Source organism: Natator depressus, chromosome 11, assembly GCF_965152275.1.
Source record: "Natator depressus isolate rNatDep1 chromosome 11, rNatDep2.hap1, whole genome shotgun sequence".
Classification (NCBI taxonomy): domain Eukaryota; kingdom Metazoa; phylum Chordata; order Testudines; family Cheloniidae; genus Natator; species Natator depressus.
Window position 1 is genome coordinate 64,427,000 of NC_134244.1, and position 120,301 is coordinate 64,547,300.

Here is a 120,301-nt window from a genome sequence, read left to right on the forward strand (position 1 = left end):
ACTAAAACTAGTGCAAAGGATTGTACGGTGTGTGCAAATGCAATTGCTAATGTTTCCAACTTCACCTAGGTATGTCTTGATACAGCCCTATCAACTTTCAATAGACCTGCATTGCAAGGACATACACACTGTGACAAGATGGAAATAATAAGGTATACGTGTATCCGTTTGCTCAAGTTTTTGGTCCATCACCTTTAATTCTGAATTAATTTAGCACTTGTAGAATTTAATTGATTTAATGGTTGTGACGGACAGCCCTAAAAGCCAGAAATCTGTTCATCCAAACAGTAATTTTAGCACCAACAGAAGCAGCCATAAGCTTTTCTTACTGCCCCAACATTTTTCAATCCTAATATGACAAGTTCACCTCTAAAGTAAGTGGGTTGATCAGTCTCCATTCAGTTCCTGGCTTCTGTTGCTGAAACTGCCAGTAAGCTTACCACTTGTGACAATGTCCCTTTAAACCATAAACTTATATGCCATACTATAGAAACCATAATGTCAGCACAGCTTATTTCTAAAAGATAACAGATTTGTAAATGCACAGTAGTCAAATCACTAATTACACATGTGGCTTAGCAAAAAAACCACAATTCTGTAGTTGTGTAATTAGGCTGATTCAGAGCACATATTTAAAAGCTATAAAAGCTCGTATTAGTAGCACGCTGTACTCAAATACTAAACCTCCAACTGATGACTGAAGACTTACTGAGAATTGGCCAAAAGGCCTTTTATAGAGGTATTCACACAGATTATTAACAATCAGAGGATGTGCTACTCAAGTGTGTCCTTTCTTACAAACTATATCAACATATGGATTTTACTAGGGCACTTCCAAATAGTTATTTTATAGTATTTAACTTCTGATTTTTCAAAGAATTCAGAACATTGATATTTTGCATTTTAAATTTTTTATTAAGCTTATTTATACAAAATAAGTACGTATTGAAATAAGGCACATTGAGTTTCATTGTAAAGCTTATTACATTTTTGTAATTCATTATAAAGCTCAAAAGTGAAAGTCACTCACTCATTTGTTATCATCATAGATGAATGCAATGCAAAAAGCCAGATAATTATAGGAGAAAAATCAAGTACATTCTCAAACAGATAAATTATTAAACAGGGGTGGCACTGAGTCAGTGATAGGTCCAAGTTCTACAGTTACATTTAACACTGTAAGTCCAAAGTTGTGGTTTGGTGTTGTTTACTTTCTTAGAAAAAAGTGGTTTCTTTGACGATCTCATTGTGTTTAATTCTGAACAGTTAGGACTGGATTTAATATAATGACATTATGTTTCAAAGATTTCAAGTTAATTGTATCATTCCAAAGTGACCATATTTTTCACTACCAATACATACGATCTTCTTGCCTCAAAATTTTTTTGAATCATTCAGAGGATTGATTAGTCCTAGTGTTTTCCACCAGGAAAGACAGCATTACAAATTAATATTCATTAAATATTAGAGATCACATTTTGTTATTGTAGTTTAACTACAGTACAACACTACTACTTTTACTTGCATTCTGGTGCCTGATTTAATACCGTATTAATTGTGATAGGATTCAGGAAGCAGTCTCCAGTATAGCCATGTGCCTACTTGTCAATCACAATGTCTCTAGCAATGAGCTCTTTCATTATTTCATTGGTTCCACCGTAGATTGGCTGGACACGGGAATCCACAAAAGCTCTGAAAAAGTGAGAAGTAGTGACAGAGTGAGTGGTTAAAGAGACACTTCTTGAAAATAACCATATAACAAATTCTTAGTAAATGGGAAAATCTCTCTTTAAAGATCCAGCATACTTCAAGTGTGATCTGTCTGCAGTGAGAACTCAGATCCCTCTTTCAGGATATTTTATTAAGGAGAAAACAATAAGCATAATTCAGTTATTATCCTGGGTTGCTCAGGTTGTGATCATTTGATTAATCAAATTCCAAATAAGGGAACTTGAGCTTTAATGCTCATGTTGCAGTTTGTCAGCATTATTCTGGTAGAGAAGTGAAAACATGTGAAGCGATTATAGTCTAAGCTTAAGAGAAGAAAAAACAAATTGACTCAGAAGCATGTATGAGTTTGGCAGAGTTTCTTAAGGTGAAATAGGGAAATTAGAATTTTACTCAATAGAAGTGTTCAAAATGCAACAAGTAAAATTCTAGAAACTTTCACCAATAAATAAAAAATTACAATTAAATATACTTGCTGATACCCTATACGTAGGGCCCTACCAAATTCACAGTCCATTTTGGTCAATTTCACTGTCATGGGATTTTTTTAAAAAAAAATAGTAAATTTCATGATTTCAGCTATTTAAATCTGAAATATCACACGGTGTTGTAATTGTAGGAGTCCTGACTCAAAAAGGCGTTTTTGTGTGTGTGTGTGTTTTCACAAGGTTATTGTAGGGGGGTTGCTGTACTGCTACCCTTACTTCTGTGCAGCTGCTGGTGGAAGCGCTGCCTTCAGAGCTGAGCAGCTGGAGAGCGGTGGCTGCTGGCCAGAAGCACTGCTGCCTTCAGAGCTGGGCCCTCAATCAGCAGCCACCACTCTGCAGCCCCCCAGCTCTGAAGGCAGCAGTGCAGAAGTAAGGGTGGCGTGGTACGGTATTACCATCCTTGCTTCTGCACTGCAGCTGGTGGGGCGCTGCCTTCAGAGCCGGGCACCCGGCCAACAGCCACTGCTCTCCGGCCACCAGCTCTGAAGTCAGCGCAGAAGTAAGAGTGGCAATACCGTGATCCCCCTACAACTCCCTTTTGAGTTAGGACCCCCAATTAAAGAAATTCTAGTCTCCCCCTGAAATCTGTATAGTATAGGGTAAAACAGGGTGGGCAAACTTTTTGACCCAAGGGCTACATCGGGGTTCTGAAACTGTATGGCCGGGTAGGGAAGGGTGTGCCTCCTGAAACAGCCTGGCCCCTGCCCCCTGACTGCCCCCCTCAGAACCTCCCACCCATACAACCCCCTCTGCTCCTTGTCCCCTGACTGCCCCCTCCTGGGACCCCCCCCCACCCCCAATCGCCCCCCCTGCTCCCTGTCCCGACTGTCCCACCCCCTATCCACACCCCTGCTCCCTGACAGGCTCCCCAGAACTCCCACGCCTATCCAACCCCGCCCCCTGACCGCCCCCCCGCCCAACCTCCAACCCATCCAACTGCCCCCTGCTCCCTATCCCCTGACTGCCCCCTGGGATCTCCTGCCCCTTAACCAACCCTCCCTTCCCCCCGCTCCCCGCCCTCTTGCCTATGCCAAGTCTCATAGGGTAAGAACATGCTTACATTTGAAACCCTGTACATCTCTGGGGAACTGTCCCAAACTGGGCACTTGGGGTTAAACATTTTTTTCCCTTTCGTTTTTTGTGTTTCTCTTCCATAGGCTGCCTTGCAAAGTTCTGTTTTATTATTTTCTATGTCCCCCTCCTTTTTTTAATTCAAAATAATGTCTTTTATAGTCTAGAAGCAATACATGCTGGTGTTTGCTCACCCTTTCCCAATTCTTTTATCATTTTCTCCCTTCCCCATTTTTAGTTAATTTAGTGCTTGATTAACAGCTCTGGAGACTGAAACCCTTCATTTATATACAGCACATGTACAACATACGAATTGTAAGCTCACCCACACTTACTAGTGTGCCTCTGTGCCCTGAGAAAGAGACCATCTGTAGGGCCAAGGTAGTAATTTAGGTGCCATACTCATTGAATCCATTCCTTGCTGACAGGGTTTCTAATTGTGCAGTGGGTTCTTTCTGAGAGGTGAATATTTGCCCATTAGGAAATGAACTGAAACTATCAATTCATTTCACACAAACCACTGAACATCCACCTGATGGCTATAGCTTTTAATCACTTCTAACTTCAGCTTCATTGGAACTGGTGACTGAACTCAACAATGAAAGGCTCTTGATCCCCAAGCCATCCAGTTCCCCTTTCCCTACCCTCCCAGTGGTTTGGGGACTGAGCTGTGCTCCTGAGCATACTATAGCCTGGGCAGCAGCATAGGGAAATGGATAAGAATCCTTGATGATTTCACTCCATGAAGCACTAAACACAGCATCACAACCACAGCTCTCCCCAGAAAGTAATTTTAAAATTTAGTATCCAGGAAGATGTAAGACTCCCACAGCCCTGCAACATTTAAAAAGCCGCACTTAGAGACAGTTACTACACCAGTACATTAACAACAGGGGCCCTACAAACCTGCATAGGGGTTGCTAGATATGCCGATACGATAATGGAGCTCAGTGTACTTTAGAGTTGCTATTTACTCACAAAGGATGGAACAATCATTTCAAAACGTGAACAGGCTCATGCACAATAATAAAGAGAAAAAAGTTACCTTAAAGCAGCATTAACAGGATAAAATATTATTAAAGGGACAACAACTTGAAATCAGGTCAGTTTAAAAAAACTGAGTTAGAAGTAATTTCTGACAATTCATCTGCCCTAAAGTCCTGCCATTTTTGAGGGTTTTGCTATGAGACTTTTTTTTAAATTACTCTCTCCACTTTTTGGTGTGAGAAAGACACAAACAAGAGGAAAAGCTACCTAACTAATTGATTGTACAGGGGAAATAGTAAAACCAACTACACAAAGGCATTTCCTTTACATGTATTGGTAAACTGCTTTGTATTAGTATTGTTTAGTTTCTCCCAGTTTACAAATACATATGAAGAAAATGCCTCATTTTACAATGCTGTTAATCTTTCATAATTCAGCACTGAAATGTTACACCTACCTTGCAACTGGATACTCCCACATGTACCCCCATCCTCCATGAAGTTGTACACACTGAGTAGCCACGCTGTTTTGGAGATCAGAAGCCCTAAAACAGCAAGAACAGAAGTTTGGTTTTGAAGCATTATGCTACTAAATCTATAAAGAAGTAAAAACAAACATTTAACTATCAAATTTTCTTACATATAATAGCCATATCCAGAATGTTAGGAATTACCGTGATGAAGTTTGGTCTTTTAAAAAGAGGACCAGAAAGAAGAAGTAACTGGCAAATGTTTTAACTTTAACATTCAAGAATTTGGCCTTTTTTATAGAACTTTCACAAAGGAGGGCTTTCAAATACAGACAAGTTTGTTTACCTTTAGCTTATTCATGTTGTATATGCCAATCTTCAAACAGATTTATTTTTTTAAAACCAGTGGGGGTTCTTCCTCTGTCAGATCCTTCCTAATGTTTCTTGTTCACAGCCTTTTTCTTTTGGCAACATACTAGGATACTCTCTGTACACCAATAATATCTGATGATGCCTTTTTTTTAAAAATGCTAAGAATCACTATATTGCACTTTTTAATATAAATGCTGGCTAATAAATGCTCCAAGTATTTTCCCCCCTTCCCTACGTTTAGCTGTGTCTATAATGTTAATTTTTGTGGACTTTCCAACCAGAATGTGATACACATTTTTATCCTAGACAGTATGGGCTTTATAACTTGTTTCCTGTATTTTCTTTTTTGAAAGACTGCATGCTTGCAGAATGCAAAAAAGTAACTTCAACAATAGCAAAAAGAAATGAAAAATGATTAGTCAAGTCAATTTCCTTTTCATAGGAAAGAGTACATAAAATTCTCTCTTCTCAAGCATGCTCCACTGCAATGTTTTCTCGTGAATTATATTACACCACATTTAACCATAAAATGATGTCTTGATGAAACTATCCATCCTAAATAGATTTCAGATTAATTTAAATACTGTAATGGTTAACACCACAATAAAGCCTATAGATCTTTCAACAGAAATCAGCAGTAAAGATGTATGATGCTTTCAAAAAATTTATCTTATTTAACTAAGCATCTACCTCCAACCAAAATAGTCAATTTTGGTTAAATCTTAAGAAAGAAAGGATATCAACTACTGTATAGTCAAATGAAGTGCAGGATACTGGTGCCAGAGAAAGAAGCAGTTTCTCTGTTCAAGCAATTTTTAAACCTATTCAAGTTCTGTGGAAAAATTACAGAAATTCCATTACCTATATGGACAAGGCCACCAAACATTGTGGGTGTAGGAATTTTGGTGATTTTGCAAGTTTCTTGCTTTGGAAAATCCATTGATGAAAGAATTTAGGCTGGCATTAGTTATATCCTCCTCCACAAAGCTAAATGCCTCTGCTTCTGTACCAGGTATTTTGGTATAATCCGTGCCAAGAAACACTCAATCAAAATTGTTCCTTTTAATGTAAATGTTCTATCTGGATTCCTGTGGCATTTTTTGCATACTTTTTTAAAAAGGATTAAAACTTATACATTTTCTGCAAATGTTCTGCCACTTTCTAGTCTTCATTTCCCCCCCCCCACTTTTGCAGCTAACAATCTGGCACCGGGACAAACGTATTACCTTAGATGTTTCTACTTGTCTAACTTTGTCTGGTTAAACACAAGTTAATAAATAACTGCAGAAAAAGTTCCTGGGGCTTTTTCTGTCCAGTTAAAAAATGGATCTATGAAAAGGAAGAATAGCTCAATCTCAGCAACAGCAATAAAGAGGTAGCTAATTATTTCTTCCTGAAATCAGATAGTTCTCAGAAAATGGCTAGGTCAAGTACCTAACTCTTATGTCAGGGTTTATCAAACATATCCAAAACTTTTATTTCATATTTTATAAATATTATGCAAGGGAATCCCAGTAAGGTCCACCTTTGGTTTTTAAAGTATTTCAGCTGTATAATTAAATGGTTTTTAAAAACAAACTAATTCTCAGGTGAAAAACTATTTAATTAAGTTGAATTTGGATCACATTGCTCAAGAGACCTTTCTCCTAAAAGCCAACACTAAGTAACTAATTTTGAAATTATTTGATTAACCAATACCAATATTCAGTGTATGTATCTCTCTGTATACCACATGCATCACTGTAGTTTGGGCTAATAAATTCTGATGTTAGACGCAGACAATGATTTAATCACATACAATGTTACCTTTAGGGCTAAAAATTTGGGTTGGTTACTCCAATGTTCTAATGTTAGAAACCAGAAAAGTTCATATAAGTAACATTTTCAAACTGTTTTAACATGCATACCAGTATTTTGCCATGGAAGCTGTGGAGGAGTCCAGACGTTTCTCCTCATGCAGCTGGAGACAGCTGTCCACGAACGCCCGGCCCACGCAAATCTGAGTTTTCAGTTCTGCTAACTTGTGCTGCACTGTCTGATTTTTGTTGGGAGGGGAAAATGTTTTGTATTTAAAAATCAGGAAATATTTTAAAACAAACCAGTGAAAGCAAAAGATGCCCATAAGGTCATTGCAAGGAAATGCCTTTTAAAAAAAAAAATGCAATGTTCTGCATGAAGGAAACACCACCACAGGAAAGATGGCATACCAATACAGCAGCTAGAGTTCTGTTAAACTAAAAGCAGCTTCATTTCCATTTCTTTTAACGGACTCATTTCTGCCAATCTAATCAAATAGGATTTGCTCAGAGTCAAGGAACCTGTGAATCAAAGAAAAGCTATAAAATCTGGTCTTTCACTCACAAAGTCATGTGTTTTTCTTATTTAAAAATAGATAACAAAAGTTTGAGTCTATAAATTCCTAGATCGTAAAACCCAGTGCCCTTTACCGAATGTTTTAGCAACTTGAGCTCCCCCTTCTGGTAAAAATGTGTTTCTATTCTAACAGCTGGTAATTTCCCTAGAGAGACAAGATGGCTGAGGTAATATCTTTTATTGGACCAACTTCCTCACCCACCTTGTCTCTCTAATATCCTGGAATTGACACAAGTACAACCATACCGCATACAGGAATTTCCCTAGTTTATTAGCAGTTCCATAAAGTACTATTTTCTTCAATGCAAAATTTATTTTAAAGGTATAATATCACAATCCAAAAAGCTTTTATTTATCAAATATCTTTTATTAAAGAATAATTAAAATTCAAGTCCACAGAGGGAAACGAGAGGTTCAAAGAGATACAAATAGGAATAAATGGATACAACTGAACAAAAGAAAGTTTAGACTGGCTGTCAGGGAAAGTTTCCTAACATTGAGATCTGCTATACTGTGGAAAAAGAAGAAGTCCACTTGTAACATTACATAAAACTAGGCTGGGCAAAAACTCAACTATGTGGTAGTAGTCCTTACACTAGCCAGGGGAATGAAAAAGACAAGTCAACAAGTCTTTTCTCAAGTTCTTAAACTCCTATATCAGTGGGCTTCATCATTTCCTTTATCCAAGCTACAGAAACAAATAGACTGATTTCAAACCCTGTAATAAATGAATTAGGCAAGACAGCAGACTAATTAGAAAGCAGTCAGCTTTTGATTACAGACACATTTTAGCAATCAGCAATGAAAGGAAAGGAAACACAGAAAAGCACAGGCTGCATAATGTTTTGATAAAAATACTTTATTTTAAAAAGTTTATTGGAGAGTGGTTGTCTTGCTTTAAAGCTAACTCTCCGCACTAAAACTAGTTTTTAAAAGAGGTATTTCCATAGTGCTAAGTATAGACATTGGAAATGCTAAATCACACCTGGAAATTATGAATTGATACTTAAGATGTCTTACTTCTAAGGGCCCGATTCTGCTCTTGCTGAAATCAATGACAGATCTGCCTTTGACATAACAGGAAAAGGATCAGGACTCAAAACTGGGAATTCTTGACGTTTTTAGTTAGATCTCAAGGGCACATTTCAATTAACAAGGCGGCTACCGTTCTCCAACCTGTATAATTCATTCAGTTTCTATGCATCACAAACACTGGAACTTGGCCAATGTTCTCATTAAAATGTTTAACATTTTTTTCAGAATAACCCCCCTACCTAGGGTTTTACACTGAAACTGTTAAGATCACTCCTGTATTAAGAAAAAAAATAAGCAGTACCTTCTGAAAATTGCTACATTCACAGGTAGAATCCCTGAGTCTGTATTTACTAGACTATGGTTAACAAAAGTTACTCTGATTAGAAAAAAGATACTGTGAGAAGCGGAGCCTGTTTTCATGATTCTGAACAAGAAGTAGAGCCATAGTCTCAAAACTCACACCTGACTCTCATTAATGGCTGCAAGAATAATATGCACTGTGGACAATATATAACTTCTTATGTGGAGTCACTTGTGCATTTAGTTGCCTCGCAGCTGAGGAATCATTTACACTAGCCATAAAACTGAAGACTTTATAAAATAATTATTTGCTTAACACTTCACAGGCATTACAAAAACAAGTTCCCTGCTGTGAGAAACTTGCCTAGTATCAATCTCAGGTAGGCCCTGATCCTGCAATGCACTGTGCCCAGGTGGACCCCCATGCCCGGAAGTCCACCCAAGTCAATAGGATTCAGCTCATATGCAGAGGTCCATCCATGACAATGCATTGTAGGATCAGAGCCTTAGACAGTAAAATGCCATTTTATAAACAAAACTATTGTCACTATATATTCATAAACCAGGTCAGCAATGCAATGTCTACTTCAAATCTGAAAGCAGCAGCAGCAGCAATGTTATCTCAAGAGCACTTAGTCATGTTTAATTTAAAACCAAACATGAGAAAGAAAGCAGAGTCATTCCAGGTACACCTCTACCCCGATATAATGCTGTCCTCGGGAGCCAAAAAAAAAAAAAAAATCTTACTGCGTTATAGGTGAAACCGTGTTATATCGAACTTGCGGATGATCCGCAGGAGTGCGCAGCCCTGCCCCCCACACCAGCCCCCTTTACCACATTATATCCGAATTCATGTTAGATTGGGTCGCGTTATATCGGGTTAGAGTTGTACTTGCTTCTAATCCAACTTTAGAACCTTTGAAAACAGGCAAGCAAAACCCCTGGACTAACACCTCTATTGAAATGAAAGTTACATATATTACATGTATCTATACTGATAAAGAAACAGACAAAAAGAAGGATTTGTGTCTCTTTTTCTTGGTTTAAGCTCACCTGTAAATGTGCAATTGTTTTCCCAAAAGCTTTTCTTTGTTTAACATAGTTCCTTGTTTCTTCGAACATGAATTCACAGCTGGCAAGTGCCATATCAGCAATCAACAGTCTTTCCTTGGAGACAGAAGTGATAAAGAATCTGAGAGTTCTTATCCAATGCAACTAATCTCAAATTTCTCTACACAAACAGATACACACATAGGTTGGGAAACAAAAGTTTAGTTATGACTGTTAGTGTTAGTTTTGTTCTGTGCCATTAAGTTTTAACTAGACATATTGCATAATTGAAAATATTGTCACTCTATTAGACACAATTGTCTTGGTGGGACCCAAATTTTAAAAGTTCTTAGTGACATTCCAAAGTTTCATAAACAGGACTACAGGAAAAAAAGAAATCTAAAAGTGATATGTAATACTCCCATTGACTTAATGGAAACAATTTGGCTCAGATCTTTCAGTAATTTGATTTTAATCTTTCAGTTCAAATAAAACAGTAATGTAAACAATTTTAGAAGGACACTGTCTAAATCAGAGGTTCTCAAACTGTGGTCCATGAGCTCTATTCAGGTGGTCCAAGGATAGTTCCCTCCAAGGTGCATGCCTGGGCGGCCGCACACAAGAGAATGAAGAACCACCCACCTAATTAGTGGAGCCGTGCAGGCGTGGCTCCATTAATTAGGTGCCTGGACCCTGAAGAAGATGCACATGTAAGTTGAGGTGATGACCTTTGGGCGGGGGCAGTGGGGTGAGAAGAGGGGGTGGAGGAATTTGGGATGTGCAGGGCTGCGGCAGCCAGAGAAAGAGGCGATTTTCCCCAGGTCCACGGCTGCGGCTGCCAGGGAGAGATGGCCCTCCTTCCCCCAGCCTCAGCTCTGTGGCTGCTGTGGCGGAGGAGACCCCCTCCTTCCCAGCCCCACCTCGGGGGCTGCCGTGGCAGGGGAGAAAGGGCACATCCATCGCATTTGAAAGGTAAGACTACTGATATTAAAATATGAGGTGTGCGCTTTTATTTGTAGAACAAAAAAAACGTAAATTATGAAGGGTTTTTTCATATAGCACTTTTATCCGAAGCGCTTTACAATAGTTAGCTAATGGTACAAACAACAGATCATTAAGATCAAAAGATCAATTAAGTGGTCCGCTGAGACCCTCAGCAATTTTCAAGTGGTCTGCGGAAAAAAAAAGTTTGAGAACCACTAGTCTAAATACATTTAAAAGTTTATAATTTTCTCCCCATTCTCATAAACTATGAAAAGATTTAAACTAAGATCCATTTCCTGCAGAATTGTTTTTAGCTTAACCATGTAAATAATCTGGTTCACTACTGTAGGGGTGCTCATGAGCACTGCTGCTGTGTTTTTTTTCAAACCACTGAAATATTTTCTTTGAAAGAACTAAATAATGTACGGAATTTGCACAGTGAAACAGTAGGTCTCATATTTAACATATAGGGTAAAATTAAGTAAACATGATTTTTATTAGATGATGCAACTACAAAGTCATAGTTTATGCTTTATGACAAAAGCAGAGTCATGGTTTTGGCATCTGAGTTTCTTCTCTGCTCTTCCAAACCTGCATTAACTGATCAACTGTGTTCAGTTCTACTAATAAGACAAGCCACTTTGAGCTCTACAAAATGCTTCCACTTTTCAGTTTTTTTATTAAATAGATTGAGAAAGTAGTTTATCTAGCATATATTCCCACTGGTAAAAGAGTTGCAGGTGTGCATTTTGCTTTCGCCTTTAACACAAAGAAAAGTCAACTCTGCACTAAGAGGCTTATAGAGGGCAAAAAGAGCATATTTAAAACTATTGAGCTGAGTGCACAAGTGTTAAGATGATACCACAGTTGTTCGTAGCATTCAGTTTTTAAAGTCTGTTCTAATCTTGTGTTCTTCACACCCGTGCTATTGACTGAGAGATCTGGTCTTGAAATCAAGTATGAAAACTTGATACAGTAACTCCTCACTTAACGTTGTAGTTCTGTTCCTGAAAAATGTGACTTTAAGCAAAACAATGTTCAGCGAATCCGATTTCCCCATAAGAATTAAATGTAAATGGGGGGGGGGAGGGGTCAGGTTCCAGGGAAATTTTTTTTTCCAGACAAAAGATTATATATGTATCCACACACACACAAACACACACACACACACACTATAAGCTTTAAACAAACAATTTAATACTGGTACACAGCGATGACGACTGTGAAGCTTGGTTGAGGTGGTGAAGTCAGAGGGTGGGAAATTTCCCAGGGAACACCTTACTGCTAAATGATGAACTAGCACTGGGCTGAGCCCTCAAGGGTTAACTCATTGTTGTTAATGTAGCCTCACACTCTACAAGGTAAAAAGAACGAGGAGTACTTGTAGCACCTTAGAGACTAACAAATTTATTTGAGCATAAGCTTTCATGGGCTAAAACCCACGGCCTATTGTATTTTCCACTGCATGTATCCGATGAAGATATATATACATACACACAGAGAACATGAAAAAATGGGCGTTGCCATACCCACTATAACAAGAGTGATCAATTAAGATGAGCTATTATCGGGGGGGGGGGGGGGAAATACCTTTTGTAGTGATAATCAGGATGGCGCATTTCCAACAGTTGACAAGAAGGTGTGAGTAACCGTAGGGGGAAAAAAATAAGCATGGGGAAATAGTTTCACTTTGTGTAATGACCCATCCACTCCCAATCTTTATTCAAGCCTAATTTAATGGTGACAGAGACAGAGACACACACCATGTGTGTGTGAGTGTGAGAGGCACATTTCCCCTTTAAGTACGCTGACACCACTCTTAAGTGCACTACCTTGTTAAGTTAATCAGCAAGCTAGGACCACAGCAGCTGCTACCAGGAAGCTCCCTCCATTCCTAGCCCCGTCGTGTGTCCCCCCTGCTCTATGGAGATGGAGTAAGTGGGGTGCAGGAGCAGGGGGAGGCTAATGTCCGGGTGTCCTTCCCCCACCCCCAAAGCAAGCAGGAGGCTCGGAGAGCAGCTCCAAGGCAGAGGGCAGGAGCAGCACATGACCGTGGGGGGAGGGACAGCTGAAATGCCCATCAATTGGTAGCCTGCTGGGCGGCTGATGCACAGGGAACTTAGGGGAGCGGGGAGCTGATGGGGGGCTGCCGGTCCGCCCTGGTTCCAAGCCCCCACCAGCTAGCTGCAACAGGCTGCTCTTCCTGCAAGCAGTGGACAAAGCAGGCGGCTGCCAAACGAGTGATAAGGGAGCACTGCACAACTTTAAACGAGCACATTCCCTAATTGATCAGCAACGTAACAACGAAACAAGGTTAACCGGGACGACTTTAAGTGAGGAGTTACTGTACATGTAATAATCCTTTCTGTAGCAATTATTATACCTTCCCTGACTAAAATAGTACCCTAACATGGTATCATAATAAAATTATTTGAATAGAAACTACTAGATTGCAAGCTATTTCACTGATATACCAAGATGCTTCACTTTGATTTGCAGCGCAGAATTCCTACCACTAAAAAATAAAAGTATCAGCAAACTGTGGTTGTAGGCATCTTCTGAAACTGAGGTGTCTCGCCATAATCCATAAACTGCAGGTGGCGGTTCCAAGCAAAGTCCAAAATAAAGTCTTTGTGCTTTTCCTGAACAGTGTAGGTTTGTGTCAGTCTTACCTGAGGGAGCTCTGCCATCAAATAGTAGAACCCTTTGTTTTCTTGTCCAAGCAAGGCACTGGCTGGCAAACGTACATCTTCAAAAAACAACTCTGCTGTGTCCTAAAAATTGTTTTAAATAAAATATCTAATATCAAACTCACTCTTCCTCAGATTTTCCTCTTATCCAGTTCCTAACTTCTACAGCCCAAATTACATATATTCCCTGGAGGCTGTTTGCTTTCAATATAAATTTCACTCAACTGCAACCCACCCTTACAGTCTAATTTAGAATATCCTGCTCTTGCAGTTAAAACTATGAACTGAAGTATTACTACAGCTACATTTGATCTGTACTTAAAGTACCCCAAGGAGTAACAAGTCCTTTTAGACTGCCTCAAAGTCTAGCACACGGTAAGGCTCAGATGACTTACCTGTGCTTTCAGGCCTATTTTTTCCAGCTTGCGTCCTTTGATGAATCCTTTCATTCCATTCTCCACCAGAAAAAGGCTGATCCCATGAGCAGGGGAGCGGGCCTCACGGTTTGTAACAGCAACCACAATCACTAAATCACTCATCCAGCCATTAGTGATGAATACCTGTTAAAAAAAAAAAAAAAAAATCCAAGATGGAATAATGCTGCATGTTAGCTGGCAGGTAGCTAGGAAGAAGATTATAAAGTAGCAGTACACGAACTGTCACACACTTCTACAAATGAACAGTATACAAAAAAATGAAAGCTGTAAGTAAGTGTCCAAAAGGTTTATAAAGTCCAGATGCATAAAAAACCCAAAGTGCTCCAGAACAGTCTATAAAAGGAGAGATGGGTTCAAGTGGCATAATTCGGATCTGGATTGCAAACAAACACCCCAAAGTTAAAGGGTGCTGGGGTCTGAGGTTCTGGTTGACTCTACCCCATTATAAAGACAGGGGACAGACTAAAAATAAAAGAACCACATTTGTATTTATTTTTAATATTCCTAAAGTTCAGAGGCATTTAAATTCATATTTTTAATTCAGTGTTATCTCTATTATAAAGATTCCTTTTATGAACAAGAATGCCAACTAACATGCAGATGACCTCTTCCAAAAGTTAAAATGTTAAGGTATGAAGTGGAAAATCACTGGGAGGTTCTCCATTACTATAGCAAATCTCTAATTCTGTACAATATGCTGTCTACTCATATTTAATATTGTATGAAACACTGACGCATGCTACAGTGGGTGGAAACTTACAGTTGCCTTCGCTGTATTGTATGTTTTAAGTCAAATTCTGATATCACACACGACAGGCAGAATACAGACACAGACATGCCAAGTATAAAAATTAGATTCATATTCCTAACTATGCCAACCAAAAAATGATTGCACTGCCTTGTCTTGCCTAGGTTCAGGCATGCAACCTATTAAGTTTATCTATTTAAACAGTATCTTTTACATACTTATGGACAAATACATATAAACACTTACGGTTTTATTATTTTATTACTGCAGTGACCAAAAGCCACAATCTAGACAAGGCCCCACTGTGCTAGGCTCTGCCAACACACACAGATTTAGCCCATAAATATGCCTAAAAGTAATAGGCAATTCACAGCAGGAAGAATCTTTGAAATATATTGAAATCAAAATACTATTACTACTTTGTGTTTTCATCCAAAGATTTCAAAGCATTTTTACCCATACAGGCAAGAATCACCACCACCACATTACAAATAGGGAAACTGAGGCCCAAGTTGGTATAGAAATGTTCTCAAAGCCCTGGTCTACACTAGGAGTTGAGGTTGAATTTAGCAGCGTTAAATCGATTTAACCCTGCACCCGTCCACACGACGAAGCCCTTTTTTTCGACTCAAAGGGCTCTTAAAATCGATTTCCTTACTCCATCTCAGACAAGGGGATTAGCGCTGAAATTGGCCTTGCTGGGTCGAATTTGAGATACTGTGGACGCAATTGGACGGTACTGGCCTCCGGGAGCTATCCCAGAGTGCTCCATTGTGACCGCTCTGGACAGCACTCTCAACTCAGATGCACTGGCCAGGCAGACAGGAAAAGGCCCGTGAACTTTTGAATTTCAATTTCCTGTTTGGCTAGCGTGGCAAGCTGCACATGAGTGCAGAGCTCATCAGCAGAGGTGACTATGATGGAGTTCCAGAATCGCAAAAGAGCTCCAGCATGGACCGAACAGGAGGTTCCGGATCTGATCGCTGTATGGGGAGAAGAATCCGTGCTATCAGAACTACGTTCCAGTTTTTGAAATGCCAAAACATTTGTCAAAATCTCCCAGGGTATGAAGGACAGAGGCCATAACAGGGACCTGAAGCAGTACCGCATGAAACTTAAGGGCTGAGGCAAGGCTACCAGAAAACCAGCGAGGCAAACGGCCGCTCCGGGTCAGAGCCCCAAACATGCCGCTTCTATGATGAGCTGCATGCCATTTTAGGGGGTTCAGCCACCATTACCCCAGCCATGTTGTTTGACTCCTTCAATGGAGATGGAGGCAATACTGAAGCAGGTTTGGGGGACAAGGAAGATGATGATGATGAAGTTGTAGATAGCTCACAGCAAGCAAGCGGAGAAACCGGTTTTCCCGACAGCCAGGAACCGTTTCTCACCCTGGACCTGGAGCCAGTACCCTCCGAACCCACCCAAGGCTGTCTCCCAGACCTGCCAGGCGGAGAAGGGACCTCTGGTGAGTGTACCTTTTAAAATACTATACATGGTTTAAAAGCAAGCATGTTTAATGATTAGTTTGCCCCGGCATTTGCGGCTCTCCTGGATGTACTCCCAAAGCCTTTGCAAAAGGTTTCTGGGGAGGGCAGCCTTATTTCATCCACTGTGGTAGGACACTTTACCACACCAGGCCAGTAGCACTTACTCGGGAATCATTGTAGAACTAAGCATTGCACTGTATGTTTGCTGGCATTCAAACAACATCCATTCTTTATCTCTCTGTGTTATCCTCAGGAGAGTGATATCATTCATGGTCACCTGGTTGAAATAGGGTGCTTTTTTTAAGGGGACATTCAGAGGTGCCCGTTCCTGCTGGGCTGTTTGCCTGTGGCTGAACAGAAATGTTCCCCGCTGTTAGCCACGGGGAGGGATGAGGGGGTAGCCACGCGCTGGGGGGAGGCAAAAGGCGACCTTGTAACGAAAGCACATGTGCTATGTATGTAATGTTAACAGCAAGGTTTACCGTGAAAGAGTGTACCCATTGTTCTATAAAATGTGTCTTTTTAAATACCACTGACCCTTTATTTTCCTCCACCAGCTGCATGTGTTTCAAGGATCACAGGATCTTCTCCTTCCCAGAGGCTAGTGAAGAGTAGAAGGCAAAAAAAAAAAAAAAAAAAAAACGCACTCATGATGAAATGTTCTGAGCTCATGCTGTCCTCCCACACTGACAGAGCACAGACGAATGTGTGGAGGCAGACAATGTCAGAGTGCAGGAAAGCACAAAATAAACGGGAGGAGAGGTGGCGGGCTGAAGAGAGGGCTGAAGCTGAAAGGTGGTGGCAGCGTGATGAGAGGAGGCAGGATTCAATGCTGAGGCTGCTGGAGGATCAAACTAATATGCTCCAGCGTATGGCTGAGCTGCAGGAAAGGCAGCAGGAGCACAGACCGCCGCTACAGCCCCTTTGTAACCAACCGCCCTCCTCCCCAAGTTCCATAGCCTCCTCACCCAGACACTTATCCCCCTATTTGTGTGATGAATTAATAAAGAATGCATGAATGACTTTATTGCCTCTGCAAGCGGTGATTGAAGGGAGGAGCGGAGGGTGGTTATCTTATAGGGAAGTAGAGTGAACCAAGGGGCGGGGGGGTTTCATCAAGGAGAAAAACAGAACTTTCACACCGTAGCCTGGCCAGTCATGAAACTGGTTTTCAAAGATTCTCTGATGCGCCCCGCACCCTCCTGTGCTCTTCTAACCGCCCTGGTGCCTGGCTGCGCGTAACCAGCAGCCAGGCAATTTGCTTCAACGTCTCCCCTTTACTCTCACAGATATTGTGGAGCGCACAGCAAGCAGTAATAACAGTGGGAATATTGGTTTCGCTGAAGTCTAACCGAGTCAGTAAACTGCGCCAGCGTGCTTTTAAACGTCCAAATGCACATTCTACCACCATTCTGCACTTGCTCAGCCTGTAGTTGAACAACTCCTGACTACTGTCCAGGCTGCCTGTGTACGGCTTCATGAGCCATAGCGTTAAGGGGTAGGCTGGGTCCCCAAGGATAACTATTGGCATTTCAACATCCCCAATGGTTATTTTCTGGTCTGGGAATAAAGTCCCTTCCTGCAGCTTTTGAAACAGACCAGAGTTCCTGAACATGTGAGCGTCATGTACCTTTCCCGGCCATCCCACGTTGATGTTGGTGAAATGTCCCTTGAGATCCACCAGTGCTTGCAGCACTATTGAAAAGTACCCCTTGCGGTTTATGTCCTCGCCGGCTTGGTGCTCCGGTGCCAAGATAGGGATATGGGTTCTGTCTATGGCCCCACCACAGTTAGGGAATCCCATTGCAGCAAAGCCATCCACTGTGACCTGCACATTTCCCAGGGTCACTACCCTTGATATCAGCAGATCTTTGATTGCGTTGGCTAGTTGCATCACAGCAGCCCCCATAGTAGATTTGCCCACTCCAAACTGATTCCCAACTGACCGGTAGCTGTTGGGCATTGCAAGCTTCCACAGGGCTATTGCCACTCACTTCTCAACTGTGAGGGCTGCTCTCATCTTGGTATTCATGCGCTTCAGGGCAGGGGAAAGCAAGTCAAAGTTCCATGAAAGTGCCCTTACGCATGCAAAAGTTTTGCAGCCACTGGGAATCGTCCCAGACCCGCAACACTATGCGGTTCCACCTGTCTGTGCTTGTTTCCCGGGCCCAGAATCGGCGTTCCACGGCATGAACCTGCACCATTAGCACCATGATGCCTGCATTGCCAGGGCTCGTGCTTTGAGAGAAGTCTGTGTCCATGTCCTCATCCCTCTTGTCACCGCGCTGATGTCACCTACTCGCCCGGTTTTGCTTTGCCAGGTTCTGGTGCTGCATATACTGCTGGATAATGCGCGTGGTGTTTAATGCACTCCTAATTGCCAAAGTGATCTGAGCGGGCTCCATGCTTGCCGTGGTATGGCGTCTGCACAGAAAAAAGGCACGGAACGATTGTCTGCCGTTGCCCACACGTACCCGGGAGCCAATGACAGACAACATGGAGAAATTCTCTATTGAGACAATAGCAGCAGAGCAGAGTTGCAGCGGAAGTGGCGGATGACAACGGTGAGCAGTCCTACTGCACCGTCTGCTGAAAGCAGTATGGCATCCTCACGGAAAAAAGGCACAAAACGTTGGTCTGCCGTTGCTTTCACGGAGGGAGGGGCGACTGACGACATGTACCCAAAACCACCCGTGACAATGTTTTTGCCTCATCAGGCATTGGGAGCTTAGCCCAGAATTCCAATGGGCAGAGACTGCGGGAACTGTGGGATAGCTACCCACAGTGCACCGCTCCCTAAGTCGATGCTAGCCACGGTAGTGAGGACGCACTCCACTGACTTAATGTGCTTAGTGTGGACATATGCAATCAACTGCATAAAATCGATTTCTAAAAATAGACTTATATAATATCGACCTAATTTCGTAGCGTAGACATACCCTTAGTCTACCTGTTAACCACTACACCCTGTGGTCACCTATGATTCATCATTTTTAAAACAAAATTTTACTAAACCAACTATCCCAATACTCAAAAAAAATCAAGTACCAGGACAGAACTATAACACTAAGAGGTTTTTAGTTTTAAAAGTTTTCAACTAACAGCAGCGTCATTTAAAAGTTTTTAGAATGACAATCCCCTACTTCAATCTTCTTAATTCTTTATATTAGGGGTTAAATGAGATGGGTACACACTGCCAGCCTTATAGCAGCTCAATATGTGGTTGGCATCTAATATGGAATTTATCCCATACACTGAACAATACATTCACTGAATAAAGATTCCATTTTTATGTTGACGCAGTAAAGAAATAAAGGTTTTAGTTTGTTTCCCTCAACTGACGGGGGACCGCATAGCAGGGTGGCTATTCTGCTTTCAACTCCACTGAACTGAGAAACAGTCTGGCCCTTGGCTATATTGTGCCGACTGACTATACCAGTCAAGGAAAAGAACAAAAATCTTATGATCGGGCTGCCTTTTTGTTCTCCAATAAAAGCTGCAAAGAAGAGTTTGCTCTGCTGATTGACCCATAAATTGTCAGCATCATAAGCTGGATGGCTGGGTAACATGAATTCTTCTATAAGATGTAACTCATAGAAAAGGAAAAACACAGGGGATAGAAACACTAAATTCTGGGAAAGCAGCTGTAGAATGAAATAAATTCTGTCACTAACTGGATGAATTCAGTACCCAAGAACCATAAGTCAGAGCACATCCGTTCACATACCTTACTTCCATTCAGAATCCAATCACTTCCATCCTTTTTTGCATATGTTCGTACACCCTGCAAATCACTAAAATTGATAGGCAAGAAAAGAAAGTTATTTAAGAGAACAATCCAGCAGTGGCATGTAGTTCACATTTAAAAAATAATCCTAGTATAAAATAATGAAGATCCTAGAACTCCTTGTGGATAGTGCTACATACAATAGGATTCAGGGATGTATTAAAAAGGGACGAGAGAATATTATGGAAACCACAAGTGTGTTATGGCTATGAATGATGAACCTCTGCATCTTCAGTAGAGCACATGGTTCTACTTCACTTTCAAAGTGAGATACCGTCTCACAGCCGAAGTACCATGTGCACAAATAATATCTATTAGCTCAGCAGCATCTTATGTTGACATGGCCCACCAATTTAGGGCTGCCCCAGAAAGCAGATATCAGCCACTCAGCTTGGCACCCTCCACATATAGTTAGAGGTCAGCTTATGGTTCTCATGCAGAGAGACTTTTGCTGTCTAAGACCAGCGGGGACACAGCATAGAAGGCACAGCTCCCCACTGGGCTCCCCTCTGCTTAGCAGATTGAAGAGAATAATCCTGAATCAGTAATCTACCCAATAATCCTACTGTCTGCCCTTATAGGAATAAGAGTACAGGAAAGAGAACTATTCTATACAGGATTCAGGGACAAGGAAATAGGCCCTCTTGCCAAATTCTGACAGCATTATATGGAATAAGTCAAGCCTCCTTTACTAAGTTATTACATTTCACATTAAAGAATGTCCATGCAACAAGTAGGCTAGTGACTGTTTATGGAGAATCTAAAAACAAACACAAAACCCTATTTGTCCTAGGGCTGATGACAAGTTCATGGGTTTGGAACAGGCATCCTGAAATGACAAAGCGTAAAACAGCAATCCATAATTAAAGGTTATTTTTGTGGTTCTAGCTATTCCGGGCTACTGCCTAATCAGTAAGATGGTCATATAACTATGAAACTCAAAGTTTTTACACAGTGAGATTAGGTAAGCAACATGTATGTAAAGCCCATCTGTTATCCTTTTCGCCTTACCTGCCAGCCCCAGGTTCTGTCATGGCTATAGCACCAATACATTTGCCTGCAGACATTTCAGGGATAAACCGTTCAATCTGTTCTTCTGAGCCATAGTTTGCAATATAGGGCATGACAATATCTGAATGAAGGCTGAATCCTGGGCCAGTACAATTAACATACATCCTTGAAGAGTAAAAGTAAACTTTAGAAGAAAATGTGACAGTGATTGATCTGTTGAATTTTACACTGTTAAAACCAGAGAACCAAAACTCAAAAAAAATGTACACTAAAAGCCGTCAAAATGACTAACAATTTTAACTTGTGACATCCATGTTCTTATTTATAGAATGTACTTTCACTGCCAAACCATTGGATCACCCACCAGTCTAAGGAGAACATTTCCCCTCCTCTCCCAGCAGTCCTAAAAATATACTACTGTGATATTTATTATTTAAGAAAATCATCTGAAATATCTAAAGTAGGGGGTACTTATGCCTGTCTAAATTATCAGTTCTGTGAAAGGAAAAGACTATTACGGTCTGTGAACACACTCTCCTTACAATAGGAATCAGGAAATCATATGAACAAATACAATCTTTTAACAGTACCAACTGGATTCTTGCTGCAGTGTCTTGTACTTACTGCTCCTCCCAGACCACTGCTGAAGAGAGCAGATCCCCTCCAATGCCACCATGTTTTTCTGATATATTGACACCCAGCAGTCCCTGTTGTCCAGCTTTTTCCCAGAGCTCCCTGCTCACTTGGCCAGCCTTCTCCCATCTGCAAATGATACAGGAATGAGAAGTTAGTGGAATTCCCCTCCTATTTCCCACAGCTGCTGCTTTACACCATAAAATCTGCTACCAAGTTTCAGCGCTTAAGAATAAGACTTTCAGTCTCAGAAACCAACCTACAACACATGAGGTAACATAAAACAGGCACGTGTATTTTGCTAGCTGGGGAGAGGTAGGCTCCTTGGACTCATGCAATGTACTTAGGATATGTAGTCTCCCAGTCTATGCATTAATGATTAAGTTGCCACCACAGAATTACATGCAGTATGGTAGGTGGTAAAAAGCTAACTTCTGCTTCCAATTTATAACCTGCAATTTCCTTAACTTTTATACCTGATAAATTTGCGGAACACTACCTCAGATGAGTTGATTTTTGTGGTACTTTGATAAATTGACAGCAGAGGAGCTTCTGGTGATAGTCCTTAGATTTTAATTCAGAAGGAGAATTAAAGACTCATGGCAGAAGTTCCCTATCTGTGAAACTTTCTCCCTCAGGCTGTCTGCGAGAGCCAGAGTTGGATGGACTTCAAGATGCAGTGCAAGGCTCATCTTTTCAGCCACACAGACTAGTTTGGAGGCCTTTTATCAGCTGCAACTGAAATGGATGTAAAGTGTAAGCAACAGACACTTCACTGAGCAAGCAATTTGAGAAAGTAGTAGAAGAAATATGAAAGAAACAGCGTTTTACAAAAGCAAGATACATTACACTATAAAACACTTCATGTGCTAGAAGACTTAATGAGATCCACACCTTCCTACTTCTTTGGATGATACTTTTCCTTGGGTTATTAGCTTAAATTTGAAGGATGAACCCATCTTCATTGAGAACGCATACATGATTCCTTAGAGCAGAGATCTCCAAACTATGAGGCACGGACGAACGTGGGGGGGGGGGCAGGGGGTGGCCAGGCCCCACAGGGGCCTGGCAGGGAGTGCCACCCAGCCCCACTGTGCCCCAGCCCCACTCCTGGCTCTGGCCCCTGGCTCCTGCTCAGCCCCCAGCCATGGCTCCCAACCGTGACTCCACTCCCAGCCCCAGCCCCTGGCCCGCAGCCCAGCTGCAGCCCCACTCCAAGGTGCGGCTCGCAACCACAGCATAGGTAAGGGAAGGTGGGGTGCAAGGTAAAAAGTTTGGGGATCACAGCCTTAGAAAGACACGCACGGGTGGGCTGTCCCACTGGCTCTTTATCCAGGCAGTTCAAACTACTCCTCAATCCCTCCCCCACCTCAGATAGCCCACTAAGTTTCTCTCCCAAACACTCCCTGTGTTTTTCATTCACTCCAAACTCCATTCCTTCCAAGCAACATTTGTGATGAGCTCTCATACCTCCAAATCACGCCCCCCCAAACAAACAAACAAAAACAAAAAACCACATTTTCCACAACGCCTGTGTTTGCTAACATACACAGTAGCCCCTCCATGTCTGCCCAGCCACTTACTATGAGTTACCATTAAACCCATTTGTTCCTTTACAGTCGGATTTTTCAAAAGCATCTAAATGCTGCAGGTGCAAAAATCCAACTGGCCTTATCTTCCAGGGGGAAGAAAGGATGTTACTAACTTGAGGTAAAATCCTATGGAAGACAAGGCAGTAGATCAATTTTACACAAGCTAAAGACTTGTCTTCCCTAGGATTTTACCGTGCATTAGCTAGCTTGAGTTAAGAATGCACTTTTTCTCCTAGTGAAGACACAGCCTTTGAAAATCAATAGTCCTAAGTCACTTAGTGTGTGACTCCATGTTGACAGATGTTTGGCTGCATGTGTGTGTTTTCTTTGTGTGCTGCCCCAGCCCTATGCAGAGAGCTGGCACAGCAGACCTCGACCAAACCACCCAATGAGCACAAGATCCGTTGAGGGACAAAGGCACCCAGCCAGGCTTATTGTCGATGAAGCCCGGTACTAGTATCCCGCAGACTCCACCAGACCACTAATACACTTATGCCCGTAACAATGGACCAGCTTAGTGAACGGCGGGACTTTCCATTCCTCCCCAGGTCAGGCAAAGATAGTCCCTCTGAGATACATCTTTATACCCCAATACAAACAAGTTAGTACTGCTCCTCTGACACAGTTACAGCGCTGTGATGTGGCTAGTTATTACCCATTACCTTGTACATGTTGGTTCGATCAAAACATTTTTATTTCGAACTGTTATCCTGACCTTATCTCTTAGGAGGGGTCAGTGTGTTCCTGTTATCCTTGGGGAATGTTTTTGTACCATACTTGATATTGGGATGTTCTGGTACCACTTGATATCGGGATGCGTTTGCGTGAGTACTTTGACTAGCACTTCTTAGGAATGTGTATTTTTGCAATATTAGCCCTGTTGCCAAATTCTGTAAGCAGGTCCTGCCTCAGACCAGGCCTCTGATACAAGGGCTTATGTCTCACGCTCTATTCCTACTACAAGGTGCTTTTGAAAATCTGACACCAAGCTCTTCAGGGCAGAGACTCTGCGTATTAAGAACATAAAAGCTGCCATACTGGGTCAGACCATGGTCCATCTCACCCAGTATCTGTCTCCGACTGAAGCCTGTACCAGAGCTTCAGTGGGAATGTACTGAATAGGGCAATTATGGAGTGACCACACCTGATTTCCTGGCTTCTGACAGTCAGAGGTTTAGGGTTGCCCCTAGCATTGGGCTGTCCCTGCCCATCTTGGCTAATGGTCGTTGATGCATCTATCCTCCGGAAACTTATCCAGTTCTTTCTGAACCATGTTACACTTTTGCCCATCACAACATCCCACATCAGTGAGTTCCACAGGTTAGTTGTGCATAGTGTAAAAAAAAGTACTTTCTTGTTTGCACTAAATCAGCTGCCTATTAATTTCATCAGGTGATGAGTGGTTTTTGTATTGTATGAAAGGGTAAATAAAACTCCTCTATTCACTTTTTCCACATTCTTCATTTTATAGACCTCTATCATCATTCCCCCCCGCCCCGTCGTCCCTTTTCTAAGCTGACTAGTCCTTATCTCTCCCCATATGGAAGCCATTCCATACCCTTAATCATCTTTGTTGCCCTTCTCTGAACCTTTTCCAGTTCCACTATACCTTTTTTGAGATGGGGTGATCAGAACAGGATATTCAAAGTGTGGGTACATCATGAATTTATATAGTGGTACTATATTTTGTCTTATTTTCTATCCCTTTCCTAATAGTTACTATCATACTGTTAGCCTTTTTGACCACTGCTGCGTGTTGACTGGAAATTTTCAGAGAACTATCCAAGGTGACTCCAAGATCTTTCTTGGGTGGCAACAGTTAATTTAGAACCCATTATTAATATGTATAGTTGGGATTACTTTGCACTTAACTTTGAATTTCATATGCCATTTTGTTGCTCAGCCACGCAGTTTGTGAGATCCCTCTGTAAATCCTCACAGTCTGCTTTGGACTTGAATAATTTTGTATTGTCTGCAAACTTTGCCACTAACTGTTCACCCCCTTTTCCACATCACTAAATTATTACTCTACTGGAAAGTGCCGTGTCCATCTATAGTTTTACATAAGTAATGAATAATAGCTGGAGGTTACAGGGACTGGCATATAAGTTTTAAAGGGACCTTGAAATCTAGTCAGTTGCAAAAAAAATAATTAAAGTAGTGTCAGGTTCTACACCTGCCATAATTCCAGTACAATTTTTTTTTCTTTGGCTTTACAGACATTTTCCCATTTTATAAGTGTTTCTTTCCCCTGTTGCTGTGTGAAAAGACCCACGCTAGCAACAGAAGGAAAGTGACTGACTTTACAGAGAAGGGGAACGTGACTACCCATAAAGCACTCTCAAACGTACAAAGTAAATTTAAAAAAAAAAATTCTAATCTCTTTCAGTTATATTAGCAATTGGTCTTACTTGTAACAGTAAGAAGTGAAAATTTCAGACACGAGAATGATTTTAAGTTGATGGAGTTTTATAGTCTCTATTTGGTTTGGTTGAATGGCATTGCTCAGTAACTATAAATGGAAGAAGAGAAGCTATATTAAGCCCCAAGGGAAGGGATCATCTTTTTGTTTGTGTCTGTTCAGGGCTTATCTCAGTGGGATACTGGTCTATGAGTAAGGCCCCTTGGTGCTATGGTAATACAAATAAATAATATTGGTTTGTGAAACTTTGTAGCATTCTCTCTCACGTTTATCTTCTGGAGATTGTACAGAAACAGAACAGTAATTACAGACATCAGAGACAAATTCCAGGTGGAGGAGTTGGAGAGAGGAGGGGGAAGGAATGAAATAAATGTGAAAATATGAAATTAAATCCACTTTTTTATTGTTTGCTTTCCCAGTCCAGAACTAATACAGTTGCTTAAATCTTTGGTTGGAAGATGGTCCCTATTGGAAAAAATGGGACAATATACTGTTTATGGTTTTGCAGACATGCACTGTAGCCCTTGAAAGAACAGTCACCATATCTGAAGTACAGCTAGCCTTCTGGGCTAACTGGCTAAATTTAAGTGGGAGAACACCATCCCATATTTCACCCCATTACCCTCACTACCAGAATTAAAGACAACTGTTTGATATTAACCCACTAAGTCTTGATTATCTTGAAATTAATTCTGAAATGAAGCTGCTCTCCAAAACCATACCCTTTTTTTTTTTTCCCGCAAACAGTTTTCAAAACTGGAATTTGGACTAGGAGATTACAAAACAAAAATACACTAAGGATCATGCCTGAAACAAGCTAGCTACACCAAATATAGCAATGGAACTGTGAGGGGGATGAATAGATCAGGGGACAGGTAACTGAAATCTTTCACTTCTAGACTGCTGTTCCAGCCCTGGCTGGGAGCAATGCAAAATCATTACCATCTGGTGTCTCGGTTGTGACCTCTAGAAGAGCTAATTTTAGGACTGGTCTACACACAAAATTGCACTAAAATAACTAAATCTCTTTTAATACACATTTTGTTATTTTTGTGCAAATGTGCGTGTGTAGACACTTATTTCAACTAAAAGTGTCCTATTTTTACTGAGCTAAAACAGGGTTGTTGTTTTAACCAACTTCATCTTATTTTAATTTAGCTATTAAAACAACAAAAACAACCCCACTTTAACTCAGTCAGAATAGAACACTTTTACTCTGAAGTAAGAGTGCCCACACAGAGACTTGCACATAAATAAAAGAAGTGAATTAAAACTGAGTTAGCTGTTTTGGGGCAAGTTTTTGTATACACCAGCCATTAAGTCCACTTTTCAGGGGACAGATATCCACAATATAAAAACCAACACAACTAACACCTTTAGATTGTAAGCTCTTTGGAGCAAGAGCTGGTCTTCTTGTTCTGGGTTTGTAGAGTGCCTAGGATCCTGGTCCATGACTGGGACTCCTAGGCACTATTACAATGCAAATAATAAACAGTGATAATACTGAAAGCCTCAGCAACGCTAACAAAGAGATTAAACTACCTTTTCATCCCTAGAGGCAAGGCAAACTTCTACAGAAGTTTGCATTTTACTGTCTTCTGCATTTGTTCCTGTAAATAATGAGCACCTAGCTAGGGGTGGCCAACCTGAGCCTGAGAAGGAGCCAGAATTTACCAATGTACATTGCCAAAGAGCCACAGTAATAAGTCAGCAGCCCCCCCATCAGCTCTCCCCTCACCCCGCTCCCAGTGCCTCCGACCCACCAGCAGCCCCACCAATCAGCACCTCCCCCTCCCTCCCTGCACCTGTTTTGTGGTGTGCAGGAGGCTCTGGGGGAGAGAGGGGAGGAGCGAGGGCATAGCAGGTTCAGGGGAGGGGGCGGGAACGGGTGGAGAGGGGGCAGGGCCTGTGGCAGAGCCAGGGGTTGAGCAGTGAGCACCCCCCGGCAAGTTGGAAAGTTGGCACCTATAGCACCAGCCCTGGAGTCGGTGCCTATACAAGGAGCCGCATATTAACTTCTGAAGAGCCGCACGTGGCTCCGGAGCCACAGGTTGGCCACCCCTGTGTTAGCTAATCAACCTGGCATCCTTTCCTGAGAAATACAGAAAGTGCTTTTTTTGTTTTGCTTTACAAATATAACCATGTACCTTTTTTCTTCCTTCAAACATGTGATGTAGGAGATACGCAAACCAAGATATATATTATATACAAGCCAATAATACAATTTTTTAAAAATTAAAATAAACTCTACCGTTTGCTTGTTAGACTCAGAACATTATTCCCAGAGAGTTCTGTGAAACAGCCTGGAATTAGTAGGCAACATAGAATATCCGAACTATATCTTACTCTGCATGATAAGGGACCACTGCTTCCTGGAAGAATTTCCTCACACTTTCCCTGAAGATATCATGATCCGAAGAGAAGATCCTTCGAGTTCCAATATCCATTAATGTTTTAGCAGAAGACGTTTCTTGACGTACCAACTCATGATTTTCAGTCTGCAGACACCTAAAAAGAGACAGTCAGAGCAGTTGTAAGGAATGCTACCTAACTTTTTTAAACAGTGAATGCCTATCTTGGTCAAATACTTGTGGGCACAATGAATGGCACTGGCCTTCCAAAAGAACATGGTGACCCAGGAGTTCCCTTCTGCTCCTAAGTCCAGACTCCTGGTATTGCAGGCAAACCCAGCATAGAATTCTGTTCATAAATTTTCAACGCGGAAGCTTAATAGACATGGACATTTGGCCATTATGCTACTTGACGTGATTGACAACCAGAAAAAAAAACAAGATCAGTAGAGCAAGAGGTTGTTTCAGGTCAACTTTGACATGCATTCGGTACAGCTGCACAGACAGGCTTGAATGAACCATTCCAAAAAACTCACTGATGCAGGGCTAAGGTCCCTCAGCAGCAGTCCCTCACTTTCAAATTCAATCAATACCATCATCGTTCAATATTAAATTACAAATAAAACTCAACAATTAAACTCTGCTGCTTCTTCTGCCACCCATGCTCAGGGTCTAACTGATCATCCTATCTGGGGTCAGGAAGGAATTTTTCTTGGGGTCAGATTGGCAGAGACCTTGGGGTTTGGGGTTCTTTTGCCTTCCTCTGCAGCATGGGGCACGGGTCACTCGCAGGTTTAAACTAGTGTAAATGGTAGAGTCTCTGTAACTTGAAGTCTTTAAATCATGATTTGAACACTTCAGTAACTCAGCCAGAGGTTAGAGGTCTATTACAGCAGCGGGCGAGGTTGTGGCCTGAAATGTGCAGGAGGTCAGACTAGATGATCATGATGGTCCCTTCTGACCTTAAAGTCTATGAGTCTAACCGGGGTGTGCAGCAGGAGCCATCCCCTCCTCCCTCTCTGATAAACAGAGCTCTAAAAATAAGAGGCATCATCTTTTTAAAAAGTTCAAAAGTGAAACAGCACTAAACCTCAGCTGATAAACCCACAACCACAAATACATTTTAAAAAGTAGAGAGATAAGGTGGATGAGTTTCAGAGTAGAAGCCATGTTAGTCTGTATTCCCAAAAAGAAAAAGGAGTACTTGTGGCACCTTAGAGACTAACAAATTTATCTGAGCATAAGCTTTTGTGAGCTACAGCTCACTTCATCGGATGCATTCAGTCCACTGAATGCATCCGATGAAGTGAGCTGTAGCTCACAAAAGCTTATGCTCAAATAAATTTGTTAGTCTCTAAGGTGCCACAAGTACTCCTTTCCTTTTTAAGGTGGATGAGCTAATGTCTTTTATTGGACCAATCTTCTGCTGGAAAGAGAAACAAGTTTTTGAGCGACACAGAGCTCTTCTTCAGGTCTGGGAAAGGTACTCAGAGCTAAATACAAGGTGTTTTTGTCTCTTATTCTCTTTTGTGAGCTCATTCAAGAGCATAGTGATTGTCTGGTTTCACCCACATAGTTGTTATGAGGTGTTATTAGAGAGGAAACACCCACCCCCCGCCCAACCTCCCCAAGGTCTCACCATCAGAAGCAAGCTCCCCACAGACCAGGACCCACCAACTCAAAGCGGCAGCAGACCCTGGCAGAACAACAGATGCAAAACCTGCAGACATATCTCCACTGCTACAATGATCAACACCCCCTCCTCCCCCGACACGCCTTTCAAGATTCATGGATCCTACACATGTCTATTGCAACACATGGTATACCTCATCCATTGCAATAGATGTCCGAACAACTACGTGGGTGAATCAGATAATCACTACGTTCTCAAGTGAACTCACAAAGGAAAATTATAAAAGACAAACACACCCTATCACCTGTGGATTAACACTTTCACAAAATGATCACTCTATATCTGACCTGTCAGTCCTCGTCTCAAAGGAAACCTGCACAACACTTTCAAAAAATGAGCCTGAGAGCTTAAATTCATAACTATGCTAGATACTAAAATTTCATGGACTGAACAGACACACTGGATTTATGGCTTATTACAACAATCTGTAACTTACTACTCCCCTCCCCCTTTTTGTCCTATGACTGCAGAGGTGTTAAAGGGCCAGTCCACCTCAACCAATGGTACAGGGCCCTCTGGGGGGCCGTGAGCAGGTTTCAGGGGTCCGCCAAGCAGGGCCAGCATGAGACTCGCTGGGGCCCAGGTGAGAAAGCTGAAGCCCCAACGCATGGGTCTGAAGTCCGAGGCCTTGAGCCCCAGCACCCAGGTCTGAAGCCAAAGCCTGAGCAGTTTAGCTTCACGGGGGCCCCAAACAATTGCACCGCTTCCTATCCCATAACACAGGTCCTGGCTTTTATATGCAGAAAACCAGTTGTGCCACAGGTGGGCCGTGGAGTTTTTAATAGAAAGAAAAAGGTTGAGAACCCCTGCCTTAGACTACGTACTAACTACCTATGCTAAACAATGTTTACGCAGATTGTACCTTGCATGTAGCTGTGACATTCTGAGTACCTTTCCCAGACCCGAAGAAGAGCTCCCTGTTGCTCAAAAGCTTGTCTCTGTCACCAACAGAAGTCAGTCCAATAAAAGATATTACCTCACCCACCTTGTCTCTCTAATATTCTGGGACCAACACACTAGAACAACACCGCATATTTTAGAAAATAGCCAAGGAGAGACTAACAGCAATATCCGGGGTTTAAATGACCAAAATAATAAAAGGTCCCTCCAAAGATTATGGGTAAGATTTTTATCTTGACAGACATCACTTTATAGTAGTTATCCCATGAATTAGTCTTTCTTTGAGGTTTTTCCTTTTTGGTCAGTATCTTGTTTTACAGTACAGTCTTGCTAACTTACACATTTTTAAAAAAGAAATCTTGCTGCTTTCACAGCAAAGATTTGTCAAATGGCTGAAGTAAAGTTCTGTAGTTTAATGCTGTGATTCTTTTTAAGTACAAATGCCACAGTACACTAGGAACTGCATAAATAAAAGCAAGCTACAGTTAGCAGAATGGAGTCTCCAAAACAGACTAGTTTGTTCACCTTGGGCCCAACCCTCCGAACATTTATTACCAAGCATGGTGCTCGAGACTGTGCAGAGGTGCACAAGTCTCAAGCACAACATTCAGTGGTGTTTGTAGGATCATGCCCTTACTGGCCAACCTGTAATGCAGTGATTGATCCTGACATTGGTTTCAAGCCTTACACGGGATTTGAAATGTAGGAGGTAGTATATACGTTATTGTAATGACATTTGTATGCAATACATTACTGCAATCTATTTATTCTATATTTTGTATTTTTTTCCAAACACAAAATAAATACACCCCAACCCTCTACACACACATACAAACCCCAACTAAAAAAAAAAAAAAAAAAAAAAAAAAAAAAATAAAACCATAGGGTTACATTTTTTAAACTAAACTAAACCAAACCCCCCTTGGGTAGTCATGCTGGGGACAGAGGCTGTATTCTGCACTGTCATGGGATGGTCTCCAAGATCTAATAGGTCTTTTCCTCCACTCTCTTCTATGATCCTAAATCACAAAACTTTAAAATAAAAGGAGATGTTGGTGTGTTACCCACAACTACATTTTCAACTTTAAAGATCTACTGAATGTATTTTTTTTAATTCTTAGCTTTTAGACATGTGTACTGTGTACCAAGCGCAAGGTGGGCACACTCAAGAGACTAATTATATAAATAAAAATCTCAAATAATTTGGGGACATGAGCTTCTTGAAAGACTTTTGGGTGAATTCTGACTGTGAAAACAACAAAGTTTGCTTGGGTGTAGCTTTGTCATTATCTGAAATCGCCATGCTGGCAATATCTGGACCAAAGGTCACAGCTACTTTCCTTCTAAAGAACTGCCTTCACGTGGGAGTTATTCCAGAGAACGTGTTAAAATTCACACCCCTACCTTAATCAAAATTAACCTTCAAGAGTAGACAAGCCCTAAGAGATGCAATGTGACAGAGAATCCAACAGAGAGGCACAAAATAAGCAGGCACCATTAGGAGGAGAGCGGAGACCTGAGCACTCCCAAACTTAGGACAAGTTTGGATCTGGATGGAGACTTCACAGCTGGGCCACAGCCAATGCCAAAGCCTGATCCAAACCCATCCCAAACCAGGGGGAGCCCAGATCACCCCAAGACAAACCTTGATCCAACCTATCCAAAATCTGGGGGAGCCCAGATCCCTAGCATTATTCTGACCATTAATATACCTTTATTTACGTTATGGTTCAAAGACCCTGGTCTGGGCCCTGTTGCACAGCAGCTGTACACACTACACACATACTGTACACAGCACACACACAGAAATAGTGCGCGCGCACACTGTACACAGTACCCAGAGCACACTGTACACAAACAGTACACAAAGAACACACTGTACACACACAAATAGCGCACGCACACTGTACACACAGTCACTACACACCGAGCACACTGTACACCAGCAATACACACTACACACAAATAGCAGGCCCACACTGCACACCCAGAGCACACTGTACACACCACACACACACACAGTTTACACACTAAAAGAAAAGGAGGACTTGTGGCACCTTAGAGACTAACCAATCTATGTGACCATAAGCTTCCGTGAGCCACCGCTCACTAAACAGCGCGCACACACAAAACACAAACAGTACACACACAGAACACACAAATAGCACACACACTACACACTGACAGTACACACGGAGCACACTACACACACAGAAAGAGACAAACCGTGCAACACACTGTACAGTACACACGGAGCACACTACACACACACACACACAGAGCCCGGAGTGGCCGGCACCCTCCATTCATTCGCGGCCGGAGCCGCCCGGCTCGGGCGCCCGCCGCTCTCCCGCCCAGCGGAGGCTGATGCTCCGCCGAGCCTCGGGGTCTCCCCAGCCCGCGCGGCCCTGCCCCGCGGAGACCGGGCGGCCCGGCTGCGACGCTGGCTGAGCCCCGCCGCCGCCGCCGCCCGGCCCCGGAGCGCTCACCTGGCCGGCGGCCGGGCCCCCGGCGGGCAGAGCGGGCGCAGGGCTCGGCTCAGCAGCAGCCGCCGCGCCGCCATCTCTCTGGGCCTGGCTGACGGACTGGGCCGCCCGCTGGGGCGCCCTCTCGCGGGCAGCGCGCACCCGGCCCGCCCGCCGCCGCCCGGCTGGTGTGTAACAGGCCCGCTGCCCCCCCCGCAGTGAGCAGCACACGAACCTACACCCTCTGCCAGTCAGCAATACACACAGGCACACACCCCTACACCCCCTGCCACTGTGCAACACCCATACACCTAGCCACACACAGCTGCCCGGCCTGCCAAGGTATACTACACACAGCCACACAACACCTCCCTGCCAGTGTGGGGACACCTACACCTCCTGTCATTGTGCAACACACACATACCCTGTCAGTCAGGGTGTAACACACACCCCCTACACCCTATTAGTGTGCAACCCCCACAGCTACCCACACTTACATCTCCTACCAGAGTGCAACACCCTTGCCTAGCCCCCTGCCAGTGTGAGACACAGCACCTGTCAGTATGCAACACACACAGCCAGCCACACCCCATGCCAGCCTGTGACACGCACACCTACACCCCCGGCCAGTGTGCAACACACACAGCCACATATTAGGGTTGGCACCTAGCTGCTTATTGCACTGCCTTGCTGGTTAAAAGATTTAATGTGCCAGGATTTATTTTCATTTGTGACACATTAGAGCACTCTTCAATTCACACTCCCATAGTCCGGGCTGCAGTGCCATGTTACGATCAGGTAAGAAAAAATGATAACATAAAAATACACATATTGTGTTATTGTGTGTTAAATGGGCAAAAGTAATATTATATAATCATATATAATATTATATAATAATCAGTAATAGCTACAGTCAACACTAAGATCCTTTTGTTAGTGAGGGTGGATGCTGGTTTTTCTGCTTCTTGGAGGTGGCAACCCTAGTGGAATGTCAGAACCACAACACACCGAGAGCCACAGCACACCTGTCTCTTCTACCAGTATGAAACACATACAAACATACATACCCTCACACTGAGCCAAAACACACAACTTACCCCTGAGAGTGTGCAGCACACACAGCCACATACCTCACTACCTGAGTTGGAAGCAGACACAGTGAGCAACAATGTACGCTATGTACACCTTGTCAGAGTATGCAGCACACACAGCCACACACATCTCCTTGCCAATGTGCAATGCGCACATATATACATCTGTCATAAATATAAAGGGAAGGGTAAACACCTTTAAATCCCTCCTGGCCAGAGGAAAAACCCTTTCACTTGTAAAGGGTTAAGAAGCTAAGACAAGCTCGCTGGCACCTGACCAAAATGACCAATGAGGAGACAAGATACTTTCAAAGCTGGAGGGTTGGGGGGAAACAAAGTGTTCTCTCTGTGTATGTTTTTTTGCGGGGACCAGAGCAGGAATGCAGGTCAGAACTCCTGTAAAGGGTTAGTAAGCAATCTAGTTAGATATGCGTTAGATTCTGTTTTGTTTAAATGGCTGAGAAAATAAGTTGTGCTGAATGGAATGTATATTCCTGTTTTTGTGTCTTTTTGTAACTTAAGGTTTAGCCTAGAGGGATTCTGTGTGTTTTGAATCTGATTACCCTGTAAAGTATTTACCATCCTGATTTTACAGAGGTGATTCTTTTACTTTTTCTTCAATTAAAATTCTTCTTTTAAGACCCCCGATTGCTTTTTCATTGTTCTTAAGCTCCAAGGGTTTGGGTCTGTGTTCACCTGTGCAAATTGGTGAGGATTTTTATCAAGCCTTCCCCAGGAAAGGGGGTATAGTGCTTGGGGGAATTTTGGGGGAAAAGACATTTCCAAGTGGGCTCTTTCCCTGTTATATTTGTTAGTTGCTTGGTGGTGGCAGCAATAAAGTCCAGGGACAAAAGGTAAAATAGTTTGTATCTTGGGGAAGTTTTAACCTAAGCTGGTAAAAATAAGCTTAGGAGGTTTTTCATGCAGGTCCCCACATCTGTACCCTAGAGTTCAGGGTGGGGAAGGAACCTTGACAACATCCCTACACTGTGCCATGACACCTCCTTGCCAGAATGGGCAGCAGGCACGCAGAGAGCCACAATACACACACAGAGAAAGAATACAACCCAACCCAGAGCACTTCCCTGCCAGAGTGTGCAGTACACAAACACAGATGCATTTCTTGCTAGGGCTTGCTGACTCATTTTCTTCCCCATTCTTTATTCCATTTTGTCTGTTGAAAGGTTTGCCAAGAGCTCTTGGATTCGCCTTACTGCCAGACCCTTTAGCTCTGGTTGGTGATCTCTTGGGGCTTGTTGGCTTGTTATTGCTGATGTCTGAGCTGAGCATTTTTGGAAATCTGGCCACTTCATTTAAGGGCCTAAATGGGAACTATTAGGTGCTGAGCTCCGTTGAAAACCAGGCCCCATGTGCATTGTACTTATTTTATTCTGTGGCACATAGAGATGCTCCTTGACAGGTGGTTTATAAATGTATTTCATTATAATGTCTCCTTGGACCACATTATAATTCCAGAAATGGAGCTGGAACGTATGTTAATTCACTTACGAAAAGCTTTTCTATTAAATAAGCTTATGCCTCTTTCCTGGTTATGTGTCTCCAAATCCGCTGCAAATCAAAAAAAACTAAATATTTAGAGGCATTCCTTCTAACAATTTGTCCTGCAGAATAAAATATTTCTACTTACGAAAACCTCTGGCACAATAGGAATCCATGTAATCAAGTGCACTGCAGGCTTTTGTAACTACAAATCCTTTCTAGTACATCTAAGCCTATAATAGGCTTATAATAAAACATCTGTATGTTTTTGTAATGTAAATATTTTAAAACTTTACATTGTTAAACTGAGAAGGAATGACAAGAGGAAGAGAGACATAGCGGGCGAGACACACAAAGGGGAGAAGAAAAGAGAGGATAAGAGTCAGATGGGAGGGGTTTTTTATTTTAAGTTATCCTGAAATGATATTATTTCAGGCAATTAGTATACAAAGGTTCTGTAACCTTGCTGAGCCATAACTCTACATTTATTCCTCAGATAAAGAATACCTGCCAGAGTCTGCTCTCGGGGTCCTGTTTTGAGGAATTTTAAAATGTAAAGAAGAACCACATCTTTCATTTTAAAAAAGGAAGCATCTAATTCTTTTTCTTATTAAGACTGCATTGAAATCATAGAAGTGTAGGGCTGGAAGGGGCCTCGAAAAGTCATCAAGTTCAGCCCCCTGCGCTAAGGCAGGGCCAAATAAACCTCAACCATCCTTGATAGGTATTTCTCTAACCTGTTTTTAAAAGCTTCCAGTGATGGAGATTCCACAAGCATCCTCGGAAGCCTATTCCAGAACTTCACTAACCTTATAGTTAGAAAGTTTTTTTCTAATATCTAACCTAAATCTCCATTGCTTCAGATTAAGCCCATTAGTTCTTGTCCTCCCTTGAGTGGTCATGGAGAGCAATTGATCACTGTCCTCTCTATAACAGCCCTTAACATATTTGAAGACTGTTACCAGGTCCCTACTTAGTCTTCTTTTCTCAGACTAAACAAGCCCAGTTTTTTAACCTTTCCTCATAGGTCAGGATTTCTAAACCTTTTATCATTTCTGTTGCTCTTCGCTGGGCTGTCTCCAATTTGTCCATATCTGTCCTGAAATGCGGCACCCAGAACTGGCCACAGTACTCCAGCTGAGGTCTCACCAGTGCTGAGGAGAGCAGAACAATTACCTCCCATGTCTTACATACAACACTCCTGTTAATACGCCCCAGAATAACATTAGCCTTTTTCGCAGCTCCATCACATTGTTGACTCAAATTCAGTTTGTGACCCACTGTAACCCCCCCAATCCTTTTTAGCAGTACTACCACCTAGCCTGTTATTCCCCTTTTTGTAGTTGTCCATTTGATTTTTCCTTCCTAAGTGAAGTACTTTGCACTTGTCTTTATTGAATTTCATGTTGTTGAATTCAGACAAATTCTCCAGTTTGTCAAGGACATTTTGAATTCTAATCCTGTCCTCCAAGGTGCTTGCAACCCTTCCCAACTTGGTGTTATTTGCAAATGTTATATGCATACTCTCCACTCCATTATCCAAGTCATTTATGAAAATACTGAATAGTATACTAGACCCAGGGCAGACCCCAGTGGGACTCCACCATACATGCTCTCCAAGTTTGGTAGTGAATCATTAACAACTATTTGAGTACGGGCTTTCAACCAGTTGTGCATCCGTCTTGTAGTAATTGCATCTAGACCACATTTCCCTAGTTTGCTTATGAAAATGTCACGTGGGACTCTGCCAAAAGCCTTACTAAAATCAGGATATATCATATCTACTGCTTCCCCTTATCCACTAGGCCAGTAACCCTGTCAAAGAAAGGAAATTAGGTTAGCGTGCTATGATTTATTCTTGACAAATGCATGCTGGCTATTCCCTTAGAGACTATTATCCTCCTGTGATTACAATATGTGATTATTTAATAATTTGTTCCAGTATTTTTCCAGGTATCAAAGCTAGGCTGACTGGTCTATAGTTCCCCCCATCTTCTTTGTTCCCCCTTTTAAAGGCAGTTACCTGTGTTTGCCCTTCTGCAGTCTTCACTCATCCTCCAGGAGTTTTCAAAAATAATTGCTAACGGTTCCGAGATTACTTCAGTTGGTTTCTTAAGTACCCTTGGATGATTTCATCAGGTGCTGCCAATTTGAATACATCTAATTTATCTAAATATTCTTTAACCTGTTCTTTCCATGTTTTTGGGTGCATTCCTTCCCCCTTGTTTTTAATTGTTCCAATATAAACTGATATGCATCAATCATTAGAGCTGAAAGTTTGCCAATGAATTTTAATGAAGATTATTATTAGTAATTAATTTGCAGAGTTGCCATCTCTCACAATTTAATCACAAGCCTTGTGATATTTGGAGATATTCCCAAAGCCTCAACTCCTGGTATCATGAGATTACATCAAATATAATTAAACGCCACAGTCAAGTCATCTCCTGATCTTTTTTTGATAAATTAAACAGATTGAGCTCTTTAAGTCTCACACTAAGGCATTTTCTGCAGTTCATGAATCAGTGTTACGATAAATAGCTTCCTAGTGAGGGTGTTACACGATTGTGTAAAGGGTCATGCCTAGGAACTGAGAGAATGATACTTTCAGGAAGTGCTTGACGAGAGAAGACAGTATAAGTGGAAGAAGGCATAAAGGCTGAATGTTGCACTGTCTTGGTTCTCTTTGCCTGTGCTTGCACAGTGAACACAGAATACAAGGGTGCTCTATAGCTGCTGAGCTGTAACTGTATGTTTAATCCTACCAGAGGCAGCCACTGGGATTCTGTTTTGGGGAATTTTGAAATACATCTTTCATTAAAAAAAGCAAGCATCTAGCCCTTAGAAATGTAAACTGATAGACATCAATCACCAGAGCTGAATGTTTGCCAGTGAATTTTTATAAAGACAATGATGATAATTATTAATAATAATAAAGATGTCAACTTTCATGGATTTTATCACGAGTCTCATGATATTTGGCAATTTTCTTCAGGCCCCAGCTCCTGGAATCATTAGATTACATTAGAATCTGAACTTTCATTTTAAAAGAAATAAAAAACTTAAAAACATGATCCAAAAGGCTCAAAAACAAGAAGATGAAGAAAAGTGTGTGTGGGGGGGGGAGGTTTTCCAGAATCACATGATTTTCAATCAAGTCTCATGCAAGGCTCATGGTTTTTTGAACTCTTGGGGTTGGCAGTACTGAATTTGCATTGCAAGTCTGGAGGCCCCAGCAAAGATCAGGACCTTGTTGTGTTAGGCTGTGTACATACACATGGTAAGAGTCACTCCCTGTCTTGAAGAGCTTACACTGTAAATACACAAGATAGACAAAGGAAGTATCTTTGTCCCCACTTAACAAATAGGGGAACTGACAGTGGTGGCACCAGCAGCGAGAGGGCCCCCTGAAGCCAGTTGCGGCCTGCAAGGCCTTCCGTTTGGCCCACCAGGTGTGAGCTGCTTTATCGTGCTCCCTGCTGGGGGCTCTGCTGTAAGACCAGCCCTGCTACCTGGCTCCAACTCCACTCTGGGCTCCCCTCACTACAGCACCCGTGTGCTCTGATGCCCAGTCCTGTCTGCAGTGTCCCCATGCTGATCTGCCTCTGAGCACCCTCCCCACCCGCCAGCTCAGAGGATGCTCTGCAGCCGGGAGGGAAAGGGGCCACGAGGGCGAGGGATGCTTAGAGTCCGGGGACAGCCAGAGCCAGGTAGCTAGGCTGCCTTTACAGCAGATCCCTTAGTGGGGAGCAAAAAGTAACAGGTGATGCTTGGCAAGCCAAATGGAAGGCCCTCACGGGCGGCTCTGGTCCTTGTGCTTCCCTGCCAGGCGGACCCTTCCCTTTTACTGCAGAGCATCCTCCGAGCCGGTAGGTGCCAGTGCTGGGCCCAGGTGGGGAGCTGAGAAGGTGTGCACAGGTGGGTCAGTGCAGGGACACAGCAGACTGAGACTGGACAGGGGAGCACAGGGGCCGGAGCTGCTGGGAGCAGTCGGAGGGGGGATCTTGGGGCAAAGCCAGAGCTGAGTAGCCTGGCTGCCCAGACAGTGGAGCTCTCACTGGGAGCTGGAGTCAGGCACAGGCAGGGGAAGCCAGGGATGGGACAGGCTCTGGAACAGTCACCACCTACTTCCCTGGGCCTCTCTCTGCTCCCCTACTGTCCCCATCTTCCTCCCAGTCCTGTGGGGCCCCTAGAATTGAGCTTTGCAGGGAGCCCCTGCTGGACAAACACCAGCACTGGGAAATGAGGCACAGAGAGATTAAGTAACTTGCCAAAGGTCACACTGGACACTTGTGTGAAGTGAACCCAGACCTCCAACATCTCTTTAACTCAAAGACCATCCTTCCTACCACCCCTCTTCCCCCATGTAGTTTTTAAGGCAAGTTGAATTTAGGCCTCTTATGCTTTTGTGGCGAGTGATCAAAAACTTTAATGCCTGATTTTCAGAAGTGCCAAGCAGCCACAGCTCCCTTTGATGTCAATGGGAGTTGTAGGTTCTCAGCACTCCTAGTAATCTGACCCTTAATTTCACCTAGTAGTCTAGTGGCAGCCAGTGCAGGGAGCAGAGAATTACCTTTAAACACGAATGTATCTATAGGACAAAGACATTGTTACACTGAGATATGCAGTGATCGGGCGAAAGATTTTTCATAGCTGAACTTTTTCTGTAGTCTGCCATATACTAAGCTAAGTGTAATATTTTTAACACAAGTAGAGTCAAACTTCTCATCAGTTGCTTCTTTAATAAGCTGCTTTTTACACACTAAAAGAAAAGGAGTACTTGTGGCACCTTAGAGACTAACAAATTTATTTGAGCATAAGCTTTCGTGAGCTACAGCTCATTTCATCGGATGCATTCAGTGGAAAATATAGTGGGGAGATTTATATACACAGAGAACATGAAACAATGGGTGTTACCATACACACTGTAACCAGAGTGATCACTTAAGGTGAGCTATTACCAGCAGGAGAGCCAGGGTGGGGGGGAACCTTTTGTAGTGATAATCAAGGTGGGCCATTTCCAGCAGTTGACAAGAACGTCTGAGGAACAGTGGGGGATGAGGGTGGGGGAGGGGGAGAATAAACATGGGGAAATAGTTTTACTTTATGTAATGACCCATCCACTCCCAGTCTCTATTCAAGCCTAAGTTAATTGTATCCAGTTTGCAAATTAATTCCAATTCAGCAGTCTCTCGTAAACCACAAGATGGCAGTACAGGAATATGCATCTATATTATTACACCTAACACAAATCTTATATCTCCCTGAATGTATCTTTTTTCTCCTTCTACCAACGGGACATACTGATGGTTAAGAAATATACTTTCTAAGGTGCAATCAGAAGCATCCTCATTAGAACACCACTTGAAATATGAAAATGTATATTGTCTCTTTAAGATGAGAGTGATCCTATGTGGTATCCTACAAGATTGAAGGGGAAGCATAAAGGACAGGGACCTGTGTGAGTGGAGCTCCCTGCCTCTCGAGGGGCAGCACATAGAATAGACTCCTCTGAGAAGTACTTAGCACAGATGTACAAGGGTCAGCTCTAGGGGTGATATTCTCCTAAACCTGGCTCCTATCAGCCAAGCTCTGTCCACTGAAGACACCAAAAAGAGACATGAGCAAAGCTGGTTGAAATTTTTCATCCTAAATTTATTTTGGCCAAAAAAAAAATGCCTTTTTAAAACATGATTTTGGTGTTTTTGTAAAAAATTCGTTGATGCTGGCAACAGTTTTAGTTTCTCATGAAAACTGTTGTGACATCACTCATTGTTTGCACTCATTTGACAGCCTGTGGCAGGGTAGTCTGTCCCCTGAAGGACAGTGGGGTCTAGGGGTCAGCCCACCCTGACCCATGGCGTGGCCCTTTAAGATTTTGGGAGATATTATGAATGCAAGATCCTAGGAAATAAAAGATACTAGTAGAGAGGAAATGGTTCCAGGAATAAGTAATGTTTAGGACAGTGGTTCCCAAACTTGTTCCGCCATTTGTTCAGGGAAGGCCCCGGCGGGCCGGGCTGGTTTGTTTACCTGCCGCGTCCGCAGGTTCAGCCGATCGCAGCTCCCACTGGCCACGGTTCGCTGCTCCAGGCCAATGGGAGCCGCTGGAAGCAGCGGCCAGTACGTCCCTCGGCCCGTGCCGCTTCCAGCAGCTCCCATTGGCCTGGAGCAGTGATCTGTGGCCGGTGGGAGCCGCAACTGGCCAAACCTGCGGACGTGGCAGTTAAACAAATCGGCCCGGCCCGGCAGGGGCTTTCCCTGCACAAGCAGCGGAACAAGTTTGGGAACGACTGGTTTAGGGGAAAAAAAACATTACTGTGTCTTTAAGGGACCAGGACTAGGAGCCTTGCTGAGTTGGTGGGACAGCCCCGTCCCTCTTTCTCAGCCAATTGGGATGAGTTCTGCAAAAGGGATGAGCATATATGCTGCCTCCTCCCTCATAGCATAGCAAGGAGATACCAGCAGGAGGTGGGTCTACCTCAGGGGTGGGCAAACATTTTGGCCCGAGGGCCACATCTGGGTATGGAAATTGTATGGTGGGCCATGAATGATCATGAAATTGGTGGGTTGGGGTGTGGATGGGGGTGAGGGCTCTGGCTGGGGGTGCAGGCTCTGGGGTGGGGCCAGAAATGAGGAGTTCAGGGTGCAGGAGGGGCTCTGGGCATGGCAGGGGATTGGGGTGCTGGAAGGGGTGCAGGATCCCCCTGGGGGTGCGGGCTCTGGGCTGGGGTTGGGGATGAGGGGTAGGGGGTGCAGGAGGGTGCTCCAAGCTGGGACCAAGGGGTTTGGAGGGCAGGAGGGGGATCAGGGCTGGGGCAGGGGGTTGGGGCATGGGGAGAGGCTCAGGGGTGCAGGCTCCGGGCAATGCTTACTTCAAGCAGCTCCCGGAAGCAAAGGCATGTCCCCCTTCTGGCTCCTATGCAGAGGCACAGCCAGACAGCTCTGCGCATTGCCCCATCCACAGGTACCACCCCTGCAGCTCCCATTGACCACGGTTCCTGGCCAATGGGAACTGCAGGGGCTGTGCTTGGGACGGGGGCAGTGTGCTGAATCCCCTGGCGGCCCCTATACATAGGAGCTGGAGGAGGGATATGCTACTGCTTCCGGGAGCCATGTGGAGCCACAGCATGCATGGAGCGGAGCAAACCCCCAACCCCACTCCCCAGTGGGAGCTCAAGGGCCAGATTAAAATGTCTGAAGGGCTGGATGCAGCCCCTGGGCTGTAGTTTGCCCACCCCTGGTCTACCTGCTAAGCCTCCTGAACCAAAAGGTAAAGACCTTGATTATGGAAAGGGCCTAGCTGGAGGAAAAGCTGGCTGAAGCCTTCCAGGTGGCCTGAAGTACCACCCAGCTCCTGGGGATTACCAGCGTTCTTATATGGACCTGGAGTGAATGTGAGATACTGAAAGAAGTGCTTTGCACTCTGTATATATATAAAAAAAAAAGTTAATAAATCAAACCCTACGAAGGGGATATTTTGTCTGAAATAAACTGAGCTGAGTAGTTGGAAGAACCAGAGCAGATGCTGAGGGCAGTGCACTGACAAGACCATGAGGAACGATGGGGTGTAGTTGAGGGTGGTGCCTGCTCAAACAGCCATAAGGATTGGGTCGTCCCCCCCATCATTGTAATTAGAGTTTGGCAAATAATTGTGGGTTTTGTTGTTGTCTCTTTGCCCAGCAACCTGTAAAATCAGGAAAGTATTTGTCTCAGTTCCAGAAATGTTTGGAATTTGTCAGCAAAACTGAAAAAGTCCATTTTCGGCCAGTAAACTCTGTGTGTGTGTGTGTGTGTGTGTGTGTGTGTGTGTGTAGACATAACCTTTAGCCCAGTGGTTAGGGTACTTGCCTCAGATTGGGAGGTTGGAATTGCTACTCCAAAGTAGAGACTGGGACTTGGATTGCTTTCCTTCCTGAGTGAGTGCTTTAACCACCAGGCTATTGGCTATTTTAGGGAGGGAGGGTTTCTCAATCTCTCTTGTTGAAGTTATTCTACTTTGTACAAATATCTAAATATTCATTGGGCCAAAGGGCAAGTGAGTGACTGTATAGCCTGGTGATTAAGGCATTCACCTGGGAAGTATGCCTCTGAGTCAGGCAGAGAGAGGGAGGCTTCCAACTTGCATGAGAATACTCCAGTTAATCACTAGCTGAGTATACACCCTGAGGCACGTGACTTTTGTGGAAATTGCCATTTGGCATCCTTGCACACGCTGAGCCGGAGGAGGATTTATCCCTGCACCAGGACAGGCATGGAAGGCAGGCAGTTTGCCTTTCCTCTCTTCAGAGGTAGTCAGAGCCTGCAGGTATGGGCTCCACTTCAGTTTAGGGTAGCCCTGAGGGTGCTCTAAATTGTGCCCTTGCTGCCATGGCCATATGGGGCTTTGCTGAGATACAATAACCAAGGTGCTGCTCCAAACCTGCCACACCCCTTGCCAGTTCAGAGCGGCTCCCTCTCTCACCTTTGGCCCATCCCCACTCTGTCCACTTTCAGGAATGCCCCCTGACACTAGAGCTCCTAGGAAGACCGTGCATTCACTGCATGTGCAAGTCTATGACCTCGTCCAAAATACAAAGTTTTGCTGACATAGCTATGGCAGCTAGGGATGTGAAAAAATTACATCCCTTAGCTGGCACAGCTGTGCAGGTAAAACCCACAGTGTAGACATAACTGTGACAGATATTGCAACTGAATGCAATATCTGTGGGGACCATTTTGTGTTAAATGTAGGCATGTTTTATCTATGAATAGTGTGAATAACTCCAAGGGGGAGGGTTGCCACAGCTCTACCAGGAAGTAAAACCAGTAAGGTGATTAAGGGGAATTAGTAGATTGTAAACACCTTCAGAGAGGTGCCATCCCCTGTGGGCTTGTGTATGCTGGTTCAAACTGTTTTTTCGAGAAAACAACAGACAAAGAAAGGGCTTTTGATATAAAAAGCTGGGTTTAAACTGACTCAGGGCTTTCTTTCTGATCCTGCAAATGGACAGGACCTTCTGTCTAAGAGCTCCAAACCTTGCAGAACATTTGGAAAGAGTTTGGCCTACTCAGGCCCCCTAAGGCTGAGGGATGATCTCCGCTAAGCTTTTAGCATGTGCATAGGGACTTTTGATTTTTATACGTGTTTTCTGTGTAATGCTTTTATCTTGAGAATAAAGGTGCTTGCTTAGAAAGAACTGTGTGGTAACTTGTAACGGTTGACAATACATTGTTCACTGCCCTCAGAGAAGGAAGCAAAGCACAGACACTGGTTTTTTAGGCAGGCTGGCTGGCTGAGAATATTGTCATGTAAGGCAGGGTGATGTGCAGCCTTAAAATCCTAGTCAGGATAGCAAGGGATACAGGTAACCTTAGCAGGGAGCCGTTAACCTTAACTGGGTGCCCTCGAGAGATCCTGAAACTGCAACAGCAACATAGCGTAGGTTACTATGCCGGCAGAACTCCTTCACTTGGCTTATGCTGCATCGCCACTAGGAGGCTCTGCCAACAAAAGCTTTTGTTGTGTAGAGATGGCCTATGAGTCTCATTTCTCTCCTCTCTGTGATCTCCTCTTCTTTTCGAGTCACTCCCTCCTTCACACATTTAATTTCCACTCCAGTGGAGACAAACTGACCCATCCATTCCACCCCACCACCAAAACTTTGGGTTCAGTATAGGGCTAGTCCTTTCAGTATAGTATACTAAGCTACATCATTCTTCTTGTTTTATTTGGTTAGCGTCAGACTTTTTTCTTTTGAAACCTCTAGATGGCTAGGGCTTTATTTAAGGTGTTATGTTTGTAAACACCAGACCCACAGGTCAAACTCAACAAAACATTACCACTTCTGTCATATTAGGAGTGTTACCGGTATGACATAAGAGGCTAATCCAGCTGTCCCTGTTGCTGCCCTGATGTGAAGACATTGTCTGGGGGGATTTGGGTTTTGTTTTGGATTTGTTTGGCTCAAGTCTGTTCTGTTTTGTTCACCTGTTTGTATTCTTTTTTATAACTTCCAATTTCTTACGGGGTGACTCCTCCAGTTGAAAATGATCTGTGTTCATTTTGGTGCCTGCTGTCTGAGAGTGATATTTCATGTCTTCATCAGCGTGAATTTGATTGATAACACCATGCCTTGCAAGAGGCAAAGCTAAAACATAAAGGGGTTCTATGCTATCTGACAAAGGAGCAGTCAAGTGAGAACTCTTTTGCAAGAGAAGCTGAAATAATATTCACTTTCTCTTTAGCTGAACACCATAATACTGTTGCTGCAACAGATAATTTCAGGTGTCTCCTAGATTTGAAGACTGTAGAAGCTCATGTGTGTGCTCAAACCAAAGCATCCTCTATACGCATCCTGCAGTCATCTTATTTTGGAATGAAGTCATTGTTCTTCCGCCTTTTTGTGGGTGGAGGCAAAGATCAAGGCACTGAAAAATGAATCCTATTACAGCATGCTCATTTGATGTCAAATAAGTTTCTAAATGTTCTTAAGCAAGGAGAGCATTGCTGCTACTATGTTCATTGCAATGTCAAATACTATAGAAAAGTGTTCTATCCCATGGGGTAAGCATGTTAGTGCATCAGTGAATATGGAAAAGCACAAATCAATCTAGGCAAAATACCTTGACAGCAAATGTCTGTTTTATGGGGTTGTCCATGCCCATATGGCGCCCAATGCAGCTTTACGAGCTCCATCTACTTTCTGTATCCAAATTAAGAAATGTGATTTGGAGGAGCTGTTCATAGATGTATTCTTCTGGTGTGATTACTCATCCAAAAGAGAATTTCTATGCTGAATTCTGTAAGTGGATTCTGTGCACCAACCCATGCTGAAGTAATCAGTCCTGTCAGATGGCTTGGGCTGGCAACATATTTGACTTGACTCAGTGTAAAGAATGATGCACTGCATTCCTGTATTTTATCAACATCTGATGGTGATAGAGCCAGTGAAGCCAGGCTGCAGAGATTTATGTGAAGCTTTGAGAACATGATGACTAGACTATGTTGCTTTTTTTTTTTGCATGCATCTTTCCTTGCTTTTTTTTAAACTTTCAATCTCTTGCTGCAAAGGGAAGTCCCAGTTATTCGTCTCTGATATGACGGACCCAGTTATTCATGTCTGATATGATGGACCTAGTGGCTTTTCTTCTCAGTAGATTACCTAAAGCTCATGTGTTTCCTTCTTTCAATAAAAACCCAGATGCTAACTTGATAGAGCTGGCACCAAGATGATAGAGACAGGCAGTCTCTCTCTCTTTCTCTCCAGGAGATGAGAAATTTTTTTTTCCTGAGCAGTTTGCTGGAGTATGGTATGCTAAAGGTGCTGCCTGTCCAGGATGCAGTTCAGAAGCATGCAAAGGTGTTCAGTATCTTAGAAAAGCAGAGATATATGTACCACAGTAAGCTGTTGAACCTTTCTACCAACAAAAGCAACAAGATTTTTGACATATTGTATTACTGGTTTGGAACAGGAATTTGTCAGTTGTCAAGTAAATGATATCAAAGACACTTCTGCCAAAGGTCAAGAAGCAGCAGCCTTAGAGCAAAGATTGCCAGTGGAGATGTTATCACATCCAGACTAAATGTATTGTGTTTTCATCTTGAGAAAGAATTGGTTATACATAGTACTCAGAGAAGCAAGTTTAATCTGCCTCTGAAGTTTGCCAGGCTTGTGTTCACCTTCCCACACAATAATGCAGAAGAATGGGTGTTTCCCAAGCACAACTAAGAAGAATTCAGAGTTTTAATGAAGTGTGTCTCATGATCAGACATTTTCACCAATCCTAACATTCTAGATCGGGGTCGGCACACTTTTTGGCCTGAGGGCCACATCTAGGAATAGAAATGGTACGGCAGGCCATGAGTGCTCACAAAATTGGGGTTGGGGCGCAGGAGGGGGTGAGGGCTCTGGAGTAAGGGGGTGGAATGCGGGAGGGTTCAGGGCTCCGGCTGGGGGTGCGGGCTCTGGGGTGGCGCTGGGGATGAGTAGTTTGGGGTGTAGGAGGGTGCTCCGGGCTGCAACCAAGGGGTTTGGAGGGCGGGAGAGAGATCAGGGCTAGGGCAGGGGGTTGGGAGGCAGGCTCTGGGGCAGGGCTGGGGATGATAGGCTTGGGGTGCAGGAGGTGCTCGGGGATGGGAGGGGTTTGGAGGGTTGGGGGGGGGATAAGGTTTGGGGCAGGGGGTTGGGACAAGGGGAGAGGCTCAGGGGTGCAGGCTCCAGGCAATGCTTATGTCAAGCAGCTCCCGAAAACAGTGGCATGGCCCTTCTCCGGCTCCTATATGGAGGCGCGGCCAGACAGCTCTGCACGCTGCCCCGTCTGCAGGCACCCGCCCCTGCAGCTCCCATTGGCCATGGTTCCCGGCCAATGGGAGCTGCGGGGGCGGCGCTTCGGGCAGGGACAGCGTGCAGAGTGGAGCCCCCTAGCTGCCCCTATGCACAGGAGATGGAAGGGGGCAATGCCACTGCTTCCAGGAACGGCCCCTGACCCTGCTCCCTGGCTGGAGCTCGAGGGCCAGATTAAAACGGATGGTGGGCTGGATCCAGCCCGCAGGCTGTAGTTTGCCCACCCCATTCTAACTTAATCAGCCACACATTGAACCCTGTTTATAAGTATGCTTCATTGGAGAATGACAAGTAACAAGCTAGAAAAGCGTCTTCGGAGTACAGCAAGACACATAACTAAAACAATGTAGCCATTAATACCTGAGCTTTGTATTTCAGAACATTTAAAATGTGATTGTGCTTTGAAAAGGAACACTATAAATATGGCACCTTCTTCCTCAACAAATCTGCTCCGTGTGAGTATTCAGCATTGTAGCTGCTTACTTGGGAGAATAAAGTAAGTTTCCCTTTGTTAGTACTGCAGAGCCAAGACAGCTCTGGGAGAGTGAGTGACTGAGACCCAGGGAACTCTTTGTGCTAGTGTTACAGGGATTCCCTCGGTCTGGGATCAACATACTATTTTGCCAAAGAGTGTCATGTAAGGTCTCTAATGAAAACCTGTTTCATTAGTGTTAGTCTGAATCCGCAAAAAGAAAAGGAGGACTTGTGGCACCTTAGAGACTAACCAATTTATTTGAGCATAAGCTTTCGTGAGCTACAGCTCACTTCATCGGATGCATACAGCGGAAAATACAGTGGGGAGATTTTATATACACAGAGAACATGAAACAATGGGTATTACCTACAGACTGTAACAAGAGTGATCAGGTAAGGTAAGCTATTACCAGCAGGAGAGTCGGGGCTGGGGGGGGGGGGGAACGGGAACCTTTTGTAGTGATAATCAAGGTGGGCCATTTCCAGCAGTTGACAAGAACATGTGAGGAACATTGGGGAGGGGAGGATAGTTTTACTTTCTGTAATGACACATCCACTCCCAGTCTCTATTCAAGCCTAAGTTAATTGTATCCAGTTTGCAAATTAATTCCGATTCAGCAGTCTCTCGTTGGAGTCTGATTTTGAAGTTTTTTTGTTGAAGAATTACCACTTTTAGGTCTGTAATCGAGCGACCAAAGAGATTGAAGTGTTCTCCGACTGGCTTTTGAATGTTATAATTCTTGACGTCTGATTTGTGTCCATTTATTCTTTTACGTAGAGACTGTCCAGTTTGGCCAATGTATATGGCAGAGGGGCATTGCTGACACATGATGGCATAAATCACATTGGTAGATGTGCAGGTGAACGAGCCTCTGATAGTGTGGCTGATGTGATTAGGCCCTATGATGGTGTCCCCTGAATAGATATGTGGATACAGTTGGCAACGGGCTTTGTTGCAAGGATAGGTTCCTGGGTTAGTGTTTTTTGTTGTGTGGTGTGTGGTTGCTGGTGAGTATTTGCTTCAGGTTGGGGGGCTGTCTGTAAGCAAAGGCCTAATCACATCAGCCACACTATCAGAATAAACCCATCAAAGGCTATCCTGTCTGGGAGTAAAGACCGTGAACTTCTAGAGCTTTATCTGGGGGGCAGAAGAACCCAGAGTTATCGTTCACAAGAGGAGGCAGGCTGCCAGCAAACTCAGCCTGATGAGAGAAGGGTCTCAGATATCCTGGATGGAAAAATATTGTTTGGATAACTTTGAGGTTAGCAGTATCTTATTACACAAGAGAGGAGGTTGTTAGTGGAGTTTAGGCTCCAGAATGCATATTATGACTTTGCTTTCTATGTAACCCATTGTTTCCAATATTTCTGCTTGCTATTCTATGAATCTCTATTCCTTGTTAAATAAACTTAGATTTGTTTAGAGAGAAAGCAAGTATAAGTGCTGTGTGTTAAGTGGAGCTGTGTTCTGAGTGAAGTAGTAAGCTCCGGTGTACTCTTCCTATAAGAACAGCACGCCTGGTAATTCTACAAAGTCTTCAGTAGATAAGGGGCTGATGCCACTTGGAGGACTTGGGGTTGGGGCAAGTGTGCCTACTGCTAACTTGAAAAGAGAGCGAGGCCTCGAGGGGAATGCTTGTGTTGCCAGTGGCTGGTGGTGTCAGGGTGCTGAACCCAAGCAGGCATGGACACAGCTCACTCACACTAAGGGCAAGTGGTAGCCAGGTGCCCCGCAATCCTGGGAAGCATCACAGTGACATTTTGTATTTTCATTAATAAGCAAATGTGTTGATGATGCACAGAGTTCTGACTACCCAATCTTTATCGTATCAGCAACGCAAGAGTAGAAAACGCAGGTGCTGATGTTCGTATCTAAGGCTGATTTTTGCAGGGGTAGAAGTTAGGAAAAAACTCAGTGTTATTTTGAAACTAGGCAGAATTGACCTGGAAATGCCAGAGAAACATGGGAACTCGCAATGGTGTTTTGAAGAGTCACTAGTCAAACAGTTTTGACACTGGCATTTCATGCTTTGTAGGTTCATTTTCTGTTTTTTGGTTTTGGGGGGTTTTTTGAGGGAAAGCTGTATCAGTTGCCTGGTTCACTGCCAAATTATAAATTAACATTAAAATGATTATTCACATTCTTTTCCTTCTGTAGGTGTTATGAGCCTAATTCTGGCATCTCCTAACTTTGAATTCTTGGTTGTTGTTGTTGAGGGTTTTTTGTTTTGTTTTTGTAAGCTACTTTTCTTTTAACAAAGGCATTTTTGTATGTGTAATAGGTATATATCTATTAAACACCCTTCCCCCCTCTTAAATTAGCACTTACTAGGGGATTAAATTCTTTGGCGTCTTTCTAATGAGCTTCACAGCCTTTCATCTGTAGGCCTCCAGTTTAAATCCAGCCCCATTTAGTCGGGAATAAAAGATGTTCCTACTGAATGGATGTTTGGTGTCTCCTATGAGATGAGTTCGGTGGGTCTCAATTCCAGCTCTCACATTACAAACTCACCATCACGCTTTGCACTGATTGGAAGATTCACCAGTGAACCCAACTGCTACACTGGCCATGGAGACTGAACTACCCGTTAGCCCCCGAGGAAGAACCCCCACCCCCACATCATGGCTAAGGCATGCTGGCAGGGTGGTGTGTGTAGAAAACTTGCTCTGCTGTTGCCCTATAGATAAACAGGACTTGATCCATCAGAGCTGTCAAGCTGCCTTTTGTCAGCACTAAAGTTACCATACAAAGAGGAAGATCCTATTCTTATAGTAAGAATATCTAGCTGTGATGTAGCCATTTTCATGTGCAGATCACAAAGTACTGTACCAAGGAGACCAGTGTCATCATCCCCACTTTACAGATCGGGAAACGGAGGCACAAAAAGGTGAAGTGCCTTCACTCAGCAGGCTAGTTACAGAGCCAAGAATAAAACACAGGTCTCCTGAATCCCAGTGTAGTGTTCTTTTCACTAGGACATAGTCATTCCTTTGGAGAGGATGTCACACATGGAGCTGTATAAAACTTTGTAGAAGTGGAGCGGTAGAATCTGTCATTGATTTGGACAAATGAATGTGGTGAACGTGTATTGAGGATGAAGGATTCCTTAACTGGGCTTTTTCTTGCTTTTACGAGTTTGTATTGGTTGGATCTTCTTGTGTTTACAAGTTTTGGGCTGAAGGGGTTAAAATGTGTTAGAACCCTTGGTTTACTCTTACAGCATTGAACTGTGATTGGGGTTTGCATAAGGAGTTTGCTGTGCCATAGACCCTGCTTTCTGTGCACGCCTGAACTCAAGATCCAGGCAGGCCACCCAGGAGAGTGAAAAAGAGGTCTCTTTCCTTCTTTGTGTGGCTGCATTCTGGCCTCACATGATCTGGCCCACAAGAATTAAGGTTGTTTTTTATCCCATCTAGGAAATGCAAGAGACACTATTACCAAATCAACCCCCAACACAAAAGGTGGCATATGAACTTGAAGAAACTATGGAGCAGAAAAAAAATTCATCAATGTAAGTAAAGGATATTCAGGTTTTCTTTTCTAAAACAAAAATTTGCTGTCTATATATTTATATGTATTACGCCTTGGAAACTTTAGTAGGAGACCTTTTTAAAAAAAAAAACAAATGAGTCATTTAACAAGCACTCTCATTTGTAGGGTGGAGAACATTTCTGAGACATCTTTGACTATTATCCCATGCTATACAAGTAACCCTAAACAGCTCCATTTGGTTTTTTGCTTTCAAAAAGAGCCAAACACTGATCGTTTGTTTGATCAGGAAGGAATTTTTTTTTTCAATCTGGAGGGTCAGTGTTTGGAAAGATGGAAAAGGTCAATGAGTTATTCAAGGAAACCTCTTTGTTTCTTTGCTTTGATAGAGCTATGCAGTCAAATAATTCAGAGGGGCCAGGGTAATGTGCCTAGACTTGATCTCCTCTCAGGGACCAGGTGGAGTGATATATTAATATACACAGTGTATATATTGTCCCTTGACATTTAGAAGTCAGTCTGTGTGAGTGGAATCTACTTTGGGGCATGTGACAGGATGAAGAAACCCTGTCCCTAGGCTGGCAGGAAACAGTTAATCCCCTTAACCTGAAAAGGGACCGAACTCTCTGTCTTTTGTGCAGAGACATTCAGGAGGCAGTGGAGAGAGTACCTCCCCTGTAAGAGTGCATTTGGTGGGGGAGAAGAGATTGAGAAGATGGGAGTTAACTAGCTGAGAGAAGGCAGATCTCCTGTGAACTCTGAGGGCTGAGAGCCCAGGACTGAAACTTTATTTGTTTTCTTTGGGAACTGGCTCCAATACATGACTCTTTATTTTAGCCATAGGCTGAGGGGAGTTTTCTTGTTCAGTTTGCGCTTTATAGGGTCCTGTTTTGTTGCAGTTCTTCAGTGATGTTCTAAAACCAACCCTCCCAGCCAGTGCCATGTGTCCTCTCCCTGAGTTGTGATTGGTGTGTCTGTTGTCCCCAGATGAACTCACTGCAGGGTGGATGAGAGGTAAATTATCATTAGATTTAGTGGAAAGCTAAACACCGCCATGCTAAAGTCTGGAGTGAGCTTAACCCTTTACGTTTATGTGTCTTTAGAACACAGGATGCAGTAGATTCAAAGTTGCATCATTTTATGTGAATGAAATATAGTATTTGCATGACACTTAAAGAGGGTGATTTGCCTTGTGTTAACAGAACCATACAATGCTTCGTGCAAGTGGCTGCTATGCTAAGTGCTGGGTTTTTTCTGTGTTTTATTTTTAATGAAAAAGCTACATATATGGCAACAGACTCTTAACAAGAAACTCATAAAAGTTTGTCAGTTCCAGAAGGACTCAAAACAAAGCGAAAATAATAAAAAGCAGACTTTGCTGCTAGTAAATGGTTATTCTGCCAGTAGTTGTTTATGAAGTTTTGATTTCGCTCCTGTAATGAATCCAGTTTTAAATAGCAATATCTACCCAAAACATTCAAAAATCATGAGCTTTTAAAAATAACTACTGGGCTCTCTGTCCTCCAGTTTCTGAACCTTGAGGGTGCACTTGCTTCACATTTTTACGACTTTTTTTTTTTCCCCTCTGCATCCATGACAGCTAGAAATGTACTTTTTTAAAAAAATGAAAGATGAGATTCTTGTGCAATCTCTTGAGTCCAACAGTTTGGGCTTTTAGAAAAACATCAAATATTGCAAGAGATGGCAACCTCTTCATGTCTCCTAAGGAGCCCTCTTGAAAGACTGCAAATTGCATATGAGCTGCACAAAGTGAGATCTACTCCACTGCATCGGTGCATAAAGGAAGAGCTTGAGCATAAGGACTGTTTGCGGGAGTGCCTGCTGCTCTAAAGAGGGAGTGGGGGCAAAGCAGGGAGCAAGGGCGGCGGCGTGTTCTCTCTAAACAGTTTCATTTGCAGTAAGCATTGCAGCAGACAGGTAGAACTATAGGAAACATAAACATGCAGAGTGGCCTGTGTTAAAAACCCTGGATTAATTGTTTGCCTAGTAGCCACTTGGCCTCAATTTGCTTTCCTGAGTTGCTGTTGCCTGCCCAGTCTAGGTCACTTCTCAAACCTGACCCTCTTTCTTCTGTTTCACTCATCATAGTACAAGCAGAGCTGGTCCGATTGAGAGACGCTCTGCTGCTCAGGATGGCCATTCCGCCTGCCAGTTGAATGCTACTTGGTGAATTTCATGCCTAAATGTTCCTCCTCTAGGGATTAAAAAATAAACTGCTTGCAGATAATATACATCAACGTCAAAGACCCAATAAAAATGTATTCCTCTGTTTTAAAAATAATTAGAATGATTATTATGCTTTTTTCTTTTAACCAAAGTGAACAACCCTTGTAGGACTCTACGTTGCTACTAAGGCAATATCAAAGTGCATTTTTATGGCATTTATCAAACTTTCATTCATTGCTTAGTGCATATTCCTTCCACAGGATCAGCAATAGCATATCCTTACAACAAACAGTCTGATTTAGGACTGCTGTTGCCTATCATTGCTACATTAGGTAGAGCAATGAAATGTTTATTAACTAATCTATACTGTCCTCCTGAACCATAGATTTTTGGCAATAGAAAGTTCAGTTTAATGCTCTAATAAAGTACAATCTGCTATACACTGTGCTAATTAATCTAGAAGGTTAATGTGGGAGTAGGATCTTACATTTTCAGCAACATTTCAGACTTCATTCTGAAGTATAACTTCATGGAGAAAGGAGAATTGTATTTTACAATGCAAGATAAATTAGAAACAGTTGCAGTGTCTTTTCTTCTTTATACATTTAAAGACTTTCTCATATTTCTATATGTCAGTTTTCATGACAAGAGAAGGATGCAGATTTAAAGCTAGAACAGAATGCCCTTAAAATCAGCTGCCTGGAGAAGGGAAGTTTGAACTGGCCATTTTAAAATGTAGGTCTGTTGCAAGAGAAGCTAAACTGGTAAAGTTGTTCTTGTAATGTCAATATAAGTAGCCAATTCAAGCAGCATAGGGTTGCCAAATTTCTAATTGCACAAAACGGAACCTGCCCCTTGTCCAAGGCCCCGCTCCCGCTCACTCTACCCCCCCTTCCCTCCGTCGCTCTCTCCCCCACCCTCACTCACTTGCTCATTTTCATCTGGCTGGGGCAGGAGGTTGGGGTGTGGGAAGGGGTGAAGGCTCCAGCTGGAGGGGGCGGGTTCTGGGGTGGGGCCAGGGATGAGGGTTTTGGGGTGTAGGAGGGGGCTCCAGGCTGGGGCAAGGGGGTGGGGTGCAGGAGGGGGTGAGGGCTCTAGCTGGGGGGGCGGGCTCTGCGATGAGGCCGGGGACGAGGGGGTTGGAGTGTGGGAGGAGGCTTGTAAAGATGCTGGTTCTGGTGGGACCCAACTGAGAGTGCCAATTCACGACAAACTGCTTAAAGCAGGGTAGTTACAACCCAAGGCTGGGGTTTTTCCACCTCTAAGGCAAACCAAACCAGCCAAACAGAGCAGATTTTGGTCTCACCCCACTGGCTAACCACAAGTCACACAAGCAATTCCCTTAGATGCTCCAGTTTCCCAGTATCTCCACCAGTGCCACTCGTTATGGGGATGAATGGTTATGAAAACCAATACCCCAGTAAAGGAAAAAAGGTTCTCTCGATCGCAAAGGACCAAGCCCCAGATCCAGGTCAATATACAAATCAGATCTTACCCACAAATCACGCTGTTGCCCATCCTTTAGAATCTAAAATCTAAAGGTTTATTCATAAAAGGAAAAAGATATAGATGAGAGCTAGAATTGGTTACATGGAATCAATGACATACAGTAATGGCAAAGTTCTTGGTTCAGGCTTGCAGCAGTGATAGAATAAACTGCAGGTTCAGATCAAGTCTCTGGAGTACATCCACAGCTGGGATGGATCTTTCAGTCCTTGGTTCAATGCTGCAGTGTAGCAAAGTCCCTCCAGAGGTAAGAAGCAGGACTGAAGACCAGATGGAGGAGCTGCAGCAGCTTTTTATAGTCTCTTGCCATGTGGTCTCTGCTTTCTTTGTCCCAAAGACAAGCTGTCCATCACAGGGCAGGGAAAAACCTCAGAGTACTATCCATAGGCAGGTCCCTTACCTTGCTGAGTCACAAGGCCTTCTCTCAATGGGTCAGTTGTATAGCTGATGGTCCTTAATGGGCCATCAAGGTGGCTAGACAGAGCTGACACCAACTTGTCTGGGGTGTCACCCAGAAGCATAGCATAAGTTTGGAATACAGATAGTATAGAGCGAATATTCATAACTTCAATTACAACAACAGTTCATACATATAGACAGCATAATCATAATCCGCAGACTGTAACCTTGTCTTAGACACCTCATTTGACCCCCTTTATATAAGATTTGGTGCCACTACAGGACCTTGGTTGCAACGATGATCTATACGGTCCCAGATTATGTCAATAACATCACAAGGCTCCAGGCTGAGGCAGGGGGTTGGTGTGTGGGAGGGGGTACAGTCTCTGGGCTGGGGGTGTGTGTTCTGGGGTGGGGCCAGAAATGAGGGGCTCAGGGTGCGGGAGGGGGGATCGAGGCTGGGGCCAAGGAGTTCAGAGTGTGGGAGGAGGCTCCGGGCTGGGGCAGGGGGGCTGGGGTGTGGAACAGGGTACAGGCTCTGGGAGGGGGGTGCAGGTTCCGGGGTGGGGCCAGAAATGAGGCATTCAGGGCATGGGAGGGGGCTCCAGGCTAAGGCAGGGGGTTGGGGTGCGGGAGGGGGTATGGGCTGATAGCCCTTTAACACCTGGCTGGCCGTTGGTCTGTTCTTTGTCCCTGAGAAATTGGTTTGGGCCTGCTTTTCTTAAACTTGGAGCTCGTTACAGCAATGTGATACAGTAGAATCCTACACCTTTACATACAATGATACACATATTTAGCAGAACAATAATGTTCAGCAGATTATGCATTTTCAAGTGATACCTCATGAGGCATACTTTCTACAAAATTTATTGTAGTCTTGTAAAAGTGGTGACCAAAATGGTATAGACTGTCATAATGGGATCTGTACATCCTGTATCAAGTGGTACACTTATTTCATCTACTCTCTAGAAGTCTTTTATAGTCCTCACTATCTGTTTAGATTTTCCTACTGTACCCATTGCTGTGGTGTCTGAAGGCCTGACCATTGCATTTAGCTCTGCACACCAGCAATCATTATTTTGCAGGTGAAGTATCACAGGATATTTGTTTCTGGTACTCAGGAGTTAAATGGTCAATGATGTTGAATAATGGAAAGCGAGTTCATTAACATTATATTTAAAACATACAGTGAATTTAATGGTTGCGAGAGGTGTCAGACTGCCAGGATAGGTAGCTTCTTTTTCTGCTCATAACATGAGCAAACCCAGGACAAACTTCCCCATCCTGTGTCCCACCCATGTGCCTCTATCTTGATCTGCAGGGACCGCTGTGGAGGTGAGAAGGCAATTCAGTCTCTGTGGCTGTTCAGTCCCTGGCCTCTCTCCTGACACTGTCAATTGCAAGTGGTGTTTTTTGTATTGTGTGCAGGGTGCAAGAATAAGATAGCTTGAGAGGCTTGAACTGGATAACCCATGTCCCCAAGAATTCAGAGTCCTTGGTGGTGGGCAAGTGGCTGGCATAGAGGGATTATAAATGTACTTAAATAACCCGTCCAAGCTTTAAATGTTTTCCCCTTCTCCAACATATAAAGTACAAGGGCTGGTTGGTGATTTTTTGACAACACGATTTTCACTGAAAAGTGTTAATTAGTAAAAACTGAAACCATTTTGGGTCTGTTTTGATGAATCTCTCAATTTGAAAAAATTAAAACATGTAAAAACATGAAGTTTTAAAAATATTGCAATTAAGTTTCACTTTAAATTTGAAATGATTTTTTGTTTTTACAATTTAGTTAACATGCTAAAAGAGGGTTTAAAAAGGTCAGTCTAAACAAAGCATTTTGACACAAACACTTTCTTTTTTTTTTTTTTGCATGTTGGGTTTGTGAAAATTTTCAAAATTTTGACTTTCCAGAGCTCCAAAAGTCTAACAAATTTTCTAAATCCAGACTCCAAAATGGTTTCCAACCCAGCTCTATAAAATACCTCAGGACTTGAACTGATTTACACGAATGGAATATTACCTATATTATTCTTTGTTCTGTTTGGTAAAATTCTTTCTGCCCATCTCTGTGTGGACCAGGAGCAGTAATGGCAACGCTTTCATGCCTGCAACTCATGTTTAAAGAGATCTTGCCAAGTTGATTAGACCTCAAAATCCAGGTTTTTGTTTTAAACAGACTTGTTTTTTAAAAAATGCACAAAATCAAAGCCCTGGTTGTAAAACACATATACACGTGTTCATAGCTGGTAGAACTGGGGGTGCTGCAGCAGCCCCTGGCTTGAAGTAGTTTTCATTATATACAGGTTTCAGAGTAGCAGCCCTGTTAGTCTGTATCCGCAAAAAGAAAAGGAGGACTTGTAGCACCTTAGAGACTAACAAATTTATTTGAGCATAAGCTGTCGTGAGCTACAGCCCACTTCATCAGATATACAGGGTTTACAGTTAGGTTCAATAGTTCTCCCCCACAATAAAAATTGTTCCTGTACCTAATTAACTTTACGTGCACCTCAGTAATACTACTCCCATGTGTTTCTGTTTACAGGATAAGGCCCAAAGTAATTTAAAAAAATAAAATTGTCATAATTCTCCAAAAAAGAGAAGAAAAAATTAGATATTTCCCTGGAGTGTTAGAGACCCAAACACACAAGCATTTAGCTACTATACGAAAATTAGACAGTGAAATACTTTTTTCACTTCTCTTTCATGTTATTGTAAGCCAACAGCATACGTGGTGAAAATTAGCTAGATTTTAAGATTTCTTTGGGTTTAATTAAGTTTAGGGGGCTTATTAGGAGAGGAATTGTGTTTAAATGTCTGGTCTTTATTTTTTTTAAAAGCCCTTAGTGCTAGCAGTTCTCTGGAATGACAGGCCCCCAATCCTGTAGTTATAAATAATTTGCCAGAATTTGTCTGAGTCTTTTTTTTTTTTCCCCTTGCCTTTTTAGGGCAAAGTTAAATAAAGAAACACTGTCTTTTCTCTCATCAGATGAGCACACGTGAACTGGGTGGCTTCTTCTCTGGTGCATGCAGGAAACCCAGTAAATTACCTGTTGACTGAAGTCTCCATGCAAAAATAATTCAGAGATGAATTTGTCCATGTTGGTCTGCATGTTAAGGGTTTAAATAGAAGTTCTTTCTGAAGACTTAGAAACCAGGCACCTGTCATTTCTCCAGCTGGTTGGCATGTTAAGGATTATTGTCACTCTCCACTCCCCCTCCTCCCTGCTGCACCTGCTATCACTTGAATTATAGGCATTTCATACACAGTAACTTAAGACGGTTAAGTCAGACTGTAATAGAACAAGCTGACACTCCGATAGGGGATTAAAGCAGCTTTATGAGTGCCCAAGGAAAAGGAGCTACATTTAAGGGAGAGGCATGCCAATAGCGCAGCAGCTTTCGGATTTAATTACTTTAATTGTCAGTGCTGAGTGTGTGGCCACATACTATAAATGATATGAAGTTAATGTGACTGATCCATTGCCATTAACAGTCCTTGATACGTTTCTGATCTCAGGTTGGAGGACCACGTCCCTTCCTCTCTAAATGGTATTTTGGGGCCTACGCATTGACCTCGCCTCTGTTTGTGAGATTACTGTCCCATTATCTTCATGTCTCTTCTTGGGTCGTGTTGGACATGTCTAGGAGTGAGACTTGGGTGTATGGGCAGGAGGGGGAGGATGGAAAGGCTGGCGCGACAGCCAGCACCCGTCTACTGTAGACTGGTGAACTGCTCAAAGACTTATATGGATGCCACCATTCAAGGCATTCTGACAATAACCATGACTCTTCTTCTCCAAAGACTGTATAGGTGCTAACACAGGGGAGTGGCTCTCCAATTGCCCATCTCCCAACCCCAAGAGAAAACCACTTTGATTCAGATGAAGCAAACCAACCCCTGAAGAGAACTATTTTTTCACAACACTTTATTTTATGAAATACAATATACAGAGAAAATAAATTAAGACTTGAGAAGTGTTGTGAATGGGATCTGAACAGCGTGGTAGAAAGGAAAGACTTTATACCCACAGACTGACCACAGGGATTTATTGTCACATTTTTCAAGGGGATACATTGCTTCATGGCAAACAACATGGAAAGAGAAATAATCGGGCTTGATACCTGTACAATTTATTCCATCTAGCTTGCCTCAATGTTCAATTTATGAAGCATAAGTATGATTGAGAGGGAGACACCTACTGATTAAAAAACATTGCTGTGGTGGGAGGCATATAGTACAGTCCTGTGTGGTTTCTATATTGATGGTGCTGGATGGAAGAAGAATTTTACTGAGGCAAATCTCAAGTGCATTCTGGTCTTCAGAGTCTAGACTTTTTCTGGGAAGGAGAGAGGGAAGAGTTAGATTCCATGACATCTCGTCTCTTCTAGAAGCAAGCCTTGCAAACTGACATGCCATGCATTTTATTTCTTAGTTTTGGATCTCAAAGTGTCTTGTTATTTGTGGTAATGTTGAAGATTCATGTACTAGCTGGAAATGTTTATCTCCAATGATATTATAACCATTGGAATAGTTGTTTTTAAATAACTATTTCATTTAGTTTCAGGAGCTATTATCTGTAATTCATACAGGTATTTAAAGTTCACTGCCCTCTCTTTCATGTTAATCTACAAGTTTGTTGAAAGAAGAGGTAGGATACAGTAAGTCTCAAGGAGCTGTTTTTATATAGTAAGCTCTTGTATATCACAGTGAAGATAAGTAGATGTCACTACTTAAGCCTCAGAAGTTTCATGTTAAGTGATAAGTTTGCTATTTAATCATTTCACAGATTGGGAAACTGAGGCTGAGGTTAGGGGACTTGCCCATGGTCATACCACAAGTCAGTTGTAGAGCTGAGACTGGAACCAGAGAATTCTGACTTCCAGTCCCTTTCCCCTGCCACTGGACAACACTCCCTCCCCTTATTTGTATAGCAGGAGACTGGTATTTATCATCACTTGGGAACCACTATCCATTACTGCTGGCTGCATGCAGATGGAAAGCCACTAAACAAAGCACCTAAGGGAAAGATAAAACATGCAAATCAGAGGGACATACCGTATTTATATTTTGTGAAATCCATTTAAAGAGACATGATGTGTCTTACAAATGCTGTGGAGTAATGCAGATTTGATAGAGAATTAGTGGGGTGGGGGAGTGTTATTTTAATGGTATTTCACAGATTAAACAGTTTTGAGGAGCGCAAGGCACTAATGCTCTATTTGTTTTAAGATAAAATGTAGTACTAATCAGATTGAGCTGCTGATAATTTTATTACAATCTTAGTCTTCAATGCTGTGCAAGTCAAACTCCCCTTCCACTACACCGTGACACAACTGAATAAGTGCCAAATCAAGAGTTGTCTCGAAGCATTGGCTTTGATTAACTGTACTTGCAGTCAGAACTCTTCCTAAGTAAGAAACTCTAGGCCAAGTTTAGTGTTGGCCCAAACAGAAGCAATTTATGCCGTGGCTGAATTTTAGCCCTTTATTTTCATATCTTGATTTCTGGCTGAGCATGTTGAGTGCAACCATTTAGCAATCACTGCTAACAAGCTGTCTTTTGGAGTAACCCTTTTCATTATACCTTGTCTAACTGATGTGTCTAGAAGGCTCATTGATTCACTCACTGATTATTGGCATAAAGGATTTCACCATTAAAAACAATCAGTTATGAAGATTTCTGAAAGAAGTACCAAATGTATAGCAGAAGAGAGTGCTGAGGTTATTAACTGTTAATACCTACCCTCATAGTTGATGCAACCATTAGAGTCTTCCTGTCCTTTTAGCAGTTCTTCTACTTCTTCCTCCGTCATCTTCTCCCCTGAAGCACAGACAGAATTAGGTTGGTTTCCACATTCCATAGACTCTCAGAAATCATGTTAAACTTGCATCCATTCCAGCCTCTTTGGTCAGTTATCATGAGTTCCTTCTATCCTCAAAATTGTTTTGTTTCTCTCTTCCTTCCCCCCCCCCCCCACCAATTGTTGTTCACCTTTCCTTGTAAGGTCTCCATCCAAACTCTCGGAAAGAGTGTACTCACTATTCAACAAGATGTGGAAGCCTCTGCCATTGGCCAAATAACTTTGTCCCTGAAATCTACAGCATTGTCTCGTGTCTTTTTTTTTTTTTTTTTTTATAATCTCTTAGACTGAGCCTCGAAATAGTAAAAATATTTTTGCCTTAGACTCTAGACTGGGTTGTTAGTCTTCTGTCCTTTTATGCTACCATTTACTGTAGAATACTTGCTAGTCTAACTGTATAGTCCTATGCCTGTCTCAGCACTGATTGTAACACCCCTTCCCTCTCTGTCTTGTGCCCTCTAAACAATTCTAGCTTTTCTGAGTCCCTCGCTGAAATGAAAATCCCTTACCCAGAGTAGCCAGTACATGACGGAGTTCAGCACCCATGACTGTGCCGTTGCCCTCCTTGTCAAAGACACGCAGACCTTCAACGAAGTCTTCAAAGGAACCCTGTTCCTTGTTGTTGGCAGCGGCCTGCATCATGGGCAGGAATTCTTCAAATGTAATTTTCTTGGCATTCATCTCTGGAAAGAAAGTGTTTAGTTATTTTAACACTACAGGAGACAAAGCCATTCCATAGAATTCTCCTGAATCTGCATGCTGGAATAAGAAAGGCCCTCCCATCTCAAGCATCCCTTCTTTCCGCATTCCCTCTATCGGCTTTAATCCTGTTTCTTTCCCCATGCCTTTAACAATCCCACTGCCATATGGATTCTAGTTGTTACTATCATGGAAGTTCCAGTTAAGGTTACAGTCTGGTGTTTGTTAAGACCACTGTTCCACCCTTCTTTTCACTTTTTTAAAAGTATTATTCTTTTGGAATGGAAGGTTTCCGGCCAGTGGTGGATTTTGGCATGGGCAGGAAGACTGTTTTGGGAGCAGAGCTGCAGGACTCAGTACTGTGAAGATTCTGGGCAGCGCTGCAATTGATAGGGCAACTGTAATTTACATAGGCCCCACAGGGTTGTCTAAATTATGCCAGAGGCCTCTCCAGTCCCCAGATCCACCCAAGACTGGGGGGGTGCAAAGGTGCCTTAAAGCCACTTTATACCCCAACCCCAGAGGTGAAAGTAAGCTGGTCTGGTCCGGTGTACCGGCAAGAGCCAGTAAGCCGTGCTGCATTGGCTTCTCTACCACTTCCCTACCACTTCCCTACCACTGCGGGGAACACTGGGCCCTTTAAATCCCCGTCAGAGCCTGGCTCCAGCAGCCAGGCTTCGGCAGTGCTTTAAAGGCCCCCGGGGTCCTGCCACTGCGGGAAGCCCTGGGCCCTTTAAAGCACGGCCCAAGCCCCGCTGCCAGAGGTGATTTAAAGGGCCAGGGGCTCCCTGCAGCAGCCAGAGCACCGGGCCCTTTAAATCCCTGCCGGAGCCCAGCTCCGGCAGCAGGGCTGCAGCAGGGATTTAAAGGCCCGGTGCTCCGGCCACTGCGGGGAGCCCCCGCCCGAACCCCGCTACCACAGCTCCGGTGGCGCTTTAAAGGCCCCCGAGGTCCTGCCACTGCGGAGAGCCCCGGGCCCTTTAAAGCACTGCCCAAGACCTGCTGCCAGAGGTGATTTAAAGGGGCCGGGGCTCCCCGCAGCGGCTGGAGCACCAGGCCCTTTAAATCCCCGCCTGAGCCCTGCTGCCAGAGCCGGGCTCCGGCTAGGATTTAAAGGCCTATATTACAGACTCTGCTGGCTTTGCTACCAGAGTTTGTTAATTTAAAAAAGTCTTATGAACATGCACCTACACAGCACATCTACTTAAGTTTATGCTCAAGACATCATTTTAAATTTCTCACGACATTAGCAAATTAAACCCAATCTCTTTTCAAACCAAGCAGAAGCACTAGTCCTCAGTGAGGCCCACATCGAGTGGTTTTTAATTAAAGCATAGCTGCAATATAGAGATTTTTGCCCAAACTTTAAAACATGTGGACTCAGGTGAAACATAGTGGATGGCTGTTTATCCAAGAGTTTTGAGCATATGAATACAGTAGTGTAATAGAAACTGTTCTACTATTTCACTTTAAGTCACTATCTTTTATTGCTAAAGTAATTTAAAAGCACGCCGAGATTTAATGTAACCTAAGTGATACCTTAAGCCAGGCTATTAATAAATCGAGACGGCCTTTCATGTTCACTGTTGCCTTTATCTTTGTGAAGTGAGCAATGCCAACAGAAATGCCTAACAAAAGAAATGTGCCATTTCACTGAGTGCTGGTTAAAATAAGACTCCCCATTTCCATGTTAAACTCTACATGCCAGCTCCTCAGTTGGTGTAAGTCAACCACTGAAATCAGCAGGGTTATGCTGGGGATCTAGCCCTATGCCCCTGTGAGAACCTCCATCTTGGCCGACACACCAGGCACTGAATTGGAGAACCACCAGAGCTAAAAGCATGAGGTAAAGCTTAAGGTAAAGCTCTGTAGCTGGGGCTGTAACAGACTCCTATACTCTGTGATCTGACAGAGAGTGGGGCCTGGAACACATACTCACCAGTGGGTTACACCTACTGTAACCTGGTATCCAAATGATCAAAAATGGATTCTCCTCAAAGCCTAAATCAGAATGCTCACCCCATCCCCCTCTGTAAATGTACTCCCCACCTTCCTCCTCAAACAGATCTAGGAACAATTCAAGTTTTCCTGGTGAAGAGGTTTTCTTACCCAACTAGCAGAATGACAGCTGCCACCCCCAGCCATTGTGACCAGTGCCATTCCCTAACTAGCTGGGGAGGCATTTCCTCATTAGGCGCCTACAGACTGTAGGACAGTTACCTTCCTTGCTGGGGTTGCCCAGGATCTTCTTGATCTCATCATTTGTAGGGTTCTGTCCCAGAGCACGGATGATGTCACCAACCTGGCTTAAGGTGATCTTGCCTTCACCTGTCCTGTCAAAGAGGAGGAAAGCATCCTTGTAGTCTGCAAGGAGACAATGAGAGGGTTAGATGAGATGGGCAGCTCAGTATTAACTAGCCAGTATTGACCAAGACATGGGGCCAGATTCTCTGCTAGTGTAACACCACTGAAGTCAATGGAGTTAGGCCACAGAGACTTTGGCCTATGGTCTCAAGCAAAACTTCACATCCTATGACATGTTAGTATCACTATTTTTAACCCTTCATCTCTTTCCTGGTTCTAATAGCCAACAGTAGTTTTGTAATTGTCCCATGTGGTTACCTTAAGTGCCAAGGAAGATAAGCTGGCTATAAATGTCTCCATTCATGAACAAGTTTCTTAACACAGCCAATCACTAGAAGGTAAAAAGTTCTTGAATACTCTATTTGATTTTATTTCACCAAGGGCATGAAAACCTTTTGCAAAAGCTCCTAGCTGTACAAGAGCTCTGCCTGCTTTGAAGAACACAGGCTGTGACTCCGCAGAATGGCTGTTAACATGAAATCTGACACATCTGAATTTTACCCCTTGCCTTCTCTCACAATGTTGTATTGCTATGAAATGTCTCTCCACATCTGTCATTTCATATTCTATAGCACCATCCTGGGCGGGTCATTCCCATATAACAGATACCCAAGGAGTCTTTCTTTCTTTCTTTGGCAGCCCTTGTATAGTTTTTCATGCCAGTACATTCTGATTGAATCAAATCTGCCCCCAGATGACAAGTGTCCATTTGACAAGGCCAGTTGAGACCTTGGAACACCGACACTTTTTCCATTAAAAATGAATGTGAAAAATCCTGTTCACAGCATTCTCAGTCTTCATATTCAACTGCTATAATCCACTTTAATAACCTTTATTTTGTACTTTAATAGCATTGGGATAAAGAACTTAGCTAAAGATCCAGCTCAGTTGACTTTGTTTTGTCAAGAACACATCTTCTATGCTATAGATTTACTGTAATTTAACAGCAAAAGGTTTGACCATCCTGTGTGTTAAGTGCAATGTGGACTAATTGTGTATTTCACTACAGCAGCTTATTCATTTTGAAAACGCATTTTGGAGGAAGGCATCAATTGTACTGTATATAGGTGGCTGTTCTTTCTGTCTTGGGACAGACTTAGGTCAATAAGCCAAGTGCCAAATTGTCTTCATTCATCTTTCTGGGGGACACGTGAAACTGATGTATTTTGTGCTAGCTCCACATACAGTCTGCCTGGAGGAGTCTTGCTACCCAGTAAAACTGCTGATGCAGTATGTGGTTCTGCTAGACTGTAATATAACACGTCTGGAATTAATCCCTTACTGTCTGATGTGTTGAGACCTACAACGCATTGCTGGTAGCCCTCTCCCCTTACTCCCCTTTTACAGCAAGCTATACAATTTGGACCTTTTAGAGTTGTACAAAACAGCATCTTGCAATCTACAGACTTTGTATTGGCTGTTTCCGAGAGATGGAAGTCAATGGAACTTGACCGATTTATGCCAGCTGATCTGGTCGTTCATCTTGTGTGTTAAAGATATTTATCCAGAGCTAAGTTTAAAATGTGACTCTTTTTTTGCCATTAGCAAAAACACACTGAGTGTTCCAAGACCGAATTTTTTCCTCTCTTGATTTTTTTTTTTTTAAATCCAAAAAGGGTTTAATATTCATTGATGCAGCTTCCCAGTTCAGTGAAAAGGGCCCAATTACAGTCTCTCACTGACACTCCCCCACCCCCGACCCCCGCAGTGTTCCTCCCTTGAATTCTATGGAGCCAGTCCTCATTTATACTGGTGTAAGCAAGTCCAAAATCTGGCTCTGAACAGTGTCATGCTCAGCTGCTGATTCTGTAATATGCCTGAATAATTGTAATGGGTAGGGTTAATGTATTCTGTTTTCCAAGTGGCCTTTAATTGCTCCATTACTTGGATCAGTCATCACAACTTTGCAACAGCTGGCTACTTTGAAATAGCAGGATGGAGGCTGGAAAAGCTGCTGCTTTGTTATACACAAGCATTCTAGTTGACACAATGTTTCCATAACCATTCCCAACCACTTTGTGAAAGTACCCTAGTTATAATTAGGGATGAGTCCAGATCAACCCACTTAATGATCAGGAGTGTTTGGAACCAGGGGGCCTAGTTCTGATTTCATGCTGGTGTAACTCAGTTGACTTTGATAGTTACTCTCATTTAACTCTGGTTTTACCGAGAGTGGAATCAGACCCTGGAAGTTCAGATTGAGACTTCATGATTTAGGTCTGTCTTTTTAGCTGAAAGCTCTGATGAATTTTCCCTTTCTGTCACTTTTGATTTCTAGTTGATCCTTTGTACCTCACCTCGAAACAGAAGGTATTCACAGCAGGGATCAAATTCATTTTGTACCGGGTTTTCGCTGTTTTTAGCCTACATTATACTATGTAACATAACCAAAATGTGTCCATTAGGATATTTAATAAACACTCCTGGAGCAGATTTTAAGCTCTTTAAAGGGGAATTTCTAAAACTTCGGGATTTGAGCCAGACCTGTTTAGGAAGACTACAGGTTTAACTGAATAATCCTGTACTTTGCTAGCTACTGATATAGAAGCAGGAAATACAGCAGCAAGCATAGGATAGCAATACATCCAGATTATTATATGCACCAGTATACATGAATAATTTGCTAACTATTTCCATGCTTCATAAGTATATTTACAGCAATATAGCTCTCTTTTTTTTTCCCCCCGTATCATCTCCCAGCCAAGAGTGACAAGCAGGTATTTCATAGAGCTTTTTAATCTTCCATTAATGTAAATAACAATCCAGTGTAACTGCAGCTAAGTTAATTTTTCAATTTCATTTTTCCCTTCTCATGGTGTCAGCCTAGTTCCCTATGATTAAAAACTGCTTCTCAGCATCCATTTGACACATCAATGTAGAAGAAGTACTTTGAAGAAGTACTTTGAAGAAGATGTACCAGGTACAGGAGGCAATATCAGAGGTCCTCTTGGATCCATGTACCTGGCAGATTAGGCAGAATGTAAGCATTCAAATAAGTGACCTGGAAATCTAGGGTCAGATCCTTAGCTGGTATAAGTCAGCATGACTCCTGTGTCATTAGTGGTTCTATACTGATTTATATCAGCTGAAGATCTGTCTTCCTGTCTTCCTTAAGGTTAAACTTTATCAGAATGCATGTGCAGATATATTATTGGCTGTCTTGTGACTTACCATCCTGCTGCTCCTGGGAGAACTCGATCTGTTGGAAAGAAATCAATCACAAAAATAGCTTTTAAAAAAAGGGGGCGGGGGACCTGTTGGATTTTAAAGCATCCAACTACCTCCATGAATCATCTTTCAAAGATCCAAAAAATGAGCTTATTTGTCCAATTCTCAGGAGTAGCTCGAATACCAACAGGGCTAGCAATGGAGAAAGTTCTGGTTAGACTAGGGAATGTCTAGTATTTGGTAGTCTATTACCTCAGTACTACAGCAGTTAAATTCCTGTTCTACTTACCGGCAACCTGGTCAGCACTGAAGGACTGCAGTTGGGAGGGAAAAAAGAGAGAGAAAAAGAGAACTAGTACTGTTGAAAATGCATTGACAGAAGAAAAAAAATAGCACAAGGTAGCGGAGAGTTCTAGCATCCGTGTCCTGCCGAATGTAACTGAGCCATGACAAGTCATATTAGCAAGTGTCTGCTTGGGTTTTTTTGGGTTTTTTTTTTAAAGCATCTTAAGACTATTTAAAGATTCTGTTGAAATGTATATCTAGGGCTAAACCAGGGCTGCAGCTTAAGCAATGAATCAAGTGTCTCTTAACAAACAGAGAAGTTGTTAATGTACTTCCAGGCCATTTATCATTTTACTACAGACACACAACATTAAGATCATTTGAAGTATCATTGCTTAACCAACAGCTCAACATTAGGATAACAAATAAACCTATACATTAAAGCCTCCTTGTTTTTAAATTAGTTGTTTATCAGCACTTTGTTCCTAAGGTGGTAATTTATTATATGGTTCCTTTGCAACCACATCAGAGTGCATCATATACAAAAAAATTAGCATAGACTACTGCAATAGTATCTATTCAGTGTAAAGTTATAGGAACTACACTGCTACCACTAACCAGTGCAAGAGACGAGACCAACTGGACAGCCTAGCAGAATCCATTAAGCTTCATTTTTCCCCCAAGGCCAAACTAAAACTTTAGAGGTTCCTGCTTGCTTGACTTCCTACCTCAAACCAAATGCTTTTTCTGGCCTCCTTTCCTCCTACAACTAACCCAAACTAGAAGCTAGATACACGGATTAAAATGATTGGCTCACTATTAAGAATTATCTTTCCTGTGGACCCACCATGATTGAGATGGTTGGAAAAGAAGAAGAGCAGACGGGCTGGAGGAATTGGCCGAGGGCTTCTTGAGTCCCTGAGAGAGTGGTCCTTCCTCCCTCGCTTTTCTTCTTCTTATATATGTGAAGGGTGTGACATCACAACCAGCTCGAGTGTCAGAATGAAGCGGCCACTCCCCTTGTAGAGTTCTTTAGCTTTCTTAGGGCAAAGAGAGAGATCCATTTCTTGACAGACATTTTACTGGGGCTATTTTTAGGTGGCCAGAAAGGGGCAGGGAGTGACAAAATTCAGTGAGGTTTGAATCTTGTCAGCACTTTCTAGAGCTGTAACGTAAAGAAGGAATATTCCTTCTCAACCTACTTGGGGCTCCTCTTTCTGAGGAGCTCGTATTTGTTCCACAGGCTATAAAGTCAGCCACAGAGAGGGAGGAGCTCTGTGTTTGTCCATCTGGCTGGTTTTACATTTTCACATACAGATTCTTGACCCCCCAGGAAGCTGTGGGTACTTGAACTGGCTGAGGTTTTCCAGCCAGCAGACTTGGTGCCTGTTCCAAAGCCCATTGAAATCTATGGAAAGACTCCTATTGACTTCAGCTGGCTTTGGATCAGGCCTTTCTTATGCCAGTGTGGTGCTGCAGATGGCCGTTATGATGTGAAGAGGGCTGGTCTGTAGAACAATTATTGGTTTAGTTCTGACGTTAACAATGTAAATGTTGATTCTGAATGACTAGCTGATCCGTCCTGTCTTCCCTTTAAAGATTGACTTGACCTACTGAGCCCAGTATCTCAATAAACATTTTTAATGGAAAAATTGTCAGAATGTTTAGACCCTCTCTATTGCTGAGGCTGTAATTGAAGTTAATGGTTTGCATGCCAATGGGTAATTCATTTTTGAGGCGCTACGGATTTCCCAGTCTCTGCTTCTGTTGAGGTCTGTGTTCCACAGGACTTCTTTATGCACAGCAGAGTGAAGCCAGTTTGGGGCTTGCATGGCTATACTAACTCCTTCCTAATGACATTACAGGATGTGATGGACATATATAGTATGTTGCCTGACCCACTAATATGGAGGGAATGGGCAGACTAGATGGTTTATTTTTCTCTGGGTCGTTGGTATCTGTTGGGCATGAAGAAAACTTTAAGTGGTATGTGACCCTAAACCCCTAAAATTATATTTCCCAACTGATAGTTTTATTTCAAAGCTAGATAAGGGTGACATCAGGCCGAAGGTTCTCCCAACATCTTCGGCTGTGTGTGATGCTTGAGAGTGTGAGGAAAGAAAAGACAAGGGGGAAAAATCAACCGGGTGAGATTCCACCCACCCACGGCAGCAGTGATGGATTGGAGCCTCCACCACTGAGTGGGGGCAGGAATCCCTCCATCTGTCCAGGAGGAGCACCAGAAAGCAAATTGTATAGTTCCCTTGTGGGGCAAGGGGAGAGGGTCGTCTGGTGATGGGAATGAGGGGAGCTCGGGAAGGTTTTGTTGTACTGCAGGGGGAATTAACACACTTTTCCCAGTGATGGGGATGGGGGTCTGAGTAGAGTGCCTGTAAATGGTGGGATGGAGAATGGACAGGAGAGGAGAGGACCTCATGGCAGGCTAGCCAGTGGAGAAGTCCCAGATGTGTACTGGGAAGGAGTGGTAAGTGGCACAGGTCTAGTCACCCTGGTGACTGCATCCAGTAACCAGAGGAAAGACTAGCCCACACCTCCGAACTCAAGGTATGAGGTGTCCTAAAAAGCCCGGGAAATTTAGCTCTGAAGCTTTCCCTTCACCTCATGGGAGGGCCTGTGGGTAAAGTTATTGGACAAATGGGACCCGATGATCTGAATTCAAATCCTGGCTTTCACTCTAACCTGCTGTATGTCACTGAGCAGGTTCATTGAGCTTTCTCTGCCTCTGCTTCTCCACCTATAAAACGTGGTAAAGGTATTTGCCTTTTTTCACCGGGGACTGAGTTAGTTACATTAATGATGAGTGTGACTTTGTGTCTGAAAAGTTTCCTGAACATGAGAAGTGTGTTGTTATGAATTATTATGGTATATTATTTATTTATTTTATATCAGTGAGGGTGGGCAGGGACGTATCCAGGATAGATAGTAGTAGTGTTTGGATTGTGGGGAGCTCATTTGCATGATCTACCCACGGCCAATCAGCTCTGTGAATCCCAAGTGTGGAGGTTGGATTGCCCTCGTACACTGGGCTGATGCTCTTGTTTAGGAGTCCGATGACACCTTAAAGACTAACAGATTTATTTGAGCATAAGCTTTCGTGGGTAAAAACCCCACTTCTTCAGATGTTTTTCGCTTAGCCCAGTTTTCTGATGCATTGAGATGCTGTCAGATCCCCAATGGTTGTAAACTGGCATATCTCTGAGGTGGAGCTACACTGATTCACACCGGCTGAGGATGTGGCAGAAGAAGTAAGAATGCTGTGAACAGAGCTTAGCTGTAGATTCTGATTGGTTAATGTGGATGGGGCATTTCGGGGGGGGGGGGGGGAGAGAATGGGAACTTTTAAAAGATTATTACCAGCCAGCTCTAAATATTACTCAGTGGGTTACTTCGGCTAGTCTCAATGCAGCGTGTTGCTGCTTATGGAATGTAAATTTCGGTCCCAATCTTAGCCATTCACTGCCTAGCAGAGTTGGCTGGAAAATGTTCCACTGAAAAGATTTTTGCCACGGAAAACATGGAGTGTTTTTTCAGTGAAAACATTAATGAAAACGTTATTGCATTTTCTGACCTGATCTATGGCTGGCTTAAAAATCTTCATCCAAAAATATTTTTGATGAAAACTAAAATATTTTTGGACATAAATTTTCGTATTACATTTTATTTTCAATCTATTCTACTTCCAGAGGCTGGGAGTTATGTGAAGAGGGGATGGATATACATGTAATCATTGATCCTGCAATCAGATCAATGGAGGCATAAGGGAGGCATTTTACGGAACTGACGACGGGATTGGCTTTGATGGACTCTGAAGGATGCTGCTGAATTGCATGGATTGATATATGTCTGAAATAAGGGTCTGATCCAAAGCCCCTTCAAGTCAATGAACAGACTCTCACTGACTTCAATAGGCTTTGGCTCAGAAGGGGAAATATAGGTATGCCAGAGACATTCCCCGTATTGTTACAGATTCTAGATTAAAATGAACTAAGCAATATTTTAGATTTAGAAACAGATTTTGATATCTTTACTTATACTGAGTAATGCTAGGGTCAATTCCCCTGACTTTAATCAGACTGCTCCAGGAGTAAGATGCTTCTCCATTTGGGGAAGGGCAATGGAATGTGGCCTTCAGCGTGAAAATATTGCAAGAACATATTAAAACAAATTCAACATTGATTTTTAGTTTATTTCTCTTCATTTAACATGCTCTGTGGTCCTGTTTCAAATTCTGTCAGTGATGTTTGGTAAAGTTTGCCAAATGTTCTCTGGCTTTTGATAGAACTTTCATGAGTAACTCTCTTTCTATATTGTCAGACTACGTGATGACTACAGGACCCATGGGAAGATACTCACATTGCAGGGAAATTCAGAAAACAATAACAAAAATAATGAATGGCTGGAGGGATTGCAATGTATGGAGAGATCAAAGAAACTGAATTGTGGTCACTTTAGTCAACAATAATAATAAGTGAATAGATAACTGTCTAGATGCAGTTGAAGGATTTTAACACCAAAAAAGGGAAGGACACTGTTTAGGTCAGGGATTCTCAACCTGAGGTTTGTGATCACCCGCTCCAGTGTGGGATCCTGACTAGATCCCAAATTGAGAGAGTGGGAGTTCAAAGGGGGATGCAGCGTAGAAAAGGTCAAGAACCACTGGTGCAGTGTTCCAAGGGGGTAGGAGGGAGTTACAGTGCATGAAAAAGAACAAAGGGAAGTCCTAACACTGAGGTCTGTTAGATTGGGAAATACCCTCAGCAAGGCACAATGGGAGCCCAACCACTTAAATAATTTTAAATCCAGATTGGACAAAGTGCTGTAGGAACAAACCTGAACTGGCCAAGGGGTGTGGACAGATGAGCTACACCAATGCAATAGGCCATTTTCAGCCCTAAGGTCTATGATATTCTCTACAGGCACAATGGCTGCTAAGTAGCATATTTGCAGGGTTTGCTTTTTTCTGACTTCCTAAGAATAAAAAATGACTATTGGCATGAAAGCAGGGAACCCGATGCCCCAAGGCCTGCTACTCTGCAAAGCCATTTACACTAGTGCAAAGTGAGGGAGAAACACTACCATTTTTGATCTGGTAGCACTTGCTTCACATTCACTTTTCACAGGGATAAATGCCTGCACAAGGTGAAAGGCCCTGGAGGATGAGGCTAAGATCTTTGTATGTGGAAAGTTCATCTACGCCTCCCGTGTTTCCCCCACTTTTCGGGGCAGGGTCCATCTCTTTGTTATATTGACATACAGTGCCTAGCACAAAGGAGCCCTGATTGAGGCCGCTAGAAACTAAGGGCTGGTCTACACTGGAAACACTTCAGAGGCACTGCTGTAGCCCTTTAGTGTAGACACTATCTGCACTGACGGGAGGGGTTTTCCTGATGGCATAGGTAACCCGTCTTCCCAAGAGGCGGTACCTAGGTCAGTGGAAGAATTCTTCTGTCAATTTAACGCTGTCTATATGGGGACTTTGGTCAGCTTAACTATGCTGCTCAAGGGTATGGATTTCACACCTCTGAAATCTAATTTTCTAGTATAGACCAGGCCTAATACAAGACAAATAACAATGAAGTCCAGGGGCCACTGGTGACGTTGGTTTTCCACCAGCATGATTTCATTGATTCCAGGAGTGTTAAGGTCTGGAGAAACCAACTCATAAAACTCTTGAGACATTGAAATCACTAGAACAGACTTGATAGGCGGTCCCTCATTGTAGTTCAAAATGCCATGTGTCTGGCAATGGCTTACCATATACTGGATGTCTCAGAGGAAGTTCTAAAGCCCCAGAATATATTAATTGTTCAACATCATATATCGGGGGTGGGGGGAAATTTCACTGGACATCAGGTGGCAATCTGCTAATGCCCTGCAGCATGAGAACCGATCACCAGTAAAGTTCGACACTAACTGCAACTAACTGTCCTTTCCACTGCACCTACTTGGCAGAGACACAGAAGTCTACACGCCTTACTGAAGCCACAGTAGCCTCGCTAAAGAGCAGGGATCTGATTCTCCTCGCAGTTAGCCTGGTATCAAACTGGCATAACTCTGTTGACTTCAGTGGAGTTACTTCTCATTTACTTCTCATCACCAGTTCAAGGGAGAGGAGAATTAGGCCCAATGCATTTAACTCTCTGTCTTTTATTTGGGAATAAACCTCAGGAGCAGATTAATGCCAAAGTAACAAAGGTTCTGGTTTTATAACAAGTCCCTGGTAATACAATAAAAGAAGGAAATAAAAATGAATTCATCTAATTATATCATCAGGATTGCCTCTATAAATATAAAAGGTCAGATGCATCCTTAAATCTAATGGACTTAGGTACAGATGAATTTATTTTTTAAAATCTTTGCGTGCAAAGTCAGAAATACATTACAATGCCGACACGGCTTCAACAACACTGCATATTATAATACTTGGCACTTATGGAGCAACTTTTGGATGAAGCTAACTGATTAATTCATTTGCAGTCCTAAAATGCCTGCAAGTGAAATGTGGTACAGCTGCAGCGTTGATAGTATCATTTTGCACAGATTCCATTAGCTTTCCAGAGGGAAGTAGCATTCATTTGGGCTAATTTGTAAAAGTGTCCCTTTTCTAATTGCATTTGGCACCGCATGAAAATCTAGAGGATGTGAGTAGGAAATTCAATGCTGTTGACATCTAGTGATAGTCTCAAATGGATTCGTTGTTTTAATATGCCTCCCAGTGGTCATGTTAGTATATTAACGTTACTTGAGCGATTGCTGCTTGACATTAAAGTACTGTGTAATAGAGCTGGTCGGGAATTTGTTGACAAAAAAATTTGTGTTAGAAAATGCTGGTTTGTTGAAACCGAAACTTATGGGAAAGGTTCACATTTGATCTATTTCTTGATTTGTAAACATTTTGAAAAAACAGCTGACATAGTTTGTTTTGACATTTTCAGAATGAAAAATTCCAACTTTCCCATTCAAAATGGCTTTGTAATTCAAAATGTAAGCTGATTCGAATATAATTTGAGGACTTCAATACCTCAGGCACAGGTGAGGTTTTTCGCAGGAGTTGTGGGTGAGATTCTGTGGCCTGCATTGGGCAGGAGGTCAGACTAGATGATCATAATGGTCCCTTCTGACCTTAGTATCTATGAATCTATGATTTTTTTTTAAAGTCAGATTTGAAACAAATTTCCCCCCCCCCTCCGGATTTTCAGTCTGTGAAAACTTTTGAGATTTTTGTTTTTTGGCCCCGTTTGGGATGTGAAAATCTTTAAAATCTTCACTTTCCCCAGCCAGCTGTCCTGTGTAATGAGCCAGAGAGTTGAAAGTTGCTCTTTGGGATCTAGTGTAAGATCCAAATATAACATCAGGGAAGTTGATGGAGAATTTCTAGCTGTGGCTATTTCATATCTCCTTACAGATTACTTGTTTCTTTACTGCTCATTCGCTAAATAAGTAACCTTCCTCTAACTAGCTTATGTGAGCTCAGCTCATTCTTTTAGCTTCTCTCACAAAGGGTGTTACAATGATGTTCCAGTGAGTGGAACAGTTTCAAACTATTGATTTTTTTTCTTCTTCTTTGCTTTAATTGCTATTATCAGCAAAACAGGCTATTCTGAGTTTTGGACAATTTAGCCCGTTGTGTAATTTGCCTTAATTTCCATTATTCCTGGCAAAAAAAATTGTGATAAATGCCTTCAGAAGATCACAATTGGTACTATTCTTTTGTTTTAAACACCACTGAAGTATGCCAGGTGTGCATCATGGCACAAACTATTTTTCAAACAGTTTTTCAGGCTAGCAAACATGGGAATGAGAGATTTGCTACAAGTAAAGCCAGGTTTCATCTACGGGAGGCTCCTTGCACAGATGAAATTATGAAAAATCTGAGTTGAACTCGCCCCCCCCCCCCAAAAAAAAAAAAAAGTATTGTCACACAAACTTTTGTTTTGGCAAAACTAGGTAGTCTTCAACATGTCACCAGCAGTGAACTTTTTTTTCACATGACGGGATTTCAGAATCTATTTGATTCTGATGTCCAGGTTATCCTCCACATTAAGGCCACTTTGTCCAGGGCTACTAGTACAAACCAGACTTAAAGCTGGCATAGAGAGTCCTCAGCGGGTATAAAGCAGTTATAGCCTGGTGTGTGGGTGTGGGAAAGGGCATGGCTGAGTCTTCCCTGCCCCACAGTGGTCCCTATGTGCTGCAGCATCCCCTTGCTCAGACTTATATCAGGGGACTGGTTTGGTGTGGAGCCAGCATAGGATTGGGGAGTTCAAAAGTGTCTTAGTCACCTTTGAACATCCCCCTCCCACCCCCCAAAAAATCCCTGCAAGTAGCACTAGGCACTAGTGGCCTGATCCAATATACAACTGAGTCCGTGGCATTTGTTTTCATAGACTTCAGTGGGCATTGGATCGGGTCTTTGCTGAGGACCTGGACCAAGAGTCCAGAATCTACTAGTTGCAAAGGAAATCTTGAACTATTATTAACATTCCAGTTCCTTAATCTGCAGCACCAAAGGCAGTGAGTCTGCAATGTACTCTCTCACTCCACTGGCATTTGCGATCACACTAACCACGTAGTGGTTGATGTACTGAAGTTCTCCATCCTAGATGCTTTCTGTCAATGCATTTAGCAGTTACCTCTCTTGTTATACCCCTGGCAACGTCCATTCAGAGACGACCTGCTTGAGTAGTGAATGCAACAAGAGATAAAGAAAATTTGAGAACTACTTTATACCATCTTAAGAGTCATCTATAAAAGAAAAAAATTCACAGTTCACATCCATGCAACAGGTTTTCTTATGCATCATGCAGTAACCAGTTACCTAGGAGACTTTTTTTTTTAAATTTGAAGATGTGTAGTCTAATAATGCTCACCAGGCTGGGGTTTCAGTCCTGATAATGACAGGTGTCAGAGTAGCAGCCATGTTAGTCTGTATCCACAAAAAGAAAAGGAGTACTTGTGGCACCTTAGAGACTAACAAATTTATTTGAGCATAAGCTTTCGTGAGCTACAGCTCACTTCATCGGATGCATACAGCGGAAAATACAGTGGGGAGATTTATTCATTCCACTGAATGCATCTGATGAAGTGAGCTGTAGCTCACGAAAGCTTATGCTCAGATAAATTTGTTAGTCTCTAAGGTGCCACAAGTACTCCTAGTCCTGATAATGTCATGTTTGGGAGGCCATGTTTCCAAAACAGATGTCATTTATAATGCTATAGCAGCAGAGAGCCTTATTTTCTGTTGAGACATTGATCCTGGGACTAGTTCTCCATTGCCTTGAACCTTATGTAGGGAGTGCTTGTAGAGAAGGGTAGCAATTTACACTCACTTTGCACAAATGTAAATGATTACATAGGGTGCCAGAAAATGGATAATCAAGCCCACTGTCTCCAGCACCTGGATACAAAAATATTGACATTGGGAGCTATGCTGGTTTGCACCAGTTCAGTATGTGGTTCACTGATTGCTGAGGCGCTCTTGGAGGGGCATTTACAATTATAATTAAGTCAGAACACTAAGGCAGGTGAAGGTGAGGCTTCACAAATAGAACTCCCCCTACCTGCAAAGAGGGCCAAAATCTGTCCTGGATAGGAGAGGGTTGCCAAGTTGGGCACAGTGGGTATATCAAACAGCATGTTGGCAGTTCTGCACTTTCTTGAGGACTAGCTATAATATGTACAGTTTTTCCATTTTTTTGCAGTGTAATAATATACAAGACAAGAATTTGATCTTATCCAGCACCTGTTATACTTTAGATAGCTCAAAATGCCTTTCAAGTAACTTAAGTACCACTACTGCAAAGACTGTAATACCATGCCCATGAGTGTACGCATAAGCAAAGCATAATGTTATGCTGCACATCTTAAACAACACTTCAAGCCTTTGTTTTCATTGGAATGGCTAGGAAAGAAAGTATTTGATGTAGCAGAAGCCTACTCTTTGTATTTAAGCAGTCTGTAAATGATACAAATGTCTGGTTGGTTGTATCTGTTTTAAGGTATATATTCTCCTCTTGAGAGAGAGCATGAGTCAGCTAAAGTACCTCTACTCACCCAGGCCCAGATCCACAAAAGTATTTAGGCTCCTAACTTCCATTGCAGTAATTGACTACTGAACATCTGTCTTCACATCCATGACTGCAAGGTTACTGGTATTCTTACGGAATTGACAAAACTTGACATTCTTTTCCTTAATCGCTACTGGTTCCTTTTGTGCACACTCTTGTAATTCTCATATGCATGCATCACTCGGTATCTCTGCTTTTGTTTATACATTCCTATTATGTTTGCTGTATCAACCTGTACACCTGATAATAAAATCATAAGTGCGGTAGTAATAAAAAACTATAATAAAACTCCATCATTGAAAGGTTTGGGGAAACTGGGCTCCTGAATATTTGTTGTTCTCTGCATGGGGACAAATAGAGCCTCACACATCTGAGCTGGAACAAAGTATGTCCTCATCTTCCTAATCCTATTTCCCCCATTTTTTCCCCAACCTTTTTCCCCTCAGTCATCATACACTAACCTGCTATCAGTCAAGAATGGGGCAGAGTTTAAGGAATATAGACCAGCATCAATGTTAATCAATTTTATAGTCGATAGGTGGTGCTAGAAAGCAGTAAATTTGGCACCAGCCCCAGACAGCTCAAATGAGCTGCTACATATTTGTCTTTAACTGAGTTAATGTAAGATGAAAGGACTGCTGAGGTTAAGGAATGGGGTGAAATGTGTGCCAAGATTTTCAAAAGGGATTTTTGGGTGCCTTAATTTTTAGGTGTCCAGTTTAGGCCATCTTAAAGGGGGCTGGTTTTTAGAGGGTGGGTGCTCAGCACTTTCTGAAAGCCAAGCCACTTTGAGGTCTCAGATAAGGTGCCCAAAAGTCACTAGTCAGATTTTGAAAATCTTGTCCCGAATCATTTTAAAATAATACTTACTGTATCTGATGCATTTTTAAAGCAATAAACATCTGCCAGCTTCTGCTTCTTGGCCGTATCTCCTGATTAAGGGCTTAGTTTTACAATAAAGTAGGAAGCTCAGGTTGTTCATCAACTCCTGTTAAGAGTCTGGGTGGGAATTCTTAATTATAGCAGCTTGAACGACAAGGGTGCCACACTTTTCCTGACATTTCCCCTGTTGAACTAGAAGGAGGCTGAATGTTCTTGTGATTAAGGCACTAGACTGACTCAAAAGACCTGTTTTTAATTCCTGTCTCTGCTACAAACTTCTTGTCACCCTGGCCAAGTCAAGCTCTCTATGCCTCAGTTATAGGGAAATATTTCCCTGCCTCTGTGAGGTTGTTGAGAAGTTAAATACACTAATGATTGAGAAGTTCTTTGGTGATAGGAGTCATAAGTACTTGGCTAGAGGGGAAGAAAAAGAGGGAGACACTTGTAGAAGTGGAGTCTATTGGTCAGAGCACAGAACTGGGGCAAGAAATACATTAAATCCATATCTATTTTTGTCACATATTCATTCTGTGGCTTTATGAAAGCCACCTAACATCTCTGACTCAGTTTCCACATTTGTAAAATGGGAATAATAATACGTACCTACCTCATACATGCTGCCTTATTAGTCTTTTTATTTTAAAAAGGAGGAGGGTCTCTTTTTATAAGCAGTCAGGATTTTTTTTATCCAGGAGGAAAGATAGAATTCTTTTATTCTAAAACATTACTACACCGAATACAAATGAGCCATGCTATGTTACCAATACCAATCAGACAAAACACAGAGCCCTGGCTTTGTTACCAATAACTATTTATCTCCAGTGTTAATACAGAGCTGTCTGAGTGAAGAACGGGATCATGCTGAACTGCTGTAGTGCCTGAGAGTGCAGCTTCCATGTTTTATATGGCAATGCACTATTGCCTACTTATGCAAAGATAGTTTAGCTAAGATCGCTGGGGTGGAAAATTCTATTTTCTCCTAATGAACTGGACACATGCAGCCATCAAACCAACTTAGATAATTTAGTAGAAAATCCATCCCACGTTCCTCCTCATAACTGGATGTTGGTAAAGTGAAAGGTTTAATCTAGTTTTAGAAAATATTGCCAAAGATGGTGGGTCTATATTCGCATCTTCTATTCTGACCATTCTGAGTATTTTAAAAAGGCTTTCAATTTTTGTTTCATTGATCAACTCAGACTCAATATTTTGAGGAATGTAGTAGGTGTGTATTATTTTATCCTCGAACTTTTTTATTGTTTTAAATAAAATATTGACTTAACATTTAAGGTCAGGCTGTGAAAATTAAAGAAAACTTAAAAGATTTCAATAAACAAATTGAAAGTGTCTGAATAGTCAAATGTCAGGGAAACACCAAGCTGTATGTGTGGAGTTAACCTAAACATAATTCATTATGGGGTTTTGTGGCTAAAATGAGAAGGGTTCTCAGAATTGTTTCTGTATCTTCTACACTTCAGTTCTCCATATTAGGCAGGACTTCTTATGTAGAGTTTCCCAAATTGGTAATCTGACAAGAAGCTTCCCAGGTAGGTGGGGAATGACTATTTATAATGTTGCTCAGAGATATAGGTTGATCTATCTCCTTCCTCTTCTCCATCTCCCCTTTCCCAAATACAGAATTCCTCCTTGCAGACAGTTCTCTTCAGAGTGTCACGTAAAGAATCAACAACATTCAATTTAGCTTAATATTAGCATGCAAAAGCCAAAGAAAACGTGAATTCAGATTAATCTGAAATCTAAGAAAAACCTCTGAAAGGCTTTTCCTGTTTGTTAGTTTCACTTCGGAGCAACTAGCAAATTCTGAACAAAAACATGTAGATGAGAAATATAGTCACTGAAACATTTTCCTTAAAGGTTTTCCACCTCATGAACTCATTTACTATAGGATCAATATTTGTAGGAGCAAAGCTAAAAGGAAATTGATGGAATTGCCAAAGTTATCTTTTACGGAGGATAAGCAAAGCAGCTGTCAAATAAATGCACCCAGGACTAAAGAGACAACAGCTGCTTCCTAAAATTTGGAAAGGAGTTCAGAGTGAAAGTTGCAAAGTAATGAGTCACTTTGAAACAGTGGGAATGAAGGAGTGGAGTTTCTAGTCTTACTAATTCAGTTTTCATGCATCTAATTGTGTGTGTCTTTTACCATTAAAAATTCCTTACATGCAGCTCCACCGAATAGTCAATAACTCAGAGCCAGGCTGATGTTGACAAGATAAAAGCTATACTGGCCACTAGGTTAAAAATTTTTTGAACTTGCCAGGCTTTGCTTTTGCATTAAATTGTGTGCCATGCCTTCGATATTTCCAGCAATGTAAATACATAAAAAGCTCAGATAAATCAGAAAATCCATTCCGGTTACTCATTCATTTCACTGCTGTCTCACACCCACAAACAAATGCAAATGTTTACTGCAGGGATCTGCTAAATTTTCCAGCTTGTGTTCTGGGAGCTCTTTCAGTGACCACACAAGTTCAACCATTTACCTTGATGCTCTTCAGATCAATGACTGGTTCTTTGGGTTTAGTTGGTTCTGGGGCAGGCGCTGGGGCAGGAGCTGGTGCCGGTGCCGGTGCCGGTGCCGGTGCTGATGCTGGTGCAGCTTTCTTAACGTCCTTCTTTGGTGCCATTTTGTTTGTTTTTAAAAAGTAAAGGACCCCAAAAAACCCTTAAGTGATTCCTGGGTAAGGAGCAGTGGTCGAGATGATCTACAGCCCAGAGCCTTGGAGGAGGACCCAATGTGTAAAACACTAAAAGGTCATATATATATTTCACTTAGTGCCTAATACAATCTTGACACATGCAGCTGGATTGGACAGTTTGCTAGTAAGGGGGATGTCATTCTCACTCAGACTATAAATGGCATATAAAGGGTCAGGGCTACGTCAGATCAGGGGACTTCAGTGGCCTTTTTTTAAAAGCCTCCCCTGCATTTTTTTTTTTAATACATGAAAAGGAGAGAGAAATATGACAAAGACAGTTCCAGATCGCTTGTTGACATTCAAATACAGATTGACTTGTACTCTTTCTTGGTAGAATTTCAGTTCTCCTGAAGTAATAAATCTGATTCCTCCCGCCCCCCCACCTCCGCCCATGCCTATGTGTCACTATGAGAGGATTGTGTTTCAAGCTGGAATTTTTAATTTAAGTGTTGGAAAGATCACCAATTTCCATCCTCCTTGACCTCCTTCCTACAGGCTCCTTTACTCCTCCTCCGCTTCCTTCTTCTGCCAGAAAGTCCTGATCAAGCAAAGACTGGGGGGGGGGGGTGGGGAAGGAGTGTTTTAAAAATAAAGCAGACGTATATGGAAAAACCCTCATGGTTTCAGCCATAGTCTCTCCCGCAGAGAGAGCAACCCCTAAGAGCTCTCCTGCTGTTCTGCCTCTTTCTGCTTATCCTAAAAAGCTATGATAAAGTTGTGTCTAAAATTCAAAATCTCTTCCTTTAATCCAATGTCATGTTTTAGCTGATGAACTGAGCCTCAGATAAAATGAAGATTCTCTACATGATATGTTTTCCCTTGCTGATGCTTTTTCCCCTATTTATAATCACAAGGATTATTAATCAAAGGAAGCATTTATGTTTTCTCTTCTAATTTAACTGCCCATCTTAAGTCTCCTATTTATCTTTCCACACTTCAGTCTCCATAGAGACCTTTCCTCTTCCCATGCTCTCCGGTTTCTTTCACTGTGGAGAAGACAACTGAGTTTTTGTTGGATCCCTGATATTTTATGCAGCAGAGCAAAAAGGCTTCCATTTCTGCTTAATTCAATTACTTCACCTCCAAGTCCATAGGATTTAGAATTCCTGCAGCCACCTCAAGGGTAGAATATTTTTCTTCTTGTCTAGAAAACTCCTGCTGATATAGGCTTCAGACTCCTGCAGTTTTATACTAATAAGTGCAAGGCTATTAACAGAGCCATTATTTATGTCCTTGAGGATTCCAGGTTGGAGAGTGTTTATAATTAGAAATCATCCAAGGCTCTTACAGAACCCTTCCAGCTCCTCGTCTCGTCTTGTCAGCCATGCAAGGACTTGCATTATTTTAAAATTGGACTTTCAGAAAGATAAACTTACAGAAACACCAACAAGAAGAAAACCAACAAAGAGCTGAAGAAGGCTGGCACTAGACTGGGACTCAGGAAATCTGGGGTCAGTTCCTGGCTCTGCCATTGACCTCTGGTGTGATCCAGGGCAAGTGACTTTTTTGGATCAGTTCCTTTTAGTCAATAGAACTAGGCTGATGTACACCAGGTGAGGGTGTGGCCCTTCACGTCTGTGCCTTAGGTCCCCGTCTGTAAAATGGAGATCAAGCTTCCTCTCTCCTGACTTTATCATTATAGTCTGTAAACTTTTAGGAGCAGAAAATGTTGTATTTAGATGAAATATATGGGCCCAAGGTGTTAACGTAACCCAGTCACCACAGCAAACACACTATTAAACATCCTTTTAACCTTTTATTAAAAATATGGAAAAGAAGGAGACATAGTTAAAGCTTTTGAAATGTAAATTGTTAAAAAAGGCTTTCATTGTAACAAAATTGCGTGTTCCCTTTCCCTTTAGCTGTAGAGTTTTAGAAGGAAACCCCTCCTCTCTTCTCCCCCTGTTTCACAGTCTATTAGATTATACCAAAGATGGTGGTAACTGTCCTTTTCGGGGAAAAGAGAAGTTAGTTGAGATGGGCTGGAGCTGCTGCTGCTCTTGGTCTGATCCAATTTCATCCCATGCAGTGGTTGGAATTGAGCTGGAGCCAGTAGAGGTGGTGATGTCATCGGGGTCCCTCTCTCAGGCCTGGTCTGGTCAGGACATTTCTCAGCATCAGGATGACGAAGCCTTGGGGTTCCAGGAAACAGTGGGGGTGGCAGACAATGATGGACCTTACTCCAGTAGCCTCCATCTGTTCTTCTGTATTTCCCTCCACTCTCCTCTCTGAAGTCTCTTCCTTTAAGGACCCACAAAGCGAATGATGGGTAGAATAGCCCATCTCCTCATTATTTTGTCCACCAATTAGGTCTAATATCCAACACACCAAATTTGGTTCTGATGGGTTTTTTGTTTTTTGTTTTTACCAAGTGTGATTTCAGCATAGTTTTTGAATCAGCTCAACGTGGCCTTTTTTTTTTTTTTTGGGGGGGGGGGGGAGGGCTAATTTAGTGTGTCTCTGGTTCTGTTGCACCTGTTTATAGCCTTCATTGTTGAAAGCAACTTGAGTATTTCCCATCAGCATTTGTTGTTATTGGTTATTGTGTTATCTTGTAAACTTTTACATGCGTTTTATAATTGTACTCACAGTTAGGGTAAATTTTTTGGCCCAGTTATCACAACAGGACAAGGGATGGATCACTCGATGACTGCCTGGTCTGTGCATTCCTTCTGAAATTCCTGGCATTGGTCACTGTCGGAAGACAGGATACTGGGCTGGATGGACCCTTGGTCTGACCTAGTGTGGCCATTCTTATGTTCTCTCTCACTAGGTGTAAGTGCAGCCGCTGGCACAGTGGAGCCCTGGTCTTGGTTTATACTGACAGGCACTACTGTAATACTTTTGTTGTAACTACTAACAGCCGTGTATATAGATGCGTGGATCCTTCATCTATACACACGCATATGTGTAGTAAGGGTGACGGCCACCCTTTTGGTTGACACACCCAGGATTGAACTGGCAATCTCCAGAGCTAAAAGTATGAGATGCTCAAGTTTGAGCTAAAGAGTCAGGCGTTTGGAGGCAAGGGCTGTAACAGCTCTTATCCTCTGTGGCTTGGGCACAGCGGGGGACCTGTAACACAGCAGTGGGTTACATAAGCAGTGTCTGCATTTCTAGTGTATGCACCATAGTGTATCCCCACAGTATAAAATAATACCGTAAGATTTTCTGTACGGCTTAACATGCCGAAGGGCAAGAGTCTCCAATGACTAAGCTACCTTTGATGTGGAAGCACAACTGTAGTGAAAGCCACTCACTGCCCTGAACCAAGGCACCATCACTTGTTTCTGTGGGAACAATTTAAAACACAGAAACACACCCACTCAGTTGGACACACATTTCTAGGACTGTTAGAATTCACTCCATGAGGTCTATGGCAATCAGATATTCATAAGGGCCCTAGCACTGCTACAAGCCCATAGACTTTAGAACAAAATGAGAAGAAAACTAAACACATTTAAAAAGAAAAGTGGTAACATTTTGAATCCAATTCCACAGATCAGGGTGTATGTGGGAAAAAAGGATTGATCTAGAGATGTTTCATATTTCCTCAGCGCCCCCCCACCCCCGAAAAAACAGTTAGCTTTAGTCAGGAGTTCATGCAAAATAATCCTATAGATAGAACTTAAGAAGATAAACAGCTATAACTAATAAAGAGGAAGGGTGGTCTAGTGGTTAAGGAGACCTGGGTTGAAGTCCTTGCTCTGCCACAGATTTCTTGAGTGACCCTGGGCAAGTCACTGAGTGTCTCAGTTCCTCATGTGTAAAGTGGGGATAATAGTAGGGTAACGATAATGTGACCTCCTTGGGTGTTGTGAGGATAAACATGTTAAAGAGGTGCTCAGTTAGTTTGGTAACGAAGGCTATATCAGTACCAAAGATACTCCGATGTCATGGAGCAAAAGTCTGAGAGACATTTAGGAACTGCATTTCACGAACGTTTGGCTGAGCGATGAGTCTGTACGCTCTGACAGCATTGTTTCATGCTACCCTTAAGTCAATAGTGGCAGACGCAACTCCACTTCCAGGTATTACAGCAACAAGGCTTCTCTTCTGCTTTTGACCGTGAATAACCTGATGTGGTTGCCAGTGTCAAAGTGCTCTTTCTCCCGCTGCTCCCTAGCACTAGGTTGACAAGGGCCACTTGTGAGGGAAAGCAACAGTAGCAGCTGAAGATTTTTGCTCTTAGTGGCAGCTGTCGCTTTACAGGTTCAGCTCCTAGACCGTGTTCAGTGAGTTCCTTACACTTCCCGTCCTGCTTGCTGCAAGCCACTTAGGTGAGTTTGGGGAGGAATTTTACCCCAGGTTCTGGATATTTACTTGAATTCATCCACCTGAGGTTTAGTCTGCCCTCTTAAGAGAGCTGTTTTCACCACATATTAAGACTTGCAGAATATTAAGCTACATCCTCCTAACTGAAGGTTGCCTATCTCAGCTCTCTAATGCGCTTTCTTCCCCTCCCAGAGGATGCATCCTCTCTTTCCCCAGCTGAGCTCTGAAGATTCTAACATTTTCCTCCATTAAGCTCACCCCCACTCCTACCCCAAAACTTGATCCATCCAGCTAGCAAGGACTAGCTAGGGCTCCCTTCAGAGCCCAGCTCCAGCCAGAGGGGCCACTGTAGAACAATACAAAATGCTCTTTATCCCTGAGCAACTGACTGTCTGGGGAAGAGAGACCAGGAGCCCACCTAGCTCCCACTGTAGTTAATGGGGAATTTGCGACTGACTTCAGCGTGAGCAGGATCAGGCTCCAGGATTTACAATCAAGGCTCCTGAAAAGTGTAGAGCATAAACATTAGGCCTGTGTGTATAGTATAATAATATTATTCTCCTTCTCAGTTAAAAATAATAAAATGGCTGGAATGCATTTGCTAGATCTTCATGCCTTCCCCTCTTTCTGTTGCCTTTTACCAAGCACTTATCACCCTGATATCCAAGTGCCTTATACGAACTAAAAGCACACTGAGAGTTGCCCAAGTTGGTGGGTGGAAAATGGTTCTCTGTCCTATTCTGGATGCAGTCCAGTAATTTGACCATGATGTCCGTTCTGGTGTCATTTTGAATGTGCACTGAGAAGGTGATCCACCTGGCTCTAGGTGCGGTTGCTTCTGAGTGAGCCAATCCAATTTTCTTTGGCCCTGATGCTTTGGGGAATGCTGTGACAAAGAGGTATGTCTGAGAGTGTCACCGCAAGACTTGAGATTGAGGGAAGAACTCTTCCTGATCTCTTTGGAAGGATGTTCTAAAGCCTTGGGCTCCAACTTACTTGAGTCTATATCTCTAGCTCTTTTGATAAGCAATTTTCCGCATTTGCATGGGTTGGCATTGCTTAATTGAAGTTACTTGACCTTTCTTTAAACCATATACATTCTTTTAATCCAAAGTGCTTCCCCAGTAGAGTGGGAAGAGATGGGTGGGTATATTTAGCCACAACTAGAACTGATCGAGAAACCTTTGCTTTCATCTCTTGAACTGAGATTTGAAAAACTTTGTTAGTCTTTTTTGTTAATGTCCCAGAATAGCTTCAGTCAGAGTTGGCAACCCTAGATTCAGAGAAGGAAATCATATGGTCCTGTTTGATTTATAAGCCAGATTTTTATAAGGCCTATAGCTTGACTATGAGGAAGACTTCCCCATAATACTTTGGGAGTCATGCTGAGAAAAACAATTTGCTACGAATTATCAATAAAAGATTTAACAATTTTTATAATAATGGTTAAGTAAGGGATATAACTTTTAGAGAGGTCCAAACCAATAAATAGCCGACCCTTATGCTAGCAAAAATCGGATGTACCAGACAGATAAACAGATATTCAAATATATTGGGAATTTATGGGTACAAATAAGATTTCTGTCTGTGAAAAAGAGGAAATGGGTGAAGGTGAAACTGTTTGCAGCCATATAATTGTACCAAACTGTAAACTAACCTTAGAACCAAAGGAGACAACAGTGCAAAGAGGTCTCTCCAGAAAAATCATATGAATATGCTTTTCTGTTACGCATCCAATAAAAATATTTTAAGTGACAGGTTTCAGAGTAGCAGCCGTGTTAGTCTGTATTTGAAAAAAGAAAAGGAGGACTTGTGGCACCTTAGAGACTAACAAATTTATTTGAGCATAAGCTTTCGTGAGCTACAGCTCACTTCATCGGAGGCATTCAGTGGAAAATACAGTGGGGAGATTTGTATACATAGGGAACATGAAACAATGGGTGTTGCCACACACACTGTAACGAGAGTGCTCACTTAAGGTGAGCTATTACCAGCAGGAGAGCGGGGGGGTGGTGGGGAACCTTTTGTAGTGATAATCAAGGTGCCCCCCCACCCCCCGCTGTTAATAGCTCACCTTAAGTGATCACTCTTGTTACAGTGTGTATGGTAACACCCATTGTTTCATGTTCTCTATGTATATAAATCTCCCCACTGTATTTTCCACTGAATGCCTCCGATGAAGTGAGCTGTAGCTCACGAAAGCTTATGCTCAGATAAATTTGTTAATCTCTAAGGTGCCACAAGTACTCCTTTTCTTTTTGCGAATATTTTAAATGAAATTGATGGAGCTGGCTGATTTGAGGTCTCTTTAATTATTAAATAAAACCCTTGTTTGTTACAATCCAAATGTCAGGCAATGAAGACGACATCAGCAGGAACATTTTGGATACACTGAAGGGGGCAATGTGTATGTGTTCTTTAGGGAATATTTGCTCAATAGCTCTATCCACTCTTATATGTTTCCCGCTAGCTGGTCTCCAGCCATGGCAGGAAACTAGCAATGTCTACTCCCAAGGGTTAAAGTGCCAGAAAGAGAAGGGGAGGAGGAATTATTCTTCAAACAAGGAAAGAGAAATAAAATCAACCTTGCGAGTTTATGAAAAACAAAAGTGAGAGAGGACTGGCTTTAATTCCAAAGGAGAGATTTAAGGAGTGTTAGAAAAAGTGCATACAGTGTGTCCATCAGTACGGAAGAAGGGCACCAACTGTCGCACCACATATAGCCTATGGCTGACTTTGCACTTGTGGCTTATTGCCCTCCTGTTCAAGGCTTTCTAATTCTGTCGCAGAGCGATATCAGTGTCTCCAGGCAACCACTAGTGAGGCATGTGAGACTTTCCTCTGAGAACTCTCCTGCACCTTAGCTTCTTTCCCCTCGTGAGAGGGACCTGCTGGGGAAAAAATAGCCTCCTAAAGTTGCATTTGCCTCTTGACACTCACAGAACAATCAAGAGGCCACTTCCCCTGATCTTCAGGCCTCTCTGAAAAAGAAATCCAGTGGTTCACATGCTTTTCAGTTAATTTTCCACCCTCCTATGTGGCTTTTGATATCCCTCTGATGGAGATTGAAAGCATATCTTTTATGCTCGCTCAAACTAGAGCTTATAGGAAACAACCCCACCAAGAGTACAAAATACAAGTGACTGGTAAAATGTGGCAGAAAAATTAGTGACAGCAACTTCCCCCAGCACCTGTTCATAGCTCCTTCAGCGAGCTCTGTAGTTAAGGCAAGACACATGTATCAATTCTCATCAGGCAGGATTCTTTACAGGGGAAAATGTGAGCTGACAGGGCCGGTGGGGATAGTTCTCACTACTTGGTTTTAAATATAAAGATTAAGCACCACACAAGATGCTATTCCCAGCACAGACACTCGCAGTGTACATATTAAAATCCCCTTGGTGCTACTTTGGGCAATTAGAATTCTTGTAGCATCAATGCCCCACAACCTGTGCACCAGCTGCAGAGATTCACTGCCTCTCCTTTCTTGTCTCATTGCTGGAATGTGTAATGAAAGAATGATATTACTGTTCATTTAAATGAGCTGTGTCTTTCTCGAGTCCCATTTCAATAATCTGCTACAAAACAGAATGACTTCAGAATTGGAAAGGGCATTAAAGGATGGCAAAGTAAATAGCACCGAATCCCCAAATACCGGTATAGTCTAGTTTCAATGTGACTTATGGCGCAGCAAACAAAACAAAACCCTGAAAGGTTTTGAACCAATTCAGAATGGAAGGGCCAGACCCTCAGCTGGCATAAATCACCAGTCATTTGAAGTCAGTGGAGCTCTGCTAATTTACACCAGCTGACGATCTGGCCCGAAGACTCGAAAAATTCAGGAAATGTGTCCTTTTCTACTGCGCTGTAGTCTATGGAGCTTTGGGGTAATCTAGGATCATTACCATCTAAACCTGTTTCCTCTCCAGCACTTCGCAAGTCTTCTCTCCAGTGACTTGTGGTACTGACTGTTCGAACCCAACGCTGAGAGATACATATCTCAGACTTTGCCAATGTACTTTTCTCCGTCTATTCCAGTGAAAACTCCTAGTTCTGCCAAACGTAGGATGTACATTGCTTAAGTATAGTGGCACATATGGGACTCTCAGAATATATTGGAATAACCAAGTACAACATGGTGAGTTACGGCCTGAACCCCATATTTTCCAGCAGTATGCCTGATTCCTGGTGTTATATTGGATCATTTATTTAAGTATGCCTATAGCTACAGTCGTTCGCATAAATTAGAACCTGCTTGCAGGAACAAGGCGATGGAGGTTGGAATTCTTCAGCTATTTCTATGCATTGACATTCTGGTTATAGCAAACATCTGCTTATAAGGCTTCAATTGACTTCATGGTATTTTGGAGCAGGTCCATCGGGAAGATATTCTAAAAATACCTACATGAGGCTCCTTTGTAACACCTTGCTGTTCAGAACGCTCTACCCTTGTAAATTATCTGTTGTGTTCTGCACAGCTCAGCTGCTCCCTCTAATAGTCTAGGTGGCATACACAGTGTTTGGAATTAGCACCCCCAACAAAAATGAATAAAAGTCTATTTGGGTATTTTGAACACATCCACTATCATGGCATCTGAGTACACACAAATGTATATAAAGCACAGATTTAGTCTGTTAACATTATTGTCCGCCTCTTCCTTGTGTAACACGGTGACAGTGTGCTTGAGAACATTTTTTGTATCTTCTGAATGTATGTATTTGGTACCAATAGACAGGGTATTTATTGGAGGAGTGTAAATGGAAGAGATGGGTCTGAGCGACTTTTGCAAGTTGCACCATGTGAAGCTTCTTCATGGAATGCACTTTCAGCCCCAGGTACACTCTCCTGCAGGGGCAGTGCTTGGGTGTCCACTTCCAACAGGAAGCTTCCTGGTTAAAGGCATTTCTGGCTACTGATACCACTTGAGCATTCGCGAACAGTGATGAGTTTGTAAAGGCCTCGAGACTACCTAGCTTGGCGTGGAGAATCCTGGTCCCTAATATCTATATTCATGTTCACTGTGCTGATCAAGCCATTGAGCCTGAGCTGTTCTGCCAGTCTGGCTATGCCCCTGGCTTGCCCCCTGGACCAGTCTCCTGGTCTCTGGTTCAGGCTGTGCTCCTGCTAATAGCAGCAGTGTGGGCTCACTGACCAACCCACCTGGTCTTCTTCCAGCATGGTCCCTATGCCAGCTGACTGGCCCAGAGCCAATCAGATGGCCTGAAACCAATTGCCTGTTCCCATGTGGGCAGGACTGAGCACCCCCTCTGGAGCATCATTCCTCTTCTCCAATGAGAGGTGGGCTGGCAGCAAGAAGTCAAGGGTGGGATTTCCCCCCAGTCCTCTATCCAACCAGGGCTCTGGTGGCAGAAGGGCCTGTCCCTAATCAGTGAGGTCTCAGGGGAAAAGAACTGTCTCTTTCACACTACTGACATAGGGAGTGGAGGCTCTGCAGCCTTGATCAAGAATGGGGCCCCATTGTCCTGGGGGACTAAAGGATCCTGCCCTAGGAGTGTTACCTGGTGCTTAGGGCAGGAAACTGGAAGGAAGAACTACTGGGTTCAGATCCCAGCTGTGCCATTGACTCATTTTGTGGCATTGGCCAATCCACTTTAATTTGTTGTGGCATAGTTTACCCATTTGTAAATGTTTTTAACAACACTCGTGCTTCACATGTATGTTTGGAGAATTAACATTTATCCAGCACTTCGAAATCCTCAGATGGAAGGCTTTATGCAAGTTCAATGTTCTGCTGTTGGAGGAGTATCAATACATTATATTTTAATATTTTTCCTCCTCCCTCTTTTTTTACTTCCTCCCATCTCCTTCAAGAAGACCTGTTAACTTTCTTTAAACGGCCAGAAGGCCCTGAGACCCTTATTTAGAATCAGGGAGTCAAGTGACATGATGTAGCTTAAGAATATCGTTCTGTGTCTCATATGACCTATGAGATCAGAGGTTGTTATAGAGACATCTAACTGCTCTGATAGAAAGTACTATTGAAGCAGAGATCCATACATCTTGGTGAATCAGGCAGTATTTCAAAGCATGGGTGGTGAGAGACTCCAGAGTCAGGGATCATATGAAGTGTTTCATATATCTCTCTTCTTGTACCCTTTGCATAGGGGTAATTTCAAGCTGCAGCTTTCGTCATGTGGAACGTTTTTAATAATTAAAATGAAAGTGACTATTTCCCACACTATATCCATGATTGGGGGCTTTGGGGGGATGCTGAAGGAAGTGACATAGGCCAAGCCAATTACACAATCCGAGAACTTCATTTTGTGCTTAAATATTCAACACTGAAATCTTTTCTTCTGCTTGTCAAACCAAAGTACAAAATGCTTTCCAATGTCTTATGGCTCCAAAGTTGCCAATTTCAGAGGCTGATGATATTCGGTATGAAGATGGCTACCACCGAAGGGGTGCTCAGAAGTGTCTATTTATTATTATTATTATTATTTATTAAATACTTTGGGCCAAATTCATCCTGGGGGCAACTCCACTGAAGTCAACAGAGCTACAACAGGGGTGAATTTTGCCCTTTATTTTTAAATTGTGTTTCAGGTATTTTTGACAAGTGCTTTCTACCTGGTGAAATTTTAGACTAATGAACTGAGCAAAACAAATACAGTTGCCCTGCATGTGTGGAGAGATAATTTGGGTGAATGTATATGGAAAGGGGAGTTTGAGATCACAGTGGTATTTCCCATTGCTTCTATCATTTTGAAAACTTCATTATAAAAAGGTTACAGGACAATACACAACAGATCTGAATTTCTTCCAAGTCAACACCAAAACAAACCCAAAATTCCTAACCCTGTTATAGAACTGGGTGAATAATTAATTCAGAAGTAATAACTTATTTAATGAAGTGTGCCTCTTTTTCTATTTAAGAATTATCCTAGTCAAAGTTTATTTGCCCAGTAATGATTTTTAGCCTGTAGATATGTCATGAGTGGTTTATTGCAATTATTCAGTATTTGCAATTCAGGCTGTTTTGATTGGACACATGAGCCATTGAATTCATTGCCCAGAGAAAATTCTTGTGATTACAGATTCATAATTTGCTTTCAGCAAATATTCTGCAATATTCACTGAAAGTGAGCTCTTTTGGCAAACATACCTGCCAATAAACTCATTTGCTCTACTGTTCATGAACTGCAAAGACAGAGGGATTTCAACAAAGCTGAAGTGAACTTGTTTAAAAATTCATATGAGTATTTGCAGTATTCACTCGGCTCTCTTACCAAAAAGGGAGGGAATCCAGTGCTATTTGCATAATTTTGAATTATTTTTACTTGTTACTGTTATTTGCCTGCTATTTCAGCTTTCAGCTGTGATTCCTATGTCAGCCCAATGTACCAGAATTAGGCTAACGTTTTCCAGGTAACCATGCAATAAAATCAAATGAAGGTCATCCTTCTACAGGGGAAACATACCAGAGAAGCTTACTCTGTCTGCATAATCTCCATGGCATTATCTTAGTTTATAGTATCATGTCATCTACAAGGCAGGGGAGAAGATATGCGTAGTTCCTCTGCTTACATCAAGGATATCAGAGCTGGAATCAATAGTGCTACTTAGTGCTCATGATTTATCATAGAAATTTAGGACTGGAAGGAATCTTGAAGTCATCAAGTCCAGCCTCCTATGTTGAAGCAGGACCAAGTAATCCTACACCATCCCCGACAGGTATTTTGTCTAACCTGTTTTTAAAAACCTCCAGTGATGGGGATTTCACAACCTCCCATAGAAGCCTATTCCAGAATTTAACTACCCTTATCGTTAGAAAGTTTTTCCTAATACCCAACCTAAATCTCCCTTGCTGCAGATTGAGCCCATTATTTTGTCTCCTATCTTCAGTGGACACAGAGAATAATTGATACCCATCTTCTTTATAACAGCTCTTCACATATTTGAAGACTTGTTATCAGGTTCCCCATCAGTCTGTTTTCCTCAAGACTAAACAAACCTCCTTTCGTCATAGGCCAGGATTTCTAAACCTTTTATCATTTCTGTTGCTGTCCTCTGGATGCTCTCCAGTTTGTCCACATCTTTCCTAAAATGTGGTGCCCCAAATTGGACACATTACTGCAGCTGAGGCCTCAGCAGTGCTAAGTAGCATAGGACAATTACCTCCCGCGTCTTACATCTGACACTCCTGTTCATACACCCTAGAATGATATTAGCCTTTTTTGCAACTGTAATCCACTGTATCCCCCAGATGCTTTACAGCAGTACTACCACCTACCCAGCTATTTCCCATTTTGTTGTTGTGCACTTGAGTTTTCCTTCCTAAGTGAAGTACTTTGCACTTGTCTTTATTGAATTTCATCTTGTTGATTTCAGACCAATTCTTCAATCTGTCAAAGTCATTTTGAATTCTAATCCTGTCCTCCAAAGTGCTTGCAACCCCTCCCAATTTGGTGTAATCTGCAGATTTTATACGCATACTCTCCACTCCAGTATCTGAGTCATTTGTGAAAATATTGTCTAGTACTGAATCCAGGACTGACATCTGTGTGATCCCACTAGATATGTCCTCCCAATTTGACAGCAAACCATTGATAACTATTATTTGATTAAGGTCTTTTAACCAGTTGTGCATCCACCTTAGAGGAATTTCATCTAGACCACATTTCCCTAGTTTGCTTATGAGACTACCATGTGAGAATGTGTCAAACCCCTTACTAGAATCAAGATATATCACATCTACTGCTCCTGCCCCCATACACATGATGTATTTGTTGTTTGTGGAAATTTGCTGAATAGTTTGGACAAATAATTTTCAGCCTACGGGTTATTGAACAGAGCATTTTGGCTATTCATTTTTCATGTTGTATTGTTGATCACCTGTATCACACGGTATTGTTTCAGATTCCCCATTGGGCAACTTTCAGAATTGGCAAACAATTTCACAAACACTCATCAGTTGCTTGACTATTAGTAAATAATGACTAACATGAAACCCCATGAAGCATAGTGAACCCAACTTAGTGTTTTTCTTTATGAAAATACAGTAGAACCTCAGAGTTATGAACACCAGAGTTATGAACTGACCGGTCAGCCGTACATCTCATTTGGAACTGGAAGTACGCAATCAGGAAGCAGCAGAGAGTAGGGTGACCAGATGTTCTGATTTTAAAGGGACAGTCCCGATTTTTGGGTCTTTTTCGTATATAGGCTCCTATTACCCCCCCTACCCCGGTCCCGATTTTTCAAATTTGCTGTCTGGTCACCCTAGCAGAGAGAGAGAGAGAGAGAGAGAGAGAGAGAAAGCAAATACAGAACAGTACTGTGTTAAACATAAACTACTAAAAAAGTAAAGGGAAAGTTTTTTAAAAAGTTTTGACAGTGTAAGCAAATTGTTTCTGTGTTTGTTTCATTTAAACTAAGATTGTTAAAAGCAGCATTTTTCTTCTGCAAAGCAAAGTTTCAAAGCTGTGTTAAGTCAATGTTCAGTTGTAAGCTTTTGAAAGAACAACCATGATGTTTTTTTCAGAGTTACAAACATTTCAGAGTTATGGACAACTTCCATTCCCAAGGTGTTCGTAACTCTGAGGTTCTACTGTATTTTCCAGTCATATTTTGGTGGGTTTTTTGTTTGATTCACTCTCTTGAAGATAATAGATGGTGCTGCGTAAAGCGGGCGAAGACTAGCCATGACTGTCTGAATATGTTCAACAGCACAGGTCCCAGTACAGATGCTTGGGGGACACTAGTATTTACCACTCTCCATTCTGAAAACTGACCATTTATTGTTGCCCTTTGTTTCCTATCTTTTAACCACTCACTGATGCATGAGAGGACCTTCCCTCTTATCCCATAGCTCTTTTCTTTGCTTAAGATCCTTTTTCAAAGTCTTTCTGTAATCCAAGTACCACCATATCCACTGAATCACCCTTGTCCATGTGTTTGTTGACTCCCTCAAAGAATTCTAATAGATTGGTGAGGCATGATTTCCTTTACAAAAGCTACGTTGACTCTTTCCCAACATACTGTGTTCACCTGTATGTCTAATAATTCTGTTCTTTACTATAGTTTCAACCATTTTGCCTGGTACTGAAGTTAGGCTTACTGGCCTGTAATTGCCAGGATCATCTTTCACATAGAGTGCCACTCCCTCACCAGTGCGACCTACGCTGTCATTCCTATATATTTTATACCCTGGTGTTCCAGGTCCCATTGATTGTCATCATTCCACCAAGTTTATGTGATGTCTAGTATATCATTATCCTCATGTAATACCAGGCACTCAAGTTCACCTATCTTAGTATTTAGACTTCTAGCCCAGTGGAAAATCGGCCACTATTTCAAAAAGAGGGCAAAGGGAACATAAGGGGAACCAAAAAGAAGATGTAGTGAAAAGGGAGATGTTTGTTCAGGCCCCAGTTCGCCAAAGCACTGAGGCAAGAGAGTTTAAATCCCATAGAAGTAGATAGGCCTTAAGCACATGACTAAAGCTGAGCTTTTGAAAGCTTCGTAAGGGATTTGGAAGCCCAATTCCCATCTAAATGAATATACTGCCTTGAAAATCTCGGCCAAAGGGTAAAATTTTCAGAAGCACCTCAGTGACTTGGGATAGATTTTCAGAGGCACAAAGGGCGGTTAGGTGCCCCACGCCTAAAAAAGTCAGCGGGAGTTAGGCTTCAAGGATTGTCAAAGACACAAACAGGCATTAGGTGGCTAAGATCCCATTTTTCATGTGCCTAAGTCACTTCAGAGTCTTTGGGTATGGCTACAGTGGATGTGTCATTTCTGGCCGGAGGAGACGTACCGGTGCTAACTCTGATTGAGCTAGCATGCTAAAAAAAGAAGCTGTGTTGGTGTGAGTAATGGGAGGGGCTAGCTGCCCTAGTCCGGTCCTGTCAGAGACACTTGACACGTACTCAGGGTAGCTAGCCCATACCACTGCTCACTCCCAGCAGCTACACGGCTATTTTTAGCGCACTAGGTCGATCAGAGCTAGCGCAGGTATGTCTGCTCAAGCTGTAAATTGCACCTGGCAGGTGGGACTTAAGTTCCTAAGTCACTTTTTAAATGGCTGTTTTGTTGAATCAGGTTCTTATTTGATAACCAATAAAGTAATGTCTCACTGCTACATATTTTTCCAGGTTAAAAAAACCCAATTTTTATTTACTCTTAAAAATCTATCTGGTTTTGTCAATTATTTTTGAGATAGAATTTGCATCTCCACTTACTGAAAGGTTTTAAACAAAATGTTCCCCAAATCTTTTTTTATATTATTTTTATTATTTTATTTTAATGATATTTAACAGATGAAATGTAAAGTCTGACAGCCCTGCTGTGGGGTATTGAGATTAAATACGCAGTATGAAGCTTTTCCTGTCATGTGCATTCGCTTCTCTACCTGAGGGCAATAAATGCTGAAGAGTACCTTTAAAAAAAACCCCACCCAATATGCTCTAATTTAGCAGAAGATTTGCTTTATTTCACAAGAGTTTAAAACTGACATTTCTGTAATTAACTGTAAAAGTATCCTACTGTACGGTGTCTTCAAAGGAAACAACAAAAGCTGCTTGTCTGGGTATTAAAGCATAAAATGGCAGAATAGTTTTGAACCACGGTTTTCTCAGTCTGTTTGTTCTCTGTGCTCTGGGATCAGATGAGCTGTGCCCTTTCTGCAGCAGCAGCTTAGAATTAGACAGATGAAGGGAACAGTCAAACATAACACTGGTGAGAGCTCTCAGGATAAGAAGACATCTGTCAGGAGGAACGTGTCGCTGGAACGTTTGTTGGTTTAGGATTGCTTTTCCCCTTTGTACACTTCAGTTTGGAGTATAGCAACTGCCTGGGTTCTCTGTTCTCCTTTGCATCAGTAATGAAGATGGTAATTCTTATTTATTGGCCGAGGACTTCACAAATGATTTTGAGCACCCAACTAGAGCCCACTTATCAGAAAGTGTCCAGTACTCATGCACTGAAAATCAGGCCTCTTTAATGTATATGAAGCTGAACACCAAAAAGTAGAGGGGACACAAATTATGTCACTTTTGAAAATCTCTGCTCTTATGGATGGGATTTTCAAAAGCAGCCACTGTTGGACCAACTTTGCTTCCATTTGAAGTCCATGAAACTACTTACCTGTGAAGTTACTTGTGTGTGTGATGTGATTGTATGATCAGGGCTTAAGACAAGAAGCAATGGAAAGCAAGAATATGGAGATGATAGAGGCAAAAAGACCTGGGGGCAGGCATGACAAGGGAGGGAGTTCAAGACGAAGGGGATAATGTGAAAAAACATGCAGAGGCAGTTGTGGTACTTAGCACTGGGTGGTGTTATCACTGTCTGTGATCAGACACTGAACTAACAGGAACTAATTAATGAGACCTCGCAGATTCTAAGCCTTGAGGGGCAGGGATTATCTGTATTTTATGTCTGTTTAGCACCCAGCACAATGGGGCCCTGATCCCAATTTGGGGCTTTGAATGCTACCATAAATATTTGTTATTGCTAATAGCCCAGCAAGAGAGGTAGGGAAATATTGCAGTTCCCACAGTAACACATAGGGAGACTTGCTCATGGCCACATAGGGAGTCAGTGGCAGATCCAGGGTTACAATTTAGGAGGTTCACGTTCATTCGCTTAGACGGCACTGGATCACAATTCAGAGCATACTTGCTAACTCTCTGTTTCAGGATCCAAGGGGATTGCGGGCACGTGGCTTATTTCTTCTTTTTTCACATTCTGTTTGCTGTAGCTTTTTGCCTAGCCAGAGGCCCTGCAACTACCAATCTGATTTTCCTCTCTCTATTATCTTATCTCCTGCCTGGGATGCTTGAGGACCCACATACATTGGGCACCAAGCTTTGTATTCATACCTAATCGTTACTTCCTTCTAGTGATTTCGTTGGATCTGAAGAAAAGTGTGCACGTCTCCCGGGGCATCTGGCCCGGGGCTGGGTTGGATGGCCAACAAGATCTTGCGGCTTTAATACCTCCACTGCAGTCCAGCCAATAAATAGAGTGTATTTATTACAATTCAGTTTCCATGCAGGCAAATGATCATAGAATATCAGGGTTGGAAGGGACCTCAAGAGGTCATCTAGTCCAACCCCCTGCTCAAAGCAGGACCAATCCCCAATTTTTGCCCCAGATCTCTAAATGACTCCCTCAAGGATTGAACTCACATCCCTGGGTTTAGCAGGCCAATGCACAAACCACTGAGCTATCACTCTCCCTAATGTTTTACTTGCTGCAGAGTTTCAGAGTCATTTCTCCTTTTAAAAGGCTGACTGCCCACCCCAAATCAGTAGATTGTATGTTCTTCATGGCACCAGCTGTGTTTGGGAAGCACTTAGCACAAGGTGGGCATTGTTACCATCTAAATAATAGCTAATCATACTTAGCACATGTGTGATTTTCTGGGTTTCACCTGGTTTACCTTAGCATGCTGCCAAGTGGCTTTTACTACTCTCTCACAACTAGGAGAGAATTCAGACATTGGGACTGTGCAAATTAAAGGCTCAATTTTGAGCCTGGCCACACAGAGCTTTCTTACTTCCCTCTGTGGGCTACCTGGATCTCCAGAGCTTGCACGAGGGAGCAAGAGCAAGCACTGCCAGGCTGTTACTTCCCCTCCTGTGTGGGGGGCACTGAGAGGATGGCTAGAGGGAGGAACATTTGATCTGCTCCAACAACAGACCACCCACTAGCGCACCAAAGATGAGGTAGAGGGTGATCTGCAGTAGCAAAAAGGACAGAACAGATTACTTCCCCACTGAAGCAGGGAGGAAGCAGATTCTGGTTTTTGGAATTTGCAGATATTCAGTTCTTGGTTGGTTGGGCAGAGTAGCAGCGAGCCAAAGTTGACCTAGTCATAGCAGTGGGCCTATCTTTTTAACGTTTTATAGAGCAGGGAGAACTGAGTGGAAAGCTGGCCACTTTTTCCCCTTATCATTAGGAATTCCCTTTGTTCCCTAACGGATGTCTCATGGCACAATGCAAGGATATTGCAAGTAAGGCAAATATTATTGCCCCTCTGTTTTACAAGGTAATAACTCAATACTTGAGTGCACAGACATGGCAGTAGAAGGCTAAGTAATTTATCAGAATGAATGAATCAGTTAATTGCTGATGAAAGCCAAGGGAAGATATTATTTTTGCTATTGTAATACAAGCTAGAAATCGAATGCCTTGTTTTTAGACAGGGCCCAGACCAAAATTCTCTGATCCATTCAGCTTGGAAACCTGGGTATGTTTGTCTCCAAATCTGTACCTGGCCTTTATGCCTGGCCTCTTGTAAAGGGCTGAGCCAAACTCACTGGAAGAAGACATTTCCAAACTTTCCTGATTGCTTAATAACTTAGATTGGTTAATAATTAAATCACCCAGTGTTTTTAATATGTGTTGATTCTTCTTTCACTTGCGCTGGTTTTACCCAGCTGTAATGCTACTGACTTCAGTGGAGTTACTCCTGTTTTCCACTGAAGTAACTGGGATCAGAATCAGGTCTCTAGCTTTTAATTCGTAATAGGGCACTCGGGGACACTTGTTATTGCAGATATTGATTTTTGCTGTGATCTTATCACAGAATTTAGGCTCAGATCCTCAAAGGTATTTAGGTGCCTAACTCTCATTGATTTAAACAGAAGTTAGGTGCCTAAATATCTTTGAGCAGTGATACTCAGACCTCAGTGGTTCAGGAGCCAAATTAGCAATCAACGTTAGCGAAAAGAGACACAGTCGTGTGAATTCGTTGTTTCATTTACTATTTTATGTATAATATATAAATTCTCACATCAAAATGACTGACCAAGTATTATTATTTTATCAACTACATTTGGTTAATAACATAGTAAAAGCCTCCTGATTGGCTAATAACTTAGATTGGTTTTAATATGCGCTGCAAAGAGCGGCAGGAGACACACGAAAGAGCCATTTGCGGCTTGTGAGCCTCAGTCTGAGTATCACTGCCTTTGAGGATCTGGGCCCAAACGACTATTCTTTGATTTGAGGCTTCAGTCTCTCATTTTGTATAAGTGTCTTGTTTTTCTGTCACCCATAACAGTTGACAAACTGTCACCACCTTTTTCTTCCAAGTATCACTAATCTCAGGGAGCAGGAAAACATATCATCCAAGCGATTATAGCAGATTGTTGTAAAACTACACTGTTAGGCTGCTGTAAGTGGTGAATCAATCCATCACAACTGCATGCTCCTCACCAGTGGAAAAGCATGCTTTATGAAAAGGGGCTCCGGGACTCTAATAAAACTAAGCCGAATGCTGGAAATATGATCAACTCCTCAATTAATCTGATTAGAGCAACAGCCGCTGCGTGGAACATTTGTTCCTGTTCTGCATGCTGTTGCATATTGCAGTGGAACTATTTACGGGCCCGGCTCCAACTGGATTTATGGACGATGATGGACCAACGGTGGATTCAATTACAGTCTGGGATCACTGCAAAAATTGTGGCAACTGCAATCACTGCAAAACAGCCTTAGCATGAGAGCCATGCAATCAGAGTTCACCCTGCCAGCCGGAAATTCTTGAGCCATGAGGAAACATACTGCGGGGGTTAACGGCATCCTTACCCAGCTTCATATTTTTCCCTCTTAAGACTTTCATAGTTGCCTTTGCTCTATAGCTGCAGGGCTCCTGCACCATCGCGGGCTCCTTCTCCACCACTTCATTAGCTTCAGTGCAATAAGAGAAGCAGAATCACACCATTGCCATCCACAAGCTGCACTGATGGCTCATTTATATCAGGATCCAGTTCTCATTTGCCCATCTCTGGCCAGATTGCCCCTCCCATAAAAATAAATCCATTGGGCAAAACATCTTGAGGTTCATCTTGCAGGACATTCATGGATTCCTAGGCCAGAAGGGACCACAGTGATCACCTAGCCTAATCTCCTACATAACCCAGACCATTCCAACAGTCAGGGTTTTCTAAGGGGCATTCCTTCTAGTGATGGACTTGGCAAAGGGGGATAACTCCTGACCCCATGGAGCAAGTTGCTATGTAGAGAGAGGTCTTCTTCCTCCCTCTCTGATTGGAAACTTGTTTTATAGCTGAGAGATTGTGATTGGGTGAAGGGTTTGTTCTGGGTTGTTTGCCTATGTTTTTTAAATGTGCCGGGGATGGGTGCTCATTTATATGGAATGTGCACAGAAGCTCACTCTGGGGGAATGTTAGCGGGAGCAAAGATGCGCTTGCACCAGTGTTTGTGAATTAGAAGGGTTGTGAATGAGGTCAAAGCAAGCTCTATTTTGAGCTGGAAGGAATGTTGGCAGAGTCTTTGTCCTGCCTTTTCCCCAGGTGTATCTAGGACCCAGCTATGTTTTTGTTTTGTTTTTTACCCATGAAGGAAGCTGTTGAAAATGAAGCTGTACTATAATGCAGTGGTGCTCTTTGACCATAGGTGTTTGCCACAGACCTGAGCTATACTACCCTCAGGGGAGAGAAAGACAGTACTGGACTTGCATGCCCATTCTCAAGGGCCCATTCTGCTAATCAACTGAGCCATCCTGGGAAGGGCTCATCCTTGATGTAATTTTCCTGCCCCTCCTTTACCTCTGACAACAATCAACACGAGTTCTGTGTTCGGGACACTGCCACCCTCTGCTCTTCAGTTAACGGGGGAGGATGCTGGATGCAAACACATTCCTTCCGCCACCAAAACTGTCACACAGGTTTGCTACCACTCTCTCAGCCAATCTGCCTTTGCTATGACAGTGAATCTAATCAAGATTTCCTACATGGACTTGCACAGCATCAGCCCTGGCTGACTGCAATGATGCAAGTTGTATGGTAATATATTTCCCCTTTTTAGTGGAAGGCAATGCTGTGAAATGGGCTAGCACTCCCTAGGCAATTAAACTAGCTACTGTAGGGTCTTTCACAAAATCGCTTGTTTTAAATCAGTTCTAAAGTCAGACTGTGGTCAGGCCTGAATTCCCTTATCTTGGTAACTTGAGAAGGCAAAGGAGCCTCAAACTAATTATAAATCCATATATTTTAGAAGGATGCGCTTCTACCAACCTTCCAAATTGTTGTCAGAGAACACAGATGTGGTCCTCTAGGAGAAGGTGCTAAATGGGGATATGTCCTATTGTTTCAGTGGTAAAAAATTTGCCCGTTTTTCCCAAAGTAAAATACTGTCATGTCCTAGTTAGTGGAAGCATTTAATTAATACACCAAGACACTTGTTAAGGTCAAACACAACCAGATTTAATAGATAGTGTTGGACTTTGATCATCCACTCAGAGTTAATTAAACTCCCACTGACTCCTACTTTCAGCTGTTGCAAAGGGGCCAGATGCTACACTGCTGTAAATCGGCATACATCCATTGATTTTACACCAGCTGAGAATCTGGGCTCTGTAAGTAATCTTTCTAGAACATCTCCCCTCCAAAAAAAGCTAATGCAAGGTACAGGCTAGATTCAGAAACAAAGGGGTGAAAAACAAACAAATAATTCTTGTTTAAGAGGTTTAAATGAGAAACCTTTGGGATTAGCCGATAAAGTCAACCCCCAGATTTGTTTTCACTTTCTACAATTTAAATGAGCTGCAGTTGGAGAGCTAAATAGACAGAGTCATAAACCAGCAACACTACACACAACTACCATCCACCTCAGTGATGAATACAGCCCTACCAAATTCACAGGCATGAAGAATGCGTCACGGACCGTGAAATCTGGTCTCCCCCCATGCAATCTGATCTTGTGTGCGCTTTTACCCTATCCTATACAGATTTCACAGGGGAGACCAGCGTGTCTCAAATTGGGGGTCCTGACCCAAAAGGGAGTTGCAGGGGGGTCACAAGGTTATTTTAGGGCGGTCGCGGTATTGCCACCCTTTACTTCTGAGCTGCCTTCAGAGCTGGGTGGCCGGAGAGCGGTGGCTGTTGGCCAGGTGCCCAACTCTGAAGGCAGCACCCCATCAGTAGCAGCGCAGAAGTAATGGTGGCAAGACCGTACCACGCCACCCTGAGTTCTGCGCTGCCGTCGGAGCTGGGTGGCCGGAGAGTGGTGGCTGCGGACTGAGGGCCCAGCTCTGCAGGTCGCAGCGCAGAAGTAAAGGTGGCAATACCGTACCAGGCTGTCCTGACTTCTCTGCTGCTGCTGACAGCAGCTCTGCCTTCAGAGCAGGGTTCCCGGCCAGCAGCCGCTGCTCTCCAGCTGCCCAGCTCTGAAGGCAGCGCCGCCGCCAGCAGCAGCCCAGAAGTAAGAGTCGAAGTACCGCAAGCTCCGTACAGTAACCTTGTGACAACCCCCACAACTCCTTTGTGGGTCAGGACCCCTACAGTTACAACCCCATGAACCTTCAGATTTACATAGCTAAAATCATGAAATTAACGATTTTTTAAAATGCTATGACCATGAAATTGACCAAAATGGATTGTGAATTTGGTAGGGCCCTAGTGATGAAGCTCAACTGTAATAGTGTACAGTCCTGAACCTATGCTGCCTTCTGCAGTCATTCGCACGAGAGCAAAGTGAGTCAAAATTTTGCACCGCTAGAGATGATTGGAGAAGTGGAGAAGCAGGAGAAGCAGGCGTTATGATTCCCATCTATTCTGGGGTCTAAACTAGGATCAAAGGTGTTCTGTGACACCATGTCAGGTAACATTTAAAAACCTTTCTATAGACAGAGTAGGTTGTATTTTAATACATGTTAATTCAGGGTTGGGCAAACTTTTTGGCCTGAGGGCCACATCAGAGTTCTGAAACTGTACGTAGGGCCGGGTAGGGAAGGCTGTGCCTCCCCAAACAGCCTGGCCCCCGCCCCCTATCCGCCCCCTCCCACTTCCCGTCCCATGACTACCCCCTTCAGAACCCCCATCCCATGACTGCCCCCGCTGCTCCTTGTCCCCTGACCGCCCCCTCCCCAGACCCCCCACCCGGTACCCCACCCCCTATCCAACCCCCCCTGACTGGCCGGACCCCTATCCACACCGCCACCCCGACAGCCCCACGGGAATCCCATGCCTATCCAACCCTCCCTGTTCCCCATCCCCTGACCACCCCCTCCAGAAGCTCTACCCCATCCAACCATCCCCTGCTCCCTGTCTCCTGACTGCCCCCCGGGACTCCCTGCCCCTTATCTAACCCCCCTCTCCCCGCCCCCTTACCATGCCGCTCAGAGCAGCAGGACTGGTAGCTGCGCTGCCCAGAGCGCTGGCGGCACAGCGATCTGAGGCTGCGGAGGAGGGGGGACAGCGGGGGAGGGGCTGGACGGTTCCGCAGGCCAGATGTGGCCCGTGGGCCATACTTTGCCCACCTCTGTGTTAATTGGTTAAGGCGGACCCTAGGCTCCTGTAAGCAATTACCTCAGACAGCCCTCAGAGGTTAAATACAACATGCCCTGTCCACACAAGGGCTTTAAAAAGCAAAAAAAAATACCCCAACACCTTTTATTCTAGTTTAGGTACAATGTATTGCTAGGATATCTTCCACTGTCCCTTTCTGTCAGCTCTGGTGCACTGGGCTTTTAATTAGATACACATTGGTGTTAATTGCACTCCTGCCCATCCTGGCAGGCCACATTCCCTTGCGCCTTATGCAGTCCTTCACACCGGTGCCCAGTGGGTGTCAAGCGCTCCCAGAATGATCTCACCGGGGGCAGCGGAATGGAGAATCAGCTTCTGATGTCACTCAGCCTTCAGGCTTTGTCCTGTCCCTTCAAGGGACAGGCACTAGGGGCTGCTGGGCTTTTCCAAAGGCAGCTGCAGCCCCGGATTGTGCCTTTACCTTATTCTTAATTTTAAACCTTATTAGGGAGAAACTTTTCCACCCTCCCACATGGATCTGTCTGGGTCTTCTAGAAACTCTTGCTCTTTGCAGTCCACTCTCCACCCCCCAAGCCTTTGGCTCCAGGGACATCCGGGGATGACTTGTGTCTGAGTGGAGTCTGCTCGGCAATGAAATTCCTTACAAACAACTGGTCAGCCTGCAGTTTCTCTAGTAGCTGCTGTGAAGGAAGCGTGGCTTGCAGATATGTTTGCTTTTTTGTTTAAACCATCTCCGTTATTTTTGCTAGAGAAAGCGGTTACATTTTACACAGGGCAGAACATGGAGAATTTTGTTGAAAATCTGTTTTCATGCATGCAGGTAACTGTGAACATTCTGCCCTTTTTGTAGGCTTTCTCAGCGTTAAGGGGTGCGGATTGGCTGTGGTGGACTAAGGCAGAACTGAATAGACTGGGAAAGGTGGTCTAAGCCTCCCCCGAGCTGAGGCTTCCAGATCTTGTGATTGCACTCCCATTGATATACATAAGTACTTTTGGAGGTCATGCACTTCTAAAGGGCCTCCATATTTTCACAACTCCAACATCCCAGGAAATATACAAGTAAGGCTCAGTCCCTGATTTAATCTGGGCCATGTCCGATGTTAATCCATCCGTGAAAATTAGGGGCCTGATTTTTCTACTGACCTGACTATGTGTAGTCATGTACTCTGATGCAAAGGGAGTGCAAAACAGTACCAGGGTAACCTGGCAGCGTATGGCACCTGCAGCACTGTAGTGTGAATTGCTACACAGACTTCAGGGCAATGGAAAATCAGGCCCTTGGAGTTCATATTGAGAGTATACCAAGATTTGGAGCTTTACGTGGGGGAAGGCAGCTCATCTTTTTGCTACAACTCTTATCTCCTAAATCATACAGATAAGTAGAGAGATTATATGTGGGACTGCAAAGGCCAGAGAAGGTTTCACACTGGAGCTTCTAAAACTAAGGACTCTAGCAAAATAGACGGTGTCTAGTACCAGTTAATTGATTTAACGTCCTAAACTGAGACTCCGCCTCTCCCTAGGAATGGTCCCCTGTCTCCGTAAAGTGGGCTCCAGGCAGGATTCCATTTGTGGTCGTCACAGCTTCTGCACCTTTCTGAATACTCCTTGCTCTGAATAACGGACATTGGCCATCCGCTTTAAATCAGTGCTGTTTCCTTCTGCCCTGCTTTTATTTGCTTGTCCGATAAAATCTCACTACTAAGGTCAGAAGCAGTTAACAAGGCATTGTCTCGCAACCTTCCTTCCAAGGAGCCCCAGTTATTGTTTTACTCTCATGCATTTGGAACCTTAACCCAGACCATGTAAGAGAGGTTATGTGGCTATTCTCTAGGCTGCGATGGAGAAGGGCAATGGTGGAAACACTGACTAGCTGATAAAATGGTACTGTGTATCTGGAACATTATTATTTGGAGGCTTGGCAGAATTCAGTTTTTTTAAAAAATAATTTCAACATGCATCAATGTTTGTTTTTAAGCATTTCTTTTATTTTTATCCATTTTACATTTTCAGAGTTGTGGGATATCATAGGGGGTCAGACAGTGGTGCCCGTTGGACAGTAATTATTTAATGACTGTAGATATTGAGACTCAAAAAGTTGAAGCTTTACAACCATTAAAACACAAATTGTCAAAATCCTATGTCAAAGTGTACAAAGTAAATAGCCTTAAATCAAACTCTAATAAGTTCTCAAGCCCCATTTTCCCTACTTGGCCTCGGTGTAAATTTTGCTTATTGATGGAAATATTTTTAGTTAGTTTGTGTCTGTACAGTGAAATCAACATTTATCTATATTTGCCATTAAAAATCTAATCCGTCCAAGCCTAATTATTTGTAATACAGCCGTGCCTAGGGACTCTAACTGAGATCAGGGAGCCACTGTGCTAGGAGCAGTACAAACACGTACTATGAGGCAGGCCCTACCTCGAAGAGTGAACAATCTAAGTAGAGAGAGGAAATATAACTAACTCTCCCCATTTTACAAATAGAGAAGTAAAGCACATGGAGATGAAATGGCTTGCTCGAAGTTACTCAGGAAGCCTGTAGCAAAGTGGGGTATTATAGCACCCAGATTGCCTGAGGCTCATTCTAGTGCCATAACCACAAGATCATCCTTTCTCAGTTTCTGGAAATGCTGCTGCTATCTTGGCAACACACTGAATCACCCTTTGTCACCCGGTTAATTTATCTGAGGTTTCTCTAGTACCCAAGGAGTATGTTGTATCTGCCAACTAATTGCTAGACACTAGCCGTGTTTGGTGGTTACATAGAGCTGTATGGCCATGCTCGGTGTATGCATCTGACTTGTTGTTTGTCTGTATAAGACAGTTGCCTTAGCCAAGGCTCAGGTGGGGACCCCTATGTGTTTTAAAGGCACAAGCCCCACCACCTAACCCAAAAAGGAACCTCCCTTTAGCTAAGGTGGCCGCAGCAGGGCTGAGCTTGTCTCAACTGGAAATGGCTTTCAGCGTATCTCACGTTTGCCTCCCCTTTGGCAGTAGCAAGTGGGAGCTAATCCTGTCCTTGCTAGGTATGGTGCCGGTCACCTCATGGTCAGACACTTCAGCAGATTTAGCCAGTTAGTGGAGGCGCCTGTCTGGTGACTGGACTCAGTCCATGTGCATTGTGTATATTACTGCAGCTAAGACTCAAAGACAGACTATGGTCTGTAGTAGGCAATAGCTAGCAGGTAAGCCACCAAGCTTTCCCCCAGTCAGGTCAGCAGGAACAGTGAGAAGCTCATCTCACCTGGAAGTGGCTCTCTGCATATCTTAGAGACCACGGCTTCATGAGACATGGGAACATTGTTTAGTGAATCTTACAGTCAACATGGGCAGCAGGATTGCCAAGAGTTCCCAGGTCCCTTTTCAGAGTTCCCAGGCTGTTTGTAACTCCTACAATACTTGCCGCACTTACAGAGCGCACAGCCAGCTGCTCAGCAATTGTCACATGTCAATGGCACACTTATGAAAGGCATTGGCTCGACAAACTGAATCCCTGCTTACTGATCAGCAACAGCAGAGGGAATAGCTGTTCAAGCTTCCCCCGGATCATCCCACTCGATGGGCCTGTATCTCCTCTGGAGAGACAACCCCTGGCCCAAAGAAGCCATTCAGGCTCTGTTTCCTTGTTTGAATCTTTGGCCTCTTTGCTGAGGTTACTAACATGGATGCTCACTGTGACAATAGTTTTCTGTGATGTCCATTAGGAAGTGGACTAAGCCCTGCAACTCCTTACACCTGGGCTACCCCATAGCCATTGGATAATATACCTATTTTTCCTGGCAGTTCTAGGAACCTCAATCTACCCAGAGCCAATGGCAGAGCTAGATTTGGATCCTCTTGGGGTGACTGATTAACTCAATTCCTTATCCCATAATAATCTAATAAAGGAAAATCATGTCACAGACCCATTTGAAACCATTAATAACTATCAATGCCTATCAGGGCTCTGCTCATGAATTCATTGAAGTCAATTCTCCCATCTTGTTATCTCTGGGAGTATAAGAGAGTATAATACCCAAGCAAAGTAGGGACAACAACACTACCGTTCTGTTTTACAACCACTTTCAGTGCTGTCCACTCTTCTGGCTTTATTGTGCATCTTGTGATAGTATTCTTCTCAAATCCCCAGCTCCTGGAGTCATATGATTTTGCAAGAATCTCGGCTTTCTTTCCTTGTACTTAAAAAAAAAAATGTTTCCATACCTATTGGTTGAGGAGAAAATCTTGAAAATGTGAACCTGTGAGTCCCAGAAACTAGAAGTCAAATAAAAAAGAACCCCAAAGCGCATTTATTTTCAAGAACTCACGATTTTTAAGCCATTCCCATGGTAGCCGAACTCTTGGGGTTGGCAATACTGGACTTAGCACTCACTGGGCCAGATGCTCAGCCTGCGTAAATCAGAGTAGCTCCAGTAACTTTGCATCAGCTTGCACCAACCCCCCTGTTCCCCCTCCCCTGACACCCCACCCCAGAACCTCCACCTCATCCAACCGCCCCCTGCTCCCTGTCCCCTGACTGCCACCTGGAACCCCCTGCCTAAGTAGAGGTGTAAGTAATTACACCAGGTGCCAGGCAGTGGAGAATCAGGCCCCTTGTGCACTCCAGTTGTCCAGTTACAGTGTTTGGAGTTCTACATCAGCTTGGCTTGCAGATGTCACTATAGATTGAGCAGACTCACTCACCCAGGGTTAAATTTGCAGATTGATTCAACAGAAAATAACGGTGTCTGAAATCAGGACTGGATTAAAGTAAAGGTATATAGGCATGTGCATAGGGCCACGACTCTGGGAGTCACATGATACGAATAGAATATTGTGTGGGTGTGGGTGTACGTGACAGAGAGATTTTGATGAAAGCTGAGTACCCTGCTGAATCAGAGCCTAAATCAGGATTAACTCCTCTGAAGTCCAAGGATTTACACTGGTGAAAATGAAAGTGGAGTCAGGCCTAGTTAGTGCTGCTCCTCCAATTCTTGTGTTCCCTGGTAACGTGTTTCTTCTCACTGATAATGCCAGTCACCATTGTACTTCTCAACTCTCCTATACTCTCAGAGGTAACTGTGACGGCAAAGACCCCAGTTCTCCATTGGGATCTTGTGGTACTGACTGCTTCAGAGCCTCAATGAAGGGAATGCAACTGCATGAAGCAGAGGTCTAACTATATCAGTGGATCCTGATACAGAATTGGGGCCTTACACAACATCCGTGGGAAGACAACAGTAGACTTCAATAACATCAAATTAGTAACACAGGAAAGAACATTTACTCTAGTTATCTAGGCTGGGGTGGGCAAACTTTTTGGCCTGAGGGCCATATTGGGGTTCCAAAACTGTATGGTAGGCCGGGTAGGGAAGGCTGTGCCTCCCCAAACCCTAACCATATCTGCCCCCTCCCACTTCCCACCCCCTGACTGCCCCCCTCTGAACCCCTCACCAGTCCAACCCGCCCCTGCTCCTTGTCCCCTGACCGCCCCCTCCCGGGACCCCACCCCCTATCCAACTCCCCTTGCTCTCTGTCCCCTGACTGCCCCAACCCCTATCCACACCCCCGCCCCCGACAGGCTCCCCGGGACCCCAACCCCCCTGTTCCCCATCCCCTGACACCCCGCTCCAGAACCTCTACCTCATCCAACTGCCCCCTGCTCCCTGTCCCCTGACTGCCACCTGGGACCCCCAGCCCCTTATCCAACCTTACCATGCCGCACAGAGCAGCATGTCTGGCAGCCGTGCTGCCCGGCCGGAGCCAGCCACGCCGCCCAGAGCGCTGGGAGCACAGTGAGCTGAGGCTGCGGGGGACAGAAGGGGAGGGGCTGGGGGCTAGCCACCCCGGCTGGGAGCTCAAGGGCCAGGCAGGACGGTCCCGCGGGCTGGATGTGGTCTGCGGGCCGTTGTTTGCCCACCTCTGATCTAGGCCCTTTCAACTAGACAGCTTTGAGTGCTCTCTTATCTATTTCTTCAGTTGGTGCTATTGGTTTTAGTTCTCTGCCCTTAATGTTTTAAGGGTTGTAATCAGTTTAAAGAAAGCAGAACTCAGTGTTTCTGAAATCAGTGTTGAAGGAGCAGTAAAAGGAATTTTAAAAAGTAAAGGATGGTAACCAGAGGCTAAACTGTGCCATCAGAATTCCTCATTAAATGTAGTAATTGGCATATTATGTTCCCAGAATAACAAAGTAATTACATTCTTCACTATTCCCCCTCTTAGGGTATGTTTTCCCAACAGAACTTCCATTCCCATCTTGTGTGTGCAAAGGCAGGGGATGAGGGAGAGCAAGATTAAGATGGGAACAGTCTTTCTCTAGGAAGTACAGACATTTTCAAAGGAGTATTGTCAAGGTTGCCTGTTTTCATCCTTTGTTGGAACAATTGGAAGAATTCAGGGATTTGGGATGCAGGATGTTCACAGCAGCACAGGAGAAATCTTGCACGCATGTTAGCAATTGTTCTTGCCAGTTTAAGACAGCAGGCACCAATCCTGTTTCAAGATTTAAAGAGAACCCAACTCTTCTTATTTTTGCACAATTTAATACTGGGCCTTTGCCTTTGTAGATCTAATCTGTTAAATTAGTTTCTTTGAATTTTCTTTTCAATGTGACAGCTGCTAGGGGGCAGAGTTAGAGCAAATTTGATTAGTGTTATCAAAACAGAAGAGAGTGGTATATAGTGGTTAAAAGAAACTAGGATTTAAAACTCATAGGTTATACTGCTAGCTGTATCATGCCATCTATCCCTCTGCAAACCATGGTGTGATGCTTCATTAAATATTTGTAAATGGTCTGGACGTTCCTGGGTGGAACAGACTAGAGAAATGAAAATTCTAAGCCATGTAATAGACACTATTTCTCCCCAGCAAAATGTTTATATCCATGTGTCACCAATCTGTGTTGCCATGTTTCCTGCTTAGGACTGACCCAAACAATGTATAAATTGGTTTGTGGCGATCCATTGTTTCAGTTAGTGGGATTCATTCAACCTCATTGGGGGGAGGTAAAACTCCCATTGAAGTCAGTGGCACCAGACCCGCTTACACCACAGCTGATTTTCCCTGGGGGTTATTAGTGATAGCAGCACTTCCTACAGAATTCACACATGCACAAACATTATTTCCAGTGCCACAGGGTATTTTGTGCAGCAAAAAAGCCAAATGCACTTGGCAAGTTCTTTAATTTTAATTGTGAAATTTGCAAACCAAAATAGCAAACGTTGTCCTGGTGAAAAGAAAAGGAGTACATGTGGCACCTTAGAGATTAACAAATTTATTAGAGCATAAGCTTTCGTGAGCTACAGCTCACTTCATCGGATGCTGTAGCTCATGAAAGCTTATGCTCTAATAAATTTGTTAGCCCTGGTCTACACTAGGAGTTGAGGTCAAATTTAGCAGTGTTAAATTGATTTAACCCTGCACCCGTCCACACGACGAAGCCCTTTCTTTTGACTTAAAGGGCTCTTAAAATCGATTTCCTTACTCCACCCCCGACAAGGGGATTAGCGCTGAAATCGGCCTTGCCGGGTTGAATTTGGGGTACCGTAGATGCAATTAGACAGTATTGGCCTCTGGGAGCTATCCCAGAATGCTCCATTGTGACCGCTCTGGACAGCACTCTCAACTCAGATGCGCTGGCCAGGTAGACAGGAAAAGGCCTGCGAACTTTTGAATTTCATTTCCTGTTTGGCCAGCGTGGCGAGCTGCAGGTGTGTGCAGAGCTCATCAGCAGAGGTGACCATGATGGAGTCCCAGAATCACAAAAGAGCTCCAGCATGGACCGAACGGGAGGTACAGGATCTGATCGCTGTATGGGGAGAGGAATTGGTGCTATCAGAACTCCATTCCAGTTTTCGAAATGCCAAAACATTTGGCAAAATCTCCCAGGGTATGAAGGACAGAGGCCATAACAGGGACCCGAAGCAGTGCCGCGTGAAACGTAAGGAGCTGAGGCAAGCCTACCAGAAAACCAGAGAGGCGAACGGCCACTCCGGGTCAGAGCCCCAAACATGCCGCTTCTATGATGAGCTGCATGCCATTTTAGGGGGTTCAGCCACCACTACCCCAGCCGTGTTGTTTGACTCCTTCAATGGAGATGGAGGCAACATGGAAGCAGGTTTTGGGGACGAGGAAGATGATGATGATGAAGTTGTAGATAGCTCACAGCAAGCAAGCAGAGAAACCAGTTTTCCCGACAGCCAGGAACTGTTTCTCAGCCTGGACCTGGAGCCGGTACCCCCCAAACCCACCCAAGCCTGCCTCCCGGACCTGCCAGGCGGAGAAGGGACCTCTGGTGAGCGTACCTTTTAAAATAGTATACATGGTTTAAAAGCAAGCATGTTTAATGATTAATTTGCCCTGGCATTTGCGGCTCTCCTGGATGTACTCCCAAAGCCTTTTCAAAAGGTTTCTGGGGAGGGCAGCCTTATTCCATCCACCATGATAGGACACTTTACCACTCCAGGCCAGGAGCACGTACTCAGGAATCATTGTACAACAAAGCATTGCAGTATATGTTTTCTGGCGTTCAAACAACATCCGTTCTTTATCTCTCTGTGTTATCCTCAGGAGAGTGAGATATCATTCATGGTCACCTGGTTGAAATAGGGTGCTTTTCTTAAGGGGACATTCAGAGGTGCCTGTTCCTGCTGGGCTGTTTGCCCGTGGCTGAACAGAAATGTTCCCCGCTGTTAGCCACGGGGAGGGGCTAGCCACGTGGTGGGGGGAGGCAAAATGCGACCTTGGAACGAAAGCACATGTGCTATGTATGTAATGTTAACAGCAAGGTTTACCGTGAAAGAGTGTACCCATTGTTCTATAAAATGTGTCTTTTTAAATACCACTGTTCCTTTATTTTTCTCCACCAGCTGCATGTGTTTCAAGGATCACAGGATTTTCTCCTTCCCAGAGGCTAGTGAAGATTAGAAGGCAAAAAAAAAAAAAAAAAACCCGCATTCGTGATGAAATGTTCTCTGAGCTCATGCTGTCCTCCCACACTGACAGAGCACAGACGAATGCATGGAGGCAGACAATGTCAGAGTGCAGGAAAGCACAAAATGACCAGGAGGAGAGGTGGCGGGCTGAGGAGAGTAAGTGGCGGGCTGAAGCTGAAACGTGGCAGCAGCGTGATGAGAGGAGGCAGGATTCAATGCTGAGGCTGCTGGAGGATCAAACTAATATGCTCCAGCATATGGTTGAGCTGCAGGAAAGGCAGCTGGAGCACAGACCGCCGCTACAGCCCCTGTGTAACCAACCACCCTCCTCCCCAATTTCCATAGCCTCCTCACCCAGACGCCCAAGAACGCGGTGGGGGGCCTCTGGCCACCCAGGCACTCCACCCCAGAGGATTGCCAAAGCAACAGAAGGCTGGCATTCAATAAGTTTTAAAGTTTTAAACTTTTAATGTGCTGTGTGGCCTTGTCCTTCCCTCCTCCACCACCCCTCCTGGCGCTTCTCTCCTCCACCACCCCTCCCGGGCTACCTTGGCAGTTATCCTCCTATTTGTGTGATGAATTAATAAAGAATGCATGAATGTGAAGCAACAATGACTTTATTGCCTCTGCAAGCGGTGATCGAAGGGAGGAGGGGAGGGTGGTTAGCTTACAGGGAAGTAGAGTGAACTGGAGGGAGGGGAGGCGTTTCATCAAGGAGAAACAAATAGAACTTTCACACCATAGCCTGGCCAGTCATGAAACTGGTTTTCAGAGATTCTCTGATGCACACCACGCCCTCCTGTGCTCTTCTAACCGCCCTGGTGCCTGGCTGCACGTAACGAGCGGCCAGGCGATTTGCCTCAACCTCCCACCCCGCCATAAACGTCTCCCCCTTACTATCACAGATATTGTGGAGCACACAGCAAGCAGTAATAACAATGGGAATATGGGTTTCGCTGAAGTCTAACCGAGTCAGTAAACTGCGCCAGCGTGCTTTTAAACGCCCAAATGCACATTCTATCACCATTCTGCACTTGGTCAGCCTGTAGTTGAAGAGCTCCTGACTACTGTCCAGGCTGCCTGTGTACGGCTTCATGAGCCATGGCGTTAAGGGGTAGGCTGGGTCCCCAAGGATAACTATAGGCATTTCAACATCCCCAATGGTTATTTTCTGGTCTGGGAATAAAGTCCCTTCCTGCAGCTTTTGAAACAGGCCAGAGTTCCTGAAGATGCGAGCGTCATGTACCTTTCCCGGCCATCCCACGTTGATGTTGGTGAAATGTCCCTTGTGATCCACCAGTGCTTGCAGCACTATTGAAAAGTACCCCTTGCGGTTTATGTCCTCGCCGGCTTGGTGCTCCGGTGCCAAGATAGGGATATGGCTTCCATCTATGGCCCCACCACAGTTAGGGAATCCCATTGCAGCAAAGCCATCCACTGTGACCTGCACATTTCCCAGGGTCACTACCCTTGATATCAGCAGATCTTTGATTGCATTGGCTACTTGCATCACAGCAGCTCCCACAGTAGATTTGCCCACTCCAAATTGATTCCCAACTGACCGGTAGCTGTCTGGCATTGCAAGCTTCCACAGGGCTATTGCCACTCGCTTCTCAACTGTGAGGGCTGCTCTCATCTTGGTATTCATGCGCTTCAGGGCAGGGGAAAGCAAGTCACAAAGTTCCATGAAAGTGCCCTTATGCATGCAAAAGTTTCGCAGCCACTGGGAATCGTCCCAGACCTGCAACACTATGCAGTCCTACCAGTCTGCTTGTTTCCCGGGCCCAGAATTGTCGTTCCGCCGCATGAACCTGTCTCATTAGCACCATGATGTTTGCATTGCCAGGGTCTGTGCTTTGAGGGAAGTCTGTGTCCATGTCCTCATCACTCTCATCACCATGCTGACGTCGCCTACTCGCCCAGTTTCGCTTTGCCAGGTTCTGGTGCTGCATATACTGCTGGATAATGCGCGTGGTGTTTAATGTGTTCCTAATTGCCAAAGTGATCTGAGCGGGCTCCAGGCTTGCCGTAGTATGGCGTCTGCACAGAAAAAAGGTGCGGAATGATTGTCTGCTGTTGCTCTGACGGAGGGAGGGGCGACTGACGACTCTGCTTACAGGGTTGGCTTACCGGGAATTAAAATGAACAAAGGGGATGGCTTTACATCAAGGAGAAACAAAAACAGCTGTCACACAGAATGGCCCCCTCAAGGATTGAACTCAAAATCCTGGGTTTAGCAGGCCAATGCTCTACCCACTAAGCTATCCCTCCCTCTGGTATTTCAGGCAGGACTGAATCTCCATTAAAGTTTTCAAGGTGGTCCTGACAGACCTCACCAAAACGATTGTCGGCCGTTGATTTCATGGAGGGATGGAGGGAGGGAAAGGGGAGCAAATGAATACAAAACAAGTCTGGTCTATTTCTTGTTTTGATCCACTCCATCTATCTTTTACGTCTTTGGCTGGCAGCAGACGGTGCAGTAGGACTGCAAGCCATCCACATCTCCTGCCTGCTCACCATAAGATGGTACAATAGGACTGCCTGCAGGACTAGAGAGAATGACCTGGTTGAGTCACTCCTAATTTAGTCCCTGCGCCCATGTCTGCCCAGGCGCTCCTGACCGACCTTACCGAGGTGGCCAGGAGCACCTCGGACACGATGAGGATGGTTTTCAGGGCTATTGTACCATCTGCTGCCACAAGGCAATGGGTTGCTGCTGCTGTGTCGCAATGCAGTACCACGTCTGCCAGCACCCAGGAGACATACGGTGACAGTGAGCTGAGCGGGCTCCATGCTTGGCGTGGTATGGCGTCTGCACAGGTAACTCAGGAAAAAAGGTGCAAAATGATTGTCTGCCGTTGCTTTCACAGAGGGTGGGAGGGCCTGATGACATGTACCCAGAACCATCCGCAACAATGTTTTAGCCCTATCAGGCATTGGGATCTCAACCCAGAATTCCAATGGGCAGCGGAGACTGCGGGAACTGTGGGATAGCTACCCACAGTGCAACACTCCAGAAGTCGATGCTAGCCTCAGTACTGTGGAAGCACTCCGCCGAGTTAATGCACTTAATGCACTCAGAGAATTTTGTGTGGGGACACACACAATCGACTATATAAAAACGACTTCTAAAAAACCAACTCCTATAAATTCGACCTAATTTCATAGTGTAGACATACCGCCAGTCTCTAAGGTGCCACAAGTACTCCTTTTCTTTTTGCGGATACAGACTAACACCGCTGCTACTCAGAAACCTGTCATTGTCCTTGTGCTTCATCATAGCAATAAAACAATTGAACTCTATTGCCATCTACTGGAGGGAAAACTTCCCTCTTCTATAATCACCCCTGCCAATATTTTAACATGCCTTCCATGAAAATATGCCTTTTTGCCTGTGAGATACCCCCATGTACAAGGGGTGTATGTGTTTGCAGAGCAAAACAAACAATTATCCGTTCTCCTCTGCATTTTAAGAACAATATACAGGCTTGAGGCCTTAGCACCCATGCCTTGTAAAAAGCCTCATAACTGCATGCCCAGTGTGTGCCGACTTGTGAAATAAAACCAAGGTTAAAATGTCTTTCGAAGTTTGGCTCTTTGGCAGAATACTGACCTGCATCAATTTCCAGTCTCACCTTATATGCTAAGACTGTGGTAAGAAAGGGAGACCTTGTATCTTTAAAAAAATAACACTTCTAGATTTTTAAGCTACTGCTGTAGACAAATATGCAGCACAATAGAAATATGAACACAAAAAACAAAGGCAAATAAAATACATGCAGCTATTTTTAATAAGGCTTCTCCAAGAGGGTGGGCTGCACAATTCTAGCAGCTCAACAGGGCACTTTCAGCACTGGGGATGAAACCATGATCCCCCTGACGTCAATGACAAAACTCCCATTGACTTTAGTTCGGGCTTTAACCCCTCATGTATATTATGGCTAAAGCTGGTATCCTTGTCTAGTTCTAAGATTTCATGGCATTTCCCAGTATAAAACCTTGTTTTCAGTTTCCTTTGTCAAACTTTAACTATTTGGGCTGAAATTTTCCGTGCTGGGTGACTGCCGCAGGTTCACCTTTGTTTGGAAAGGTTTCAGAGTAGCAGCCATGTTAGTCTGTATCCGCAAAAAGAAAAGGAGGACTTGTGGCACCTTACAGACTAAAAAATTTATTTGAGCATAAGCTTTCGTGAGCTACAGCCCACTTCATCAGATGCATGCAGTGGAAAATACAATGGGGAGATTTATATACATAGAGAACCTGAAACAATGGGTGTTACCATACACGCTGTAACGAGAGTGATCAGGTAAGGTGAGCTATTACCAGCAGGAGAGCGGGGAGGGGGGGAACCTTTTACAGTGATAATCAAGGTGGGCCATTTCCAGCAGTTGACAAGAACGTGTGAGGAACAGTGTGTGTGTGTGTGTGTGGGGGGGGATAAACCTGGGGAAATAGTTTTACTTTGTGTAATGACTCATCCACTCCCAGTCTTTATTCAAGCCTAAGTTAATTGTATCTAGTTTGCAAATTAATTCCAATTCAGCAGTCTCTTATTGGAGTCTGTTTTTGAAGTTTTTTTGTTGAAGAATTGCTACTTTTAGGTCTGTAATCTAGTGACCAAAGAGACTGAAGTGTTCTCCGACTGGTTTTTGAATGTCATAATTCTTGACGTCTGATTTGTGTCCATTTATTCTTTTACGTAGAGACTGTCCAGTTTGACCAATGTACATGGCAGAGGGGCATTGCTGACACATGATGGCATATATCACATTGGTATATGTGCAGGTGAACGAGCCTCTGATGGTGTGGCTGATGTGATTAGGCCCTATGATGGTGTCCCCTGAATAGATATGTGGGCACAGTTGGCAACGGGCTTTGTTGCAAGGATAGGTTCCTGGGTTAGTGGTTCTGTTGTGTGGTGTGTGGTTGCTGGTGAGTATTTGCTTCAGGTTGGGGGGCTGTCTGTAAGCAAGGACTGGCCTGTCTCCCAAGATCTGTGAGAGCGATGGGTCGTCCTTCAGGATAGGTTGTAGATCCTTGATGATGCGTTGGAGAGGTTTTAGTTGGGGGCTGAAGGTGATGGCTAGTGGCGTTTTGTTATTTTCTTTGTTGGGCCCGTCATGTAATAGGTAACTTCTGGGTACTCTTCTGGCTCTGTCAATCTGTTTCTTCACTTCAGCAGGTGGGTATTGTAGTTGTAAGAATGCTTGATAGAGATCTTGTAGGTGTTTGTCTCTTTCTGAGGGGTTGGAGCAAATGCGGTTGTATCGAAGAGTGTGGCTGTAGACAATGGATCGTGTGGTGTGGTCTGGATGAAAGCTGGAGGCATGTAGGTAGGAATAGCGGTCAGTAGGTTTCTGGTATAGGGTGGTGTTTTTGTGACCATCGCTTATTAACACCGTAGTGCCATGTACATTGGTCAAACTGGACAGTCTCTAAAGTGATCACTCTCGTTACAGTGTGTATGGTAACACCCATTGTTTCATGTTCTCTATGTATATAAATCTCCCCACTGTATTTTCCACTGCATGCATCCGATGAAGTGAGCTGTAGCTCACGAAATCTTATGCTCAAATAAATTTGTTAGTTTCTAAGGTGCCACAAGTACTCCTTTTCTTTGTTTGGAAAGCTTCAGCTAAAATAGTTTGGCATGTCAGAAAATTAATTGGGGGGTGGGGTGGGGGATGTTGTTTTGTTCATGCTAAATACAAACCTCTTGCAACC

The 120,301-nt window shown here is 43.3% G+C and overlaps 2 protein-coding genes and 1 long non-coding RNA gene across 6 annotated transcripts; 1 reads left to right on the forward strand and 2 right to left on the reverse strand.

Annotated features, from left to right (window-relative positions):
• Nucleotides 1-908: 908 nt before the first annotated feature.
• ACADL (acyl-CoA dehydrogenase long chain) lies at nt 909-33,209 on the reverse strand. Its single transcript, XM_074966898.1, has 11 exons — nt 33,101-33,209; nt 28,014-28,175; nt 21,645-21,782; nt 21,021-21,185; nt 19,950-20,016; nt 13,943-14,107; nt 13,530-13,631; nt 9,877-9,990; nt 7,023-7,150; nt 4,732-4,818; nt 909-1,692 (listed from the first exon to the last, which is right to left on the reverse strand). The coding sequence occupies exons 1-11, from the start codon at nt 33,172-33,174 to the stop codon at nt 1,599-1,601; spliced, it is 1,296 nt and encodes a 431-aa protein (XP_074822999.1). The 5' UTR covers nt 33,175-33,209; the 3' UTR covers nt 909-1,598.
• A 377-nt stretch (nt 33,210-33,586) lies between these two features.
• Nucleotides 33,587-114,936, forward strand: LOC141995641 (uncharacterized). The gene is made up of 3 exons (XR_012641378.1): nt 33,587-33,874; nt 51,885-51,979; nt 114,512-114,936. It is a non-coding gene; the product is annotated as an uncharacterized LOC141995641 (long non-coding RNA).
• Nucleotides 60,028-82,256, reverse strand: MYL1 (myosin light chain 1). 4 transcript variants are annotated; one of them, XM_074966900.1, is made up of 7 exons: nt 81,904-82,256; nt 68,434-68,458; nt 64,833-64,976; nt 62,423-62,596; nt 61,796-61,873; nt 61,109-61,162; nt 60,028-60,389 (listed from the first exon to the last, which is right to left on the reverse strand). In XM_074966900.1, exons 1-6 carry the CDS (start codon nt 82,045-82,047, stop codon nt 61,134-61,136), a joined length of 594 nt encoding a protein of 197 aa, XP_074823001.1. In that variant the 5' UTR covers nt 82,048-82,256; the 3' UTR covers nt 60,028-60,389; nt 61,109-61,133. The 4 variants fall into 4 exon arrangements, with proteins under 4 accessions (XP_074823001.1, XP_074823000.1, XP_074823003.1 ...); XM_074966899.1 differs by lacking the exon at nt 68,434-68,458 and adding an exon at nt 68,148-68,175 and having other exon boundaries at nt 81,904-82,242; XM_074966902.1 differs by lacking the exon at nt 81,904-82,256 and adding an exon at nt 69,277-69,357.
• Nucleotides 114,937-120,301: the final 5,365 nt, after the last annotated feature.

Bases quoted from the DNA above. Each gene is read 5' to 3' on its own strand.
- MYL1 (XM_074966899.1), bottom strand. From the start codon at position 82,047: ATGGCACCAAAGAAGGACGTTAAGAAAGCTGCACCAGCATCAGCACCG. The intron at 64,977-68,147 runs GTAAGTCACAAG...GTCTCCTTGCAG, and splicing joins CTCCCAGGAGCAGCAGGATG to ACTACAAGGATGCTTTCCTC. The intron at 61,163-61,795 runs GTAGGTATTAAC...ATTACTCCACAG, and splicing joins TGGTTGCATCAACTATGAGG to CATTTGTAAGACACATCATG.
- ACADL (XM_074966898.1), bottom strand. From the start codon at position 33,174: ATGGCGGCGCGGCGGCTGCTGCTGAGCCGAGCCCTGCGCCCGCTCTGC. The intron at 28,176-33,100 runs GTGAGCGCTCCG...GTCTCTTTTTAG, and splicing joins GGGGCCCGGCCGCCGGCCAG to GTGTCTGCAGACTGAAAATC. The intron at 20,017-21,020 runs GTAAGGCGAAAA...TATCAATTTTAG, and splicing joins ACAGAACCTGGGGCTGGCAG to TGATTTGCAGGGTGTACGAA.